This window comes from Phyllostomus hastatus, unplaced genomic scaffold, assembly GCF_019186645.2.
Source record: "Phyllostomus hastatus isolate PE091 unplaced genomic scaffold, TTU_PhHast_1.1 phas_scaffold_28, whole genome shotgun sequence".
Classification (NCBI taxonomy): Eukaryota; Metazoa; Chordata; class Mammalia; order Chiroptera; family Phyllostomidae; genus Phyllostomus; species Phyllostomus hastatus.
Genome location: NW_025334022.1, coordinates 12,795,231 through 12,939,409, shown reverse-complemented (window position 1 = coordinate 12,939,409; position 144,179 = coordinate 12,795,231). Strand labels below are relative to the sequence as shown.

Genomic DNA, 144,179 nt, shown 5'->3' with positions numbered 1-144,179 from the left:
ACTTGTAAAGTTCCTGAAGTGTAAAAACTGTCTAAGCCACACATAACAAACAGCAATAAATGAAAATCGTATTGATTCAATGGCTTAATCACAATGCTGATCAATCAGTGGCTGATGGCTAAACTACTGACCAAGGGATGACCCTTAGGAAGCCAGGTTTAAAGATAAAAACAAAAAATTTTAATAGGAAAACTGAAGGTTGCACATTTGTTGGGGAATAGATTTCACAGATTTAGACCGGTCAAGTTACTAAACAACAGCAACAAACCTCACAGCAGAGACAATCGGTATCCAAAGCTCCTACAACTGTTCAGATAACTAAAAAGTTATGAGACATGCAAAGAAAACAGGAAAGTGTGACCTATACACAGGAAAAAAAGACAGTAGAAATTGCCTTTAATGGGGATCAGATGTTGAAATTGAACTTGGTAGACAGGGACTTTAAAGCAGCTATTATAAATATGTTCAAAGAACTTAAAGAAGCAATGCTTAAATTAAAGGAGTGATGGCAATGACACATCAAAAAGAAAATATCAGTAACGGATAGAGTGCCTAAACCCCAGATGGAAATTCTAGACTTGAAAAGAGTACAGAAAAAAAAAAAATGAACAGAGCCTTAGAGAAATGTGTTACACCATTAAGTACACAAACTGTCATAATGGGTATAATAGGAGGAGACAAAGGGACAGAAAAAACTTTGAAGAAATAATGTTTGATAATGCCCCACATTTGATGAAAAACAACCTACACATTAAAGAAGCTCAAGAAAATACTGGCAACATATAAAAGATTATACTTCATGATGAACTGAGGTTTATCCAAGTAGTACAAGGTTGGTTTAATATCAGTGTAGTGTATCAAACATTTGAAGAAAGTAAAAGTACATCTAATAAATGCAAAGACATTTCATATCATAGATGAGAAGACTTCCCAAATTGGCTTATACTTTCAATGCATGCCTATGTACTCCCAAGCTGGCATTTTGCAGAAATATTCCAGCTCATCATAAAATTAAAATGGAAATGCAAGGTTCCACAAACAACCAAAATAATCCCGGAAAAACAAAATTGGAGACCTCACAATTCCCAATTTCAAAGCTTAATAAAAAGCTACAGAGTGCTGGCTAAGATGGAGGCATAGGTAGAAACCCTTTGCTTCCTCGCACAACCAAAAAGAGGATAACAACCAAACTAAAATCAATAAACAATGAGAAGTGCCAGAAAATCAAACTGCATGGAATGCTGACAACCAAAGAATTAAAGAAACAGTCAAACAGACCAGTAAGACAGGCAGATGGAGACAACCTATGGTAAGGTGGCAGACCACACGGGCAGGGCTGCCTTAGTGGAAAACTGATACTCAGAGCTGACAATGGACTACAGTTGGGGTTGCCACAGTGGGAGAAACTCTCAGTATCACATGAGAGTTTGTTGGAAAGTGGGGCTAGAGCCCAATAAGCGAGCTGCATTGTTCTCTTTCTGACCTCTCCCCCACAGACAGTGCCACAACACAGCAAAGAGGGTTGCCCTGCCCTGGTGAATACCTAAGGCCTTTCCTCCTTACAACTTAACAGATGCACCAAGACAAAGAAGTATGGCCCAAATGAAAGAACAGATCAAAACTCCAGAAAAAGAGCTAAGCAATGTGGAGATAGCCAACCTATCTGATGGAGAGTTCAAAGCCCTGGTAATCAAAATGCTCACAGAACTGATTGAGCTTGGTCGCAAAATGAAAAAACAAATGCAGGCTACCCAAAGGGAAATAAAGCAAAATATTCAGGGAAACAATAGTGACAGGAAGGAAACCAGGACTCAAATCAATTATTTGGAACAAAAAGAAGAAATAAACATCCAACTGGAAGAAAGAGAAGAAACAAGAATTTAAAAAAATGAAGAGAGGCTTAGGAACTACTGGGACAACTTTAAACGTTCCAATATCTGAATTATATGGGTGCCAGAAGGAGAAGAACAAGAACAAGAAATTGAAAACTTACTTGAACAAATAATGAAGGGAAACTTCCCCAGTCTGACGAAGGAAATAAACTTCCAGGAAGTCTGAGAAGCCCAGAGAGTCCCAAAGAAGTTGGACCCAAAGCGGAACACACCAAGGCACATCATCATTAAGTTACCCAAGATTAAAGATAAAGAGAGAATCTTAAAAGCAGCAAGATGAAAGGAGAGAGTTGGCGGACTTCCGGCAAGATGGAGGAATAGGTGGACGCACCGTGCCTCCTCGCACAACCAAGATTAGAACAACAATAATTTACAGACAGAATATCACTCAGAACTGACAGGATTTATCTGAATGGAAGTCAGACAGCCAAGAAGTTGAAGTAAACCCGTACATCCAGACCGGTAGGAGACGACGAGCCGGGCTGGCGTGGGTCGGCGGTGCATGGAGGTCGGGGAAAATTTGGCTCGAAATCGGCACGACAGCCATCCGTGGCGCAAGAACGCAGCGGTGATCCCTGAGTACGCAAGCTGCGGCTGGCGGATCCTGTGGGGCAGCAATTGTGGACCAGGGCAGAGCTCGCAGCCCAGGATCCCAAGGAAGGGCCTGAGCCCGGGAGAATGGAACTAACACCATTGTCCCCTCCCGCTCCCGCTCCCGCCCACACATATAACGTCACAATCTAGTGACCAGGGTGCCCAGCCCCCCACTGTAACAAAAGCGACCAGAGACAGGGAAAGACATAAGACATGTATCCAACAGAACAGATCAGTCCCCCAGGACTCATCCTTTTGAGCGACCAAGAAATAGCCAATCTATCAGATGCACAGTTCAAAACACTGGTGATCAGAAAGCTCACGGAATTGGTTGATTTTGGGCGCAATTTAGATGAAAGGATGCAGGTTACCATAAAAGAGATGCAGGAAGATACGCGGAGGAGAGCCAATAGTGAAAGGAAGGAATCTGAGTCTCAAAACAATACAGTGGACCAGAAGGAAGATAGAATCAACCAAGCAGGAAAGCATGATGAAATAAGAATTCAAAAAAATCGAGGAAAAGCTTAAGAGCATCCAGGACACCTTTAAACATTCCAACATCCGAATTATAGGGGTACCAGAACAGGAAGGAGAAAAGCAACAGATGGAGCACGTATTTGAACAAATAATAAAGGAGAACTTCCCCAATCTTGCAAAGGGAACATTCTTCCATGAAATCCAAGAAGCTCAGAGAGCCCCAAAGAAGTTGGACCCGAGAAGAAACACACCAAGGCACATCATAATTACATTAGCCAAGGTAAAAACGAAGGAGAGAATCCTAGAAGCAGCAAGAGATAAGGGGACAGTAACCTACAAAGGAGTTCCCATCAGACTGTCAGCTGATTTCTCCAAAGAGACCTTACAGGCAAGAAGGGGCTGGAAAGAAATATTCCAAGTCATGAAAGACAAGGACCTACATCCCATATTGTTCTATCCAGCAAAGCTCTCATTTAGAATGGAAGGGAAGATAAAGTGCTTTTCAGATAAGGTCAAGTTCAAGGAGTTCATCATCACCAAGCCCTTATTTTATGAAATGCTAAAGGGACTTATCTAAGAAAAGAAGATAAAGAAAAGACATGTATAGTAAAAGGACAGCAAACTCACAATTATTAACAACCACACCTAAAGCAAAACCAAAAGAAACTAAGTAAACAACTAGAACAGGAACAGAACCACAGAAATGGAGGGCTAGCAGCAGAGGGGTGGGAGGAGGGCAGAGGGGGAAAAGGTATAGAGAATAAGTAGCATAGAATGTAGGTTGAAAATAGATAGGGGGAGGGCAAGAATAGTATGGGAAATGTAGAAGCTAAAGAACTCATAAGAATGACCCATGGACATGAACTAAAGGGGGGGAATGTGGGTGGGAGAGGGGGTACAGGGTGGAAGGGAGAGAAGGGGGGAAATGGGACAACTGTAATAGCATAATCAATAAAATACACTAAAAAAAAAAGAAAGGAGAGAGTTACCTACAAAGGGGTGCCCATAAAACTATCAGCTGATTTCTCAAAAGAAACCTTTCAGGCAAGAAGCGGCCGGAAAGAAGTGTTCCAAGTCATGAAAGGCAAGGACCTACATTCAAGATTACTCTATCCAGCAAAGCTATTATTTATAATGGAAGGGCAGATGAAGTGTTTCCCAGATAAGGTCAAGTTAAAGGAGTTCATCATCACCTAGCCCTTATTATATGAAATGTTAAAGGGACTTATCTAAGAAATTGAAGATCAAAAGCTATGAACAGTAAAATGACAACAAACACAACTATTAACAACTGAACCTTAAAAAAAAGGCAAGGAAAAAAACTAAGCAAACAACTAGAACAGGAATAGAATTCAAAATGGACATCACATGGAGGGTTTTCCATGGGGATGGGGAGGGGTGATAGGGAGGGAAAAGTACAGGGAATAAGAAGCATAAATAGTAGGCATAAAATGGGAAGAGTTCAAGAGTGGTATAGGAAACAATTCAAAGAACATATGTACAGCCCATGGACATGAACTACATGGGGTGAATGCTGGAGGGTTTGGGATGCAAGGCAGAGGGGGTGTAAGGGGGAAAACTGGGAAAACTAACAGCATAATCAATAAAGTATACTTTTAAAAAGCTTCAATAATGAGAGTGTTGTACTAGCATAAGGATACATATAGACCAATGGCACAGAATTGAGAGTCTAGAAATAAACGCACTCATCTAGGGTCAATTTGATTTTCAACAAGGATGCCAAGACAGTTTCAATGGGGAAAGAACAGTCTTCCCAGAAAGTGGTGCTTGGAAAACTGGATATCACATGTGAAAGAATCAGGTTAGACCCTTATGTCTATCATATATAGAAATTAAATGAATTAACAAACCTTAATGTAATATCTAAAACTTTAAAACTCATAGACAAATTATTGGAGTAAGTCTTCATAACCTTAAGTTAGTGATTTTGTAGCTATTAAAAAAAACTGAAAAAGATAAATAAAAAAGTTAAATTTAACTTCATCAAAATTTAAAACTGCTTCAAATGAGACCACTAAGAAAGTGGACAAAAAATGCCCAGAATGGGAGGGAATATTTGCATATAGTATCTCTGATAAGCATCTTATACCCAGAATATATAAAAAACTCTTAAAACTCAATAATAAAGTCTACCTAATTAACACAGGCAGGATCCAAATACATATTTTTCCTAGATATTACTCCCCAGAAATGTATGTGAATGGATAGTAACAACATGCAACAATGCTTAATGTCATTAGTTATTAGATATATTCAAATCAAAACAACAGTGAGCCCTGGCTAATGTGGCTCAGTGGATTGAGTGCCAGCCTGTGAACCAAAGGGTCGCCAGTTCAATTGCTAGTCAGGGTAATTGCCTTGGTTGTGGGCCAGGTCCCCAGTAGGGGGCATGCAAGAGGCAATCACACATTAATGTTTCTCTCCCTCTCTTTCTCCCTCCCTTTCCCTCTTTCTGAAAATAAATAAAATCTTTATAAGAAATAAAATATATTTCCCCTAAAAAAAACCCACAATGAGATACTACTTCACACGTTAGAATGGCTGTAATAGAGACAAGTGAGGATGTGGAGAATTGAAACATGCATTGCTGACTGGACTATAAATAGTGTAGCCACTTTGGAATACAATTTGGCAGTTCCTCAAAAATCTAAACAGAGAAATACCATATGAATGACCAGTTTTACTCCTAAGTATACCTAAAAGAAATGAAAACCTGTCCTCATGAAAACTTACACAGCAATGTTCATAGCATTATTCATAATAGCCAAAAGTGGAGTCAACCCAAATATCAGCAGATGAATAAATAAAATATGCTATTTCTATATAATGAAATATTGTTTGCCACCCCCCAAGAAAAATGAAGAAGTGATATGTTGAGATCTATATATTTGTATAAATGTGGACAAACCTCAAAAGCATAATGCAGAGTGAAATAATCCAGTCACAAAAGAGCACATATTTATGATTCCATTTATGACAATACACAAAACAGGCAAATCTATAAAAACAAAGTAGCTAACTGATTGTCTAGGGTTCGTGGGGATAGAGTGACAGATAATGAGGAGTACCAAATACTGAAACTTTGTGTCCCCACCAAATTCATATGTTGAAACAATCACCAGTGTGATGATATTTGAAGGTAGGATGTTTGGAAGGGGATTAGGTCATGAGGTTGGAGCAGCCTTTATGAATGGGGTGAATGCCCTTATAAAAGAGGTCCCAGCAAGCTCCCTTACCCCTTTCAATAAGGAAGGTTATAGCAAGAAGATGGCTTTGTATAGACCACGAAGCATCCCTCACCAGCCACTGAATCTGCCAGCACCTTGATCTTGGACTTCCCAGCCTCCAAAACAAATTTGTATTATTTATATTACCCAATCTATAGTATTCTGTTAAAGCAGCCCCAGTGGACTAAGGTAGTGTCTGTCAATGGATATGAGGTTTCTATTTAAGGTGACAAATGTGTTATAAATGATATAAATATAATAAAAAACACTAAGTTTTATTTAATTTTAAATGGATGAATTTTATATTATTAAATTATATCATTGGCGTTAAAAAGATTTGTATGAACTGTGGGAAAATGATGAGATGAGTAATATTATAGATCTTGTGTTTGCATAATGACTATCTTTTGTATAATGACTATTTTATTTTTTTAAAAGATTTCATTTATATACTTTTAAGAGAAAGGGAAGGGAGGGAGAAAGAGAGAGAGAAACATCAATGTGAGAGAGATACATTGATCCCTGGCTGGTGCTCAATCTACTAAGCCACACCAGCCAGGGCAATGACATAATTTTAGAAACATTATAATCATACAATCATTGTTTGCTTCTCTTCTATCTCATACTTTGTCCTCTTACAGTCTAGGAAATTCTGAATATGCAAGGAGAATTATGTGGTATGATTGTGCAGCTATCAAGTACTTTCAAGAATTCTTAAAGGTAAATATCAGATGTACATATTTTTTAGATAACTTAGAGTCAGTAAAGAAAATAAATACAGTTTAATGACTTTCTAAAATATAGATAAATAGCCCTGGCAGGTGTAGCTCAGTGGATTGAGTACAGCCTGTAAACCAAAGGGTTACTCCCAGTTGGGAGGTTCGATTCCCAGTTGGAGCACATGCCTGGGTTGTGGACCAGGTCCCCAGTAGGGTGGCACATTAGAGGCAACCACACACTGATGTTTGTCTCCCTTTCTTTCTCCCTTCCTTACACTCTCTATAAAAATAAATAAAATCTTTTTTAAAAAATATAGAAAATAAAGAAAAGTAGGTATTGAAATTGTGGGAAAAATCATTGTAATATTGTTTCTTTTAAAAAAGTATTTGGGGTGATTTTAGAGGTATTTGCATACTTTTCAACCAAAAAATATATTTATATATAATATAGCTGTAATGGCAATACCAAGCAAATAAAACACAACTAGTTTTCTTTTTTTTAACTTTTATTTTAATCATTGTTCAAGTACAGTTTTCTCCGTTTACTCCCATTCCAGCCCACCACACAACCCTCCCCACTTCCCTCCCATTACCAACCTCCCCCTAGTTTTTCTCCATGTGTCCTTTAAATTTGTTCCAGTAAACCCTTCCCATTCTCCCCTGAAATTCCCGCTTCTCTCCCCTCTGGTCACTGTCAGTCTGTCCCCCATTTCAGTGTCTTTGGTTATATTTTGCTTGTTTCTTTGTTTTGTTGTTTGGGTTCCTGTTAAAGTTGAGATCATATAGTATTTGTCTTTCACTGCCTGGCTTGTTTTGCTTAGCATAATGCATTCCAGCTCCATCCATGCTGTTGCAAAGGGTAGGAGGTTCTTTCTTTCTGCTGCATAGAATTCCATTGTGTAAATGTACCATAGTTTTTTGATCCATTCATTTACTGATGGGCATCTAGGTTGCTTCCAGCGTCTAGCTATTGTAAATTGTGCTGCTATGAACATTGGGGTGCAAAGGTTCTTTTGGATTGGTGTTTTAGTGTTCTTAGGATAGAGTCCCAGCAGTGGAATTGCAGGGTCAAAAGGCAGATCCATTTTTAGTTTTCTGAGGAAGTTCCATATTGCTTTCCATAGTGGTTGTACCAGTCTGCAGTCCCACCAACAGTGCACTAGGGTCCCCTTTTCTCCACAACCTCTCCAACACTTGTTGTTTGTTGCTTTGTTTATGATGGCCATTCTGACTGGTGTGAAGTGGAGAAGTGTCTATTCAAGTCCTTTGCCCATTTTTTAATTGGGTTATTTGTCTTCTTAGAGTGGAGTCCTGTAAGTTCTCTATATACTTTGGAGATTAAACCCCTGTCTGAGGTGTCATTGGCAAATATGTTTTCACATACAGTTGGTTCTCCTTTTATTTTGATACTGTTTTCTTTAGCTGTGCAAAAGCTATTAATTTTGATGAGGTCCCATTTGTTTATTCTTTCCTTTATGTACCTTGTTCTAGGTGATATGTCAGTAAAAAAAGTTTCTGCATGAAATATCTAAGATTTTCCTACTACGTTCCCTTCTAGGACTTTAATGGTGTCACAGTTTATATTTAAGTCTTTTAACCACCTTAAATTTATTTTGTATAAGGTGTAAGTAGGTGCTCGAGTTTCATTTTTTTGCATGTAGCTGTCCACTTCTCCCAACACCATTTATTGAAGAGGCTATTTTTATTCCATTTTATGTTGCTGCTTCCTTTGTCAAATATTAATTAACCATAGAGACTTGGGTTCATTTCTGGGTTCTCTGTTCTGTTCCATTGGTCCATGTGCCCGTTTTTATGCCAGTACCAGACTGTTCTGATAACAGTGGCCTTGTAGTATAGTTTAGTGTCAGGTATTCTGATCTCTCCTACTTTATTTTCTTTCTCAATATTGCAGCAGCTATTCGGGGTCGTTTATGGTTCCATATAAGTTTTTGAAGTGTTTGTTCTATGTCTGTGAAATAAGCCATTGGTACTTTAATGGGTATTGCATTGAATGTGTAAATTGCTTTGGGTAGTATGGGCATTTTGATGATATTAATTCTTCCAATCCATGAACAGGGTATATGTTTTGATTTGTTTGTGTCTTCCTTGATTTCTTTCCTGAGTGTTATGTAGTTTTCTGAATACAGGTCTTTTACCTCTTTGGTTAGGTTTATTCCTAGGTATTTTATTTTTCTCTTTGCTATTTCAAATGGGATTTTTTTCTTCATTTCTGCTTCTGCTGTTTCATTGTTGGTGTACAGAAATGCCTTTGATTTCTGGATATTGACTTTGTATCCCGCTGTTTTGCCAAATTCGTTAATTAGGTCAGCAGTTTTTTGGTGGAGTCTATAGGATTTTCTATGTACACTATCATGTCATCGGCAAACAGTGACAGTTTTGTTTCCTCCTTTCCGATTTGGATGCCTTTATTTCTTTTTCTTGTCTAATCTCTGTGGCTAAAACTTCCAGTACTATATTGAATAGAAGTGGTGAAAGTGGATAGTCTTGTCTTGTTCCTGATCTTAGTGGAAAAGATTTTAATTTTTGCCCATTGAGTATGATGTTGGCTGTAGGTCTCTCATATATGGCCTTTATTATGTTGAGGAATGTTCCCTCTATTTCCACTTTGCTGAGTGCTTTTATCATAAATGGGTGCTGTACCTTATCAAATGCTTTTTCTGCATCTATTGATATGATATGTGGTTTTTGTGTTTGCTTTTGTTTATGTGATATATTACATTTACTGATTTGCAAATATTGTACCATCCTGCATCCCTGGAATGAATCCCACTTGGTCATGGTGTATGATCTTTTTAATGTACTGTTGGATGCGGTTTGCCAGTATTTTGTTGAGGATTTTAGCGTCAATGTTCATCAGGGATATTGGCCTGAAGTTTTCCTTTTATTGTGTCTTTATCTGGTTTTGGAATTAGGATGATATTCACCTTAAAAAAAGAGTGTGTGAGTCTTCCATCTTTTTGGATTTTTTGAAATAATCTGTGAAGGATAGGGGTTAGTTCTTCCTTAAATGCTTTGTAGAATTCTCCTATGAAACCATCTAGTCCAGGGCTTTGTGTGTTGGGAGTTTTTTGATTAGTGCTTCAATTTCTTTTGGTGTTATTGGTTTGTTCAGGATTTCTGCTTCCTTTCCATTGAATTTTGGAAGGCTATATTTTTCTAGAAATTTGTTCATTTCACCTAGGTTTTCAAATTTCTTGCCATACAGTTCATAGTAATTTCTTACAATCCTTTGTATTTCTGTGGTATCTTTTGTAATCTCTCCTCTTTCATTTCTGATTGTGTTTATTTGGGTTTTCTCTCTTTTTTTCTTGATGAGTCTGCTTAAAGGCTTGTTGATTTTGTTTATCTTTTCAAAGAACCAGTTCTTGGATTCATTGATCCTTAGATTTGTGCTTTTAGTCTCTATGTCATTTAATTCTGCTCTGATCTTGGTTATTTCCTTGCTTCTACTTGCTCTGGGCTGTCTTTGTTGTTGTTCCTTGAGTTCTTGTAGACGTGGGGTTAGGTTGTTTGTTTGGAATGTTTCTAACTTTTTTAGGTGGGCCTGTATTGCTATGAACTTCCCTCTCAGGATTGCCTTGGCTGTGTCCCATAAGTTTTGGGTTGTTGTGAGTTCGTTTTCATTTTTTTCCAGAAACCTTTTGATTTCTTCCCTAATATCATTCTTGAACCATTCATTGTTTAACAGCATGCTATTTAGTCTCCACGATTTTGAGTGTTTGGGGTTTTTCCCTTAGGGTTGGTTTCTAGCTTCAGTCCCTTTTGGTCCAAGAAAATGCTTGGTATAATTTCAATTTTTTTTGAAATTGTTGAGGCTTCTTTTGTGTCCTATCATGTGGTCTATCTTTGAAAATGTTCCGTGTACATTTGAAAAGAATGTGTATTTAGCTTCTTTGCGATGGAGGGCTATGTATATATCAGTAAAGCCTATTTCATCTAGGGTATTGTTCAATTCCACAATATCTTTGTTGATATTTTGTTTGGAAGGTCTGTCCATTTTTGATAGTGAGGTGTTAAAATCCCCCACAATAATTGTGTTGCTGTCCATATCTTTCTTGAAGTCCTCTAAGATTTTCTTGATGTATTTTGGTGCTCCTATGTTGGGTGCATATATATTTACAATATTTGTCTTCTTGGTGGATTCTTCCCTTAAGTATTATGAAATAACCTTCTGGGTCTCTCTTTATGGCCCTTTTTTGGAAGTCTGTTTTGTCTCATATGAGTATTGCTACTCCAGCTTTTTTTTTTTTTCCCTGTCCATTTGCTTGGAAAACTTGTTTCCAGCCCTTCACTTTCAGCCTTTGTAGGTCTTTTATCCTGAGGTGGGTCTCTTGTAGGCAGCATATGTTTGGGTCATGTTCTCTTATCCAATCAGCCATTCTATGTCTTTTGATTGGAGCATTTAATCCATTTACGTTTAAGGTTATTATTGATAGGTATTTATTCATTGTATTTTATGTATGTGTGTTCCTCTCTCACTCTCTCTTTTCCTTTCTTTCCTTAAAGCAGTCCCTTTAGCATCTCTTGCAGAGCTGGTTTAGTGGAGGTGTACTCTTTTAGACTTCTTTTGTCTGAGGAGCTTCTTATTTGGCCTTCTATCTTGATTGAGAGCCTTGCTGGGTAAAGTAGCTTTGGTTGCAGACCTCTGGTTCTCATTACTTGGAATATTTCTTTCCATTTTATTTTCGCTTGGAGTTTTTCCATTGAGAAGTCAGCTGTTAGCCTTATTGGGGCTCCCTTGTATGTTACTTCCTGTTTCTCCCTTGCTGCCTTTAAGATTCTCTCTTTGTCTTGAAATTTTGCCATTTTAATTATATTGTGTCTTGAGGTGGGTCACTTTGGGTTCCTCTTGATTGGGACTCTCTGTGTTTCCTGGATTTGTGTGACTTTTCTCTCATCAAATTAGGGAAGTGTTCTTTCATTACTTTTTCAAATAGGTTTTCTATCCCTTGGTCGTCTTCTTCTCCTTCTGGTATCCCTATTATACGGATATTATTACGTTTCATATTGTCTTGCATTTCTCTTAATCCCTCTTCATTCTTTCTGAGCCTCTTTTCCTTTTCTTGCTCTTTCTGGGTATTTTTTCTACTTTGTCCTCCAATTTGCTAACCCAGTCTTCTGCTTCATCGATCCTTTTGATTCCTTCTACTGTGTTCTTCAGTTCAGAAATTGTATTCTTCATTTCCTCTTGGCCCTTGTTGAGAGTTTCTATTTCCTTTTTCATGCTGATGTAGTTTTCAGTGAGTTCATTGTAGCTTCCCTGTAGTTTCTGGTAGCTCATTGTGAGCTCATTGAGTTTCCTGACGATCATTGCTTTGAAGTCAATATCTGATAGTTGAATTGCCCTATTTCATTTAGCATTCTTTTTGAGGCTTCCTCCTTTTCTTTCATTTGCGGATTGTTTCTTTGACTTCCCATTGTTTGTGAGACTCTTCTTCTTAGCCTCAGCTTCTCAAATTGATCTGTTCTGGCTCCCTGGGTTTGTGGTGTGAACTTTTTTAGTAGAATAGGAGTGAGTTTCAGTGGTGCTGTTTCCTTGATCTCCCAAGCTCACTGGTCTTGGGCTGTCATTTAAGTTGGCTTTGTGTTTGCCTTTGGGTTTTGATTGTTGTTGAGTCTTTCTTTGGTGGGTCCTTCCCACCAGCTGGTTAAATGAGGGTCACTCTGTCCACCACCTCCTGTATTTTGTTGTGCTGGTGAGGGCAGGTTGTGTTGAAGCTGGTTCTTTCGTGTGTATAAGGTTTAAAGAATTCTCTCTTGCTCTTGTTCAGTTGTTTGTATAGGGTACTGTCTCTTCTGTTTAGTTGTATTTCCAGATAGGTCCTGGATTGAAGTTTGTGTGGTTACTACTCCCTCCTTCACCTTCTTCTGTTGTTATCTCTTGTGGTTCCTTTGTTGTTGGGTTTCCTCTTCCAGTGGGTATTCTGGTGTTCACCACCTCCACCTATTCTTTTTTGTCATCAGTTGGAGGGGGAAGGGAAAATGGTTTAAGAGAGCAACAGAGAATTCTATGATATTTACAGTAGTAGCAAGTAGGGAAGAGATAGGAGATCATTTGTCTATGTATAGTGTTAACCATGATCTTCCACCCAGCTAGCTGATTTTTTAGAATGGATGGAAAGAAGATAAGACTCTTGTTGCAGAAGGAAGGATTGTGAGTTGGATCTATAAAGCAGGGAGGTTGTGGGAGGTCAGATTCTGAGGTAAGGTGAGAGTAAAGGATAGTAAATAGGTGTAGTGTGTGAGAGAATAGAGTTAACCACTACAGTAATAGAGTTCAGGAAACTTTGAAATGGGCTAAGATATTGGGGGGGGGGTTATTGTGAAGCAATTACAATTGTATGGAACAGCAATTATTTACAATAATATTAGGGCAAGAATCATATGACAGAATCTGTGAGATTTGGGTAAAAGAATAGGGAGTATAGAACCTCGAGTAGTGTGCTAATGGGACACAGGTGAGTTAAAGGACAGTAGATTAGCAATACAGTATGGAAAGAGATATCAGGGGAAAACTGGTCATACAATATATCCAGCCTAGCAAAGCAGAGTACAAAAAGAAGAGGGTTACAAAAATACTATTAAAAAAGATGTAGGAATACTGGAAAAATAATAATACAAATATGGAATAACTTGGAGGTTCTCTGTAATAGCAGAGTGAAATGTGTCTCACTGTCCCAGCTGTTGTGATGCCCTTTCTTTGGGTTCAACTTTGGTCTTTTCACAGATCCAGGATTTTGTCTCACTTGTAGGTATTTACAAAAAAAGTTTAAAAAAGTAAAAATAGAAAAGGCAGACAAAGGAAGGAAGAAGAGATAAAATTGGAGGAGAGGAAGGAGGAAGGAATAAAACAAGAAATCAGGAAAGAGAGGAAAAAGAAATGAAAAGAGAATAAAAAGAATAAAAATTAAAAATTAAAAATTGTTAAAAAAATAGAATCAAATAAAAAAGTCTCTTGGTTTCAAAGTGGCCAAACCGGTTTTTCTGTTCTTGCTGGCTGCGGGCAGGCTGAGGGGTGATTGGTATGGCTTTTCTTCCTTGCCCAGCAGAGTTCACACTGGCTCCTCAGCCTTGCGCCCTGGGTGTGGGAATCAGGTCTTCCCCTAGGGTTACTGCTGTGGACAGGGGTGCGCGGATGCTGTCCCTTCACGCGCGCCCCTGCGCCCACAGCTGGGTGGCAGGGAGGCTGCAGCGACTGATCACTTTAGGAGAATTCCCCAAACAGTGTCTGTCTGTTCACTTCTTCCTCTTGAGAAATTCCTCCTGTTCAAGCCTGCCTCTCCCCACAGTGGCCTGGCTTCTCTCGCCGCTACCAAACTCTCCAGCCAGGCCTGTGACTGTGGGGGTTGGGGCCTGCTGTGCGACCCAGCCTCTCTGGTGTCCACAGCCTCCAAAGGTGCTCACAGCCCCTGTGTGTTTGCTAGCACCTGGATTCCTCCCAGTGCCGCTCAGACCTTGTTTGGCTGGAGAGGGAACAGTTGTCCCGGCTCTCTACCAAGGACTCTGTGGCAAACACAGCAGTGGTCCCTGAGCCTGGGGCTGCAACATCCGGACCACATGCTGGTCCCCGGGACCCTACCTTGTTGCAGCACTCTTCTTAGGGTCCTGTTTTTCTTTTCCGCCACAATCCTTGGTCCCCTATTTTCACATATGCTGAAGTATGTTGGTTGCTTGCTTCTCCATAGATGGGTCAGGATTTTCTCCCCTGAGCAGAGGGAAGCCGAATCTGCACCTTCCTACTCCGATGCCATCTTAGCCCCTCTGGTCCACAACTAGTTTTCTAACAAAAAATTTAGGCCTGGCTGGGGTAGCTCAGTGGATTGAGCACAGGCTATGAACCAAGGGGTTGCGGGTTCGATTCCCAATCAGATCACATGCCTGGGTTGTGGGCCAAGTGCCCAGTGTGGGCCACTAGAGAAGCAACCATACATTGATGTTTCTCTCTGTTTCTTAATCCTTCCCTTCTCTATCTAAAAATAAATAAATAAAATCATTAAAAAAATTTTAGTTAATTTCCTCTATTCTGAATTGAGGATAGAGCCAAGCTGAATATTTTAAATAGAATTTGGAAATGTTCACACTTTAAATGGATAACTGTAAAATGTATTAATCTATTTAATTTCAGGTGAGAATGGTAAAGTTTAAACTTATTTCAATAACTTAACCCCGTTTTTAAGATGCTCTCTTTAGGGAGAAGGAAGATGCCAGCTTTGCTGGAGGGAGCATAATCCCCTTCCTCTATGCAGGGGAGAGAAACTCGCTGATCTACAGAGGAACCTAGCAAGGGGCCTAGGTTATCGCAACATTTATGAAAACAGGACATCAAAAATTATAGCAGACATTGAAAAATCAGACGGTAAGGAGACTGCTTCAGGATAATAAGGGCCCAGGGATCAGCGCAGGGACCAGGGAGGTTGTAGCCCCCAGGCCCTGTGCTCCCAGGTCTGCCTCAGGGCACCCAGGAGAGTGGAGTCACTGCTCGCTCCCGGGACAACAGGGATTGAGCAGCACCAGGGGAGTCCTTGTTGCTTGAAGGCACAGAGAGGGGAGTTGGAGTAGGAGACAGTCACGCAGAGGCTGCAGGCACCCACACATGGCCCTGGGAGGGGTGAGTGCCCCCAGCCTGTGCGACCAGGGACCGGCTGGCTGTGCGCCTGCACCTCCATCCTGGTGGGAGTGTGGTTCTGTGGAAGGCCAAGACCCCGCAGCCCTAAACAAGGAAAGGGTGCAGGTGTTCATGGGTTTCTGGAGCCCACAGTGGTGAACTTGGGGAAGTGCGTGCCCCTTTGGGTTTCCCGACTCTCGCACTGTGAACCCAGAAGGGACGTGGCACTTCGCGGGTTTCTGGAGCTTGCAGGGGGGAAATTGGTGGAAGTGTGAGCCCCTTCTCAATCCCCAGAGCTTGCACCATGAATCCAGAAAAGACTCAGGTACTTCCTGAGAACATAGAGCCCCCCAAGGTGAAATGTGGGGGAAGGGCGCATCCCCTTGCAATCCACAGAGCTTGCATCCTGAACCAGGAAAAGACACAGGAGCTCTGCGGGGCCCCGGAGCCCAGAAGACGGTAGTAGTGAGCTCCAGAAAGCGTGCTTGGGAGCGCCTGTACCCACACCCAGGGTCCAGCGGAGGGGGCCTCAGATCCGCTCTGGGGAGAGCACGCTGCTGGCCGAAAGAGACTGACTGAGTTCTGACTGCGAAGAGTGGAAAGCATTCCAAAAGCCCATTAGCCTGCTGAAGCCAGCAAGGCCAGAAAAACTGGTTTGGCCAGTTAGAAACCAACAAGAGGATTTTTTTATTTTATTTTATTTTTTATTTGTTTGGCTGTTGTTGTTTGTTTCATTTTATCTTTTCAGTGACTTTTTAAATTCTCATTATTTTTATATCTCTCAATTCCTTATGTTTCTCTTCCTTTCATCCTAGTATTATTCCTCCCACTCCAAATTTATCTCTCCTGCTCCCACCTTCTGCTTTTTTTCCCATTTTTTTTGAGCCTGCAAGTTACTGCAAATTTGTATTATTTTTTTTCTCACTTTTCTGACATTTTTTGTTTTAATACTATTTTAGTATTCTTTTTCTTTCTGTATAATCTTCTTTGCTTGGCTGGTTATACTGTCATTTGATAGGTTCCCCCTGTTATCTCAGTCACAGTGTGTGGATAATTTACTGTCTTCATTTGTGTTCCATTAGTACACCTCTCAAGGTTCTATAATCCTTATTCTTGTTATCTAGATCTCATAGATTCTGTCACATGATTGTTGCTTTAATATTACTGTAAATAAGACCTAGTCCATACAATTGTAAATACTACTCAACACCTCTCCCTGATCTCAGCCCACTTTGCAATTTGCTGAACTATATTATTGTGGGGGTTGTCTCTGTCCTTTTACACACTACTCCTATTTACTAATCTTTATTCCCACCCTACCTCAGAATCTGACCTCCCACAGCCTCACAGCTTTCTAGATCCAACTAACAATCCTTTCGTCCCCAGTAAGAGTCTTACTTTCTTTCTATCCTTTCTAAAACATGGCTAATGGGGTGGAAGATCACGGTTAACAATATAAAGAGCCAAAGGATCTTCCATCTCTTCTCTATTGGCTGCTACTGTAAATATCATAGAATACTGTCTTGCTGTCTTAAACCATTTTGCCTTACTCCTCCAACTGATAAAAAAAAAAGAGTAGGGGGAAGCTGTGAACACCAGGATACACGAAAGAGACTGCACCACTGAATCTCACAGGTATTCTACCACAGAAGTTCACACCATAATCACAGGGAACCAGAGCAGATCAATTTAAGAAACAGAGTCTAACAAGAAGAATCTCACGAACAATGAGAAAACAAAGAAACAATCCCCATATGAAGGGAAAAAAGGAAGCCTCAGAAAAAATGCTAAATGAAATAGAGGCAACTCAACCATCAGATATTGAGTTGAAAACAATGATTATCAAGAAGCTCAATGAACTTACAATGAGCTACCAGAAACTACAGGGAAGCTACAACAATCTCACTGCAAGCTATATCAACATGTAAAAGGAAATAGAAACTCTCAACAAGGGCCAAGAGGAAATGAAGAATACAATTTCTGAACTGAAGAACACAGTAGAAGGAATCAAAAGCAGTATCGATGAAGCAGAAGACTGGGTTAGGAAATTGGAGGACAAAGTAGAAAAAATACCCAGAAAGAGCAGGAAAAGGAAAAGAGGCTCAGAAAGAATGAAGAGGGATTAAGAGAAATGCAAGACAATATGAAACATAATAATATCCATATAATAGGGATACCAGAAGGAGAAGAAGATGACCAAGGGATAGAAAACCTATTTGAAAAAGTAATGAAGGAAAACTTCCCTAATTTGATGAGAGAAAAAGTCACACAAATCCAGAAAACAGAGAGTCCCAGTAAGAGGAACCCAAAGAGGCCCAAAGAGGACAAATTTCTAGAAAAATATAATCTTCCAAAACTCAATGAAAAAGAAGCAGAAAGCCTGAACAGGCCAGTAACAGCAAAAGAAATTGAAGCACTAATCAAAAACTCCCAACACACAAAGCCCTGGACTAGATGGTTTGACAGGAGAAGTCTACAAAGCATTTAAGGAAGAGCTAATGCATATCCTTCACAGACTATTCCAAAAAATCCAAAAAGATGGAAGATTCCCAAACTCTTTTTATGAGGCAAACATCATCCCATTTTCAAAACCAGATAAAGACACAACAAAGAGAGAAAACTTCAGGTCAATATTGCTGATGAACATTGACGCTAAAATCCTCAACAAAATACTGGCAAACCGCATCCAACAATACATTTAAAAGATCATACACCATGATCAAGTGGGATTCATTCCAGGGATGCAAGGATGGTACAATATTCACAAATCAGTAAATGTAATACATCACATAAACAAAAGCAAAGACAAAAACCACATGATCATATCAATAGATGCAGAAAAAGCATTTGATAAGGTACAGCACCCATTTATTATAAAAACACTCAGCAAAGTGAAAATAGTGGGAGCATTTCCACTTTGACTCAACATAATAAAGGCCATATATGAGAGACCTACAGCCAACATCATACTCAATGGGCAAAAATTTAAATCTTTTCCACTAAGATCAGGAATAAGACAAGACTGTCCACTTTCACCACTCCTATTCAATATAGTACTGGAAGTTTTAGCCACAGAGATCAGACAAGAAAAAGAAATAAAAGGCATTCAAATCAGAAAGGAGGAAACAAAACTGTCACTGTTTGCAGATGACATGATAGTGTACATAGAAAATCCTATAGATTCCACCAAAAAACTGCTTGACCTAATAAATGAATTTGGCAAAAGAGCGGGATACAAAGTCAATATCCAGAAATCAAAGGCATTTCTGTACACCCTCAATAAAACAGCAGAAGCAGAAATCAAGAAAAAAATCCCATTTGAAATAGCAAAAAGAAAAATAAAATACCTAGGAATAAACCTAACCAAAGAGGTAAAAGACCTGTATTCAGAAAACTACATAACACTCAGGAAAGAAATCAAGGGAGACTTAAACATATACCGTGTTCATGGATTGGAAGAATTAATATCATCAAAATGCCCATACTACCCAAAGCAATTTACACATTCAATGCAATACCTATTAAAGTACCAATGGCTTATTTCACAGACATAGAACAAACACTTTAAAAATTTCTATGGATCTACAAATGACCCTGAATAGCTGCTGCAATTTTGAGAAAGAAGAGCAAAGTAGGAGTGATCACAATACCTGATACCAAACTATACTACAAAGCCACTGTAATCAAAACAGCCTTGTACTGGCAAAAAAAACAGGCACAAGGACCAATTGAACAGAACAGAGATCCCAGAAATAAACCTATGCCTCTATGGTCAATTAGTGTTTGACAAAGGAGGCAGCAACATAAAATGGAGTAAAAATAGCCTCTTCAACAAATGGTGTTGGGAGAACTGGACAGCTACATGCAAAAAAAAAAATGAAATTAGAGTACCAACTTACACTTTATACAAAAATAAATTCAAGGTGGATAAAAGACTTAAATATAAACCATGACACCATTAAAGTCCTAGAGGAGAACGTAGGTAGGAAAATCTCAGATATTTCATGCAGAAACTTTTTTACTGGCATGTCCCCTAGAGCAAGGGACATAAAGGGAAGAATAAACAAATGGGATCTCATCAAAATAAAAAGCTTTTGCACAGGTAAAGAAAACAGTATCAAAATAAAGAGAGCCAACAGTATGGGAAAACATATTTGCCCATGATACCTCAGAGAAGGGTTTAATCTCCAAAATATATAAAGAACTTACACGACTACACTCTAAGAAGACAAGCAACCCTGTTAAAAAATGGGCAAAGGACTTGAACAGACACTTCTCCAAGGAGGACATACATAAGATCCAAAGACACATGAAATTATGTTCAATATCACTAGCTATCAGAGAGATGCAAATCAAAACCACAATGAGATACCACTTCACACTGGTTAGAATGGCCATCATAAACAAAGCAACAAACTACAAGTGTTGGGGAGGTTGTGGAGAAAAGGTAACACTAGTGTACTGTTGGTGGGACTGCAGACTGGTACAACCTCTATGGAAAGAAGTATGGAACTTCCGCAGAAAACTAAAAATGGATCTGCCTTTTGACCCAGCAATTCCACTGCTGGGTCTATATCCTAAGAACACTAAAACACCAATACAAAAGAACCTTTGCACCCTGATGTTCACAGCAGCACAAGTTACAATAGCTAAGTGCTGGAAGCAACCTAGATGCCCATCAGTAAATGAATGGATCAAAAAACTATGGTACATTTACACAATGGAATTCTATGCAGTAGAAAGAAAGAAGGAGCTCCTACTTTTTGCAACAGCTTGGATGGAGCTGGAAATCATTATGCTAAGCAAAACAAGCCAGGCAGTGAAAGACAAATACCATATGATCTCACCTTTAACAGGAACCTAATCAATAGAACAAAGAAACAAGCAAAATATAACCAAAGACACTGAAATGGGGGACAGACTGACAGTGACCAGAGTGGGTAGAAGAGGGAATTTCAGGAGAGAATGGGAAGGGTTTACCGGAACAAATTTAAAGGACACATGGAGAAAAACTAGGGGGAGGTTGGTAATGGAAGGGAAGTGGGGAGGGATGGGTATATGGGCTGGAATGGGAGTAAAAGGGAGAAAAGTGTACTTGAACAATGGTTCAAATTAAAAAAGACATTATATGATGGCAGTATATATAGTCAGTATGAATAATAGAGGAAGAAAAATGATTATTGCATAAAAAAGATGTTCTGTTTAAAAATACTAGTCATATTTACAATTCCATGTAAGTGCAGAATCTAGGATAACCTACATCTCCCTCTGGTGGACATTGACCCCACTACAAACAAGTGACTCCCTGGCCTTTACGTAGAACCTTTAGAAGTCCAGAGAAAACCAGAGTAAGGAAAATGAATGTGTTGGCTTGAATGGGGAGCTGGAGTACAATTCTGTTTTTATGTCCTTCCTGAATTCAAAGAGCCATTTCCTTTGTGCTGGGAAATGAATTGAGCTGAAGGAAATTTTTGGACTATGAATTAGATGCCAGGCATTGGATAATAATTGGGATCTACACTTCTTGAAAAACCCTGCCCCTATATAAGAGTATACATATCAACTAATAACTAATTATATTAGCTCCTTTTGGCCTACATCTTGAATTTTTCCTTAACATTAATGAACATTAAATTTTTTTCTTAGCATTTTTTCTTTTTCTGTAACCAATAGACTTTGATTTCTGAAATGTTTCATATTTTGTATTTTTGTATTATTAGTTTCTTTAAGCACTTTATAAGGCTAGCTTTGGTAAGACAACTCTTTTACATTTCATTACTTTTTCTTTTTTATTTAATTTATTTAATTTATGAATTTAATTTATTATTAATCTATTACAGTTGTCCCAATTCTCCTGCATTGGTCTCTCCTGCCCTGCCCACCCATCCTCCAGTCAATCCCCACCGTGTTGTCCATGTTCATGGGTCATTTATACTTGTTCTTTAACTAGACCCTTCCCCTTCGTTCTTCCCTTATCCCCCTCTACCCTCCCCTCTAGTCCCTGTCAGTTTGTTCCTTGTTTCCATGCCTCTGATTATTCTATTTTGCTTGGTTGTCTTTTTCAATCATTATGTACCTGTTATAGGTAAGATCATATGGTATTTGTTTTTTGCTGCATGACTTATTTCACTTAGCATAATGCTCTCCAGTTCTATCCATGTTATCATGAAAGAAAGGAGTTCTTTTTTTCTGCTGAGTAGTATTCTATTGTGTAAGTGTACCACATTTCTTTGATCCAATCATTTACTGATGGGCACTTAGGCTGTTTCCAGCACTTGGCTACTGTAAATAATGCTGCTGTGAACACTGGGGTGCATAGGTTCTTTTGAATTGGTGTTTCATGATTCTTAGAGTATAATCCTAGCACTGGGGTTGCTGGATCAAAAGGCAGTTCAATCTTTAGTTTTTTTGAGGAAATTCCATACAGTTTTCCACAGTGGCTGCACCAGTTCACATTCCTACCAACAGTGTACTATGGTTTCCTTTTCTCCATAGCATTGCCAGCCCTTACTGTTTGTTGACTTGTTAATTATAGCCATTCTGACTGGTATGAGGTGCTATGTTATGGTGGTTTTAATTTGCATCTCTCTGATAGCTAGTGATGTTGAGCATCCTCTCATGTCTATGGGCCCTCTGTCCTTGGAGAATTGTCTGCTCAGGTCCTTTGCCCATTTTTTAATTGGATTGTTTGTCTACCTGGAATCATGTGAGTTCTTTATGTATTTGGGAAATCAAACCCATGTCTGAGGTATAATTGGCAAATATGTTTTCCCATAATGTTGGTTACATTTTCATTTTGCTGATGTTTTCTTTAGCTGTGCAGAAGTTTTTTAATTGGATGTAGTCCTATTTCTTTATTCTTTCCTGTATTTGTCTTGCCTTAAAGGATGTATCAGTGAAAATATTGCTGCATGAGATATCTAAAACTTTACTGCCTATGTTTTCCTCTGGGACTTTTATGGTGTCACTGCTTATGTTTATGTCTTTTATCCATTTTGAGATTATTCTGGTATATGGTGTAAGTTGATGGTGTAGTTTCATTTTTCTATTGTACTTAAAATTCCAGATCTCCTAGCGCCATTTGTTGAAGAGGCTATTTTTACTCTATTTTATGTTTCTGTCCCCTTTGTCAAATATTAATTGACCATAGAGACATGGGTTTATTTCTGGACTCTTTATTCTGTTCCATTGGTCTATGCATCTGTTCTCATGCCAGTACCAGGCTGTTCTGATTATAGTGAACTTGTAATGTAGTTTGATATCAGGTATTGTGATCCCTCCTACTGTGTTCTTCTTTCTCAAAATTGCTTAGGATATTTGGGATTTTTTAGGATTCCATATAAATTTTTGAAATATTTGTTCTCTATCTGTGAAATATATGAATGACATTTTGATAGGGATTGCATTGGAACTATAGATTGCTTTGGGTAGTATGGACATTTTAATGATGTTAATTCTCCCAACCCATGAACACAGTATATGCTTCCATTTATTTGTACTTCCTTAATATCCTTCTTCAGTGTTCTCTAGTTTTCTGAGTAAGGTCTTTTACCTCCTTGGTTAAGTTTATTCCTAAGCATTTTATTTTTCCTGTTGCTATAGTAAATGAGTTTTTTCCTAATTTCTGTTTTTGCTATTTCATTGTTGGTATACTAAAATTCCTTTAATTTCTGAATGTTGACTTTACATCCTGCCGTTTTGTCAAATTCATTTATTAGGTCAAGTAGTTTTTCTGTGGAGTCTATAGGCTTTTCTATATACACTGTCATGTCATCTGAAAACAATGACAGTTTTACTTCCACCTTTCCAATTTGGATGCCTTTTGTTTCTTTTCTTGTTTGATCACTATAGCTAGAACTTCCAATACTATATTGAATAGAAGTAGTAAAAGTGAAAATACTTGTCTTGTGGCTGATCTTAGCAGGGAAATCTTTTAGTTTTTTGCTCTTTCAGTATGATGTTGGCTGTAGGTTTTTTTATATATGTGCTTTGTCGTGTTGGGGAATGTCCCCTGTATTTCCACTTTGCTAAGTGCTTTTATCATAAATGAGTACTGAACTTTATCAAATGCTTTTTCAGGATCTGTTGATATCATCTTGTGGTTTTTGTCTTTTGTGTTGTTTGTGTCATGTATTCCAGTAATTGATTTGCGAATATTGTACCATCCTTGCGTCCCTGGGATGAATCCCACTTGATAATTGTTTATGATGGTTTTCATGTATTCCTCGATGTGGTTTGCCAATATTTCATTGAGGATATTAGCATCTATGTTCATCAGTGATATTGGTCTGTAGTTTTCTTTCTTTGTTGTGTCTTTATCTGATTATGGAATTAGGATGGTACTGGTCTCGTAAAAACAGTTTGGGTGTCTTCCCTATTCTTTGAACCTTTGGAATAGTTTGAGAAGAATTGGAATTAGCTCTTCTCTAAATGTCTTGTAAAATTCTCCTGTGCACCTGCCCAGCGCAGGGTTTTTAGGTGTTGGGAATTTTTTTTTATTACTGCTTCTATTTCACTAGCTGCTATTGGTCTATTCAGGCTTTCTGCTTCTTTTTAATTAAGTCTTAGAAGTTTATATGTTTCTAGAAATGTGTTCATTTCATCCACAGTTTCAAATTTCTTGGCATATCATTGTTTGTAGTAATTTATTACAGTCCTTTGTATCTGTGGTATCAGTTGTATTTTCTCCTCTTTCATCTGTAATTTTATGAATTTGGGTCTTCTCTCTTTTTTCTTGATGAGTCTAGTTAAATGCTTGTTGATTTTGTTTATCTTTTCAAAGAACCAGCTCCTGGATTTATTGGTCCTTTGGATTGCTCTTTTAGTGTCTATGTCATTTAATTCTGCTCTGATATTGGCATTTCCTTGCTTCCATTCGCTCTGGGCTATGCTGTTGTTCCTGTAGATATTTTACATCTAAAATATCATGTCATGTTAGGTCATTTATTTGAGATTTTTCTATCTTTTTCACGTTGGCCTGTATTGCTATGAGTTCCCTCCCAGGACTGCCTTTACTGTGATCTATAGGTTTGGGGTTGTTGTGTGTTTATTTTTGCTTGTTTTCAGATACTTTTTGATTTCTTCCTTGATCTCATTTTTAACCTATTTATTATTTAATAACATGTTATGCAGTCTCCATATAATTAATGTTTTTGAATTTTTTCTTGAGGTTGATTTCTAATTTCAAGCCACTGTAATCTGAGAAACTGCTTGATATGATTTCAATATTCTTGAATTTGTTGAGTCTTGTTTTGTGTCCTCTCATGTGGTCTGTCTTTGAAAATGTTCCATGTGCATTTGGAAAGAATATGTACTTTGCTTCTTTGGGTTGAAAGGTGCCATGTATACCAGGTAAGCCCATTTGATCTAGTGTGTTGGTCAGTGCCAAAATTTCCTTTTTCATTCTTTATTAGGAAGATCTGTCTATTGTTGACAGTGGGGTGTTAAAATCCCCTACTGTAAGTGTTGTTTTCTATATCTTTCTTGAAGTCCTCCAAGATTTTCTTTAAATTTGTGTGCTCCTATGTTGGATGCATATATTTTATACTATTTCTAGCTTCCTGATGGATCCTCTCCTTTAGAATTATGAAATGACCTTCTTTGTATCTTTTCATGGCCTTTCTTTTGAAGTCTATTTTGTCTGATAAAAGTATTGCTACCCCGGCTATTTTTCCCTATCCATTTGCTTGGATTATTTTTTCCACACCTTTACTTTCAGTCTGTAGGTCTTTTGTTCTGAGGTAGGTCTCTTGTAGGCAGCATATGTGTGGGTCATATTTTCTTATCCATTCACCTACTCTGTGTCTTTTGATTGGAGCATTTAATCCATTTACATTTAACGTTACTATTGATAGGTACTTTTTCATTGCCATTTTTTCCTTTTATACCTGTGTTCCTTTCCCTGTCACTCTATACCTTCATCTTCTTAAAGCAGATCCTTTAGCATGTCTTGCAATGCTGGTTTTGTGGAGGCATAGTATTTTAGTCTTCTTTTCTGGGAAACTCCTTATTTCACATTCCATTTTGAATGACAGCCTTGCTTGGTAAAGTAATCTTGGTTGCAGGCCTTTGCTTTTCATTACTTGGAATGTTCCTTGCCATTCTCTTCTGGCTTGTAGTGTTTCTGTTGAGAAATCAGCTGTTAGCTTTATCGGAGTTCCCTTGTATGTTACTATCTGTTTCTCTATTGCTGCCTTTAAGATACTCTCTTTACCATTAACATTTGGCATTTTTATTATTATGTGCCTTGGAGTGGGCCTCTTCGAGTTCTTCTTCATTAGGACCCTCTATGCCTCCTGAACTTACCTGGCTTTTCCCCTTTCCTGGTTAGGGAAGTTTTCTGTCATTATTTTTTCAAACAGGTTTTCTATCCCTTGCTTCTTTTCTTCTTCTGATATTCCTGTGATGTGGATGTTGTTATGTTTCATGTTGACCTCAAGTTCCCTTGAGCTGTCCTCATCATTTTTGAGTCTTTTTTCATGCTGCTGCTCTACCTGGGTGTTTCTTTCTACCTTGTCTTCCTGCTCACTGATTCAGTCCTCTGCTTCATCCAGCCTACTTGTGATTCCTTCTGTTGTATTCATTATTTCTGATATTGTATTCTTCATTTTGTCCTGGTTCTTGTTTATAGTCAAACAGGTTTTCTGTGCTTTGCTCCTCTTCTTTTCCTTCTGGTATTCCTATGATGTGGTTATTAAAAGCTTTCATGTTGTTCTGCAGCTCTCTTAAACCCTCTCATTGTTTTTGAGTCTTATATTGTTTTGCTGCTCTCTTGGAAATTTTTTTCTACTTTATCCTCCAGCTCACTGATTCAACTGTCTGCTTCATCTAGCCTACTTTTAATACCTTCTACTGCGTTCTTCAATTCAGAAATTATATTCTTCATTTCCTCTTGGATCTTATTGATAGTTTCTATATCCTTTTTCATGCTGATGTAGTTCACAGGAAGTTTCTTGTTGCTTCCCTGTAGTTCTTTGTATTTCTCACTGAGCTGGTTGAGCTTCGTTTTAACCATTATTTTGAACTGAATGTCTAATTGTTTACTTGCCTCTATCTCATTTAGCACTCTTTCTGGGGATTTTTCCTTTCTTTTTTATTTTAAGGATTTTATTTTATTTTAAATATTTTATTGATTATGCTATGACAGTTCTCCCATTACCCCCCTTCCTTCCCCTCCACCACACACACCCTCTCCCACCCACATTCTCCCCCTTTAGTTTATGTCCATGTGTCATAAGTTCTTTAGCTTCTACATTTCCCATACTATTCTTGCCCTCCCCCTGTCTATTTTCTACCTACCATCTATGCTACTTATTCTCTGTACCTTTTCACCCTCTCTCCTCCTCCCACTACCCTGTTGCCAACCCTCCATGTGATCTCCATTTCTGTGGTTCTGTTCCTGTTCTAATTGTTTGCTTAGTTTGTTTTTGTTTTTGTTTTAGGTATGGTTGTTAATAATTGTGAGTTTGCTTTCATTTACTATTTATGTTTCTTATCTTCTTTTTCTTAGATAAGTCCCTTTAACATTTCATATAATAAGGGCTTGGTGATGATGAACTCCTTTAACTTGACCTTATCTGAGAATCACTTTATCTACCCTTCCATTCTAAATGAAAGCTTTGCTGGATAGAACAATCTTGGATGTAGGTCCTTGCCTTTCATGACTTGGAATACTTCTTTCCAGCCCCTTCTTGTCTGCAAGGTCTCTTTTGAGAAATCAGCTGACAGTCTGATGGGAACTCCTTTGTAGGTTACTGTCTCCTTATCTCTTGCTGCTTCTAGGATTCTCTTCTTATTTTTAATCTTGTGTAATGTAATTATGATGCACCTTTGTGTGTTCCTCCTTGGGTCCAACTTCTTTGGGATTCTCAGAGCTTCCTGGACTTCCTGGAAGTCTATTTCCTTTGCCAGAATGGGGAAGTTTTCCTTTATTATTTGTTCAAATAACTTTTCCACTTGTTGCTCTTCCTCTTCTCCTTCTGGTACCCCTATAATTCAGATGTTGGATCATTTAAAGATGTCTTGGAGGCTCCTAAGCCTCTCCTCATTTTTTTGAATTCTTATTTCTTCATTCTTTTCTGATTATATGTTTTTTTTTTCTTCTTTCTGGTCCACTCCATTGATGTGAGACCCAGCTTACATTCCATCACTATTGGTTCCCTGTGCGTTGTTCTTCATTTCACTTATTGTAGCCTTCATTTTTTCATTTAATTTGTGACCAAAATCAACCAATTTTGTGAACATTTTGCTCACCAGTGCTTTGAACTGTGCATCTGATAGGTTGGCTATCTCTCAGTCACTTAAAAGTACAGATTTGGGAGCTTTCATTTGTTCTTTTGTTTGAGCCCTCTTTTTGTTTTCTTTGGTCTGGTCGCACCTGTTACATAGTGAGGGGCTGAGCCTTAGGTGTTCACCAGGGCAGGGCACCCCAGTCGCTGGGTTGTGATGCTGTATGTGGGGGTGGGTTCTGAGAGGGAATAATGGCCCTTGCTCCATTCTCCGTCAGACCTCAGTCCCTTCCGCAGCTTGCCCTGAGCAGACTGGAACCGTCTGGTGCCAATTCCTGTGTGGGTGGGCTTGTGCACCCCGTGGGACTTTCCAACGACCTCTCCTCTGAGACTGAGAGTGTCTTCCTGTGCCTCAAACCCCACAGGTGTTTTCAATCAGTGCCCCAAGGCTCTATTTCCCACCACTTGGATCCTGGGTTGCGCGCAGTGCCTTGCTTCACAATCACCACCTTGCTGGTTCTGCTGGTTGCCACCCCTCGGCTGGGGTCTTCCAGTTGCCGCTTGCGCACCCAGGGTCCACCTGCTGTGGTCTTGCATGCCCCGGTTGCCTTACGTGCCTGGTTCCAATGCTTTCTGCTCTCTGCGCCATGACCCGCGCCCGGCTGCCCAACTCCACCCCTCCTACCGGTCTGGATGAACGTGTCTCTTTTTATTCCTTGGAAGTCCAACTTCCATACAGTTCAATTTTCTGTCAGTTCTGGTTGTTATTCTGTTTCTAAATTGTTATTGTCCCTGTCTTGGTTGTGCAAGGAGGCACAGTGTGTCTACCTATGCCTCTATCTTGGCTGGAAGTCGGGATTCTTCCTTTCCTTTTGTATGGGGTTAATTCTTTTTCTCCCCATTTTAGGAACTGTTCTCATTTGTTACCTCTTCTTGGATTGATCTGCTTTGACTCCCTGTCTTCATGTAGAGACCTTCTATGCTAGGAGACCTGTGTGATTCAGTGGTAAAGTCTCCTTGATCTCCTGAACTTGATGCTCTTAGGATGTTCTTTATGCCATTTATGTTGGCTCTCTGGTTGTAATTGAGTTTTGATCATTGTTTGGTCATTCTTCGGTGGGTCCTTCCCTCCAGCTGGCTGACTGAGAGCCAGTCCACCTACTCCGTCTTCTATGTTGTTGTGCAGGTGCTATCAGTACAAACCACACAGCCCAGGAAACAAACACACACCTGCCTGTGGGGAACCAAGCCCCCAGGAAGGGGTCAAGAGTTAGGGTCCTGCATTGTGAGAATGATGCTTGGGCCTGTTCCTTGGCCTCGGGGGAGGTGACCTGACACTACCCCGGCCTTGTTTGTTATCGGATTGTTCCCAAGAGAAGGACGGGGAGGTGCCGGCGCCTTGGGGCGGTGCGTCGTGTCCTTGGAGTTAATCTAAACCAGGATGTTCTGTACGTGACCTGAAGGGGTGTAAACTTTCTTGAACAAAGACTCTCATCGTGTAGCAAGCATTCTATTTTTAGAACATCTCACTATATAATGACAGGAGTTTTCAATAAACTTGCCTTTTGCCACCAGAGCATCTGGCCGCTCTCTCTTTTCAGTCCGTCACTGCGCGTCTCGAACCCACTGCCTCGCTGGCCGCGGCACCTGCCAAAATAATTCCCACCCAAAATCACATTATCAACTGCCAGTGAGTCCATGTTAATAAGGGTATAAAGAAATTAAGAGCATTATGAGAATTGAAACCAATATGAGATCACTAACTGAAAGAAAATTTGAGAGCATAGAGGAAGGAGCAATAAAGTGAGTAGGGAATCAAGGCAAGGTGATAGAAGAAGGAAAGTAAAATTTACATCAGAAATAAAAAGAGAACTAAATAAGATGGAATGGGGCAAAAGAAGGGAAGTATATAGTATTAGGTTTAAATAGAAATTTAAAAAAATATTGTGAGAGAAAGAAAAAGGAAAAAAATAAGTAAATACATACAACATCAGAACAAAATTAGAGAAAAAGATCCACCACAGCACTATCAACAACAAATGAGGTAAAATTTATATATTTGGGATGGGAATAAGAGGGAAAAGGGAAAGAAAGAAAAGCCTAAGAGATGTCTAGCAGAAAGGGAAGTGATTTGAAATGCTAGAAGGAGCGGAATGCTGAGTCAGGAATGAAAAACAGGATAAGACAGGGCAAAATTAGAACTTGAGGCAAAGAAAGGGCAAGAGGGAGGTTGAATGGAATAGGTTAGGTGAACTGTAAAATTTGAGATTTGATTTGAAATACCAAAATAGTGGAGATCCAGAGATAAAATTGAAGAAATGCAAGAACAATCACCCTATTGACAACCAATGAGCAATGGTTGGTAAAGGTGGGAAGAGAACAAGGGTATTTTAAGAGCAGAAAAAAGAATGTGAGATGACCATTGACAAGAAAATTTGTTTTGGGAGTCTGGGCGATGGAGAAATAGTAAGAGTGCATAATGGAAATAAATCATAGCAAGAGAGAAAACAAAATTTACAATGACAATAATAATAGGAAAGAAGAAGGTGAAATGGGTAAGAGAAAGGAAGGGCAAAATATGTGAATTGAAATAAGCTGTAATATAAAATCTAGTGACTTAATATATGTGCACTTGAAGGACAATAAATGAAGGTTAACAAACTGTGTGGGAAGGAAAATATTGCAAATAATGGAGAAGATAACGATGGATTTTGTCTTGGTAGCATCTAGTATTTACCACTGTTTTTTCCTTTCTGTATCTGCCTCTGGTGATGACAGATGGTGTCTCAGTCTGGCCTTAGGCAGCCTGTTCAAGACAACCAGGGATCCACAGTCTATGGCTGACTCTTTCCGTTGTTAATGTAGTCACACTGTAATCAGCAGTCAGGCTTAACCACCACAGGGTGGGGCAGAGTAATTCCTGTGGGTGGGGCTATTGCTTCCCCTCAGGCTGATGCCACTTGGAGGGTAGTGGTCTGCCTGAGCAGGATGGCTCCTGCAGTATGGGGGTTGACTTAGCATCAGGATCCTGGCGACTGCTCCCTCAGTTTTCTCCCCAAAGCCACTGTTCCCAGACTGTCACAAGCATCTGTAGTCCACTCTGTTCTCCCTTTGCTGGAGCCCAGTGTAAGTGGCTTTGAAGGAAATTTTATGCATTAGCCCTTTAAAGGTCTCTGTGTGACTCCAGCCATCTTACTGATAGAGAAACCCTGCCACTTTTCACAGCTGGATGTTATCTGAGTACATTTCAGGCTCTGGTGTTATAGGCTGAAGAGACCAGCTTGGGATTTGGATCACACACTTCCCAGGGGGCACCCCCAGGCACTAAATTTTCCTCCAGCTCTTCAGTTGCCATCCATGGGAGCCCAGCCAGTCCTCTCATATCTCCTGTGCACTCCATAGCAGTCACATGGTGGCAAAACTTTCTTCTGTCTGTCGGTGGTCATAAGACTTCTCTTCAGCTATTGTTTAGTTGTTTACTCTGGATGATTTCTGTATAATTTAGTTGTAGTTCCAGATTGGTTCTAGGAGGTGGTTAGTGTAGCTTCCACTTATTCCTCCACCATCCCAGAAGGCAAATGTAAAGTACACAAGGAGGAGGTGAACTACAGCAAAGCCTTTGTCATATGATAATGACCTTTCAGGCTCGCGTGCCATGAGGGCAACTGTGTGTCTCGCCCTCTGCAGCCAGGAGTTCTCTATGGGAAAGGGGAGAGGAGTCCCCAGAGCTGCTCTGCCTCCGTTTCACTGTACACTGCTCTACATTCCATTACTTTTTCTTTTTCTTGTAAAATACACATAGCATAATACCATTTTAAAGTTTACAATTCAGTGGCATTAAATACATTTAAAATGTTGTATAAGCATCACCAACAGATACGTCTACAACTTTTTCACCACACCAAATGAGAACCCCATACTCATTAAGCAGTCACTCCACATTCCCCCTCTCTATACCCATGGCAATCACTAATCTCTTTTGTCTATATGAATTTGCCTATTCTGACTGTTTCATATAATTGGAATCATACAATATATAGCCTTTTGTATTTGGCTCTTTTCACTTGGCATAATGATTTTAACATATGCAATATTCCTTTTTATGGCTGACTAGTATTCCATTGCAGGAATATGCAACATTTAGCTATTCACTCATCTGTTGATGGACATTTGGGTTGTTTCCACCTTTGGCAGTTGTGAATAGTGCTATGAAGATTTATGTATACAACTTTTTTTATTTGAACACCTGTATTTCAGTTCTTTTGGAAATATATCTAGGAATAGAAATACAGGGTAATATGGTAATTCTGTGTTTTACTTAGTGAGGAACTACCAAATTGTTTTCCAGTGTGTCTGCATCATTTTACTTTCCCATCAGCAATGTATGAAAGTTCCATTTTTCCACATTCTTGCTAACACTTGTTATTTTTCATTTTTTTAAGTTATATCCATGCTAGTGGGTCTGAAGTGGTATCTCATTGTGGCTTTGATTTTCATTTGCCTAAAGACTATGATGTTGAACATTTTTTGTGTCTTGTTGACCATTATATATCTTTTTGATAACTGCTTATTTGAGTCCTTTGCCCTTTTTCTAATTGGGCTGTTTGTTTTTTTGTTGTTGTTGTGTTGTAATACATCTATATGTTCTGAATAGAAGATGCTTACAGATATATAATTTGCAAATACTGGATTGCCCTTCCTTGATAGCATCCTTTATTGCACAAAAATTATAAATTTTTATGAAATCCAGTCTACTTTTTCATTGGTTGTTTGTGTTTTAGGTGTCATGTCTAAGAAGCCTAATCCAAACTCATGAATATTTACATCAACATTTTCTTCTGAGTTTTATAGCCATAACTTTTTTATTTAGGTCTTTTATCGACTTTGAGATAATTATTTTATGCAGTCCAAGTTAGAGGTTCAAATTCATTCCTCTACTTGGAGAGATATACATTTGTCACAGCACTATTTATTTAAAAGACTCTTATTTCTCCTATGAATTATCTTGGCATCCCTGTCAAAAATCAATTGGCCATAAGTTTATTTGTAGACTTTCAAGCCTATTCTGATGATCTATATATCTGTTCTGATATCAGTAGTGTGTTGTCTTGATTAGTGTAGTTTTTTAACAAATCCTTTGTTTTTCTTTGGTGTCTGTTGCTATTTCTCCTCTTTCATTTCTGATTTTATTTATTTGGGTCCTTTCTCTCTTTTTCTTGATGAGTCTGGTAAGAGGTTTGTCAATCTTGTTTATCTTTTTTAAAAAAACCAGCTCCTGTATTTGCTGATCTTTTGTATCATTTTTTTAGACTCTATTTGATTTATTTCTGCTCTGATCTTAATTATTTCCTTCCTTCTACTCACATCGGGCTTTGTTTTTCCTTTTCAAGTTCTTTTAAGTGTGAAGTTAGATTGTTTATTGGAGCTTTTTCTTGTGTTTTTTAAATAGATCTGTAATGCTGTGAATTTCCCTTTTAGGATTGCTTTCCCAGTATCCCACATATTTTGAATTGTTGTGTCCTCATTTTCATTTGTTTCAAGGTATCTTTTGATTTCTTCCTTGATCTTGTTGTTGACCCATTCATTGTTTAATAACATGTTATTTAGCTTCCATGTCTTGGTGTGATTTTCAGTGCTCTTCTTGTGATTGCTTTCTAGTTTCATAGCATTGTGGTCAGAGAAGATACTTGATATGATTTCACCCTTCTCAAATTTATTGAAACTTGTTTTGCATCTTAATGTGTGGTCTAACCTACAAAACATTCCATATATCCTTAAAAAGTATGTATATTCAGCTGCTTTGGGGTGAAATGCTCTGAAAATAATTAAATCTGTCTGATCTAGTTTGTCGCTTAAGGCCACTATCTCTTTGTTGGTTTTCTGCCTGGAAGATCTATCCATTGAAGTCAATGGGGTGTTAAAAACCTTGACTGTGACTGTATTTCTATTGATCTCTCACTTTTGATCCATCAAGATTTGCTTTACATATCTGGGTGCTCCTATGTTGGGTGCTTAAATGTTTACTAGGGTTAGATCCTCTTGTTGGATTGTTCCCTTTATCATTATGTAGTGTCCTTCTTTGTCTCTTACTATCACCTTGGTTTTAAAGTCCACTTTGTTTGATATAAGTACTGCTACCCCTGATTTTTTTTTCTTTTCCAATTGCATGAAATATCTTTCTCCATCCCTTTACTATTAGTCTGTGTGTATCTTTCTGTTTGGTCTCTAGGAGGCAAAATATATATGAGTCTTGGTTTCTTATCCAATCAACTACTCAATGTCTTTTGGTTGGAGCACTGAAGTCATTTACATTTAAGATGATTATTGATAGATATGTATGTAGTGCCGTTTTATTGGTACACTGTTTTCCTATGCTTATTTTTCTTTCTATTTTTCTTTTTTTTTAAAGCAAACCCTTTAACATTTTTTGTACTACTGATTTGGTGTTTACAAACTCCTTGAACTTTTTCCTGCCTGGGAAGCTCTTTATTTCTCCTTTGATTTTAAGTGATGGCCTAGCTGGGTAAAGTATCCCTGGTTGTAGGTCCCTGCTTTTCATCAGCTTGAATATTTTATGCCACTCCCTTCTGGGCTGGAGTATTTCTGTTTAGTAATCAGATGACAGTCTAATTGGTGCTCCCTTGTAGGTAACTATCTGCTTTTCTCTTGTGGATCTTATGGTTCTTTCCTTCTCTTTAAGTCTCACCATTTTATTTATGTTGTTTCTTGGTGTAGGCTTCTTTGGGACTCTCTGAGCTTCCTGGACTTTGTATCTTTTTCCTTCACCAGATTAGGGAAATTTTTGGTGATTATTTCTTCAAATAGGTTCTTGATCCCTTGCTCATTCTCCTCCTTCTAGTATTCCCATGATGCGGATGTTGTTACACTTTATATTGTTCAAAATGTTTCTCAAGCTCCCCTCATTGTTTTAAATTCTTCTTTTCTTTTTGTTGCTCTGCCTGGTGGTTTTATCTACCTTGTCTTCCAAATCACTGATGCAATCCTCTGTTTCATCTGACTTACAGTTTATTCCTTCCAGTGTATTATTTATTTCAGATAGTACATTCTTTATTTCTTACTGCTCATTTTTATGGTTTTTATATCTTTTTTCATGCTTTTGAATATCTTTATAATCATTACTCTAAACTGTCTGATAAGTTGCTTGCCTCCATTTCATCTAGTTCTACTCGAGAATTCTCTTGCTCTTTCAATTGGGGTGTTTGTCTTCCCATGTTTGTTGCTTCTTTGTATTTTCCTCCTTAGTTATTAAACTAATAACTAAGTTATCATTTATTAAACTAATTATACTACAATCAGCAGCCCTCTATGAGCTGCACAGGGTGGGTCCAAGTAATCCCTGTGGCTGGAGCTATTGCTTCCCCTCAGGCTGATGCTGCTTGGAGTGAAGTGCTCTGCCTAAGAAAGATGTCTTCTGCAGTATGGGGAATGACTCAGCACAGGGATCCCAGCAGCTGTTCCCTCAGTTCTCTCCTCAGAGCCACTGACCACAGAATCTCCTCAGGCAGCTCTAGTCCACTCTGCCCTCCCTCCCCCAGAGCCCAGGGTAAGTGGCTGCAAATGAAATTTTGTGCATTGGCCCTTTAAGAGGCTTTCTGCATCTCTGGTGGTCTCTCTCTGGCAAGCAGAAACCCTGCTGCTTGTCACAACTGGATGTTATATGGGTTCCATTCTGGCTCTGGTGCTGTAGGCTAGGGAGACCAACTTAGGATTTAGATTGCACACTTCTCAGTGGAACCCCCATCCACTGAAATATCCTTCTGGCACTTCAGCTGCCTCCCTGGGAGCCCAGCCAGCCCTCTTGTGTCTCCACATTCCCTACCGGTACAATGTGGTGAAGTGGTTTCTTCTGTCTGTCCATGGTTATAAGGCTTCTCCCCAGCTAGTGTTCAGTTGGTTATTCAGGATGATTTCTTCTACAATTTAGTTGTAATTCCAGTTTGGTCCTGGGAGGCGTTTAGTGTAGCTTCTAATTACTCCTCAGTCATCTTGGATCTCAATTAGTGTAGTTTTGTATTATGCTTTCAAATTGACAAGTGTGAATACTCTAGCTTTGTTCTTTCTCAACATTGTTTTGGCTATTCTGGGTCGATTGCATTTCAATATGAAGGTTAGGATTAGCTTGTTAATTTCTGCAAAGAAAGGTAATTGGAATTTTGATAAGGAATGCATTGAAACTGTAGATTAGTTTGGGGAGTAATGCTCTCTTAACAATTAAGTGTTTTATTCATTTCATGCTGTTGTAATTTATTAATTTCATTTTATATTCTTTATCACAAGTTTATAGAAGTACCCTGATTTTGTTTTTTTACTGAAACTATGGACCCTTTCACTGCTACCTCCCCATTTCCCCTCCCTCCTGCCCCCAACAATATCATTCTATAATTGCTCTCATTAATTTGACTGTTTTAGATTCTTCAATGAGTGTAGTATATAGTATTTGTTCTTCTGTGTCTAGCTTGTTTAATTTAAGATAATGTGCTTCAGATTCACCCATGTTTTTACAAAAGGCAGAATTTCCTTATTTTTAGGCTAAATAACATTCCATTGTGGTATATAATATTTTATTTATTTATTTATTTTTATTGTGTTTTCCCATTGCCATTTATTCCCCTTATACACCCCTCCCACCCACAGTCACCAACCTGCTGTCCATATCCATGAATCCTTTTTCCTATTTGCTCAATATCTCCACCCCCTAAATCCATCCCCATAGCTGTCATTCTGCTCTCTATCAGTCTGTCTCCGTTTTGTTTGTTTGTTCAGTTTTTTCATTAGATTGCACATGTGAGTGAAATCATATGGTCTTTGTCTTTCTCTGATTGGCTTATTTTACTCCAGGTCCATCCATGCTGTCACAAAGTATAACATTTTCTTATTTTTATGTTCAAGTAGTATTCCATTGTGTAAATGTCCCATAGTTGTTTTATCTACTCAACTACCAATGATGTATATGACATTTTTTTAAAAAATTAGTTTATCCATCAATAGATACTTAAGTTGCTTCTCTGTCTTGGCTGTTGTGAATATTGCTGCAATGAACATGGAAGAGTAGACATCTGTTTAAGATCCTAATTTTAATTTATTTGGATATATACCTGGAAGTGGGAATGCTAGAAGATGCAGTAATTGTATTTTTAAGTTTTGAAGAACCTCCATACTATAGAGGCTACATCAATGTGCATCCCCACCAACAGTTTACAAGGGTTCACTTTTCTCCATATCCTTGACAATACTTGTTATCTTTTGGGATTTTTTAAATAATATCCATCCTAAAGAGTGTGAGGTGATATCTCATTCTGTGTTTGATCTGCATTCCCCTGATGATTAGTGACTTTGAGCACTTTTTCATTTACCTGTCAGTCATTTGTATATTTTCTTTGGAGAAATGTCAGTTTCTTTAAGGTTTGGGGTTTTTTTGCTATGGCATTGTACCAGTCTGAAAACTGCTGACTTTAGCATTTTGACCTTGTATCTTGCATTCTTGCTGAACTCTTTAATAGTTCAAATAGTTTAGTAGGGGATTTATTTGTATTTCTATATATAAGATTGTCATCTACATCTACAAATAGAGATATTTTTACTTCTTTTCCAATATGTATACCTTTTATTGTCTTTTTAAAAATATTTTGTTTATTTTTAGAGAGAGGGGAAAGAAGGGAGAGAGGGAGCGAAACATCAATGTGTGGTTGCCTCTCATGTGCCCCCTACCGGGGACCTGGCCCACAACCCAGGCATGTGCCCTGACTGGGAATCGAACCAGTAACCCTTTGGTTCACAGGCCAGTGCTCAATCCACTGAGCCACATCAGCCAGGGCAATTTTATTTTCTTGACTAGTTATCCTGGCTAATAGAACCAACAGGACAATGGAAATGGGGTAAGAGGATATCCTTTAATTATTGCTGATCTCAGGGCTGGAGCTTTCAGCCTTTCCAAATTATGTATAACATTAGCTGTAGATATGTGATAGATGCTCTTTATGAAGTTTAGGAGGTTCTCTTTTGTTCTTCATTTGCTGAACTCTTATTATAAAAGGTTGTTCAATGTTGTCAAGTGTTTTTTTTGTGTTTGTGCATCCATTGAAATGATCACATGGTTTAGGTTTTGTTCTTTATTGTAATGACACTGTGAATTACACTGATGTTGTATGTTCACTCAACTTTACATTCCTAGGACAAATACCACTTGGTCATGGTATGCAATACTTTTTGTATGTGGATGGATTTGATTTGCTAGTATTTTGTTGAGAATTTACCACATTTATATTCATAAGTGATATTGGTCTGTAGTTTCTTGTGATATCTTTGTCTTTTGTGATATTGGGGTAATACTGGCCTCATAGAATGACTTAAGAAGTGTTTCTTCCCTCTTCTATATTTTTGGACGTGTTCCATAGAATTCACCAGTGAAGCCCTCTGGTCTAGGGCTTTTCTGTTTGGGGAGGATTTTGATAATTGATCCAGTCTCTTTATTCTTTATTGGTTTGTTCAGAATTTTCTACTTCATGATTCAACTTGGTAGGTTGTATGTATCTAGGAATTGATCCATTCTAGGTTATACAATTTCTTGGCATATAATTTGCATAGTAGTCTCTATGTTCCTATATATTTCTATAGTATCAGCTATAATGTCTCTTCTTTCATATTTTATTTTATTTATTTGAGTTGTCTCTTTTTTCCCTTAGTGTAGCTACAGATTTATCAATTTTGTGTTTTCACAAACTAGCTCTTAGTTTTTATCTTTTCTATGATTTTTCTGTTGTTCATTTCATTTGGTTCTACTCTTACCTTTGTAATTTCCTTTCTTCTGTTAATCTTGGGCTTAGTTTGTTCTTCCTTTTCTAATTCCTTAGGGTATATAGTTAGGTTGTTTATTTCAGATCATTTTTGTCCTTAGTGTAAGCATTTATCACTTCCCTCTAAGAACATCTTTTGCTAAAGCCCATAGTTTTGGTATGTTGGGTTTCCATTTTCATTATTTCAAGATATCTTCTGATTTTCCTTTTTATTTATTCTTTGACCCATTGGTTGTTCAGAATATGTTGTTTAATTTTCACACATCTGTGCATTTTACAGTTTTCCTCCTGTAATTGGCTTCTAATTTTATAAAATTAACATTGGAATGGATACTTGGTATGATTTCAGTCTTCTTAAATTTGCTAAGAGTTGTTTTGTGACCTGTCATGTGATCTATTCTGGGTAATATTTCATTAGCATTTGAGAAGAATGTATATTCTGCTGTTGTTGGATGGAGTGTTTTGTGTATGCCTTTTAGGTCTATTTGATCTTTAGTAAAGTTTAAATGCAAAGTTTCCCCTTCATGTATGGTGCTTGTGATAGAACCAAAGCTAAATGGGGCTGCAGTCGAGTCTTCAGGAGTACAGAGCTGTTTCTTGGTTCATAGCTGGGGCTATGGTAGGCAAATCAGTACACTGGGTGTGGGCCCATCTTCTTAAAACAGCTCTCTGCATTCTTACACTGAAAAAGTCTTTACAGTCTCTCACTTAAAACCTTCAGCTCTCACAAAGGCACTTTGGTCTATAGATGGATTCCAAATTGTTGTTGAGAGGGGAATATGAGCAAAGGATGTCTTATATGGCCATCTTGCTTATGTCATTCTTCTCATTGGTCTATCTGACTATCATCACACAACTTCCACACTGTCTTAATCATTGTAGCATAATAATACAAGTCTTGATATCTGAGAGTGTAAGCCCTCAAGCTTTGTTTTTGTTTAAGATTGCTTTAGTTCTTCTAAGACCTTTGAATTTTTATATAAATTTTGGAATCTTGTTGATTTCCACAACAAAACTTGTTGGCATTTCTATTGAGATTGTATTGATTCTATATATCAATTTGGGTAAATTAACATATTAAAATTATGATCTCTCTAATTCATGAATATAGTATACCAATCTACTTATTTAGCTTTAAAATTATTTATTTATTTATTTGTTTTTAGATGGGAAGGGAGAGGGAGAAAGAGGAGAGATAATATACATTAATATGTGATTGCCTCTCACAAGCTCCCCATGGGGACCCAGCCTGCAACCCAGGCATGTGCCCCAACTGGGAATTAGCCCAGATAGCCTTTGCTTTGCAGGCTGGTATTTAATCCACTGAGCCACACCAGCCAGGGCTACTTATTTAGTTTTTTAAAATGTTAGTAATATTTGTGATTTTTCTGTCTTCAATTTTTAAATAACATTCTTTTACTTTTCTGTCCTTTTATTTTCTATAACCTCAAAAAAACCCCACCAAACTTTATTTACTTTGTTTTACTGTTAGAAATGAAATTTTTTAAAAATATTATATTCTTTATCTCCATGCCCCCCACACACATAAGTACAATGGGTATCATAGTATGGCTAATAGTAAACTGAAAGAGGTATAATTGAAATCTTTGTACTCATATTATTATAAATGACTGAAATTCTTACCAAAATCTTAGAATTTGAAGGCTCCGAGACAGCTTTTTCATCTTACTGTTTACTATTGACATCAGGTTCCTTTAGTATGCTTAGTATGCTTAGATTAGGGAATAATCTAAGCATACTTAGTATGCTTTCTTTAGTATGCTTAGATTAGGGAATAAATTTTAACGAAACCACTTTTTTATCAGTTATATCTACAACTACCTCTTAAACAATCCCTTTAGTGTTTTGGCCAGCCTATAAAAGGGAAATCTCTGGTAGTGTATTTAAGGAGGTGATAGACCAGAAGAGGGTTATCCTTAGTAAAATATTGACCTGATGGTTTAAAGTCTAATGGTATACCCTTTTATGCTTATTTGTTATTCACAAAATTAACTTCCTCAGGTTAATTCTTCTTATGTCTTTAATTCTGTTCAAGAATCTAACCAGGAAATTTTTAGGAGCCACATTTCTAAAAAATTATTCAGACAAATCCAGGTTTGGGACTTCAGGTTGATTTCTTCAAGAGTTCTTTGAAACCTTGGGCTTTTTTTTAATCTTAGTTTAATGCACCTTGGGGTTTCTGAAGTGCTTTATTTACCTTATCTTGTTTGAACTTCATAAGTCTATAACACAGATAGCATTTACATACATATGCACACACAGAGACCACAAGGGATTTCTGCTGTATTTTTTCTCTAACTTTATATATTTGAGGTCACTTTTTTGTTAGAATTTCCAACATTACCTATTACAGGAATTATTTTTAAGAATAGTGGAGAGGAGATCCAACAGGGCAATGGAGTAAGTGGAACCTACACTAACTTCCTTCTAGGACCAAACTGGAATTACAACTAAATTAGAGAAAAATCATCCTGACCAACCAACTGAACACTAGCCACAGAGAAGCTTTATAACCAAGAACTTAGGGAAGAAAAAGGACCACCACAATGAGACTGGTAGGAAGTATGGAGGCGCTAGAGGGTTGGCTGGGCTCCCATGGGCAGCTGCTGAAGTTCCAGAGGGATGTTTCAGCAGCTGGGGTGGGGATTTCCCCTAAGAAGTGTGGGGTCTAAACTCCAAGCTGGGCTCCCCAGACTAGAGCACCAGAACTGGAAAAGGAACCGATAACAGCTGTGAAAAGCAGCCGAGTTTCCCTCTGCCAGAGAGAGATGACTGGAGATGCAGAGAGCCCCTTAAAGGGGCCAAAGCACAAAATTTTGTTTGCAGTTACTTACCCTGGGCTCCAGCAGAGGGATGGCGGAGCAGACGGGACATGAGGGAGAAGTGTCTGGGGTTGGTGGCTCTGAGAGAGTTGAAATGCAGCTGCCAGGATCCCTGTGCTGAATCATTCCCTATACGGAAGAGGCCGTCTTTCTCAGGCAGAGCACTTCCCTCCAAGTAGCATTAGCTTGAGGGGGAAGCAATAGCCCCACCTGCAGGAATTCCTCTTGCCCCAACCTGTGGAGCTTAAGCTGGGCTGCTGAAGAGTAGTGCTAGAGGCTATTTCCATGAAAAAGCCTAACAGAAAGCCTGCAGGCTAAGGTGGGTCTCTGGAAGCTTTGAGACATTAGCTGAACCTCCCCTGGACATGGTAGTAGTAAAAAGCCAGCCTTAATGTGCAGCTTTGTTCTTTCTGCATGCACTCAGGCCTAGCAGAGGAACCACGAGCTGTGGATCATTGATAGCTCCAAACAGGTTGCTCAGGGCCAGTCATAGGCAGCATCTAACTTAGGCATGCACTAGAGTCTGTGCAGATCTACCTAATACATAGAAACAAACACAAAGAGGCAGCCAAAATAGGAAGACAAAGAAATAGCCCTCAAGTGAAAGAACAAGAAAATTCTCCAGAAGAACTAAGTGAAATGGAGGTAAGCAACTTATCAGATATAGAGTTTAATGATTATAAGGATATTCAACAGCATGAAAAAAGACATAGAAACAATTAAAAAAGGACTAGTCAGTAATACAGAATGCAATATTTGAAATAAATAATACACTGAAAGGGATAAACAGTAGGTTAGATGAAGCAGAGGATTGCATCAGTGATTTGGAAGACAAAGTAGGAAAGAAAACACCCAAGAAGAGCAGCAAAAAGAGAAAATAATTGTTTTTAATGAGGAGAACTTAAGAAACCTTTGGGACAACATAAAGTATAACAGAAGAAGAGAGTGAGCAAGGGATCAAGATCCTATACGAAGAAATAATGACCAAAAACTTCCCTACACTGGTGAAGGAAAAAGGCACAAGTCCAGGAAGCACAGAAAGTGCCCAATAAGATGGAACCAAAGAGGCCCGCAACAAGACACATCATAATTAAAATGGCAAAGCTTAAAGACAAGGAGAGAATCTTAAAAGCTGAAAAAGAAAAGCAGTTACCTACAAGGGGGCTCCCATTAGATTGTCATCTGATTTCTCAACAGCAACATTTCAGGCCGAAAAGGGATTGGCATGAGATATTCAAGGTGATGAGAAACAAGGACCCATAACCAAGGCTACTTTACCCAGCAAGGCTATCATTTAAAATCAAAGGAGAAATTAGGAGCTTCCCAGACAAGACAAAGCTAAAGGAGCTTATAAATTCCAAACCAGTATTGCAACAAATGTTAAAGGGCTTGCTTTAAGAAGAAGAAGAAGGAAAAAAACAACAACAGAATAGTTAAATAAAATGGCACTACATACATATCTATCAATAATCACTTTAAATGTAAATAGCCTAAATGCCCCATTGAAAATATTAGGGTAGATAATGGATGAGACCCATATATATGCTGTCCCTAGGACACCCACCTCAGAACAAAAGATACACACAGACTAAAAGTAAAGGGATGGAAAAAGATATTTCATGGAAATGGAAAGGGAAAAAAACTGGGGTAGCAAATACTTACATCCAACAAAAAAAAATTTAATACCAAGTTGATTATACTGAGACAAAGAAGGGCACTACATAATTGTTGGGAACCGCCCTGACTGGTATCAGAGGCTGAAACCCCCACCTAGCTAAGGCTAAGGGAACGCCCTTGGAACCGTAAGCCAGCAAGGAGATAAAAGCTTATCTTCCTGGCAGGAATGCTGCTTCTGCTGCTTTATTCATGACTGAACCCCAAAAAGCTTGGTCGGTTAGCCAAAGATGGGTAAGATTCCCCACGGGGGAACGACCTAAGCCAGGCACGATCACTTTGGGAGGCCCCCCCCAAAAGAAGGACTTGGGGGGACTGCAGCAAAAGGGGGTGATGGACCCTCGCTCCTCGGCTTTGACATAGCCTGAGTTCTCATCGTCTGGGAGAAAATCTCCTTATCTCTTGGTTACCTAGTTCCCTTGCTCCACCTAAGCCTAAAACAATGACAGGGTGGTACAGCTCGGTACTGAGAAGTGCGGATTTCCCGGGGTGATCAGGCCTAAGAAAGAATATGTAAATTACTGTGAAACCTTCTTTGTTTAGAATGCTCTCAGTTGAATGAGAAGGGTCTTAGGAGGAAGTTAGTTTGTTCCTCAGTCTTACAGCTCTTTGACCCCCAACTCAATAGACCGGCAGAGTTCTTTGTTTTCTATAGTTTCTTACTTCCCCCTAATGAGTACTGTACTTTACCTGAATTATTATACAGCATGAGCCTAATAAAAGCAGGTACGGACGGTAAATCAGCGCGCTCCCCACTAGGGGGGGTGGCCATTTCGTCCCTACTTCCCCACAAAAACTAGTCTGTCTCTGTGCATGTGTGTTTTTTCTCGAGTATTGTCGAGCCATCCACAGCGTTCCGTGGTCACTGCTGGCCGGTGACCCACGCGCAACACATAATGATAAAGGGAGCAATCCAACAAGAGGTTATAACCCTACTAGATATTTATGCACCCAACACAGAAGCACCTAAATATGTAGAGCAAATCTTGATGAACATAAAAGGAGAAGCAACAGAAATATAGTCATGGTAGGTGATTTTAATACCCCATTGACTTCAATGGATAGACCTTCCAGACAGAAATCCAAAAAGCAGACAGTGGTCTTAAGCCAGCGGAGGTCACGGTCAAAAAAAATATACAGCATAGGTTGCATGTATCTGAGAGATTCATTCATTACCAGTATGTGCTGAAATGTGAAAAAAATTAAAACACTGCAAATTGCATTTATTACATTTATATAATAAAATACATGATTATTCTCAGTTATAATCTAAAAATTATTAAAGAAATAAAAAACGAATAAAAATTTTTCTTTTAAAATAACAAAAACATGGGTATTGCTTAAAAATACAACAAAAATTATCTTTAAGGTTAATTAATCCCAATCTTCAATAGCTGGCTTTGCAAAATGGTTGTAACAGTAAATGCAAACAATATTGCTATGCTCAAAGCAAAAATACTTTTCACAACACTTGCAAAAATATTTTGATAAGTAACTCATTTTTGATGCATATCACCTAACTCATCTTTTTCTTTTTCTGCTTGTTGAAAGAGCCGTATCAATGTCATCATTAGACATTCCTTCAGTTTGTATTTGAAATTGATAAAGTTTCAGATGTAAAAGTTTGTGCACACCTGTAGAGATTTGATTGCCTTTATTTTTGTTCTGACACTGCATTACAATATTTCTAATAAATATTCTTCATCTTATTTTCACATAGCTCTTCAGCATACAAATAGTCTGAATATTTATTCCTGGAATAGTCATAATTATATAGAATATAACTATAGGCCATCTTCTGGTTTTCCTGTCCACATTATGTGTACCTATCATTTGTCCCACAGTGTCATCTCCTGAGTTTGTTTAGTGGTAATATTCTATTATGTCAGGCTTTTGCAAATCTAAATTTACAGCATCACTGAAATGCATACTTGAAAGTAAAATTACATTTTTTCCTCTTTTCAGGTATATGAGATACAAGTGTACAATCTTCACTAAAAGCAAATAATTTGGATTTTTCAGGCCTGTTTTCAGATGACAAATTCAGGGGATAGTTGGGGTTTATTCTTACCAACAGTACCCACATATGAAAATTGCTTCTTTTTCAAGAGGGAGATAAGATTGATATCAAAACCTGTTGTGAAAGCCAGCTTGTGAATCAGTTACCTGCTGTAATGTTACGTCCTGATGAGTAAATGGGTTCTGCAAGTCCCTTAATTATGTCTGCTAGTTTATTACTAATAAAGACCTTCAGGATGCTTGCTGGCATATATTTCAAGTTTTCCTGTGTAAAATACTTTTGATTTGACCATAGCAAAAATTTTCATATCGTATTTACTGGGCTTGTATGAAATACAATGTCTAATTCCACATTTGCCTCTGAATGTAGGTAACATTTCATCTATTGTTACATTCTGTCCCATAAAGTAGCATAATTTACAATTTTCTACAAATGCTGAGAAAATGCCTCTTACAGCCACTAATTTATCCACTTTCAGGTGTTCTAGGCAGGTAAATTTGTCATCAAACCTGATACAATTATGAATAAATCTAAATCTCCATGAAGATATAAGTCTAAAAAGTTCAATCCCACTACCATCTGTAGCCCATAAATCCTGCAAATTTAGCCAATTGCTGTGATGTATAGCAGCTAGATATGAGAGGCCTAAAAATGCTTTCAATTCAGTTTTGTCTATCTATTTAGCATCTCTTTCTTGTGAAAGCCAGCTTGAGATAGAATTGATGTATTTATTTGTATATAATAAGGTTAAATCTAAAATGTCATTTGTTATAAAGCAGTTCCAAGTTTCAATTTCTGTCTCAGCATTTTTTGCATTTGGCCAAACTAAAAGAAGTTGTCACAGAATATTCTGCAGCTGTTTTCTAATTTGTCTTCTTATTAGATTTTTCCTCCATTTTGATTCTTTATCCTTTCCCCCAAAAAGTAGTCTTCATGTGACTTCTGGCCAAGATGGAGGCATAGGTAGATACACATTCCCTCCTTACCCAACCAAAAGAAGGACAACAACACATATAAAACAAAAAATAACCAGAACTGCCAGAAGATTGAACTGTATGGAGGTCTGACAAGCAAGGGGTTAAAGAAGAAACATTCATTCAGACTGGTAGAAGGGGTGGAGACGGGTAGCCGAGGCAGAGAGGATGCATGGCAAGGCGGTGGCTGGAGGACAAGGCAAGCAAGACAGCAGCTGGCAGACTAGGCAGTCCCACATTTGCCTGCAGATAAATCGGGAGGAACAACTGGAGACCATGCAACCCAGGCTTCCAGCATGGGGAAATAAGGCCTCAAAACCTCTGACTGCAAAAATCTAGCAGCAGGAATTACAGCGGTGGGAGCATTATGGTAGACTAGAGTTAGAAGGATAAAAAGAAAAGATCTCTGCCAGGGTTTATATCTAGCATGCATATATAATATAGCAGAGAGGTTTTGAAATCATGCAGGCTTGAGTTTGAGTCCCAGTTGTGTGCCCTTGTGCAAGTTACTTAGCCAATTTATCTCATTTCTTCTATTTGTAAAATGAAGAAAACAATACCTAATTCATCAATTTATTTAATAAATGTGTTTTGAGCAACTACTATCTTCCAGTTATTTTGTTAAATCTATAGGGTTGTTGTGAAGCTGAAAGAACATAAAAATATATAATGTGCTTAGCACACTGCATTTTATTAATGTGAGTTATTGTTACAAGGCAGAGCTTCACTGATAATTGAATTTCAGGATGAGTAATTCCAACTCAACATGTCCAAAACCAAAGTCATAATTCTCTTCTGGTATGTCTCTTACCTCTTAATCCTCCCTACCCCAAACATATAAACAATGTGTATTTTTCCTTCTGTGTTCCCTGTCTTCATTAATTTAACATCTAACGATTCATCCAAATTAGATACATCCATCATCTTTAATTTTGCTCTCTTTTCCCACATGTAAACTGTCACTATGTAGTAGTGTGCTGGCTCACATTGGATCCAGAGAGCCGATTGACAAACTTCACATCTTGTGATATCTAGTTGGTAGCTTGAAATCAGCCACAGGGAAGTATTTACACCATGGAAACCAACAAACTATAAACCAAGTTTTTAAAAAAAATTTCTAAATATCCAATTGTTTCCCAGTGTACTACTTCTTCACAGTGTTGCTCAAGTCTATCACCTTTCAGTCCCCACTACCACTACCCTAGAAATGGCTCTCATTTATTATCTAGTCCTTTGCTAAAGCCTCCTAAATGATCTCCCTACCTCTTCCTTTCAAGCCCCCATGCTCTCACCATAGCTCTCTTTGTAAACATTGATTGGATTTTGTTTCATCTGTTTAGAACACCCCATTGGCTGGAGGAATCAGTCCACCCTCAGGCAGAGTCATGTGTTTTTACAAGGTCCTGGCCAATTGCTCTAAGAGGGTTGAGCAATGTAGATAGACAGAAGGTAGACAGATGGTTGAGAGCAATTAGGTTGTGCTTGACATTTTCAAGCACAATTGTGTCCCACTTTAGAAAAGTAAAGAGCAGTTCGAAAGTGATATTGCCTTATCTGGTCTGTTGAATAGGAGTTAACTGTACTCAGGTGTCCTGCTTACTCTTTGCTACTCTCAGGAGAAAGGCTTGGGACCTGAGGAGTAGGTATGCCAAACCCACAACTAACAGCTGCAGCTTCCTCATGGGTAGAGGCAGGGGTAAGACAGGGAAGACACCCAGAATTTCAGTCTGATAACATGATTTCTTTTAAATTATTGGGGCACTTAATCTCAGTATCTCCAGGATGAAATGGGAGCAATCCCTCTGGCTTGCTTTCTATTTCCAAAGCAAAATATGGAATCACAGTGCTTCTATGATTGCAAAGGCTCTCTGAAGACTTAGTTGATGGTGAGTATTATCTCCAGAAGTTGGGGTGCTCTGATGCAAAGAGGTGTACTAGGAGCAATTCAGGTAAAATAGTAGATTGGAGAAATGGCAGTGAGGAACTACTGAAGTAGGATTTGTTTGTTGTAAGAAAGTTGCAATGGGAGATTATTATTTACAATGCATTTTCACAACCATTCTTCAGTGCTGTACTACACATTGACATAAGAATAAAAGTGATAAGGCCAAGTCTGAAAGAATCATCCAGTGGGTAGTAAGTATGAATAGTAATTGAAATGAGAAAAGGCCCAGAACAGTAAGAGTCTTTTCCCTGTTTTTATGGCTGTTTCTGAGAAGACTCTGGCTTCATGTTGTGGCTGGGCGGGTTGGGCTGCTTTGATGATATTGGGGGCTGATTAGCACTGTCCTTTAGCATCTGGTTTTCCCTAACACCCTTCTTTCATCGCCTTATTATAACACTCCTCTCATTCTCCTTTTTTTAGTTGTTTTAGTAGATAGGCAGTATGGCTTAGTCATCTTTGTGTCTTGGTTTGGTGTTGGAAGTGTTTTACATGGTAGGCCCTTCAACTCCAGGAACCAGATCCATTCAAGCTGATTATAGCCATGGATGGCCTAATATTAGGCAGATCAAGCGTATGTTTGGGAAACCAGCTAAATAGAGGTATTAAAGATTTTTTAAAATAACTATATATATATGATAGTTTAAAACAGGATTGACACAATGTGATACCATTTCATATCCTCTAGAGTGACTATAATAAAAGAGACAAGCAATAATAAGTATTGGTTTGGTGGGAATATAAAATGTTATAGCCACTTTGATAAACAATCTGGTGGTTTCTTGAAAAATTTAGCATAGAGTTACTATATAACCGAGCAATTCCATTCCTAGGTATATACTTAAAAGAATTGAGAACATATGTTCATACAAAAACTTGTACACTAGTACTCATAGCAATAATACTTATAATAGCCCCAAAGTGGAAACAGCCCAAATGACTATCAAATGATGAATGGATGCACATCATCTTGTCAACTATTCAGTAATCCAAATCCTTGCCTTGCTTTTCTCCATCTTAATTTCAAATGCATAAAAGAAACTGCAAAACTGTTATTCTCCAGAGCATTTGACATTTTGCTTCCTGGCATATGTCATCAGTCTGGCTCAAATAAGGTCTTATAAAATTTTTTAAAAAGTGGCATATGCACACAGTAGAATATTATGCAGCCATGGAATATTATGCAGCCATAAAAAGGAATGAAGCACTGATACATGCTACAACATGGAAGAACCTTGATAACATTAAGTGAAAGAATCCAGACATAGAGTACTGCATATTATATTATTCCATTTATGTAAAATGTTCAGAATAGGAAAATTTACAGAGAAAGGAAGTAGTTTTGTGGCTTCCTAGGGCTGAGAAAGGGATGGGAGAAATAGGGTGTGACTGATATGGGTTTTTTTTGTGAGGAGAGGAGGATGAAAATTCTCTAAAATTTATTGTGGTGGTGGTGGTTGTATAACTCAATATAATACAAGCCATTGAATTGTATACTTTTTAAAAATTTTAATTTATTTTTATTCCTTCCCTGGATATATTTATTGATGTTAGAGAGAGAGAGGAAGGAAGGGAGAGAGGGTGGGGAGAGGGATTGAAATTTGTTGTTCCACTTATTTATGCATTCATTGGTTGGGTCTTGTACGTGCCTTGACCAGGGATTGAACCCACAACCTTGGCATATGGGGATGATGCTTTAATCAACTGAACTACCTGGCCAGAGCCAAATTGTACACTTTAAATAGTGAATTGTATGGCAACAAAAATGAATTGCAATAGCAATTATGGGAAAGATCAGATTTTGTTGAACCATCTTATGCTTATTTTACATATTAATATTATCTTTATTTCGAATTATACATGGGCATGTAGGATTTGTAACATTATCTCTTCAGTGCTTGGGGTTTCTAAAAGTCTCAATATGGCTCCATTGAACTCTAGCTTCCCATCATACATTACATCGAATCTTTCCCTCAGCCTTCCCCTTCAAAATTATTTGCCCTGTGTCCCATACCTGTTTGGTGATTACAATGAAAGTAATAAACTAATGAGTATAATGTGTAGTGACTAAAGATAGCACTTATATTTTTAAGATAGCTTAACCTGAAAGAAATTATTAGTAGGGAATTGCAGGCCTCATGGCAGGGCCAGTGGGGAAAGTAATTTTGATTAGTGATAGCATTTCAGGCATCCTCAAATCATATTAGGTAGGTACCTTCTAATTCTACCCACTCCTATATATTTAATTTAAGATGGAATCTAAAGAGGGGCCAGTGGAGTACCTCTGAGTTTGTTTAGTTATTGGCCAGCCAACACTGTGAGGCATCCTTTTATCACTGACCTATTCTCACCATAAAATTGTCACTTTGCCTCTGTCAGATAAATAATTGTCTTTTATGAGCTGTACAGAGCTCACTACTACATGTAAAAGATAGATGGCTCTTATCTTTCAGACCCAGGCTTGCTTTAGATTCAAAAACAAAGCCAATATTTAAAGGTACCCCTGAAAGGGGCTTCTGCCTGTTTGTGGCCAAGGTACTTGCCAGATGTTATGCCAGTAGGTACTTTTGAGTGTACCAAGAAATAATAATTTCTAGGAGGTGCCCTACTTTTAATAGTGAGGCCCTGCCTCGAAGAAGAGAAGTGGAAAGAGCATCAGCATTGTAGTCAGATGGATTTGGGATGAAATCCCAGCTTGCATTTCTTATTAGCTTAATGAACTTGAACAAGTTACTTAAAGTTTCTGGGCTTCAGTTTCCTTGTCTGTAGAGTTGGGAATGATAATTGTTACCTCATCAAGTTGTTGCAAGCATTACAGGAGATAACAGATGTCAAGTGCCTTACATGGTGTTTGGTACAAAGTATGAACTCAAAAAATGTTAGTTTCCCTCTACTCTCAATGCAAATTACAAGCAAGAAATGCCCACCCACCTTGTCCCAGCAAGCTAAACATAATAAAAGTACAAATCACTAATAGTTCTCTTTATCCTAGAAAACCAGTAATTCTTACTGTGTTGTATATCCTATCCTGGAATCTCATATGTGAAGGTTGTTAGTGCCTGTGCGTATGTCTAGCATTCTGGGCTGACAGGAGGATGGCAAGGTTGACAACGTGAAAGGTGGTGAATAAGAATCTGACTACTTTGTTGGTGTGTCTACTTAAAGTGGTATAATATGTGATCTTTCATGGAAGTTAATTACATTCCTGGCAGTGCTTCCTTTACTGCTATAATCTACTCTGAGTCTTTACGTCTTCTGCATACAGGAAAACTACCAGGACCTTGAAGCAATGGAAATAATAATATCTTACATTTCAATAGTACTTTATAATTTCAGTATATTCAATATATATTCACATCCATTATACTGTTTGAGTCTCAACCTAATCAAGTGACAGAGAAGATATTATTCTCTTTCTGGTGAAGAAATAGAATACCCAAGACTCAAAAAGGTTAACAGAAACTTAGCAAAACTAAGATTAGAAGCTGTGTCTTCAGCCTCCCAGTTCCGTGTTCTGTCCACTGTACCATTTTAAATGGAGTTTGAATGGTTGTGGCCTAAGTGGAATATATTTGAAAACATAAATAGAACATAATATTTGGTTATATAACATCCCAGCTGCTGAGTCTGGTTTAACAGAAGCTTGAAAAATAGCAGAAGGTGGGAGGTAACCAAGTGTGTAAGATGAATTCTGCATTTTGATATGTTCAACAAAAGCATCAGAGTGTATTCAGAACATGGACTATGACAACACTGAATCTTCAACCCTTAGGCTGTCATGGCATTGTGTTATTCCTTATGAACTCCAACGACAAAATCCAGCCTTTTCAGCATTGTGCTCCCACATTCCTAACATGTTCCTCCAACATACCTCCTAATTTCATGCTTCCTTGTCTATGTTATATATCTGTGGTGAAACTCCTTCCCTCCTACTGTCTGACTCATCCTCACATCCTGACTTCTGAGACATTTCACCTCTGTCTTGCCCTCTACTTAACCCTTTCAGTTTTGGTGCATGAAATGTCCATTCATTGGAAGAAATCTCTGCTAGATAAATAAAATAATGTTGCAAAAATATTCTGCAAATAACTGACAAAGGTTTATCATTCTTATCCTCTGCATTTTCTTAAGTCCTGCTTTTTTACTTTCCAGCTTTACTAAAATCTGGGAATTCTTTGCCCTGATGATGTTATTTCCCTGCAGACTTTCTCCAACTTGCCAGTAAAAAATTTTTGACTTGGTTGTGTGTGTGTGGTGGGTTGTGGGAGGGGGCTTTCTCTAGTGGGGAAACATTTTTTCTACTTCTAAGCTCACAGGAGTCAGCAAAATGTATGCTCCTTACATGTTTTTAGACAGCAGGGAAAGTATCAGAGGCAAGGAATAGGTGGAAAAGAAAGCAAGATAAGGGATATTTATGAAGCAGGTTTCAAAGGAGATAGGAAGAGAACAGTGTTAGATCATGAGCAGAGGTATTGAACTTAGGAGGAAAAATTATTTTATGTTGTCTGGGGAAGGAAACTGGAAGAAATTCTGAAGTAAAGAAGAATTTTGCAGGGATAGCTTTCACCTCAGGAAAGCAAGAAAAGAGGTTAATGGCTGAAGTAGGTGGGCTCAGGTTGGGTGTCTGAGAAGAGTAAAAACAATATGAAGTAGTACTTTGGGTAAACATGGTCAGGAAGTCAATGAATAAGGTTGCAGAACAGCGGTGTGAATTACCTATATCACCTCTCCCACCCTCAAAGGACAAAAAAGATGCTCATAGCTTATTTCCCTTTTAACAACTCAGCACATAGTAAGGTTAGGAAGAAACGATAAAAAGGAAAGATTATATAAGGAAGATCCATTGGGGTGGGGGTTATTGTTTCACCCTTACAACTTTCCTACTTCAGGCCCTCATCAGATGAGTACTGCAATTGCCACCTACCAAGTGGCCAAATTCCAGACTGTCTACCCCTCAGTTCATCCTCCATTGTACTTACCACTGTATTGTATATATTAATTAATTAGGCAGTTTCTGATTCTTCTCTATGCCCCTGGAGTTTCGCACAGAACTAGCATGTAGTAAGCATTCAATAATTGTCCTTTGGAAAAGCCATTAGAATAATATTTCAAAAACAAAAATATGATCATGCTGCTTACCTTTTTTAATTGAGGTAAAATTGCCATAGAACATTATATGAGTTTCAGGTATGCAACGTTATAATTCAACATCTGTATACACTACAAAATGATCACCACTAAAAGGCTGCTTTCCTTAAAAAAGACTTCCAGACTTCCAGTCAAGATGGAGGTGTAGGTAAACGTGGATCACCTCCTTGCAAAGCCACATCAAAATTACAATGAAACTACAGAACAACCATCTTCAGAACCATCAGAAATTGAGTTGAATAGAAGTCTGAAAACTATGGAACTGAAGAAACCACATCAATCCAAACTGGTAGGGGACATGGAATGGAATGGTTGCACACCCATATATGCTGGATAAAAATTCAGGAGGACTATCTTGGGAGCAAGGGTACCCAGCCCCATAATAGGTCCCCCAGCCCAGAGTTCCAGTGCCAGGTAGATAAGACCTCATAACTTCTGGCTGTAAAAACCATCAGGAATTGAGTCACTGAAAGGAACTACTGGAGTTCCAAGCAGTGCCTCTTAAAGAGTTTGCCACAGAGTGACTCAGACTCCCTTCCTCTGAGCTCCAGAACCAAGGTAGCAGCTTGAAAGGCACCAATGGCATTTGAGGAGGAACTGAAGTGTCTGGCATCAGGGTGAGAGCTAGGGAATAGCTTTTTCCCATACAGAAAGGTAGGCAGAGGCCATTGTTCCTTTTCTGAGCCCTCTCCCCATAGGGCTGCACACTGGCAGGTGGTAGCCATATCTAGGACTCTACCAACCTGGCTCACATGATTTGCTCTGCCCTGGAGAACCCCCGAGGCTCCACTTCACCTACCTTATGGTCCACCCAAGTTGTTAACAGTGGCTTTCCCATATAAATGTCTTCACATCTTCCTAAATCCTCTCAAACAAACAACAACCAGCCTCAGTGAGCCCCCAGTCCCTGTACCTCTAAGTGGCGCCAGGCCTGGTACTAAGCAGCAGCCAGCTTTGGATCACAATTTGGCTTTGCCTGGGAATCTCCAAGCCCAGCACAAGTAGTGGCCATTTCAGATTGCTTTATAGCTCATGCTGGGTGGTCCCGGGCAGAACACAGGGGTGGCTAACCCAGGCCTGTACCACCTGGGAAACCCCAGAGCCTGCGCACCCAGTGAACAGCTACACACCATGACAGAGCACCACCACCCTGCCCCTGCACAGCTGAACCTCCATAGAGGGTAGAAGTTGGTGGTCAGTAGTCACAGTCAATCCTTACAGCTGACTGAACTGGGTAAGTTCCTCCCTTTGACCTGCCAACAGCAATCAAGTCTCAACTACAACAGAAGTGTGTACATAGAAAACTGTACTTAAACAATATTTTTTTAAAAAAAGGAGGAATATGTATTCAGCCCACATGGAGGGCACACCTCGAGTACCCAGCTTGGGTATCTGGGAGGCTATGCCACTGGACCCTACAGGACACCTACTACATTAGGGCATGCTACCAAGACACAGAGTCAAAGCAGCTCTACCTAATACATAGAAACAAACACATGAGGCTGCCAAAATGAGACAAAGAAGCATGGCCCAAATGAAAGAACAGATCAATGAAAAAGAACTGATCAAAATGGAGATGAGCAATTTATCAGATGCACAATTTAAAACATTGGTTATAAGGGTTCTCAAGGAACTTTTAGTGAATTCCCAAGGCACCCTTAAGGAACCATTCTGACTCAGGCAGAAATGAAGGATATACTAATGGAAATAAAGAGCAGCTTACAGTAGAATCAATAGTAGAATGGATGAAGCCAAGAATCAAAGGAATAATATGGAACACCAAGGAACAAACAAACAAATAAAAAACAATCAGAAAAACAAGAAAAAAAATTTAAAAAAGCAAGGATAATGTAACAAGCCTCTGGGAAAACTTCAAGCATACCAACATTCTCATCATAGGGATACCAGAAGGACAAGAGAAAGAGTAAGAATTTGGAAATCTATTTGAAAAATAATGAAAAATAATTTCCCTATTTTGGTGAAGGAAGTAGACATGCAGGAGGCACAGAATTTCCCAAACAAGATGGATGCAAACAGGCCCACAATAAGATATATCATAATTAAAATGCCAAAGTTTAAAGATAAAAAGAGAATCTTAAAAGCAGCAAGATAAAAGCAGTTAGTTACTCACAAGGGAGTTCCCATAAGACTCTGAGCTGATTTCTCAATAAAAACTTTGCAGGCCAGAAGGGATTGGCAAGAAATATTCAGTCATGAAAAGCAGGGACCTACAGACAAGATTGCTCTACCCAGCAAAGCTATCACTTAGAATCAAATGGCAAATAAAGAGCTTCTCAGATAAAAAAAACTAAAGGAGTCCATCATCACCAACCAGAGTTATATGAAATGTTAAAGGGACTTATTTAAGAAAAAAGGTCAAAGCGATAAACAATAAAATGGCAGTAAGCACATAGTTATCGACAATTAAATCTAAAAAAACAAACTAAACAAACAAGAAGAACAGAGACAGAATCATGGATATGGACATTGGCTTTTTTTGATGGTTGCCAGAAGGGAGGAGGTATTGGGGAATGGGTGAAGAGGTGAGGGGATTAAGAAGTACAAGTAGGTAGTTACAGAATAGCCATGTGGATGTAAAGTACAGTATAGGAAATAGAGTAGCCAAAGAACTTATACGCATGTCCCACAGGCATGAACAACAGTGTGGTCTGAGGGAGTAGGTATTGCTGGGTGGTGGGGGCAAAGGGGAAAAATTGGTACAACTGTAATAGCATAATCAATAAAATGTAATTTAAAAGGAAAAATCTTAAATCATCCTCAGCATGATATTCTAGCCCCTCCTTGTGTCTTCCATAGCTTTGTCTTCCCATCTTTTCCCATTTCCCACCTGTTACCTATCTTAACATAGCCATACTTTACTAGTACTTGCACTCCTTTAGAAAGCCATATTCTCCAACCACTGGGCCGTAGCACATACTGTCTCTCTACCTGAAATGTCCTACCTACCCTTGTCCACCTAGCAAAGTCCTGCTCAGTGATACTAGAGTAGGTCACAAACATCCTCTGAAAAGTTACCAGGGTGGAGCCATAGTCAAAGCTTGTGGCCCAACTACTTTGATCTTTCTTTGCCCTCAGAAAAATAGTTGAAAATAGACTATGAGCTTTCCCTTGTTTGTCCAGATGTCCCCTGCGTGAAAATGAATCTTCCTCAGGTTTAAAGGTCAGAATGGTCTTTTCTATCTAGTCATGATGGTGAGAAAAGAGGTTACCTCTCCTGAAATACAACTAGAGACTCTACTTATCCCAACATCCTCCAGGAAATAAAAACCAAAAAACCCTCCAGCAAATACTCCAAAAGACCAGCAACAGTACAAACATACCTTCAGTGGCCTATGAGGCAGCACATACTGAAAAGCCACAGGAGTTAAGCAGGAAGTATACATGAGTGCAGAAATACAGCGGAATGTGTAGAGACCCTAGCAAATTGGAGAGCTCCACCTCATCTCAAGGTCATTTGTCTTTTCATACTCCATTAATAGCCTTAATCAAACTTTTTGTGGAGTGTGCTCACTTGGGACTCCTCAGAGAGAGAAGTCTGATCTCTAAAGGCAAGGGAGACATTCTGAGTAGAGGAAATAACCTGACAAAAGGCACAAAGGATAGAAAAACTATCTGGGGAATTATTCTGCCCTAGTCACATTTGTCTTAATCACCTACCCAGGCCTAATATCTGATCAGGCCAATACTAGATGAATTTAGAATAGCACAGTGGTTAATCATGTAGACATTGCCCAGAGAGATCTAGGGTAAATCTTGGCTCCATAATGTATTAGCTGTGTGACCTTGGGCAAGTCATTTAACCTCACTGTGTTACAGTGCTTCATCTGTAAAATGAGGATAATAATAGAAGTGATTTTAATTTTCTGTGAGAGCTTAAGGTGCTAATAATGTGTGCAAAGCACTTCAAACAGTGTCTAGCCTGTAGTAAAGCCTCAATAATATTAGGCATTATTATTGTTATTAATATAATATAGTAATTAAATCTTAGGTGCTGCTAGCTGATGATGGATTCATGTTTTTTATCTCATAGGAAATATTCTCATTTTCATAGGAGCCCTTAGTGCCTTAAGCAAAGTAACAAGAAAGGAAGTCTTTTCCATAATGATGTGGTCAGTAGGAAAGATTTTGGGAAACCTTTCATTATACCCCTCAAAATGAACTCAGTGAGTTTATTTGCATGGAGGCTGATAATGTAATTTTGTGTTTACAATCTGAATGCTTTCTCTAGAGTTAGAGAAAAATAAAGAGTTATTCCAAGTGCTACTTATGATCTGGGCAAGTCCAGTTGCAGTCAAAGTGGAGAGCAAGTACCCCACCCGGATTATTCTTCTTCCTTCTTCTAGACCTAGACTCTGGTGTTGTTCCACGTGGTGAGCTGGTACCAGGGGTGAGCAATGAGTCATGTTCCCATGTGTTTTGTGTGGGTCTGTTGCAGTCATTCTGTGTCTGCCCAAACTGTGGCAGCCCAAACAATTTCTCAGAGTGTTCCCTCTAGTCTTTCTTCTAGCCAAACCCCTGCTCCAAGTCATTCTAAGCCAGTTGTGAAGGGCTCCTGGGGCTCTGGGTGTGGATAGTGTTGAGAAACCCTGAAAGTTGCCAGGGTTAAGATGGGGGCAGATACTCAGGGCCAAGCCTGAGTGAGGCTGGGTAGCTAAGAAATGCTCTTTGGAGAGTGTGAAGATTGAGAAGTCGTATGTGCTTCCAAAAGCCCCTTCAGAAATCAAAGGCCCTTTTTGCGCCTGCATGGGAGCCTGGCTGCTGCCGATTTGGCCAGGCAAGAGGAGCCACTCTTGCATCTCTGAAAGCTAAGTGTGGGGGAAGGGGCAGTTGGTTTCCATTTTGTTTTGAAGAGGAGATCAGGCCCTATCACTAACTTTTTACTGAAACCTGCAGCTTAAGTTTTAAAAATTTCCTCTCAAAGGAAACACACGCTCACATACACACACTAGTTATTTCATGGCTGAGGGTTTTCAATAATAATAATAATAATAATAATAATAGTAATAAGAATAAGAATGCCTAGTCCCTGCAGACACTTTGTAAACACTAATCTCAGGTCTTTGGGGCTGGGAAGAATTTTCTGTTTTAAATCCCAGTGCCATCAGAGCTTATAGAGTTTTTAGAGGCAAATCAATAAAGTTAAGCAACCCACTCCCAAAGCAATCTGTTTTTCTCTCTCATATATATATATATATATACTCTGTTCTTGGAAAGAATGCTTCTCTTACCCTATGGCCTGGCCTAGAGCTTCTAGGGCTTTAAATATAAATGTGTTTGTATAGGAGGATTAAGATGGGAGCTTTCTGACTGCCAACCATCCATCCATCCAATTTACTCATCCCACCCATATTTATTAGGTAATCTACTATGTGCTGGGCACTCTATAAAGTGATGTAATCTTCTCTGTCTTTTTTGTGGCTTCTCCCAGGTCTCTCAAGGTGTTTTGGAGCTCCTACCCTCTCCTCTCTAACAGTGTAATAGTGAAAAGAGTAAGAGCTAGTGTGGACGGAAGGAGGGAGACTGAGTGGATAATTGTTGAAGAGAGGGACCACATTTTCTGAAATTATTCAAAGTCTATTTTGTTTCTATCATTGTTTAGGCTTTTTCTACATGTAGCTGTAAGAGGGGGTGAGGATGAAATTTAGGGGTGATTGGCAGGCTGTCCTGGGTCCCAGACTGTACCTTGGGTACTGCTGACTCTAGGGCTGAATGTTTCAACCTCCAAAACAAACTGAATCCTGGACTGGCTACCAAGAGAGCTTGCCAGCTGCTGCCTCTGAAGTAAGCTTTGGCTCTGGGCTAGATTTGTGGAAGCTGGAGCCCAGGCTTTTCACTCAGCAGCTTGTATTGATCTCCAGGCCTCTTTTGTTCCTCCTCCTCAGTGTAAGCCTCTCCCCCTCTCCCTGTCTGCCTTTCAGCCTCTTCCGCTTTCCTCCTCTGCTTCTAATGAATTGAAATTTCTGAGAGCTGCCAAGGCTCTGGGAGTTTGACAAAACTGTCCTTGCTCTTTCTGCATTTGCCCAGTCAAGGGTATCTCAGGCTGAGGTTGGAGTGATGCTGTTAGTCGGGGTGATATGATTGCATAGCAACACAGAGCTGCTCTGAGAGGGGAGGAGGAGGAAAAGGAGAAGGAGGGCAGGGAGGTGGGAGAGACAGAGGGAGAGTGTGCTTACAGCAGCTGTCAGCATTCCTGTCTCAGGGACTTCTTTGCTGATTCACAGAGGCAGTCCATCCCTGGCCTCCTAGTTCCCAGTTGCCGCCTGCTCCTCAGACCTGACAGACTCACAAGGTAGGCCACAGAGAAATGATTTCTAAGCCTTGCCCTTTTTCTGCTGGCTGAGGGGAAAAGACTGAGGGAGGGGAAGCTCCAGAGGTGATGTGTATGTGTGCATGTACAAGTCTGCCTGCCTGCTGCCTGCATATGCCTTGGGGGGGGGGATTTACATTAAAATATACCCATAATGAAGTGGCTACCACTTGGATTCATAGAGGGGAAAATGCTTAGGAATAAAAACTCAAGCTAATTTGAACAACTAATAAATCAGAAGAAGGTCCATAGTTTGCTTCTTTAACAAGAGAAGGGTATTATTTGCTTGCTTGTTTGTTCTCAATGACATGTTTTTTCGTCTATGGGTAGATTTTCTGGTGAGAGGGAATGGAAGGGGTGTGGAAAGCATTGGCTGAAAAAGGAGGAAAGAGGAAATGTGGAACCTTGGTTCAGGTTTCCTGAACAAATGAATGTCTGGTTTGCAGACAGGACATATGAGTGCCTCTGTGGAGTAAACATGCCTCTGACCCAGGAACCTGGGGCAGAAGGCTGATCCTCATCTCTGCATTTACTTCCTGGCTCAATCTTTCTTCCCTGTTGCATTTTTCCTCCTGCTCTTTCCATTGTTTCCTTTCTATCCCCTATAATTATAAAGTGCCTCTCTACTCTTGAGAGCATAGCTTAGAGTGCTTTGAAATCAGGCTTACCTCTCCTGAAGTCAAGCACCCTGTTCCTTCTGCTCTCCTTAACTCTCCCCATCATCACGCCCAATGCCCCAGCTTGGTAAGTGGGCCTGAGACTCTGTGGGGAGTTAAGGCTTATTCTGCCTTACATAGGCAGGTGAAGTCAGGCCACCTGGGTGTTGGGTCCAAGCAGGTTAATGGGCTAGGACTGGGCTGGGGTGGAGTGAAGTAGAGAAAGATAGATGGCAGCAGTGGCAGCTACCTGCTTCCACTGAGAGCATGGTGGATGCTATCTGAGAAAGCACATACTTTTCTCTTATGTTGTCTGTTTGTTCAAAAGAACGAATGCCTTTAAAAAGCTTTATATCTAGTTCACCTTAGCTCCTGACTTTTCCAAAGGAATCCTTGCCTGTAGATGAAAGATGCTTAGGTAAATCACCTTTTATTTTTTTTAATCTTCAGCCCCGGAACAATTCATTGAATTGAGACAGAAGAAGCAGTGGGTCATGTGTGGGGGCATGGGAGACAGAGAGAGAGAGAGAGAGAGAGAGAGAGAGAGAGAGAGAGAGAGAAACATTGATGCGTGAGAGAGGGACATCAATCAGTTGCCTTCCATACATGCCTTGACCGAAGATCAAACCTACAACCTAGGTATGTGCCCTGACCATGAATTTAACCTGCAATCTTTTGGTGCATGTATCAATGCTCCAACAAACTGGGTCACCCAGCCAGGGCCCAACACTGTATTTTTAAATGTGAAAAAGATTGAAAGGTTAATCAAATTGTTCTTTTTCCCAAAGCTAATGAGTATCTGAAAGAGTGGAATCCTTATCTCCTGATACTCAGTCCACTGCCCAACTACAGCTTCTCTAGCTGGTTCCCTCCCATGAAACTAGTCCTAGGAAAATGAGGCAGGTTTAAGGAATAATCCTGTCATTTTGAGTATAGCATTTATATCTTACACATTTCTTTTAGTATTTTGTTATTTCTGAAAATTATGAATTTTCCTTACAGCATGGGATGTGTTGCACTCTTTTAAACAATGCATTATAGAAATTTTTATACATTCAAAGAGGTATAAAGAATAATATAATGAAAATCAGGTTACCAACCACCCAGCTTTAGAAAATACTTTACCAATAAAGTTGAAACCCCCTATGTCTATCCTGGGGATTAAATCTCTCTCCTCTCCCTCCCTCCAAAGTAACCTGTCTCTTGGATTTGGTGTTCATTATTCTCATGCATTTATTTATAATTTTACTATACATATGACTGTGTCTTTAAACAGCATACACCACTGCTTTATATGTCTTAAAATTTAGATCAATGGTCTGAATTCTCCAATTTTTTCCTATTTAGTGCTATATTTGTAAAATTCATCCATGTTGTGCCATGTGGCTGTAGTTCATTCATATTTTTACTATTGTATAACATTCCATTTAGTAAATATGCCATGATTTATTTATTTGTTCTGCTGCTTATGGGCAGTTAGGCCACTACCAATTTTTGGTTCACAGTTAGGGCTACTATGATCATTCTTCTGTAGTTATTCTTATGTGACTGTTGCTATCAGTTTGTATCTAGGAGGGAATTGTCCCATCAGAGGATCTGAGAATCTTCACTTTTGGGAGATATTGTCAAATTTCTCTCCCAAATGGTTTACTAACTTGCACTCCCACCAGCGGTGTATGAAGATTTCAGGTGTAGTGCATTAATTGGCTCTTAAAATAAACTTTTCCCCAAGAGATATGTCTCTGATTTTTGTTACTGGAAAATGAATTTTATTTCTCAAAAGTATTTGACAGCTAATAACTTCTCAGGACACATTTTATTGTTTCCATTTGTAAATGAGGGGGTTGGCCTAGATAATCTCTAAGATCTTTCCAGTTTGATAATCTGAGTTTCCATGATTTATTCATTAAGTGACATCATCTGAAGCAAGAACCATGTTTTTCTACTTCATTGCAGGAATTATTTTAGGAACACATAACAAGGTTTGGTACCAATAAAATATGTGTCTCATCTGTCAGTGCCATGCTGTCAGGTAAAATGGCAGTGCTGTGAGAGAGAGGGCCATCACGAGTTTTACCTTGAATTGGAGAGCACATGGGAAGGGATGTATTCTTCCTATCGCCCTGTTCTTTCCTGATTTAGGATCTTCCCTATTTATTCTTCTCTCCAAAATAATAAGTGCTTGTTATAAATATATATATTCTATGTACACACATGTGGGCATGTACACACACACAAAGTGTATAAAGTCAGCTCTCTAGAAGTAATGTCACTAAACACTTTTATGTGTCCTTGTAGGCTTTTTTTCATTGCACACAATTTTTCAAAAGATTTTTTTTACAAAATTAGAGTTCTATCAGACATATTATTCTGACACTTGTTTTCTTTTACCTAAAATACATATCTCTGACATGTGTTCAAAAGAATGCATAGAGATCTACCTCTTTTTTAAAAAAATTCTCATTCAAGGACATGTTCATTGTTCTTTAGAGAGAAGAAAAAGGGGGGAGAGAGAGTGAAACATTGATCAGTTGCCTCCTGTATGTGCCCTGACCAGGGTCCAAACCTGCAACCTAGGTATGTGCCCTGACTGGGAATTGAACTGGCGACCTGTCAGTGTATGGGAAAATGCTTCAACTAACTGAGCCTCACTGGCTAGGGAAAAATCTACTTCCTTTTAACAGCTGCATAATAGTCCATTGTGTGAGTGGCTACAATAATAAATAAGATTTGAATACTTACTACATGTCAAAAAACTATAAATTAGCTTCTTGCAACAAGGCTATGAGGTAGGTCTTTTTGTGATCCCTGTTTTACAGATGCAGGGACTGAAGAATAGTAAGGTTCATGGAGTTTATACAAACCTGTGCTGATAAGTGGCAGAGCCAGGATGCAAACCTGAGTATCCTGGCTCAGAGCCTGCACCCTTAACTGTCATGCTGTGCCATCTTTCTGACATAATCCACTTAACTTGTCTCCTGTGGGTAGACATTTGAGTTGATTGCAGAGTTTTGCTATTACAAACAATACTGCAGTGTACATACTTGTTCGCTTCTGCAAGTATTTCTGTTGGATACGTTCTTAGAATTTTTCAGTTTATAGGTGGAGAAATCTTATTCATTCATTAATATATATATATTTACTGAGCCCTAAGGCACTGGGGAAGCTCTGAAGTCAGACTAGTGGCATTGACTAGAATTTTACTTATTGGATATCCTGGGAAAGTCATATAAATGCTTGTTAGGGTTTACCAACTGAGTGATACCTCAGACTCCAGACTAACTTCAGCCTATCTGTTCTCAATTGTTTCTATCTTTGTCTGGGTAATAGCATAACTGAGTCAGCTCTTGAGATCCACTTGGTGGCCAGTAGTCAAAAATCTTCTCTACTTGATAGGGGTCAGTGATTACAGTACCTCAAAGACTGAGTTATAGAACTTACAGAGGTGGAATAGTATAGCAATGAAGAACGTACTCTGGAACATATCTGCCTAGATATGAATCCCAGCTTCTCAGCTTATATGCACAATATAACTTTATTTATTTTTTAAAGATTTTATTTATTTATTTTTAGACAGAGGGGAAGGAATGGAGAAAGAGAAAGAGAGAAACGTCAACATGTGGTTGCCTCTCGCACACCCCTTACTGGCGACCTGGCCCACAACTCAGGCATGTGCCCATACTGAGTATAGAACCAGTGACCCTTTGGTTTCCAGGCTGGCACTCAATCCACTGAGCCACACCAGCCAGGGTTACAATATCACTTTTAAAAGGTTACTTACTGCCTCTGTGCCTCTGTGTTCTTATCTGCACAATAAAGACAACAATAGTAACTGCTTCATAGGCTTAAATGACATGATGTATGTAGAGTGCTTAGTTAATATATATAAAACATGGAATACAGTAAGTTTAACTGTTATAATTTATTTGCCTATAGAAAGGTCAATCTTTCCGTAAAACAGTTGAAGATGTTCATGGCATTTTGGTGAGGAGTGGGAAGGGAGGCAGAAAGTATCTGTTAAACAGCTAATATATTTACATGGTTCAATACTCAAAATGTACAAAAGGATAGTCCATAAAAACTACTTCTATTGGTGAAACAGGGCTTTTGTGGGTGTGGATAGTTATTCTAATTCTCAATCCAGACAGTGATTATATGGGTCTTTGCTTTATAACAATTTGATATATTTTACACATATGTTTTATGTACTTTTTGTAAATATGTTATATTTGTCAGTTTTAAAAAGAGGGAAAATAGGGAAAAATCCCAAAGGAATGGAGAGAATTCTCCTACCTCTTTCTGGTAGCCCCTCAGTTCCCTTCTCAAAAGACAATCAATATTAACAGGTTCTTTTGGAATAATTTTACAGATATTTTATTTTAGTTATAATTTCCTTTTTTTATATACAAATATAAACTAACTACCTTGTTTTTTTCTTTTCTTTTTGCTTAAAAATGTATATCTTCAGAGATCATTTCATATTGGCACATAGAGTTCTTAGTTCTGTTTTTATTAGATGTATGGAATTCCATTGCATAAATACACATTTATTTAACTAGTCCTCTAGTAATGGACATTTACATTGTTTGCAGGGGGTATTTTTTATGCCATTTCAAGCCTTGCTTCAAATACTAACATTCTACATATATCATTTCATAGAAATGCAAAGAAATATGTATATCTAGAACACTTCTCTTCATGACTCCTAGTATTTGTATCTACAAACTTGAAGTCCTATACACTTACCTAACTGAAGTTTAATTCAGTAAATCAACTCAGGAAACATTCATTGAGTGCCTGTTCTGTGCCTGGCACTGTGCTAAAAATATGTGGGGTTGAAATAAATATCAGACATGGACCTTGTCCTTTATAATCCAACAATCTTGCTGTCATGCTGAAATCTTGGTCTTTCTGACATGTTTTTAAAAAAATTTTGCTGTTGTATAATTACAGTTGCTCCTATTTTCCCCCCATTATTCTCTCCTACCCTACCAATGGGCAAACCCCACCTCCCACATTCAGTCCACCCCCATTGTCTTTGTATATGGGTCCTTTAGATATATTTCTTGACTTGACCCTTCCCCTTATTTTCCCTGTTATCCCCTCCTCCCCTCCCTTGGTCACTGTCAGTTTGTTCTTCATTTCCATGTCTCTGGTTCTATTTTGCTTGCTTGTTTGTTTTGTTGATTAGGTTCCACTTATAGGTGAGAAAACATGGTATTTGTCTTTCACCACCTGGCTTATTTCACTTAGCATAATACTCTCTAGTTCTATCCATGCTGTCATGAAGGGTAGGAGCTCCTTCTTTCTTTCTGCTGCATAGTATTCCATTTTGTAAATGTGCCACAGTTTTTTTATTCACTCATTTACTGGTGGGTATTTAGGTTACTTCCAGCACTTGGCTATTGTAAATAATGCTGCTTTGAACATTGGGATGCCTAGGTTCTTTTGAACTGATGTTTCAGGATTCTTGGGTTAAAATCCCAGCAGTGGAATTGCTGGGTCAAAAGGCAGTTCCACTTTTAGTTTTCTGTGGAAATTCCATTGTGCTTTCCACAGTGGCTGCACCAGTCTGCATTCCTACCAACAGCACACTAGGGTTCCCTTTTCTCCACAGTCTCACATGTTTTTAAAGCTTTTATCTCTGCCCAAGAGAAACAATGTCTCTTTCCTCCCATAAGGGCCTGCCGAGTGTAACTTTGAGAACAAGGAAAAAAGTATGCTTAGTGGCAAAAGGCGCAGCTTGATATCCATTAATACCCCCAGAGAAGAGCACAAAAGAGTTAGTTTTACCCCAAAAGCATCCTCCTTACTACTCCATGATTTAACATCTTCTTTTTCATCTTAGATCAAAGGCATCTCTTCCATAAATACATCCTAAATACCTTCAACTTAAGGTGAACACTTCCTCCTCTGTGACCTCTCATTACATGATTTCTGTGCCCCACTTAAGGTGCAAATCATTTTCTCCCTTAAATTATACTTGTTTGCTTATATGTCTTACTTCCTACACTTGACCAGTTAGGGACCAAATTGGATTCATTTCTGATTCCTCACAACCTCTACAAATTGAAAGGAGAAATAGGAAGAGAATCAGTATGCACAGATGGTAATTTGGGACAGGATGGAGATAAATAGAAAGGCAGAAAGAAGGATCTTTGTGTAGAGCAAAGAGCACTGGCTGGGAGTCAGGAGGCCCAGGTTCACTTGTGTCTGAGCATCTTCATCTGTCAGATGTGATCATAATTCTGGTTGAGCCACCCTTAGTAGGGTGCACTGAAGATCAAGAAAGGGAGTACAGCAGGATACAAAAGCATGCTATACAAATGCAATAAATGCTAAGGTTTTGATGTGTGGCACTCTTAAACATTAACATTTTATAGATTAGCAAACCAAGGTCTAGAGAGGTTAAATGACTTGAGGTCATAGTTACTGGCAAAGTCTGAAAATAGCTGAGGATAACCATGCTAGGATCAGAAGGAATGTATTTCACCTACACTGGGATTTGAAGATCTAAATTCTCTAACTCCTGGGTTTGTTTTATCTTTGTTCATGAACGATCAACTTGACATCAAGTCATGAAGTTAATTTGTAGAGAGGTGAACCTCAAAAGAGACTAAGAGAGAATTCATGATAGAAGAAATACATCTGGCCACTAAAAATGTAGGGAAAAAGTTAAGCATCTCTAATAAATAAGTAAATATGAAGTAGTCCTCAAGATGCCATCTTCAATTATATATTTGGCAAGGATATTTTAAAAATAAGATTATTTCACTGTTGGCAAGTGTGCTGGGGAACTGGCACTCTTACATATTGCTGGTGGTAGTATAAAGTGATCTAACTTTTTTTCTAGAGCAATTTAAAAGTATGCATCACAGCCTGAAATTGGTTCATACCCTTCAATCCAGGAATTCTCCCTTCTAGGAAATTATATCAAGGAAAGAATTGCAAATGTGTACATGGCTGTTCATTGCAGTATGATTTATGTCTAAGTGTTATGATATATCCATTCAATGGAATAGTATACAATAATGACCACAGCTAACATTTGTTGAGCAGTGTACTATTTCCAGACAGTATGCTAAGTTATTTAAATACATTACTAACTTTAATCATTAGAAAAATTCTATGAGAGAAGTATTTTTGTCATCCCCATTTTACAGATGAGGACATTGAAGTTCAGACAGGTTAAATTGCCCCAGGCCATACTGTTAATGGGTTGAGTACTATGAATTTGACTCTAGGTCTGTCTGATGCCAAAGCCCATGGCCTCAACCATAGCATTCTACCACCTTTGCTGCCATGAGAAAATCATGTTTTAGACTAATAGTTAGTGACATTCTAGAATGATCATGATATAAATGGCAAATGACTTTTGTGACAGCACAGATGGATCTGGAGAGCATTATGCTAAGTGAAATAAGCCAGGTGGTGAAAGACAAATAGCATATGATCTCACCTATAAGTGGAACCTAATCAACAAAATAGAGAAGCATGCAAAATATAACCAGAGACATTGAAATTAAGAACAAACCAACAGTAACCAGAGGGGAGGTGGGAGAGGATAATGGAGGGGGGAGGAAGGGTTTTCAGGAGCATGTATAAAGGACACATGGACAAAACTAAAGAGGGGGAGGATCAAGGGTGGGAAGTGGAGATAGATAGGGTGGGGGGCAGAGGTAGGTGGAAAACTGAGATAACTATATTTAAACAACAATAAAAAATGTAAAAAAAATAAATGGCAAATGAGAAAAGCTTGATACAAAATTATACATATATATGAGTATATATCATGATGACAATTTTACTTTTAAAGTATGTACGTATTTTTCGTAGAAAAAATATGTAAGACTTCATACCTTCTAGTAACAGTTATATCTCAGTAACAGTATTATAGGTTAGTTTCATTTGCATCCTTATGATTTTTTGTTTTCCAATTTTTCTATAAAGAATATGTATTACTTATGTAACTGGCAAAAGTAAAAATGTTAATATAATAAGAGGTCTGAAAGTAAGGCTTTTGTAGCTTCATTCTTATAACACATTCATAGGGAGCCACATTTTCTTTTTTTGTAAAAGATTTTATTTATTTATTTTTAGAGAGAGAGGAAGGGAGCTCAAAGAGGGAGAAAAACCTCTGTGTGCAACATATATGTCTGTTGATCAGTTGCCTCTCACATGCCCCCAACTGGGGACCTGGCCCGAAACCCAGGCATTTGTCTTGGCCAGAATTGAACTGTCAAGCCTTCAGTTTATAGGAAAATGCCCTACCCTCTGAACCACACCAGTCAGAGTGGGAGCCATCTTTTCTGCCACTCTTTAGGGAATCTCTTTGGGGATGAGGAACTGTGTAGCTGTGTAATCTCCAAGGAATTTGACTATTAGAAATTGCCCAATAAATTTTTGCACCTTCATGATCTGTGATAATTTCCAATGTTTGGACCATGGGCCCCTGAGGTGGAGGGATAGATACTTTATTGAAGGAGTCTACAGATTTTTAAATGGGTGTTTTTCTCATTCTTTATGTACTGAAAATATAGCTACCATTGTAGGTATAAGTGGGTGAAGTGAGACATATATATATATATATATATATATATATATATATATATATATATATGTTTTATCTCAAGAAGGCATCCTTCTGCTCTGGCTGGTGTGACTCAGAGGATTCAGTGCTGGTCTGAAAGCTAAAAGGTTGCCAGTTCGATTCCCAGTCAGGGCACATGCCTAGGTTGTGGGCCAGGTCCCCAGTTGTGGATGTGTGAGAGGCAACTGATGTATCTCTTGCACAATGATATTTCTCTCCCTCTCTTTCTCCCTCCATTCCCCTCTCTCTAAAAATAAATAAATAAAATCTTTAAAAAAGGGGTCCTTCCTTATATCTAAAGTGTTGGATACTGCTGAAATAGAGTCTAAAAATGGTGTTTATTTAATTATTAGCATTAGGAATTAAAGATGCTCACTTCCTGCCTTTTGGATTAGGGTTTGCATGTCTTCGCCTAGCACTAAAAGATGTCCTTTTTTATCATTTGCAAGCACTGTCTTTGCTACCCATTCCCATCACATTGGTGTATATTTACTAACCTGTCAATTGGTTTAAACATCTAACTTCTTCATTCATATCTTTCTTTTCTGTGCTTAGCTTCTAACATCTAAAACCGACAATGACTCAAGCATAGCTTGTTATGGAGCACTGCCCTCGCTCCCTACCACACCAGATTTGTTCCTTCTCCTTCCTTCTCTCCCTTACTATTGGTGACATTATCCTCCCAGCTCCCAAATTAGAAACTTTTGACTCCTTCACTTCCTCACTCTTCAATTTACATCTAGTTGATCACGGAGCCCAATATATTTTACCTCTTCAGTGTATCTCAAAGCCATGCTATCTGCTCCATCCTTACCAAAACTGTCTGCCTATTATAACAGCTCTCAATGGATTCTTTCCCTGGGAGAATCACTTCACAAGGCAGGAAGAGGGCTCTTTCTAAAATGCAAATCTGGTCATGTTATTACCTAGCTTAAAGTCTTCATTGCCTCCCTGTTGTTTACAAGAGAAAGCCTAGAATCCTCTGATTGTCACTCAAGGCATGACCCAATCTGGCCACAACCTCATTTTCCAACCTTATCTGCTACTTCCCAAAGGGTACCTACCTTATACTCTGGTCACATCATGCAATTTATTTTCCAGCTGTTTGGAGTATTCGTTTTAGTTTTGTCTTCTATAATGACAAACTACTTTCTATTTCATGACTCACCTCAAGTATATTTCCTCTAGAGATACTGTTACTGACTTGACCAAGTGGAACTCACCTTATCTATCCCTTCACTCCATCCCATCAATACTTCTATTATTAATGCAGATAACATTTTATGGCCTGATTTTATCCATGTCTTTTCTCTCTGCATGTGAACTCCTTAGGGGCAGGCACCATTGTCTTTTTCATTTTTGTGCCTTCTAAATTCTAGCCATACTGAACCTATTGTTCTCTGAACATGCTAAGATTTTTTGTGAAATCCACCTTTGCACAGGTGGATCCCTCTGCTGGGAATGCTGTTATCCCTTTCTGTGCAAAGGCGAACATCTACTTGTCCTTCAAGACTCACCTCATGGATAAATCTAGAGGGTGTTATGTTAAGTGAAATAAGCCAGCCAGAGAAAGACAAATATTACCTGATTTCACTCATATGTGGAAACTAATAAACAGAATAAACTAACAAACAAAACAAAAACAAACTCATAGATATAGAAATCAGACTGACAACTGTCAGAAGTGAGAGGGGTTGGGAGGCTGGGTGAAAAAGGTGAAGGGACAAAGGGAAAAAACTCATAGATACAGACAACAGTATGATGATTACCAGAGGTAAAGGGAGGTGAGGGAGGTAGAAGAGGGTAAATCAGGAATAAATGATGATAGGAGACTTGACTTTGGGTGGTGAACACACAATACAATATACAGGTGATGTATTATAGAACTGTACACTTGAAACATACATAATTTTATTAACCAATATCACCCTAATAAATTCCATAAAAATATATTTTAAAAATAAGGCTCACCTCATCGCTTCTTGGTCTTTTGGCTAAGATCAAGTGTAGTATCTGTTCATATCAGTTTAATACCTGATACATCCTCTATCTGAAGACATTATATTAAATGGATTTTTGGAGCTAGGAGATGGAATAGGGGCTTGCTCCATCCACTCCGTGCATTGACCTGGTATTGCAGTACTTCCAGGAATGGTGCACAAAAAACAAAAACAAAAACAAAACATAAGACTCACCTCAAATGCAGTCTCTCTGAAATCTTTGCACATTCTTTGGTAGAGTTCGTTGTTCTCCACTCTGTGCTTCCTTAGCCTTCTGGTAAAACTTTAATTATAGCATTTGCCCCATAGTAAGTTTATAATAATTATCAGCTTATTTGACTGGACTGTTCCCCACCCTCATCCCTAGACTGTGAGATCTCAGACTGCAAATCATCTTTATGTTTCTAGCACAAAGCATAATAGATAAACAATAAATACTTCCTTGATTAATAATGAAATAGTATTTTATGGCATATGTTTACATGGGAAAAACTATTGGGTAGGTCAGTAAGGTTTGAATATTTATTTACTAATTGATATAGGCACCTCTTGGTAAGTGCTGGGTTCATAGACCTTTTCTATGTCTTGACTCTAAATCTTCTCTTGATACCCTTCCAGGTGCTTATGCTCAATGGATGGTGCACTTCCCATCCTCATCCCTCATGAAACTTAGTTCTGATGCAACCTGTGGTCATGCAGGGATGCCCTTATACCTTTCCACGATGTCATGAGTGGGGGGAAGCTGATCAGTTCCATCACAGCAGCAGCCTCCGAAGCACCTGCCCCCAGCTTCAGGTAAGAGGCTAATAGCAAAAGGAAGACCTGTGGAGAAAATGTGGACACAAGCTCTTTGTGTGTTCTTGTGGGTATCCATGCTTCCTAAGGCTCAGGGGCACTCTCCATATAAATTAAACCCCTTGGATAGCACAGAGCTTCCTTCTGGCCCATCCCTTGTCACTCATGAGGCCTTTTATGGGGATCATGGGGCAAGGAAGTGTATTAAACTGGGCAAGCCAAAGGGCACACTATGGTTGAGGGGGCAGGTTCCATGTTAACCTCCTAAGGGGGGGTTCCAGAAGAGTATATTCTTAAAGGGCATGGCCTAGGACAAGGCAGGACCTTCTTTTGCCTTGACTTTTCTGGTGGTATACCTCATATTCTACACCTGAAGAATGTTCTCTCTTCTTCCATTTGCTCCTCTCCAGTCCCTAGCCTTACTTGATGCTCCTGACTCAGCTCCACTAAGAACCTCCAGAGCTTCATACCATCCTCTCCTTGCTCTCTCCTCCCTTAGAAGTGTGGTTGTTGTACTGTGTGTGCCTGCCTGTATATATTGGTAAGTAGGCAGACAACCTGTGAGGGGCAGTAATCCCAAGAGGGCAGCCAAGGAGGCCCACAGGAAATTTGAGTGGACAAGGGAGAAGCATAAGCATATTTTGGCTTTCACTACAGTGCTTTGGGTCCAGAAGCCATGGGGGTTGAAAGATTACTATATCTCCCAGTTTTTCACAGGTGGGCCACTGTGGCAAGTCACTGCTGGGGGTTTAGGCAGCAGCTGAATATACAGGGAGGAGGAAGGGAGGGAGAAAGGTGGCAGAGATGGAGAATGTGAGTAGTGGTGAGCCCATTTTGGGGGAGAATAATAAGGGAAAGTTAAGGTACAGAGAGGCATATGATCCAGGTTTCTTCTGAGCTATTTTCCCCACATCTAGCCAGAGAAAAGTGCTATTTTTAACATGTTCTCAAAGACAGTGTCCCTCAGTGCAACTACCTCTTCCCCAGAGTGGGATTTTCATAGGGTCAAGGGATTGAGAAACTTGAGCCCTTTCAAAATGGTTCCCCTGCTCATAGTCTGTCCTTTTCATAGTCATGGGGACCTAAGAGCTTCATTTTGTGATTGAGAATGGTGAGACCAACCCTTTTCCTCTGCCAATGTCCAGTTACTTATCTTCCTTTCTTCCCTAAAGCCCTGACTTTGTTTTAAAGTTTCAAGAGGTGAGGAGAGAGACCTGTGGGGAGTGCAGATGAGAAGCAAACATCTTGGCCAGATGTAGAAGGCCAGAAGTAGAAGGCCATTGATAGAGAAAGAAAACAATTACTGTTATTATTTGCCTATTGTTTGCTTGGCTCTGTTATATGGACTTGTGAGTATAAAAGGGAACTAGGAGGGAACAACAGCATGAAAGAACATAGTAAGGGAGCTGAGTGGGTGGTTAAGAAGAAGGCTAGAGGGAATGAAAGGCTAACATGGGTAGAGCCAGCTCACTGTGGGTGCGTCCTACAGAACCAAGAGAAGTTGGTTGTGGCTGGGTCACAAGGGGCCATTTCTAACTTGGGGGTGTTCCCAGTCCAGGAGAATCTACAAGACTGGCTTAAGTTCAATTATTCCAGCACAAGAAAAGCTGTGACCTGGAGCAAGAGCCATTCCTTGTTTCTTGGACTGCCATCCCCTACCATTCCCATCCACCCCAGATGGCTCTAACCCAGACCCCGAGAAAGGGTCAGGCAGCTGTTCCAACTATTCCTGTAGGTGGGCCTCAGCATGGAAACTATGTGGAACTGTGGAAAGCCCAGAAGACTCTGTGGGAGATAAATGAAGATGGGAACAGAACCCTTTTTGGTAAACATGAAGTGTTTCCTTTAGTGCTGAGGTATGGGGGCCCAACTCGGGAATGTTAACCTTTCCCCAGGCAAGTCTTGCTGAAGGAGAGTGGTCACTTCCAGAAGGGACCTTGCCCATCCTGCCAGTGGCCCAGGGAAGCATAGGAAGGGCACAGGAGCCTCCTTGAAACTAAATCCCTGCATAGAGCCACTGAGTTCCATTTTCCCTTCTCCTCTACCTGCAGAGGTCCAAGGGGATGTCCATAGACCATCCATTTCCCCCTAGTCTTAAAGTGTGGTGAGAGGTCTGGGGGGTAGATACGACTTTCCCTCTGCCCCTCTCTGCCTCCCAAGGGAAGGGCAAAGCCTCTTGTGTTTTCACAGGAAGCTCGGATAAATCTTCTGCTGCCCAACAACCTGATCCTATAGTCCTATGGCTCTATCCCCAGATGTGCCACACACATCCCTCACTGCCTGAGAACACTTTCTTAGTCAAGGACAAGGCTTATTTCTAAGCCCATCCTTCTGCCAGGCCTTTGGAAAATTGCTTATCAGAGAGATTTGTCACCAAAGTGGTCTGATTCTTCCCTCCACCTCAGGGGAGGGGTGGGCCTGGAAGCAGAGTCAGTCCTTTGTGTCTTCCATAGCAAGGGAAAATAAATCAGCAGAAGCTACTCTCTGTATGCCCCTCCTCATCACTGTGGAATGCCCAGTCCCACTCCTGCCAGCCTTGCCAGTCTGGGAGGAAACTCCTGTCCCCAGTGTGGCAGGCCCAGTTTGGAGCAAGCTGGAATTCCCCAGGGACAAAGCTCTGATTCACCAGCTGAGCCCTGACATAGCCACCCCCTCCAGATTCTTGGGGAGTCAGTAAACAGGGTGACAGCTCCCGCCTCCTAGCCTAGCTCAACTCTGCCTGCCCTCCCTGAGGGAGTCTGCTCAAAGCCTGTCAGAACTCTGCCTATGGCTCACCAGGCACTGGGTCTGGATTTGTGCTGAGGGATAATAATGGAGCTGCCCAATCCTGCCATGGAGTCCCCAGGCAGCACAGGTAGTGTCAGCTTCACGGGGATGCAGAGTGATTGAGTTGAGAGTTTTGCCCCAGAACCTGGCTGCTCCCTCATTTCCCTTTTAGTATGTGTTTGTAAGCTGTGGTTTTAATGGAATGCTTGGTTTTCTAAATTGTCTGAAGATTCTTGTGTGGGGAGGAAGTTTTGTGTTGGGTGGAAGTCTTGCGGGGAAAGGGAGACTAGACAGTCTCAACCACCAGCAGGACTGTGTTCTTTCCATAGAAGGCAAGCTGGCAGAGAGGCAGGTGGTGGGTTTCCCCAGGCTGGAATGGAGAGGCTCAACTGAGATTTCTTCCTCCACACTCCATCTCCCTCCATCCCCAACTGCCCCCCATGGCTGGGTAGTCCTGCAATTGTGCTGGAGGTAGCTAACTTCTTAGGGCTATTTGGAATAGCACCATTCCCCCCAAAATCCCACATTACCCCACAGGGCGAGATGAGCTCTAAGCTTGAGTGACCAAGGTAAGATTTTGGCAGGTTCCATGGCTGGTCCTCTTAGCTCTCCACTCTGGTCAGGGTCATTTGGAGATCAGGATCCAAAATGCTGCTTTAGCCCTTTCAAAATCCTTGGAAGATAAACAGTGATTTTTAGGAGAATTTCCAGGCTTCCTGACTGTGGTAGGAAATGTGGTTGGGGAAGAGGAAGAAGGCTAGCCACTGAGTTTTTTTTCCAGAGCCTGGGTAAAGTATGGGACCCTGAAATAGGAGCCTACAGCTCACCTTCAGTGCAGTGGTTGTCAATATTTGGGTGATTCTGAGCAGCTCTTACCTAATGCAAGGACTTCCTGGATCACATCCAAGCAGTGGTCCTAGCAGAATTTACAATAATAGGATAATACTAATAGTAGTCAGGAGTCATATGTGATCAACCTATACCAAGAGTGGACCTTGAAATGAACAGAGTTACCAAACTGTTCTTTATCTTACCCACAAACACATTCTGTAACAACCCTTCTCTTCCCTTGTTTACATCTGTCCCATCCTTGTCTTCCTGTAGACCAGGGTGTGGCACACTCCAGGGATCACAGGATGTCTGTGTTTTTGTCCAGGTTAGAGCTGCTGCCACCTCCCCTGTACCTTCTCAGAATGGTCCTGGGGTTTTCTGTCTAAGCCCACAGCTGCTCAATGGGTCTGTTGGTGCCATTGGAACCCTGGAATCATCAGCCATGAATCTGTGTTGGAATGAAATCAAGAAGAAGTCTCACAACCTCCGGTAAGTCCTGCAGCCCACAAACAGGGGCCATGGGGATCTGTCTCGAACAGTGTTGGACTCCTTTTGCTGCTACTCCCCTCATTCTCCCCTAAGCCTATGTATCACCCTCTCATCAGCCTCACTGTCCCCTTTTCTCCCCTTTCCTTCTCTGACATTGGGGAAAGAGCCTTGGGTCAGAGGTCAGGAGACTTGGATTTTAGCCTCAGGTTTAAGTAGCTGTGTCACTTTGAATAAGTGGTTTGAGTTATCTGAACTTGAGCTTCCATTTGTTTGGGAAAAATAGGTGTAGGAATAATACCTGGCCTTACTACCTCACAGTGTTGTGACAAGGATTCAAATAAGATCTGAAAATACTCACGAAAGTTAAAGTCACTGATATACAAATGAGGGATATGATTACTCTTTCCTCTTCTTCTCATACTTGTTCTTCAGCTTGGTAGATCTCATCTGCCCTCTCTCTCATCCTTTCATTTTTCTATTCCCATCCATTGGTTATTAACCCACCTAGCACTCCACAAACTAAGGACAAATTAGTAAGAGCTGGAAGGCAATTTCTATGTTTTCCTCTTTTACGGATATACATACCCATGTGTGTATCCCCCACCCACACTTTTCTTCTCCACTCCCCATCATCAAAACCCAAACCCATAGCTTCTGGTGCACTCTGGTAGGGATGAGGCAGTGTGGAGAAGTTGAAAAATATAGGCTTTGGAATCAGATAAACCTAAGTTCAAATCATAACTCTATCAGTGACTTAACTGTGTGACCCTGAGTAAGTTACTTAACCTCTCTGGGCAATAGTAGTGCCTGGGGAGTAAAATTGCTCTGAGAATTAATAGAAGCAAAAATTTAGGTAAATAGATTAGTATGGGTGGTAGGGAGGCAATGAATCATTATTCTTGTCAACTAAGGGGAATGGGCTTGATGGCTTCACACAGTCTAAGCTGGCTTCCAGCTTCCTACCATTTGGACCTCAGTTCATGGTTCATTGTGGAGGGGGGCAGACAGAGATAATTATACAGTGCATATGTTAAACCTTTGTTACTATTTTTCTTTGGGACCCTTGGAACTATTGTATTTGTATGCATCCTGGCACATGTGAGTGTCTTTATTCAACCACCTTACTTGCTCTTCCCACTTACTGCATCTTCTTCTGCTCAGAGGGCAGGCTCTGAGAAGCCTCTGTGGATGTGCAGTTTAGCATGACTTGAGTTCCTCTGGGGCAAGAGGGCAAGGAGACAGCTGTCACCTCTAACACACTTGCTCAGTTTTCTGCCCTTCCCAGTCTGATGCAGAGCATACAACTTAATTAACTGATGTCCATAAGGTGACATGTTAAGCCACTTGAGTTTGGAACACCTCCCCACCTGTGGTCCCTACCATTCGTTTTAGCACTTAACTCCATGTGGAGGTACTGCTGTGGCTGGGTAAGAGGGAGGGGCTCTGGACCTCCTCCTACTTCAGCCAGGGTAATTCCCCTTTAATATGTTTTATATAGTAATGTTCTTCATAAGTATTTATTTGGGAAAAATCTTTTTCCACTTAAAAAGAAGACTGAAAACCACTGGTCTTACCTGTTGTGTGCAGAGCTCGCCTAGAGGCCTTCTCAGACCACAGTGGAAAGCTTCAGATCCCTCTCCAAGAGATTATCGACTGGCTCAGCCAAAAGGATGAGGAATTGTCAGCTCAGCTGCCCCTACAAGGGGATGTGGCCCTGGTGCAACAGGAGAAGGAGACACATGCGGTAGGTTAGAATTATGGAGGCTGTCAATCAGAGAAAGATAAATACCATATGATCTTATTTATATGTGGAATCTAATGAACAAAATAAACTAACAAACAAAATAGACACAGAGGCATGGATATATAGAACAGACTGACAGATCTCAAAGGGGAGGTGGAAAGAGGACTGGATGAAAGAAGGTGAAGAGATTACTAGAAAACATACATGCATGACTCATGGCCACAAACAACAGTGTGAAGTCCAATGGGGAGTGAAGGGTGCTGGATGGAGGTGAGTAAAGGGGGGAAATAGGGGACATGTGTAATAGTCTCAACAATGAAAAATGGCAGTAAATATTGGGGAAAGTGTTAAACTGTAGAAGAAGAAGGAGAAGAAGGAGAAAAAGAAGAAGAGGGGGATGGGGAGGGGAGGAGGTGGAGAGGAGAAGAAGAAGGAAGAAGAAGAAGAAGAAGGAGGAGGAGGAGGAGGAGGAGGAGGAGGAGGAGGAGGAGAAGAAGGATTCACCACATACAGGTGAATCTCAATTATATAAAAATCTATATGGGTGTTTATACATGTATACACACAGATGAAAACATAAGAAGGAACTATATAAAAATGTTCACAATGGTTAACAACGCTAGATGATGAAATTAGAGTTCTTTTTAATTTTTTATACTTTTCTGAAATTTCTAAGATTTCTGTGACATACAATATTTCTATAATCAGAAAATAACAGAGATTTCTTAAAAACACATGCAAAATGCACTGGAAGAAGTGATAATTATGTAATATGAAAGAGATGTTAGCTAACACGGCAATGGCAACATATTGCAATATAAATGTATTAAATCAATATGCTGTATACCTTAAACTTACACAATATTATATGTCAATTATATCTCAATTACAAATTCATACAGAATAGAATAAAATATAGCGAGGAAATAAATAAACTATAATTGTGTGTCACAGCACAGATGAATTTTAAAGACAGTATGTGGATTGAAGAAAAAACATACAAAAAGAGGATATATTATATGATTCCATTTATATAAAGTTCAAAAATGGAAAAACTAATCAGTGGTATTATAAGACAAAATAGTGGTTACCCACAGGAAGTGGGGGGATGGGTAAGATGAGATAGTGACCAGAAGAGGCCATGAGGGGGCCTTCTGGGATGCTAGTAAAGTTCTATTTCTTGATCTCAGTACTGGTTACAGAGATGGAATCACTTAATGGAAATTCATTGAGCTGCACACTTTTGATTTTTGTACTTTTCTCTATGTATATTTCAACAAAAAATTAATTAAACTCTTTATGTAATCTGGCCCGTTCTGTTTTTGACTTCTCTAAGACCCTTATATGGGATTTTTGAGTGTTCTCAAGGACCAAGATTTCCATCCCCCAAATCCTCATGATTTTCTCTACCCCGTGGCATAGAGAGACCCATTTCATACTACATAGATGGTCCATTGTCAAAGAGTTACTCTTTCTTCTGCTACAGGGAGGATTACAACTCTTTTTGTCTGGGTAGCCCAAAGGTACATGATAATGCCAAAAGATTAAGTTTACATTGAGGAGAAGAAAGGCTGTAAATTGGGGAGTTGAAAGACTTTCTTTCCCTGTTGACTGTGTCGCTAAACTTCACAGGTCTTTATGGAAGATGTTAAGTCTCGGGGACCCTATATCTACTCTGTGCTGGAGTCAGCTCAGGCTTTTCTGTCCCAGCACCCATTTGAGGAATTAGAGGAGCCTTGTTTGGAGAGCAAAGGTAGGTGGTCTTCCTCTCTTCTCCCTTTTTGAACTATAAAGCACTAACTACCTTCCTGCCTTACCCAAACTCATGTTCTCAGCTGTTATCTAGGAGGATAATTTTCTCCTAGGAGTCCAAAGTTGGAAGGACAAAGATTCATATTTCAAGAAAAATCAAAGATAACAGAGCCTGGAGCAGGGTACACTGGCACATGGCCCAAAGCTGTATGCAGCTTGGGATCATCACATGTGGTGTTCTAATGAGGCATGAAAAAGAAAAAACAATAGACTCATAATCAAAGTAGTAGTATGTCCTTTTAAAACACCCCACTTGATTCCAACATAGAGACATGTAGCAATGCTCTAATAAACCAGCAAATAAAAAAACAACCCTTTTCAAGATCTGAAAAGTTAGGTAATGACATTTGAGAAGAAAATTGATTATGACTTTTTGTAACTGACCCTAGTGACTTCTGGCCCCTTCCCTCAACAGAGTGGGCCATTCTAGGTCTAGGTTCCTATTACTCAGGTGGGATCCATGGAGATTAGATGTGAATGGTTGTCTAGCAGCTCTTTTCTAGAAGAGTCAACTCTTTGAAATTGACTATGAATAGGGGTGGAAGGACCGTTCGTTTGTTGAGCCCTTTGTCAATGCTGTTGACCCTCTCATTTACTTTGAGCTCCTCAGTAAGAGTTTGGTACCCAATTTATTGTCCAATGGGCTTCATATAGGACAAGCTTAAGAGAGACCAGGACAGTTCCAATTAGCCTAGAGTTTTAGGACTTTGAATCTAGTTCTTACAGGAGGTTTGAGGGAGGAACAGGAAACCTACAGTTTAGGAATCTAGGTGAAAAAAGCTGGGCAAGTTATACTAACCTCTCCTGGGTTGGTCCTTCAGGAAATGCATCCCTTCTTTTGATGGAAATAGGCAGCAGACACTAATGCAAAACCGCATTCCAGGGTCTTGTGAATAGGACTCTGGACTGTTTGCCTCATTGTGCTTCTTAAAATATTTTATTCACTATTTACCTTGCCCATTTTTAAAGAATATGAGGAAACCCTCAGGATATAATAGACAGAAAACAAGAACATGATCTCTTGACTATAGTAGTGGATCTAAATACACACACACACACACACACACACAAGTATGAGTAAAACTGGAGAACTCTGAACAAATTGGTGGATTGCATCAATGTCAATATCCTGGTTGTGATAATATACCATAGTTTTTCAAGATGTTATCATTTGGGGAAACTGGGTAAAAGGGTACATGAGATCTCTGTATAATTTCTTAAAACTGCATGTGAATCTATAATAATTTAACTTAAAATAAAAAGTTTAATTTTTTTAAATACTTAAATGTGCAAAAGGATCTCCACCATGGGAAAATATGCATTTGTACAAATATATGCACAAATGCATGCACATGCACACACACACACATGCACATCTTACAAAGGGCTGTCTTTGTCTCTTTCTTTCCCTGGGCTTCCCCTGCCTGGATGGCCATACCTGTTTTCCTGCCTGCCTTTGCAGATACCTCTCCCAGACAGCGGATTCAGAATGTTAGCCGCTTTATGTGGAAGCAAGCGACAGTGGCCAGTGAACTATGGGAGAAGCTAACAGCCCGCTGTATGGACCAGCACCGCCACATTGAGCACACTCTGGAACAGCTGTTGGAGATCCAAGGGGCCATGGAAGAATTAAGCACTACTCTGACTCAGGCTGAGGGAGTCCGAGCCACTTGGGAGCCCATTGGGGATCTGTTCATTGATTCACTCCCTGACCACATCCAGGCTCTTAAGGTATGCATGACCCCTCTCCTGCCTACAGTCCACTCTGATACCTGACACTCCTCCCTGACCCTGACAAATTTCCTGCTCCTGAGAGTTCACTGTTGACCAGGACTACCAGTTTATGTGCTGTATTTCAGTGCTGCTTCAGCTGGTGTCTTCTCTGTCCTTCTACTGTCTTCTTTTTCTCTGGTGTTTTCTGAGAGTAATAAAGGAAGAGGATAAATACAGTGGCTACTCACATCTTAGTCCTGTTGCCCTAATAGGCAAGCACCTAGGTTGTGCTGTTGAAACAAAATCTCTGAGTGAAGAGGGAAGAGTTGAAGTGAATGACTAATGGTTTCTCTTTTCTACTCTCTGTCCACTGTGGAACTTGGGCCCTGGTTCTAAAGTTATTCAAAGAAGAATTCTCCCCAATGAAAGATGGAGTGAAGTTGGTGAATGATCTGGCCCATCAGCTTGCCATTTCTGATGTGCACTTATCAATGGAGAATTCCCGGGCCCTGGAGCAGATAAATATCCGGTGGAAACAGCTGCAGGTAGAGAAGTATGGAGTGAGCCATGGGAAAGAGCCTCAGTAAAACTAGGCTTGGGAGGAAATTCTCTAGGCTCAAAGGAAGAGAAGGGGCATTGAAATGGGATCTACATAGGAGAAGAATTGTAGAGAATTTGGGGCCAAGGAACAGGCTTCTCAACCTCTATGGGAAGTACTTGAAATGAAGATCTGAGAGGGACCTGTCTAAATATGGACACTTAGGGTACACAGGGACATATGAAGAGTGACTATGACCTGGAATTGGGAATCTCTGACCCTTGGGAGTCCTGTGGGAGGATTAGTAGTTAGGTGTTGGTGGGAGGAGCTGGAACCAGAGAAGAATCAGCCTGTGAGGGAGTTCACAAAGATTCTTGGAAGCACCTGGAAATCCCACACTAAATATCTAGAATGAATCTACTGACTTCCTACCTGTTCTTTCCTTAGGTGTCAGTTGGCGAGAGGCTTAAGCAGCTCCAGGATGCCCATAGGGACTTTGGGCCTGGGTCACAACACTTCCTTTCCTGTACGTGAGACAAACTGGACTTTACTTAGCAGAGCCTCCACTACCTTCCCGGAGAGTCTACTGTTCTCCCTTGGGGGTCTAGTAAGAGTCCAGTATACCTTGGCATTCCAGACACAGTAAGGTTAAAGCAGTAGAGTATAGTGATTAAAAGGACAAACTCCCCAATCAGAGAGACCTGGGTCTGAGTCACAGCTCTTTGACTTAATAGCTGTGCAAGCTTAAAAAAAGAGCTTAGTCTTTCTGAACCTCAGTTTTACTATACATACAAAGAAGTAAAAATATTACCTAGCTCACAGGGTTATGGAAATTAACCATTATTTTTTCAACAATATTTATTGAGGGCGTACTGTGGACCAGATACTCTTCTAGGCACTGGGGCAACATCAATGAACAAAACAAAGTTTTTAGTCCTATAGAGCTTATATTCTCTTGAGGGAAGCCAGACCATAAACAAATAAGAAAAATATATAAGGTAAATTGATGACAAGTGCTATGGAAAAAAGTAAAGCAACTCAGGTGTGAATAGGAAGTGATAGACTTAAGGGGGTCAGGCATTGAAATTCAGAATAGTGATCAGAAAAGGCCTCACAGAGAGCATGGAAATGGTGAGGAAGCCTCACAGAGGTGAGGGAGTGAGCCATGTGCATATCTGAGGGAAGAGCATACAGGGGGGACATGCCTAATGACCAGCAAGGAGGCTGGTAAAGAAGAGAGCAAGAAAGGGAAAGAGTGGAAGGTCAGAGTGATGGCAACAGTCTAGAGTACAGAGGGCCTTGTAGGTTAGAGTAAGAATTTTGTATTTTATACTGAATGGAATGTAGAACCTTTGGAGGGGTTTGAGCAGAAGGATGACATGATCTCACTTAATGTTTCAACAGAAGAGTCAGAGTGTTGGGGGTTGAGAGTGGGAACAGAGAGACTTGTTAGCAAGCATATTTCAATAATCCAGGTGAGGGATTAAAGTGACTTAGATCAGGCTGGTAGCAGTGGAGACAGTGGCAATATACAGATGTGAAAATTAAATATATGCACAAAGCATTAAAAATATCTGACACATAGTAGGAACTCAACAAATGTTAATGTCAGTTGAAATTATGCTATTATGATAACTGACAGGTAGTTATACCTGCAGAGTGCTCTTGTACTCAGAGAAATGGTAATTAGGAGGTTACACAGGTAACTGAGCCTCTCCTGGAACATCCAGAAGGTAAAGACATGGAGCAGAGAGGGACATCCTTTAAAGCAGGGGTCCCCAACCCCAGGCCATGGACCAGTACTGCTTTGTAGCCTGTTAGGAACTGGGCTATACAGCAAGAGGTGAGTGGCAGGCTAGCAAGTAAAGTTCTGCTAGTATTACCACCTGAGCTCTGCCCCCTTGTCTCCTGTCTTCCCCCACACCCATCCGTGGAAAAATTGCCTTCCATAAAACCAGTCCCTGGTGACCAAAAGGTTGGGGACCTCTGCTTTACAGAGTCTCTCACAATGTAGAAATGGGCAGTACCATTCCCTAATATCCCATAGGACTGAGTAGTTTGACTTCTTGGGGAAGGGCTTTGAGCCCCAGGAGGAATGTATGCCCCACTTAATAAACACAGCAGCACCCCAGCTACCTGTAGCTGAATGGGTAGAAATGCCAGCCTGATCAGGGAGAAGATTGTCAGGGTGGCTAATGTCAAGTATTCCTGTTCATGCCCTTGCCACATCTCTAGAAAGTTAGGCTATCGTTGACAACCTCTTCTCTTTCCATTGCCCTGAGATCAGGGAGAGAAGTGTGCACATTAGTCTTTGCCCCACCCTTAGGGTCTGTTAAGAACTGCCAGGCAGATCCCCAATCCCCTTTGGGGCTTGACCTCTGCTTGGGAAGACAGAGCAGGGGAGTCTCTAGGACCTTGAAGAGCATTAGTAACCAGCTTCTTTCTCTTCTCTCTTACCAGCCTCTGTGCAGGTTCCCTGGGAAAGAGCAATTTCACCCAATAAAGTTCCCTACTACATCAAGTGAGTGAATCAGAAGCAGGTCAATCACCTGCTCACCCCTTCACTTACCTTTCTTTTTTCTACCTGTCCTTGTCATTCCTTCTCTGTTGGGATTCCTTCATGTGGTCTAATTTTTCCTCCTACTCATCTCAAGAGCTCAAGATTCTACCTGGGTAAAGGTGAACCCTTGTGCTTTAGAATCTTCAGGGTTCACCCCTGGATTCTGCAACTCCTTGCAACCAACCTATCATTGGGTGCAGCGTGCTTGTGTGAGGGGGGTAAGGGGTGTTGTGGTCCCTGGTGCTATTGATGTTTTTGTTTGTAGCCACCAGGCTCAGACCACATGCTGGGATCATCCCAAGATGACAGAGTTGTACCAAACCCTGGGTAAGAATGCAGAATTCCTGTATAGGCTGGATATTCAGCTGCCTTTGTTTTATAAGAACAAAATGGAATTCCATTCAACAAGCAGGTGGGGATGAAAGTGAGTGCCTTGTCCTTCCTCCAGCAGCCTCCTTTCATTTCCCCTCTGCACCTCCATCACCTGGAGGTTCTACCTTACCCCTGGACCATTTTATCATTATATTAGGAAATTATGCTTATAGATGTGAACCACATCTGCTTTGAGAAACACTGTCCAAGGTGTAATGAATGAGACTCTCATGTGCCATATTTTTGGCTACTAACAGAGACTCACCATTAGGTTGCAAATTTTATGCATGTTGATGTATATGAATTTAATTAATTAATTTAAACTGCTGTAGAGTGTTCCATTGTATATACTAGTTTCTCCACCCAGTCTACTGTTGATAGGCATTTGAGTTGTTTCCAGTTTGAGTTGGAGTTAATAAGAGCAGTGCTACTGAAGAGCTCTTGTGAATGCCTTCTGGTACACATGCACGTTTTTCAGACTACAGGTCTAACATTATTTCAGTGTTATGACAAGCATTTTAAAAAGTGAAATAGACTAGGAAATATGAAAGCAAAACACATCTTTAGCAATATCATATTTGATATTAATTTATGTTTTTAGTTTATCAAATCTAGATGGTATTGTTTCCTGAAATGTTTGATTCAGTTATTTATACATACTCACATGAGTATATGTTAATTTAACCATGATATAAAATGAATTTCTCAGTTGGTCAGAAAACGTTTGAAAACCACTGATCTGGATATATAATTGGCTGGGTTGTAGCATAGCTGGATGTTCAATTTTATTAGGTAATACCATGGTGTGTTCCAAGGTGATTGTATCAATTTATACTTCCACTAGCAGTTGTTCATCCACCTCTTTGTTGACACTTACTATTGTCACTTTTATCTTTGCCAATCTAGTGGGTATATAATGGTATCTTGTTGCAGTTTTAATGTGCATTTTTCTGATCTGAGTGGGTCTCTTCATTCTTTGCAGCTGATCTGAACAATATTAAGTTCTCAGCCTACCGCACTGCTATGAAGCTGCGCAGAGTCCAGAAGGCATTGCGCTGTAAGTCTGCCATCACACTTCCCTTATGGCTTCCCCCTACTCTTCTCTTCCTCTCTGTCAGCTGTTTCTCACTTTTATCGCACCTTGGCCAGGGTTGTTGATTGGCTTGGTGGGAACCCTCCAAAGGCTGGGATATGCTGGCTATGAACACCTGCTCTTTCCAGGGCCCTTCTGTTCTCCCCAAGCTCCAAACTTGTTTGAAAATTAACCCACAGCCATCCTCTTCCTTATCCTTCTTTCCTGCCCAACATGGATAATCAAGCAACTGTTTTATGGCAGTAAGTATCCTAGCTTATATAACCCCTTCTTGGGGTTATTGGATGTAGCAGATCTGTTGAAGGATATGTCCATGGTTAGGGGACAACATGGCTACAGATATAATGTGCCTCCCAGCTTTTCTCATAAACACTGTTTATTCAGTGTTCCTGGCATATCTAGTTAGTCTGCTTCAAACATTGGAGGTAGTTATAAAGACCTCCTGAAGTATGTCACAATTACTCAGGCACATCTGAGCCTTAATAAGTGGTGACTAGATTTTCAGAACAAGATCCATGGGCAAACCTATTTGCAGTTGAAATATATGTAGACAGAGAAAATCAAAATGGTATTTCTCCATTAAACAGTAAACAAAGGAGGTGAGTTTACTCACATCCCACCATCTTCTTGAAGCTGATGTCAAAGAACATATGGGTATAGAAACATTTTGGGTTAATTTAGGGGGCCTTTTGCTGTTTTCCCTGCTCCTTAGCAAAGGGCAAGCTTGTATCATACTTACAAATGGTTTGTCTGGAGGTTGAGTCAAATTTGGTGAAGCTGGTGGACTTATCTCCTTGCCTAGAGCATGGGATTCTTCTTTTGGCTATATTTTCTCCCTCTCTCCTTTCTTTCCCAGTGGACCTGGTAACTTTAGCCACTGCCTTGGAGATCTTTAATGAGCATGATCTTCAGGCCAGTGAGCATGTGATGGACGTGGTGGAGGTCATTCACTGCCTGACTGCCTTATATGAACGGCTGGAGGAGGAAAGAGGCATCCTGGTCAACGTGCCACTCTGTGTGGACATGAGCCTCAACTGGCTCCTCAATGTATTTGATAGGTAAGGGCTTGCAGCCCTTGCAGCATCCAGGATGAAATTCAATAGGGCATCTGGAGTGGGCCTGGTAGGAAGGGATTTCTCCCATAGTGGACTTGGACTCAGCTTGGGGCATGATTGGCACAGAGCCCAGCTAAGGCCAACTCTAAGAGGGAAATGACTGCCAAGATGTTAACCCTTTACACATATTTATGTTTTCAATATCTTCTTTTAAACCTAGTGGTCGCAGTGGAAAGATGCGGGCATTGTCCTTTAAGACTGGCATTGCATGCCTGTGTGGCACAGAAGTAAAGGAAAAATTGCAATGTGAGTATAGCTTCAAAGTCTGGAAGTGGAGTAGGGTGGAGGGAGAGATGTGGTGGGAGGAGGGAGGGTATCAGACAAGCAGAAGGTAGGTCTTATGACTCAGCAGGGGGACTACTGAGGCTATCTTATAATACTTCCTGGTCTAGGCTATTGCAAAGCACCCACAATAGCCAAAGGCCAAGATGGGCCTAAGGCTTGTTTTTATTCCCAATGTCATTCCAGTGGGTTTGGTTTCTTCCAATCTGATGTAATTACTTTAACAGGATCTGAGTTAGCATCCTGGGGTACCCACAATCCAGACTTTCTTGTTTTATTTCTTATCACACTTAACCTTCTCCAGTCTGAATCTCAAGCCATGTCACATTTTCTATTGGAGACTTCCCATGTAATGTGCAATAATCCCCATCACTGGAAGATGAACAGTATGTAATTCTGTAGTTTTCAACCTCTCTGGTGCATAGTGCCCATTCTTTCCTCTCCATCCTTCGTCTTTTGTACACCATTTTGTACTTTTCTACAGCAGTATCCTTAGTTGTCAAGTGCTTACTGTGTGTTAATCACTGTGCTAAATGTGGTGAGTACTAGGTTCAATTAGACATGGTCTATGCCTTAAGTGGTTTATAGTCCAGAGGAGGAGACAGAAATACACAGAAAACAGTTTCTATAAAGTGTTAATTAGACTAATCAGAATGGCAAATGATATGTGCTATATCAGATCACAGAAGAGAAATGACAGTGGTCTGTCTGGGAAAACTTTACAGGGAAGGAAACACATCAAAGCATGTTCATGGCTATGTTATTATTTACAAGGTTTGTCCAGAAAAAGTACAGCCATTGTTAATATAACAAGAACAGTTTGCGCAACATAGATGCAACTTGGCAGCCAAGGAGAGTAGACTGAAATGCACATGCTTGAACAATGACAACTTCACTGTACTAGTTAGTGAAGGTGGTAGATGCCACTGAGTGAGCATGTATACTGTGTGGTCATCACATTAAAAATGACTAAACAAGTAGAGCAATGAATCTGCATTAAATTTTGCATGCAGCTTGAACATTCCTATGAGAAAACTATTCAGATGATTCAGAAAGATGCAGCTGTGGGCAATTGGTGATTGGCAGCTTTATCACAACAATGTGCCCATTCCATGCATCCTTTCTCATGCAGTTTTTTGGTGAAACACCAAATCACCCAGGTGACTCAGCCCAGCTACAGCCCAGATTTGGTGCCCTGTGACTTCTGGCTTTTCCAAAAACTAAAATTACCTTTGAAAGGGAAGATATTTCAGACCATTGATGAGATTCAGGAAAATATGACAGGGCAGCTGATGGCAATTGGGAGAACCATGTGAGCTCCCAAGGTGCCTACTTTGAAGGGTACTGAGGCGTCATTGTCCTATGTACAATGTTTCTTGTATCTTATATCTTCTTCAGTAAATGTCTCTACTTTTCATATTACATGGCTGGATACCTTCTGGACAGACCTCATATTTCTTTCAACATTCCTTTTGACATGGGGTGAACAATGATTATTTATCTTCAATTTATAAGTAAGGAAACTGCAACATAGAGAGGTTCATGACTTACATAAGGTTCTACAAGCTAGTCAGTAATGGATCCACTACTAAAACCCAGGCCCTCTGTCTTCCATATTTGTGTGTTTCCTGAGCCTTAGGTGATGTATAAAGCACACAGACAATAATCTCTGGAGGAGGTTTTCTAAGGTTGGGGTGTGGTGGGAGAGTTCCCACAAGGGCAGATATCGCCCATATTCAAATATAAGTAAGTACCACAGCCTATTCTACAATCACTTAGAGATAATTCTTAGATGATCAAATGCTTTTAATTATCTCCTCTTTTTTGGACTATCTGTGTCAGTTTATCTTTCCATTTGTGTGGATAATTGATAAAATACTATGGCATAAGCTAGGAGGGGATAAGGCAGACTAACTGTGACTCATGTTCAGGTAATCCTAAATCCCATACCATTCATCTTCTTGAGAATCTGTTTTCCCAACCATGTCTGGCCCTGCTCTTACACAGTTTGTTCTCTGGCTTCCTCTCTCTATCCTCTCTTTTTGATGTTCTCTCTTCTGTATCTGTCTCACTTTTTCTCTCTGAACTCAGAGAATGCTCTTTTTAGAACTCTTGGGCTTCTAGAAGGTCAGGGATTGGCCTGTAGGTATTCTAGTTTCAAAAGTCTTTAGTTAAATCTATGTGGTCTTTCCCTGTCTTCTTTTTCTGCTCTTTCTCCCTGCACCATTGTCTGGCCATTCCTGCATCGGGGTTGGTCATGACTTATGGTGGGGCCAACAGACCTCTTCAGCCAAGTAGCCAACTCAGGCAGCCAGTGTGACCAGCGCCACCTTGGTGTCCTGCTTCATGAGGCCATTCAGGTGCCCCGTCAGCTGGGGGAAGTGGCAGCCTTTGGGGGCAGCAATGTGGAGCCCAGTGTCCGTAGTTGCTTCCGTTTTGTGAGTATGGACCTGGGTAGGGTGGAAGGGAGGGATAATGGGAAGAAGGGTGGAAAGAAGGGAGGGAGAACTGAGAGCTAGGCTTTTGATCTGAACTACACACACATAAGGGAGTTTGATGGGTGGAACAACAGGGCAAAGGGTCCTCTGGGTTTTTAGAGTCAGAGTCCTGCCAGAGAGAGTGCCAGCTCTACTAGGACAGGACAGAAGGTAGACACCTCTGGAGAATAGACCAACTGAAATCCTGTCAGTTCTCCCGTTCTTTCTGAGGGCTGCCATTCTGAGGACAAGATACTTTGGGCCTCAGCCATTGGACTTCTTGTTTCCCTAGAGCACTGGGAAGCCAGTTATTGAAGCTTCACAGTTTTTGGAATGGGTCAACTTGGAGCCCCAATCCATGGTGTGGCTAGCTGTTCTGCATCGGGTCACCATTGCTGAGCAAGTGAAACATCAGACCAAATGCTCTATCTGTAGGCAGTGCCCCATCAAGGGCTTCAGGTAGGTAAAACAATACCTGATGGAATGATAATAATTATAAATAGGCTACATTGCAAATAAATCACATATCACAAAAAATGTATTACATAAGTACAGCTAATCTATTGTATGTTTTTACATATTGTTGTAATTCTATTGCAGAATGTCTAACTTTTTAAACAACCTTAAATATTTTCTTTTGTTTAGTTGTATTATGAAATATTCCAGACTTACAAAAATGTATAGAGAAGCCAAACGTGGTAGGTAAGGGAACAGCACAGAAGGGGAAGCAATTTGCTCATGGCTTCCCAGGGAGCATTAAGTAGAACCCAGAAAGCCCAGCATATTGACATAAGAGTATCTATGTACCAAATGGTATGCTTGCAAATGGTTCACAACTGACTGTCTATAAAGCAAGAAAAAAACCCTAATTTGTAGCATTTGCTAATTTCCATGATGTAAATGCTCCCACTATGACCAATGTCTGGCTACCCACAGAAGGTTGGGAAGAGATATATGGTTGCACACTATTTATAGTACTTCTGCCATGTACATTAAATAGATGAAACAAGTTTTGAATATTTATTACTCCTGTTTTTAATATCATTTACTTAATTGTGAGCTTAGATAATTTATTTTTAAAATAATAGCTGTGACCTGGCTGGTGTGGCTCAGTGGATTGGCCTGTGGACCAAAAGTTTGCTGGTTCAATTCCCAGTCTGGCACATGCCTGCATTGCAGGCCAGGTCCCCAGTTGGGGATGTGAGAGAGGCAATGATTGATGTTTCTCTCGCACATCATGTTTCTCTCCCTCTTTCTCCCTCCTTTCTCCTCTCTCTAAAAATAAATAAATAAATAATCTTTAATAGTAATTTAAAAAATGGACACAGGAGACCCTTTTAAAAAAATAAAATAAAATAATGGCTGTAGTTAACAACCAGCTTGGAAAATCCTTGAAATTTTAACAATTTGTTCTTGTGAGCTGTTTTGAGCCAGCTTTAGCAGCCCACAGTACGTACCCACTGCAAAGCTTAAGAAATAAAATGTTATTACAATATGTTCGAAGTTCCACTGATTACATTCCGATCCTTCTCCTACAAGGTAATCACTATCCTGAAATTGGTTTTCATCATACAATGCTCAAATTTTTTACTTTTTAAAGCATTAACACACCCTTTCTTCACAACCACCCTGCTTTTTATAAGGAAATGAGGCGGAGGTAGAATGTGACTTGCCCAAGTTCACATAGATGCTTAGTGCAGATCCAGGACCAGATGTTGGGTCCTCTGATTTCTTTAAGTCTAGGCATTTTACCATTCTATATTCTACTAGGTCTGGGCAGCTCAGCCAGGCTTGGGAACAGGATCTGAAGGGCTAGTCTATATTGGGTAATAACAGAGTTCTTATTTAAAATCTTTTAAAAATAACTTTTAGCCAACTTTTCCAGGGCTGGTAGGATAAGTGGCCTTTGTATTGGAAGAATAACTTCTCCAACATAGGTACTGGTTCCTGTAAGCCTGAACCCTTTGGGGCCATCCTTGCTTAGAAAGCTATTTGCTATTGTAAGTGATTTATACCTGCACCCATTTCTTTTTAAAAAAGATGGTGAGGCAATGATATTTTCCACACTTCATGGAGATTTATGTTTACTAGAATAAGACTAATCATTTAGTAAAGACTCAGCTAGTGCTATATGTAGGAGGTTGAGCATATTATGGCTCCATGCCCCACCCCCTTCTAATGTTTGTCTATATTTGTATACGAAGGGAATAGCAAGTGACTATGTTCCATTGGATCCTCTGTCCTAACACCTCTCCTCTCCTTAAGGTACCGGAGTCTCAAACAATTTAACGTGGACATCTGTCAGACCTGCTTCTTGACAGGCAGGGCCAGCAAAGGCAACAAGCTGCACTACCCCATCATGGAGTATTACACCCCGGTACGGAGCCTCTGGGACAAGTAGGACAGGAAGACAGCTCTCAGGTTCTGGGCCCTTGATCTACTTGGGCAAGCACTGGATAAATGTATTTTGATCTCCTGGGGAGCATTTTCTGAACAGTCCTGATGATTCACTGGTTTGGGGGATTCAGGCCTCTCTGTTCTTACAGCAGAGCTTCTCCCTTACCAGGGCCACAACTGTCTATAGCAGCCCAGGAACACTCTCAGCCATTTAAAATGCACTCACTATTTTCCTGCCAACAGAAGTTTCAGGAAAAATAGAGTAAGACAGTTTCGGGCAACAAGCCTTCTGTTGCTCCCTTATTTTTCCTGCTTAGTTTCCTATATTGCTCCTATCACCTGGTCTTTACCTGCTATGTTATCATTGTTTCCATCCCTTTCAGTCAATGTCAAAGTTTTTCCTCAAAATAATTACTCAGTCTCTTGGGAGGAATGGTGTATGCTCTTACCCCCAATTCCACTTGGTTTTCATTGGAAACCATGTCCTTCATAGCCACCTGAGTCCAAATTGGTCAGCATCCCTGAACTCCAGCCACAGAATTTCTCCACAGGTACAGACTTAGCTGCCTGAGCTAACTCTGCCCCCTCAACTCCTTTATTCCATTTTGTCCCACAGATATTCCCAAAGCCCAAAGCATATGCAGTTTTCTGCACTGCTTTCTACCACCCTACCTTCTCATCTTTCAACCTGTTTCCCCACAATCCATCCCTCCAAGTTGTCATTCTCTTCTCTAAATTCTGATGGTACAAAAACATATACAACCTAGTGGGAGGAAGATCTTGCCTTTTATTTTTCTTTCATTATCATTTTGAAGTAAATGTTATAAAAGTCATACACGGGAAACTGGCTCAAGATGCTAGACTGATAATCCTCTTCCTCCTGCTCATCTATGTCCCTATAATTTATGTAAATGATATATTTTTTAATGAACAAGTACATGCTCATTATAAATGATCCAAATGATATGGAGGTGTTTAAAGTGTAAAATGAAAGTTCTCTCCCCTCAACCTGGTCTCCACCCTTCTGATCCAACGTCTCAGAGGAAATCAGTGTTCCCAGTTTGGGATGTACCCTTTTGGAACTTTTTCCAGGACTGGGGTGTGGTAGGCATGAACAAGACTGGAAGACCAGTCACATTTCCTGCTTTAGAGGAGCAGCCACACCTACATCATTGTACCCCAAAGCCTTTAAAGTGAGTTCTACCCTGTTTCTCCTCAGACCACATCCAGTGAGAACATGAGGGACTTTGCCACAACCTTAAAGAACAAGTTCCGCTCAAAGCATTATTTCAGCAAACACCCTCAGCGAGGTTATTTGCCTGTGCAATCAGTGCTGGAGGCTGACTACAATGAGACGTGAGTACCAGTGGCTGGACAGGGCTGTGGGCAACCTTGCTGAGCCTGGGTATGTGAAGGGACTGAGTGCCATGTGGGCTCAGAGAGCATTCCAGGGCAAACCCAACTAGTAAACCTGACTACTTCTTCTAGGCAGTTCAACTTGGGCCTGACTAGGAATTCGGCGCCACCACTAGACCCTGTGTATTCAGTCTCTGTATCCTGTTTCCATCAGTTCTTGCCCATCTCACTAATTTTGGAAGGGGGATGGTAGTAGTGAAGAGACAGGCTGCCTTGCTACCCAGTCTTTAGTCCTCTGAGTCTTTGCTGCTTTCTTCTAGGCTGGCTTCTTCCCCGAGGTTACCACATGCTGACACACACTCCCGCATTGAGCATTTCGCCAGCAGGTACCACCAGGTTTGGGGGAGAGGAATTGTAAGGAGTCTCATGGGGAAGGGGTTTTCAGTTGGGGCAAAGAGAAAGGTGTCAGGTCAGGGGGATATGCATAGTGGGTATGTGGCAGCCACCAAGGCCCAACACTTAGGTATGGTTGGGGCAGCCCCTAAAACTGATGATTCTATTGTGGGATTAGAATCCTTGAGATGAAAACAAGCCCCCCCCCCATCCTGTTTTCCCCTCTTTCCCTGCTCTTTTTTTCCAGGCTTGCCGAGATGGAAAGTCAAAATTGCTCCTTCTTTAATGACAGCCTGTCCCCAGATGACAGCATGTGAGTTTTCACAGCTGCTTCTTTTCCACAAATAGCTAGCTCTCTTTAGAATTCTTCTGCCACTATTTATTTGGGATGGGTATATCCTTAAGGGGAGGAGGGCTTGGTGATTAGGGTCTTTGATGCCCTAAGGAAAGAAGGCTGATTTCTGGGTATAGTATTTAGTAAGAGAAACAGTCTGCTTTCTGTCAACTGAGCAGGGGAAATGATTTACTACCTCACTGCCATCTGCCTAGATCCCTTTCTATTGCAAGATCCCATCTTTCTATGCTAAGTTTTGAGGGAAGAAGAATATGCTCTCATCTAATTTTGCAGAAATTAACCATTATTTTATGCTCATGATGCCAAAGCCCCAGCTAGTGCCACAGCAACCCTAAGGAGACACCAGGGACTTGACTGAAGTATGTCCAGAGAGAATATCTGGTGCTATAGCCCCAAGAATGGGCTCTTCATCTCTAGGGAGGTACCTAGCCTGCTCAGAAGGCCTAGGAGTTTCTAGCTACATGGATAATTCAGGCCCTGATTGTGATTCAAGTAGGCAGTGATCCCTCTGGGGGTGGGGAAAGAAAGGGTAGGCAAGATAAAGGAATAGCACAAAATGGGGATTGTTCCCCAGGGGGCTTTAAGTAGAATCCAGAAGCCCCAGAATACTGAAAACCCTGTCTCCTAGTGCACCCAAACATGACCTCTGCCACCTGTGAATATTTCCAGCCCTCATAAGTCTCTTTTCCGTCTCTACAAGACTTAGAAGTTAATCTTCCACCATGCATCTCCTAAGGTCTGAGCTGGGAACTGAGAACACATGTCCTAAACTCTTTCTAGGCTCAGTGACTGGCCATATCCTTTCCTCTTCCCACACCCATGCAGAGATGAGGACCAGTATCTGCTGCAGCACTCCAGCCCCATTACAGACCGGGAGCCAGGCTTTGGACAGCAGGCTTCATGCAACATGGCCACAGAAAGCAAGGGGAAGCTGGAGAAGATCCTGGCCCACTTAGAGGATGAGAACCGGTGGGTGTGGTGATGGCACAGATCTATGTGGGTTCTACAGTCAGACAGTTGAATTCAAGTGCTGGAAATTCCACATCCTAACTATGTGGCCTCAAACAAGTTATATTCTGTGATTTTTCCATTTCCTCATCTGTAAAATGGGGATGATAGTAATAGTACCTCCCTCCTATGCACACTTGGGAAGATCATATGATCAGGCATATGTGTTAGTCAGTGCCTGGCTTAAAGAAACTATTCAGTAATTCAGTAAGTGCTAGTGATTCTAGTAATTAGCTGAATCCCTTTAACTCAACCCAAATATTTTGAAGTACCCACTAGATGCAAGCAGAAGGAATACAAACCCAGATAATACAGAAGAGTATATATGTCTCTTTCCTGAATAAATTTTCAAGGTTGGTATGGAAAAGATACTTAGCACTTAGTAAAAATAATATAAGAAGAGGAAGGTGACAATGCATAGCACATTTGAGGACTGGAAGAGGGAAAGTGAAGAAGCATTGATGGCAGCAGGGGCCTGAAGAGGGTCCAAGCCACTTTCAGGGCATGCAGTGGAATCTGTAGTATCCCTCAGAACAGTGCTTCTCAAACAGTAGTGAGCATACATGTCACTTGGGGAGCTTGGTAAGATGCAGATTTTGATTCACAGGCCGGAGTTGGATCCTCAGTTCCTGAATTTCTAACCAGCTCCCAGGGAGCTCCTAGCTCCCAGTGCCCATGCCTTGGCCCAAAGATTATACTTGGAGTTGCAAGTCCTTAGAACAGATCAGTCTGTGAAGTGTTTGTAACTGGTTCAAAATAAGATAAATGCAGAAATAGAGAGTAAACTTTTAGAAACTGTTATAGCAATTTGACATTGCCATGACATCCTAGCAGATAATTGGTGGACTTGTCTTCATTGAATTGGGTATATATCAATCTGACAGTTGCTGAACTTGCATGGCAAATTACGTGTGTGTGTGAGCTGTGTACTGGCATATTCAGACTACATATTGGTCCACAGTGGATTGGAAAATCTCTGATATTTTACTATGGATAGTTTTCTTTACTTTAATTTTTTTCAATTACAGTTCACAAAATATTATGCTAGTTTTATGTATACACCAGTGATTAGAGACATTTACGTAACTTACAAAATAATGACCCCAATAAGTCTTCACTACAGATAATCTGAGGAGCAAGGATTAGAGCAGCTGTCTGTGGGTAGGCCCTGGGAGACAATGGGGAGAGACTAATTCTGTTGCAGAAAGAAAGAGTGGAGGGAGGGGGGAGAGAGAGAGTAGAAAAAAGTAATATCCCCCAAAGTAGACCATCTGTTTGGAATCTGTTTTCTTGAACTTAACATGGGTGTTCGACGTGTGCCAAAGAGAAGGGTACTTGACAGAGGAGGCAAGATGGATGATATTTGGTTTATATTATGTCTTCTAAAATCTAAAAATGGAGTAGATGAGTCAGTGGCTGTAGTGCTTCATTAATGTTTTTGCCTGCTTATAAGGGCCATTCAACCAAAAACATGGCTAGAGTGGGGGTGAGGACAGGAGAGCCAAGGTATAGCTCACACCTAGATAAGAGGGGTCATTTGATGAATTGAACTGATATATACCAAATCTTTCACCCCAAAGAAGCAAAATACAAATTGTTTTCAAATGCACATGGAACATTTTCAAAGATAGACCACACGATAGGACACAAAACAAGCCTAAACAAATTGAAGAAAACTGAAATCATATCAGGCATTTTCTCGAATAACAAAGGCTTGAAACTAGAAATGAGCCTCAAGTAAAAAACTCAAAAACAGTCAAATTCATGGATACTGAATAACATGATATTAAACAATGAATGAGTTAACAATGAGATCAAGTATCAAAGAAATAAAAAAGTATCTGGAAACAAATGAAAATAAACACACAACAGCCTAAAACCTATGGGACACAGCAGAAGGCAGTCCTGAAAGGGAAGTTCATAGCAATACAGGCCTACCTAAAAGAATAGAAAATTTTCAAATAAACAAGCTAAACCCACACCAATAAAAATTGGAATATCAACAACAAACAAAGCCCAGAGGGAGTAGAAGGAAGGAAATAATCGAGATCAGAGCAGAATTAAATGACATAGAGACTAAAAGAACAATTCAAAGAATCAATAAATCCAGGAGGTGGTTCTTTGAAAAAACAAACAAAATCGGCAAGCCTTTAACCAGATTCATCAAGAAAAAAGAGAGAGGAACCAAATAAATAAAATCAGAAATGAAAGAGGAGAATATACAACTGGAATCACAGAAATACAAAAGATTATACGAAATTACTACGAACAACTATATGCTAAGAAATTTGAAAACCTAGGTGAAATGGACAAATTTCTAGAAATATATGATCTTCCAAAACTGAATCAAGAAGAAGCAGAAAGCCCTAACAGACTGAAAACAGCTAGTGAAATTAGAGCAGTAATCAAAAACTCCTGGCACATGAAAGCCCTGGGCCGGACAGTTTCACAGGAGAAATTTACAAAACATTTAAGGAAGAGCTAACCCCTATCCTTCTCAGACTATTGCAAAAAATCTAAGAAGAGGGAAGACTTGCAAAATCTTTTTATGAGGCCAGTATCATCCTAATCCCCAAACCAGATAAAGACACAACAAAGAAAGAAATCTGCAGGCCAATATCACTGATGAACGTAGATACTAAAATTCTCAACAAAATACATTAAACCACATCCAGTGTACATTAAAAAGATCATACACCATGACCAAATGGGATTCATACCAAGGCTGCAAGCATGGTACAATATTCCCAAATCAATAAGTGTAATACATCACATAAACAAAATGAAAGACAAATATCACATGATTGTATGAAAAGATGCTGAAAAAATCATTTCATAAAGTATAGCATCTATGTATGATAAAAACACTCAGCAAAGTGGGAGTAGGGGGAGTATACCTCAACAAAATAAAGGCCATATACGAGAAACTTACAGCCAACATCATACTCATCAGGCAAAAACTAAAAGCTTTCCCACTAAAATCAGGAACAAGACAAGGATGTCCACTCTCACCACTTCTATTCAACATAGTATTGGAAGTCCTAGCCACAGTGATCAGATAAGAAGAAGAAATAAAAGACATCCAAATTGGAAAGGATGAAGTAAAACTGTCATTGTTTGTAGAGGACATGGTAGTATACATAGAAAACCCTATGGAATCCACCAAAAAAACATTCGACGTAATAAGTGAATTTGGCAAAACAGCAGGATACAAAGTCAATATTAAAAATCAAAGGCATTTTGTACACCAACAATGAAATAGAAACAGAAATTAGGGAAAAAATTCCATTTACTATAGCAACAAGAAAAATAAAGTATGTAGGGATAAACCTAAACAAGGAGGTAAAAGACCTGTACTCAGAAAACTATACAACACTGAAGAAAGAAATTAAGGAAGACACAAATAAATAGAAGCATAGACCATGTTCTTGGGTTGGAAAAATTAACATCATCAAAATGTCCATACTATCCAAAGCAATTTATAGATTCAACACCATCACTATTGAAATACCAATGACATAATTCACAGGTATGAAACAAATAATTATATGGAACCATAAAAGACCCCACATAGCCTTAGCAATTATTATTTTTATTTAAATTTATTTATTTTTAGAGAGGGAAGGGAGGGAGAGAGAGAGAGAGAGAGAGAGAGAGAGAAACATCAATGTGCGGTTGCTGGGGGTCATGGCCTGCAACCCAGGCATGTACCCTCATTGGGAATCGAACCTGCGACACTTTGGTTTGCAGCCTGCGCTCAAGCCACTGAGCTACACCAGCCAGGGCTAGCAATTATTTTTTAGGTTAAAAAATTATTTTATTGTTGTTCAATTACAGTTGTCTGCATTTACCCCCCACCACTCCTTGCTCACCCCAGGTTTCCCCACCTGCCTCCCTTGCTCCCACACCCCCTTGGTTTTGTCCATGTGTCCTCTACAATTGTTCCTGAAAACCCTTATCCCCTTCCCCCATTATCCCCTCACACCTCCTGTGTGGCTACTGTCAGATTGTTCATAATTTCAGTGTTTCTGGTTATATTTTGCTTGCTTGTTTGTTTTATTGATTAAGTTCCAGTTAAAAGTGAGATCACATGGTATTTGTCCCTCATCTCCTGAATTATTTCACTTAGCATAATGCTCTTCAGTTCCATTCATGCTGTTGCAAAGGGTAGGAGCTCCTTCTTTCTTTCTGCTGCATACTATTCCATTGTGTAAATGTACCATAGTTGTTTAAAAATATATATTTTATTGATTATGCTATGACAGTTGTCCCATTCCCCCCCCATTCCCCTCCACCCTGCACACCCCCTTTAGTACATGTCCATGTGTCATAAGTTCTTTAGATTCTACATTTCCCATACTATTCTTGCCTTCCCCCTGTCTATTTTCTACCTACCATCTATGCTACTTATTCTCCATACCTTTTCCCCTCTCTCCTCCTCCCACTCCCCTGTTGCTAACCCTCCATGTGATCTCCATTTCTGTGGTTCTGTTCCTGTTCTAGTTGATTGCTTAGCTTGCTTTTGTTTTTGTGTTAGGTGTGGTTGTTAATAATTATGAGTTTGCTGTCATTTTACTATTTATGTTTCTTATCTTCTTTTTCTTAGATAAGTCCCTTTAACATTTCATATAATAAGGGCTTGGTGATGATGAACTCCTTGAACTTGACCTTATCTGAGAAGCCCTTCCATTCTAAATGAAAGCTTTTGCTGGATAGAGCAATCTTGGATGTAGGTCCTTGCCTTTCATGACTTGGAATACTTCTTTCCAGCCCCTTCTTGCCTCCAAGATTTCTTTTGAGAAAGCAGCTTATAGTCTAATGGGAACTGCTTTGTAGGTTACTGTCTCCTTATCTCTTGTTGCTTCTAGGATTCTCTCCTTATTTTTAATCTTGTGTAATGTAATTATGATGTACCTTGCTGTGTTCCTCCTTGGGTCCAACTTCTTTGGGACTCTGAGCTTCCTGAAATTCCTGGAAGTCTATTTCCTTGGCCAGATTGAGGACGTTCTCCTTTATTATTTGTTCAAATAACTGTTCCACTTGTTACTCTTCCTCTTCCCTTTCTCGTGCCCCTATAATTCAGATGTTGGAACGTTTAAATATGTCCTGGAGGTTCCTATGCCTCTCCTCATTTTTTTGAATTCTTGTTACTTCATTCTTTTCTGTTTGGTTGTTTCTTTCTTCCTTCTGGTCTACTCCATTGATTTGAGTCCATTTTTTTCCCATCACTATTGGTTCCCTGTGCATTTTCCTTCATTTAACTTAGCGTAGCCTTCACTTTTTCATCTAATTTGCGACCAAATTCAACCAATTTTATGAGCATCCTGATCACCAGTGCTTTGAACTGTGCATCTGATAGGTTCACTATCTCTTCATCACTTAGTTGTATTTGCTGTGGAGCTTTGATTTGTTCTTCCATTTGGGCCATTTTGTTTTGTCTTGTCGCACCTGTTACGTATGAGGGGCAGAGCCTGAGGTGTTCACCAAGGCACAGCAACCCACATTGCTGGGTTGTGATGTTGTATGTGGAGTAGGGGTCTGAGAGGGAACAATGGAGCTTGCTACACTCTCTGTCAGATTTCAGTCCCTTCCACCACTTCCCCCAAGCAAACTGGGCCTTTCTCATGCTGATTCCTGTGTGGGTTGGTTTGTGTACATTCTAGGACCCCGTGGGTCTCTCTAAAGAACTGTCCTGTGAGGCTGGGAATCTCTCCTGGCACCTTGTCCCCCACAGATGTTTTCAATTGGTGTTTTGAGGATTTATTTCCCCATGCTAGGACCCTAGGTTGTGTGGTTTGTCTTGGTTCCCAGTTTTGCCTGGTTTATCTGCGTGCATGAATGTGGGACTGCCTGGTCAGCCAGCTGCCTTGCATGCTGTGCCCCACTTCACAATCACCGCCTCACTGGGTCTTCCCATTGTCACCCAGTGCCCAGGGTCTACCCGCTGCTGTCTTGTGCACCCTGCATGCCTGGGGTTTGTCAGCTGCTGCCTTGCACACCTGGTGCCACTGCTTTTTTTGCTGCAACCCCTCTCCACCTGGCCACCAACTCCACCCCTCTTCCCTGTCTGGATGAATGTGTCTATTTTAACTCCGTGGTTGTTGGACTTCCATACAGTTCAATTTTCTGTAAGTTCTGATTGTTATTTTGTTTCTAAATTGTTGTTGTCCTTATTTTGGTTGTGCAAGGAAGCACAGTGTGTCTATCCACACCTCCATCTTGGCCAGAAGTCCTCAGCCTTAGCAATTTTGAGAAAGAAGAACAAAGTAGGAGGGATCACAATACCTGATATCAAACTATATTAAAAGGCCACTGTAATCAAAACAGTCTGGTACTGGCATAAGAACAGACACATAGATCAAGGGAACAGAATACAGAGCCCAGAAAAAAACCCCATGTTTCTATGGTCAATTAATATTAAACAAAGGGGGCAGAAGCACAAAATGGAGTAAAAATAGCCTCTTTGATAAATGGTGTTGGGAGATCTGAATTTACATGAAAAAAAAAAAAGAAACTTGACAAGCAGCTTACACCATGCACAAAAATAAACTCAAGATGGCTAAAATACTTAAATATAAGGTGCAACACCATAAAAGTTTTAGAGGAAAACAGAGGCAGGAAAATTTCAAGTATCCGATGCAGAAATATTTTCACCAATATGTCCCCTAGAGCAAGGGATGTAAAGGGAAGAATAAACAAATGGGACTTCATCAAATTATACAGCTTCTGCACTGCTAAAGAAAACATCAGTAAAATGAAAAGGGAACCAACCATATGAGAAAATATATTTGCCAATGATACCTCAGACAAGGGTTTGATCTCCAAAATATATAAAGAACTCACATGACTACACACAATGCAGGCAAACAATTCAATTAAAAAGTAGGCAAAGGACCTGAACAGACACTTCTCCAAGGAGGACATACAGAAGGCCCCTAGACATATTAAAGGAAGCTCAATATCACTAGCCATCAGGGAGATGCAAATTAAAACCACAATGAGATACCAGCTCACACCAGTCAGAATGGTCATCATAAACAAGCCAACAAACAGATGCTGGTGACGTTGTGGAGAAAGGGACCCCTAGTGTACTGTTGGTGTGAATGGAGACTGGTGTAGCCACTATGGAAAGCAGTATGGAATTTCCTCAAAAACCTAAAGATGGAACTGCCTTTTGACCCAGCAATTCCACTGTTAGGATTATATCCTAAGAATCCTGAAACACCAATTCAAAAGAACCTGTGCACCCCAGTGTTCATAGCAACACAATTTACAATGGCCAAGCCCTGGAAACAGCCTAAGTGCCCATCAGTAAATGAGTGGATGAAAAAACTGTGGTACATTTACACAATGGAATACTATGCAGCAGAGAAAGAAGGAGCTCCTACCCTTCATGACAGCATGGATGAAACTGGAGAGCATTATGCTAAGTGAAACAAGCCAGGCAGTGAAAGACAAACACCATATGATCTCATCTATAAGTGGAACCCAATCAACAAAAGAAATGAGCAAGCAAAATAGAACCAGAGACACTGAGATTAAGAACAAACTTGCAGTGACCAAAGGGTAGGGGAGGGGGATAACAAGTGTAATAAGGAAAATGTTCAAGTTAAGGGTCATGTATAAAGGACCCATGGACAAGGACAATGAGGGGAGGATTGAGTATGGGAGAAGGGGTGGTCAGGACAGGGGAAAGTAATGGAGAGTAATGGGAGAAAATGGTGACAAGTGTAATTGAAGAAAAATACATTTTTTTTTAAAGAGGGGTCATTTGGGACCTGGAGAGTCAAGCCTTCATTGGGGCCATAGGTCTTGGCTTCTTTGTCATTGGCAGAATTCTTCAGGGAGAGCTGAGGCGCCTAAAGTGGCAGCATGAGGAGGCTGCCGAGGCACCCGCTTTGGCTGAAGGCACTGCTGAGGGAGCACAGGACCACTGCAATGAGGAGCTTCTGGCTGAGGCCCGGATCCTTCGGCAGCACAAGAGCCGCCTGGAGACACGCATGCAGATCCTTGAAGACCACAACAAGCAACTAGAGTCTCAGCTGCAGCGCTTAAGGGAACTGCTCCTGCAGGTGAGGCTGAAGCCAGGAAAAACACCAGAGCAGCCCCTGCTGAGATATAGGTGGGGAGCTGGAGAGTGTGACAATGGGGTGGAAACAAAGAGATCCTTAGCCATGACTGTTAGATGACTTTCTGAAGACAATTGGGCTGATAATTGGGGAAGGTGGAGAAGGAAAGGCCTGGTATGTCTCATTTCTTGGCCAATTCCCTTCCATCTAGCTTTCACTCCACCCTTGTCTGGTACTCTCAGGGCCTGGGGCAGAGGAGGACTTCTGAGAACCCACTTCTCTATAAACCATTTGAGCCTGGTATTGAAAGAACAAAGTTAAAAAAAATCATTCATCCAAAATCATCCACATTGATTTTGCTGGAAAAAAGCAAGTTTGGACATGCTTGGCAAGAAAAAGATTTTTGTCATGATGGAAGCACTTGTTAATTTTTGTCTTTTTCTTCTTTGAGAGGTAGTATATATGATATAGTGTAGGTCTGGAGCCAGACTGCCCTGTGTTTGAATGTGGCTCTGCCAGTTATTGCCTGTAAAGTGTTAGCAAAGTTACTTAGTTTCACTAAGCCCCAGTACTCCCCCTGATTTATCAAACAGGGATATAATATACAAACTTCATGGAATTTGGTGAACATAAAATGAAATAATGCATTTAAAGAATTTAGCACAATGGAATATAGTAAACACTTGATAAATGTTACCTATTGTTATTATACATACCAAGTGATACCACCCCCTGCATCTTCCCCCGGTCATCCAAGGGATGGCCTCTAGATGCCTGGAGGTCTCTAACATATGATATGTCATGAACTGAAGATTGGGTGTGCAACTCTACAGTTCTACAGAATTGGGTTTTAAACAGCTCAATTGTAGCTGAAATGACAGCAAGAGACCTTTAGTTGCAATACCATTCTTATAAGAACTGGGAGACTTTGACACATGTTAAAGAAGGAAGGTAATTGCTAATCAAATATTTTAAGAAGTTCCATCAAATAGGAGACCACTGTTTGGGCACTACCAAAGTTTTCTAAGGACAAAAAGATGGGCATGAAGTCTCTAAGGCCCCTTCTATGTTCAGAAGTCTGTCAAATAAGGCCAGGAAGGCAAAGCAATTTAAGTTATGCGTTACCTCTTGTTAGCCACCCACCGAATCAGATGGCAATGGCTCTGCAGGCTCATCCCTAGCTTCCTCTCCACTGCAGTCAGAAAGCAGTCACCCCCAGGAGAAGGAACAGACCACTCCAAACACTGAGGCTGCAGGTGAGTTACACCAGCCCTTTCCAGCTCCTTCCTCCATGCTTTGTCATGCCCCAGAGTACCTGCCTAAGGTTCTGCTATGGCTGGATCTGGTTTCTCCTCATAGCATATCAGGAATGATTGGCTTACTGACTGATTCATTCATTTGTTTATTCTACACATGTATATTGAGCACCTCCCATGTACTATACATTGTGCCCAGAAGACGCAAATGCTGTGGGTTTGCCCATCAGCTGGTGGTGCCTTACCTCAACCCCTTGGCCACATTAGGGAATCTCTAGTTCCTTTTCAAAATTTCTATTTTCCAACACAGATGGTGTGAATTCAAAGAGCCAAGATGTCAGCCTGTGCTTGGAGGACATTATGAAGAAACTTCGTCATGCTTTCCCCAGTATGAGAAGCTCTGATGTGACTGCCAACACCCTGCTGGCCTCTTGATGGAGCCAGATCCCCACCCTATAGACCATAGTCCTCTCCTAGTTCTGTCAAAGCCTTCCTCAACCTTCACCCAAACTTTCCAGTCCCCACTGGCCCTACATTTCTCAGCCAGAATTATATGGGCTCTGGGCAGCAGCAGGGATCTGGTGGTATGTGAGGTGGGTGTGTAAGGGCCAGGGAAGGGAGAGGTATGATTCCTCTGGCTCTTAAAATGGGCCTTTAAATCCTCAAGTTTGAGATGTTCCTTAAGTACACTCCTGTTGTAGCTGAAGGAAATAGCAGTTGGAGGACACTCAGGTGGGGATCAAAGAAGCTGCCTTGAAAAGCAAAGCAGTGCTTGCTGTTGCCTTTCCTTTTCTGTGGAACTATGAAGATTGGAAAGCCTAATGACCCCCGGGCCCCAGCATTATGCACTCACAGGGGTTAGCTCTACTCTCTGGCCCAAATCAGGGAGGTAAAAGGGTATCCTCGAGATACCCCCTCTCCATCAAAGTGACCCTGAAAAATCTGGGCAGCATGTGTCATATTACTTCAGCTCAGAGGCATATCTCTAGCCATCCTGATACTACTTAGATATTGTTTTCTCCTCAAATATATTTGGTTCCTCTGCCTCAGTTCCTGGCAGACCTTCCTCAAGGGGGGAACTGTTCATTCTGGTTCCCACTTCTACCTTACATTTGGAAACATTAAAGAATTACTTATGAGCTTAGGGTTTTTGTTTTTTTTTTTAACTCCTGAGCCTCCTCTATCCTGAAGGCCTCAGCATCCTGAGAGACAAGCTGAGTGGCTCTGGAAATCTAACTGAAGCCCCCTTGGCTCTTCTGAGCCTGTCCTCACAGTCCTTGGGGAGGGGCAGCAGCTTACTTAGCAAGGGGAACTTGCTCTCCTTGGGTGAGAAAGGAGAAGCAACCCACTAGCCTGGAGGAGTGTAGCTGCCCAACACCCTTGCTTCTTTTAGACTGAATTGGAGGAAGTGGCTGATTTTCCCCAGCTAATCCTAAGACAGATGTAATAGGCCACCCTGAATAGCAGCCTATTCATAGGATCCACTGGCTACTTTCCATACAGGCAAGAGCATAGCCTTCCTTTGCAGAAAACCATTCTTTCTAACTCTGGAAGGTGAACCCAAACCTCCAACTAAACTAGTTCCTCCTAGGCAACATATACCAAGATCCCTTTATCTGGAAACTGTTTAGGGCAGATAGTGGGGAGAGGTGGGAGTGAGCATGGGAACTTTGAACAGAGTCAGAGCCTACTTAAGCAGCTTTCTTTCAAAAGGAGCTTTATAAGTTAGAACCCTGAAATTGACTTTATTTATATAAGTTTATATGCATACATATCTACCCTACATATCTACTGTAACATCAGTACACCCCTGGCATCACTCACACATTAAATTCTAATACCTCTTGAAGTATTAATGTTCTGCCTTGCTCTTTGTTAGCCCAAGCCTCTGGTTGAACAGATAGATACATCCTGCCTGCTCCCCTATGATGTGTCTCCATTCATGTTTGAAGTGTGTTGTCTTCAAGACCAAAGCAACAGAAGCCTGTGGTCACAGAGGAATCTAACAGGAAGAATCACTCTGTTATCTTTTCTCATTCCAATTGTCTCCTTGAGACCTGGGCCTTGGATGAATTTTCCCTGGGTCCTCTGAAGGATAGTTCAGGTACCAAAATAGAACAAATCCAAGCTTTACCTACCCCATGCAGAAAAGAAGTAACAAACAGGCTTTTATTAGTCTTTGTCAGGCTAAGACACAGATTACATCTTCTATCCCCTTCTAGTTCTTAAGTCTGGCTCAGGGCCTCAAAGAAACCTGTGGTTGCCACTGAAGTCAGGAGGGTTTGAGATGCTTGGGGTGTTATGTTACAACCAAGCAGTGGGCCAGTGGGTAAAACTACTGGGAAGCTAGATTTATCTGCTACAGGGGAGGGAGGGCAGCAGCTTGTGTCCAAAAGCCTAGCATTGCCACCTTCTAGAATCACCAGGGGACATTAAGGCAGAAGCCCACACTGCCACAACATCTGCCTTATTGTTCATAAGGTCTTTGGGCAGAAAGACTTGGGTATCTGGATGTATTATGAGCACATGGTAGGTGGGCATCAAACACAAAGCCTGAGTATCTGTCCATGAGTGAGGGAATCTATATTGGTAGGGGCCTAGATTGTGAGTAGGAATGGGATAGAAGAAATTTGCTATAAAACAGTGATCTCAGGGTCTTTGAGGCTTATGGTTGCCTAAGCCTTAGGAGTGCAGATGTTATGAAACAATCTTTTACCAGGGAAGTCCTGGAAAATCCTTAATGTAACCCTCACTTCCCTTGAGATCTAGGGCTGCTGAGGGCCTGTGGCAACCGCAGTGGGCCAGGCATGATAGGGAAATTGTAGATCTTGTTATGTAGGATTTGTGTTAGGTGGATTGAATCAGCAGGTCAAGAGTTGAATTCTCACTACCAGGGTCACTGACACTTTGTGGTTCTGTGTTTACCTTAAAGCCTGAGGTGAGTATAGGCATACCTTGTTTTATTGCACTTTGGTTTGTTGCACTTCATAGATGTTGCGCTTTTTTTTTTTTAACAAATTGAAGGCAAGACCCTCCATCAGCAAAAAGATTACAACTCATTTTATTGTGAGGCTTATTTATTGTGGTGGTCTGGAACTGAACCTGCAATATCTCCAAGGTATGCCTCTTTATCACTCAAGGCTCTGGTGATGGTCACTGCCTTATGTACAAACACTATGCCTGCAGTGAGCTAAATGGATCTGTGGGCACTGTAAATCCAAATTAGGGTGGGATTTACTGAGATGTGTTGTATCCCATTAGGTGTCTGTCATGTATGTGTCTCCTAGAGGAATTGTGTGTGATTCTGTGTAGTGTATGTCCTTGTACTGAAATTGTGGTGAAGGGTTACTGAGTAGGCAGCCAGAGGAAAATCTCTGACTTGCAGGGTTAGCATCTGTGATAAGGAATGTGTCTGCTGGGGTTGTTGTCAAATAATATCAATGAACAGTTAGGACTGATAGGTGATTTATTCTTGACAGAATCTGATAGAAGCCAAGAAGCCATTTGGAGGGTGCCTCTGCCTGTAGTGAGAGCATAGTGGAATCATGTTGACTAGGAAATTGTTAGGACAGCATGACTGGCTGGAGGACATCTGGCTGTTTGTTGTTTGGTTTCCTAGGGAGGGCCCTACCCAGGAGGACATGTGCCCTTCCCTCCAGAATGGAAATGCTGAAATCAAGGCTCTCAAGTGCCCATTTTCTTCAAGGCCCAAAGTTTGGAAATATTTTCTTACAGAGAAACCCATTTGAGTTTCTTTGCTCTAGGAACTGGGCTTATAGATCACAGTAATGAGAAATCCTGAGGCCATACAGAGGCCTCCAGATTCATTTAAAGGAATAGTCTACTGCCTGAGGTGTGTGTTAGGGACCTGAGCTCCATATCCAGCTTCAGGCTAGAGAGTTCCTTCAACACACATTCTCAATGGTAGACTCATGGCCTCTGAAACCATTTTAGGCCAAGAATCTCATCAAAGTTTCTTTGACATAGGTGACAGATAACCGAGAAAGTAGCTGCTTTAAGAGACAAACAGTCCTGGGAGAGAAATGGGCCCTTGCCTTAGGGCTATGGAGACTTAGCTGCTCAGCAGGACACCTCTATTTCTAGGCTTCCTTGTCAATAACTGTCTCTGGGAACAAAGGAATACTTCAGCTCCTTCTTACTTTTTTAACACCCTCGGCTGTGGGAGAGGGAAAGGCTCAAGGCCAGGGCTCAGCTCCCAGCCTACATCTCCTCCCATAACTGATGCATTTCTGGAAGGGGGTATGACCTGCTGAATGTCCTTGCTATCCCCAGGGCTGTATTGAGGCTATACTAAAGCCCACTATGCTATTTGCTAGCTGCAAGAACTGGTCATGAGGATGAGAGTTAGGGAAGGGAATTGAGGGAGGTGCCAAGGGTAGCACATTAGTCTAGAAAAGTTTGGGATGAAGGGGCAGGACTGGAAACAAATTGGTTAACCTTGATTGCTACTCACTGTGGTGCTTTTCCCCTTTCCCTTGAATTCTCCTTTGAAAAGAATAAATTTGTATTTGTTTACTTTGGTTCCTCTGGTTATATATACTGTTTGACTCTGTTATTGCACACCTTTTCCTTATTTGTGTGTGGGAAGAAAGGGTAGGCCAAGAGGCTACAGAAACATTGCAAAACATAGGCTACCAGATGAGTCCAACACCTACTGGACCAAAAGACACCCCTACTAGGTGCACCCACCACAGTTACTTGGAGTAGTTACTTCTCAAGGCCCTACAAATTACCCCCTCAAAGAATGAGCACTTATGGTAATGGTTCCTCAATACCATCCTCATTGATCTGAGGAATTTTTTTTTACCACCTGAAATAATATGCGAAGAAGGACAATGCAGTAAGTTTCCATAAAGTTACCTTTATTCAATTTAAAGGTCAAAGGTTTATCCCTTAGAAAACACACTTGTATATACATATGTACAGTCTACCCAGAAAGTATCCATTCATGTAATATGAAAAATAGAGACATTTACTGAATAAGATATAAGATATGAGAAACATTGTACATAGGACAATGCCACCTCAGTTCCCTTCAAAGTAGACACCTTGGGACCTCATACATTTCTCCTAATTGCCATCAGCTGCCCCATCGTATTTTCCTAAATCTCATTGACATTCTGAAATCTCTTCCCTTTCAAAGGTGATTTTAGTTTTGGGAAAAGCCAGATGTTACAGGGCACCAAATCTGGGTTTTAGAGGGGCTGAGTCACCTGGGTGATTTTGATGTTTCACCAAAAAGCTGAACAAGATGTGATGCATGAGTAGGTACATTGTTGTGATGAAGCTGCCAATCACCAGTGGCCCATAGCTGTGGCCTTCTGAATTATTCAAATAGTTTCCACAGAAGAATATTCAAGCTTCATGCAAAATTTGATGCAGATCCATTCCTCTGCTTGTTCAGTCATTTTTAATGTGATGGTCACACAATATACATGCTCATTCAATGGCATCTACCACCCCCACTGACTAGTACAGTGAAGTCATCATTGTTCACACACACACATTCCAGTCCACTCTCCTTGGCTGCCAGGTTACATCGATATTGCGCAAACTGTTCTCATTATGTTAACAATAGCTGGACTTATCCCGGACAGATCTCGTACATCCCTGTGAATTGGTAGTGATAGTTTTTTACAAATGGGAAATTAAAAGTCTGTCAGTCCATCTTCACTACCACCAGTTTTTCTTTTTTGACCAATCTATAACAGCTCTGTCCAATAGAAATATAAAGGGAGCCACATATGCAATTTAAATTTTTTCAGCAGCCTTATTAAAAAGTAAAAACAAACAGGTGAAACTAATTTTAATGGTATATTTTATTTAACACCACAATCCTTAATATTATTATCATTCCAAAATGTAATCAGTACAAAACAATTCTTAATAATAAGATATTTTATATTCCTTTTTTAAAAAATGTCTTAGAAGTTGTCAAACAGGCTTATAGATTTTGCTGGTAAAGAAATAAAAACCCAACAAGATGGTAGCATAAGTAAACATGGTTTGCCTCCTTGCACAACCATGTCAAAATTATAACTAAAATATAGAACAATCATCACCCAGAAATCAAGTTGAATGGAAGTCTGACAACTATGGAATTTAAAAAAACACACATCCATCCAGACTGGTAGGAGGGCAGAGATGCTGAATAGGCTGCTCCCACACCCACATGTGGTAGATAAAAATTTAGGAGGGATATCTCAGGAGCAAGGAGTCCCAGCCACACACCAGGCCCCCCAGCCCAGGGTTCTAGTGCCAGGAATATAAGTCCCCATAACTCCTGGTGAAACCAGAAAAGCCATCATTCATGCTGCCTGTCACTACCAGAACCAATAAGCAGAGACAGAGATGGAACTTTTGTGGGTGCTTTATTCAGATGGCCAGCAATCTGAGAAGACAATGGGTTATGTACCCTAACAGACCATTTTATATTCCATTTCAAACTGACCCTTTTTATAAAGAGAAGAAAAATGTAGGTAAGGTATTTGGAATTCAGGGAAATGGTTAATCAGATAAAAAGTTGCAGCATTCTTTCATCTGTGTCCTGGGCTATGGTCTTTATCTGTGTCCTGGGAGGTGGGCATATGGCTCAGATACCATCTTGATTGCTTGCAGTCCTCCTGAGGCACAAAGGTGGAATTGCTTATGGTCTCCTGAAGTCAAGGTGGGTCATATCTTCAATTCCTGAAACAATAGCTTTTTACATGCATTGATTACTAAGCTTACTAGCTATTACCTGTTAGGGACCACTTTGCATGGCATTGGAGACTGTAGCCCTTTGTGAGCAAGGCCTTGAGAGAGGCCTGTAAGTCATGACCAGAATGCTGAGAATGCAGGAGGCAGGTTTGACCCAGTGCTAGCACTGAGGGTTCCTGTGAGAAACCAGGCCTGAAGAATGCATTGTACTTTTTGAAGCCTGCTTTGCTTTGTATAGCCCTGTTGGTATAAACCAGATAAGCATAGGGAGTGAACTCCTTATCTCACGAAACAGGACCATCTGGCATCAGCACATCTAACAGACCCTAACCTGAGGCAGATCTCTGTGTTCCTTCAATTGTTATCTATAGATAATATCTGTTTTCTATTAACTATAGCCTTTGGGAATTGATTGATGAGTTATGCATGCATGATGTATACCCCTGCATATACTGATCCTAATAAAAGTTGTTTCAGAGAAGAGCTCAGGGCATGCTTCATTAGAGGGAATCTCCACTCCCTTTCCCACCAGGACAACAGATTGTGTCTGGGTCAACTTATTCTCATCCTCAGCAGCCAGGAGAGCTCCATGGGATGGAGTTCCCCACAATTACCTAATACTAAAATTTTCCAACATTTGAGTCCTCATCACTGGCTGAAAAAGCCAGTGGGGATTGAGTCAGTGGAAGAAACTTCTGGAGTCCCAAGCAGTTTCCCTTAAAGAACTTAGACATGAACTTACTCAGACTCATTCCCTTTCAGCTTTAGCACTGGGGTAGCAGCTTGAAAGGCACCAGTGGCATACAGGGATGAAGTTAAGTGTCTGACATAAAAGCAGTAGCTGGGGGACAGCTTTCTCAGACAGAAAGGTGGACAGAGGTTATTGTCCCTTTTGTGAGCCCTCCGTCCATAGAGCCACAGAGCTAGCACACGGGCACTATATCTGAGGCTCAATTAACTTGGCTAACACTGTTTGACCCCACCCTGGAGATCCCCTGAGACTCCATACCATCCAACTATGGGCCCACCCTAACTGTTAACCATGACTTTTCCATAAGAATGGTTGGTCTTGGCTCACACTTCATGACTTCCTAAGTCCTATCAAACAAACAACAGCCAGCCTCAGTGCACCCTCAGATCCCCTGTACCTCTTGTTAAGTGGCTCCAGGCCCAGCATTAGCAGCATCCAGCCTAGATTCACAGCGTAGCCTCACCTAGGAATCTCCAAGGCCAGCACAAGGAACTGCCATCTTGGATTGCTTTATAGCTCAGGGAAGGTGGCCCCAATCAAAACACAGATGGGGGCTGACCTTGGCCTGCAGCACCCAGTGTATAGCTATAGACCACATCAGAGCACCACTACCCTGCCCCTACCCAGCTGATCCTCCACAGAGTGCAGAGGTTGGTGGTCAGTGTTAACAGTCAGTCCTTGCAGCTGACTGGCCTGGGTAAATCTCCCATTGATCTGCCAACAGCAATTAAGGCTCAACTACAAGAGGATGGTATACTCAACCCATAAAAAGGGTGCACCTTGAGTACCCAGCTTGGGTGATAGGGGAGACTGTGCCAGTGGACTGTACAGGACACCTACTACATTAGGCCAAGCTACCAACATAGGGAGTCATAACAGCTCAACCTAATATATAAAAACAAACATGGAAACTGCCAAAATGAAGAGATAAAGAAACATGGTCCAAATGAAAGGACACATCAAAACTCCAGAAAATGAACTAAACAAAATGGAGAAAAGCAGTATATCAGATGCAGAGTTCAAAACACTGGTTATAATGATGCTCAAGGAACTTAGTGAGGACCTCAGCAGCATTAAAAAGATCCAGTCAGAAACTAAGGCTACACTAATTGAAATAAAGAACAATTTACAGTATTACTAAGTCTACATAATTAAAATAAAGAACATATAACAGTAGAGTGGATGAAACCAAGGATCGAATCAATGATTTGGAACATAAGGAAGCAAAACAACCAGTCAGAACAACAAGAAGAAAAAAGAATCCTAAAAAATGAGGATAGTGTAAGCAGCCTCTGGGACAACTTCCAGCATTCCAACATTCACATCAATTTGGTGCCTGAAGGACAGGAGAAAGAGCAAGAAATTGGAAATTTGAAAAAATAGTGAAAGAAAACTTCCCTAATTTGGTGAAAGAAATAGACATGCAAATCCAGGAAGCACAGACTCCCAAACAAGATGGATGCAAAGAGGCCCACTCTAACATACATCATAATTAAAATGCTAAAGTATCACAATAAAGAGAGAATCTTAAAAACAGTAAGAGAAAAGCAGTTACCTACAGAGGAGTTCCCTTAAGTCTGTCAACTGATTTCTCAAAAGAAACTTTGTAGGCCAGAGGGATTGGCGAAAAATATTCATAGTCATGAAAAGCATGGACTTACAGCCAAGATTGCTATACCCAGCAAAGCTATCACTTAGAGTTGAAGGACAGATAAAGAGCTTCCCAGACAAGAAAAAACTAAAGGAGTTCATCATCACCAAACCATTATTATATGAGATGTTAAAGAGACTTATTTAAGTAAAAGAAGATCAAACCTATGAACAATAAAATGGAAAACAATACATATCTATCAACAATTGAATCTAAAAAATATACTAAGTAAACAAAAAGAACAGAGACAGAATCGTGGATACAGAGATTGTTTTGATGGTTGCCAAGTGGGAGGGGGATGTGGGGGAGTGAGTGAAGAGGTGATGGGATTAAGAAGTACAAATAGGAAGTTACAGGATAGCCATGGGGATGTAAAGTACACTATTGGAAATGGAGTATCCAAAGAGCTTATATGCATGACTCACGATCATGGACAATGGTGCGGAGACTGACTGAGGGAGTGGGGGGTGCTGGGTGAAAGGGGGCAATGGGTAAAAATGGGGATAACTGTAATAGCATAATCAATAAAATATAACTTTAGAAAAATAAATCAACTTAGATCCAGAGAATCTATTACTTATAGAGAAAGCAAAAATAAGAGCCTCAATGGTATTAGGTCCTTGTGTCTCTTGTCCATCAGGATAACACTGGAACAAAAGGGGCCTTATGACATGCAATATGAATAGGTGGACACTCTGTTGCTGAGTAGCCAATTCCACATTCCAGCTAAGCAGATTATGGCCTTTGGGGCTGGGAAGCAGGCAGAATTTCCCATGCCTTATCAGAATGAAGGAGGCGGATGAGAAAGTGCCTTTTGGCAGCCTCCCTGAGATAAGGAGGTGAGTTAGAATGGTTTCAGAAGTAGCTCTTCATAAAACTATCTTCCTGTGTTTCAGTAGGATTGCAGAGTGTTCCACCAAGGCCCAGGGAAACCTGAACTTGAACCATGTCTACATGGCCTATGTGGATAGTGTGAGGTTGCCAGGGTGCTGGAACAGGGTAGTCCCTCTACAGAAACCCTCTGTATATTTTACACTCACCACACATCTAAATTCTGGCTAACTATATGTAAAGTGTACAAAAGTCACATGTGGCTAGTGAATACCATATTGGGCAGTGCAGGTCTATAACATGCAAAAGTCAGAATTACTGGTCTATAAAAAAATCTTTGAGGTATTGTGTGTGTGTGTGTGTGTGGTGTGTGTGTGTGTGTGTGGGTGGGGTGGAAAGTCAGGGTGGCAATAAGCCTTTAGCGAACTGGAGGGTGAAGCAGTGGTGAAGCAGTTACCCAGGGTTACAATGAGATAAGGTAGTAGAGGGAATGGAAGGGCACTGCAGATACATGAATTTGACCTTGTCCCTTCCTGTTGTCTTCCCTTTCTTCTTGACACTCATTATAGCTCTAGCTGTTCCTGTGCTGAAGTATTGGACAGGGGCTGGAGAGGGCTCTTCTACCTCTCTGACCCCTTGATGCCACTTATGCATATGTGCCACTCCCACTGACCTGTCTCTCCAGCCATGTCTCTAGGGTACTTTATCCATTTCTGTTCCAGTCTCCTGCCTTCCTTCATCTGAAAAGACCTATCTTCTTTTCAAACCATCCCTCTTCTTTCACATTCTGACACTGCCTCTGACACTCAATTCCTTTCCCCCATTTTCTTTGTTCTCATCTTTTATTCTGGGTTTCTGGGGAAAATTTGTTTTTATATCTTGATTTTCAAGCTGTCCTCTAACTTCTTTCCTAAACTTGGCTTCATTTTGTTTTCTGTTAACATGTCTATCTCCTTTAGTCCCACTTCTTCCCCACATTAATTAGTCTCCAGCATTCCTTCTGTCTTCATCCCTCCTCCATAGGCCCTTCCCATACATACTGACCTCCCCTTTCCTGCCCTTGGCTTACTAACTTCAACTTGGAATGGGAGCACCTGAAGTGGCAGAGAAAACTTGCAAGTGCATTTCCTACAGCAACACCAACTTCATTAATTGGGACCAGACCTAAATCTAGCTTGGCTGCTTCCAGAAAACCCTCAGATACTTCTTGGTAGTAAGTGTTATCACCCTTGATTTCCAGATGAGGAAATAGAAGGTAAAAGAGGTGTAGGAACTTGCCCAAGGTGGATAGCAGAGCTGGGATTCCAACCTTGTGTTTGTTCCACTACAACACAATTTAATGCAAATATTGGAACTTCCATTTTTATCACATCTCTCTACCTGTTTTTGAAATTCCAGTGCTGTAGGATTAATATGGGATGATTTGCTTTTTAGGAGACCCAATACTGGCAGCATTTTATGACATTTCCTGATCCTAGTTCACTGCTTGTCTCTCCAGTTTCCTTTTGAATATGGGTGTATTCACTGTGTCAGTAGTTTAATAATGTGACAGCAATCCATTTAAAATAAGGACTTTATTTATTGCTTAAAGAATACAGAGTAGAAAATCTTAAGAATACAGCTGAAGAAACAAACTCACCCATGGTTTTTAAGGGAGTCTTCACAGGCATCTGTTTTTTCCTAACCCTTTCTGATGGGGGTTAGGATGAAGAGACTCAGAATAAGAACAGCTTGGAATTTCATCTCTTCTGTAACTATTCTCTTAGCTGGCAATAACAATAGGACACAGTCCTAAAAACACAACAGCAGAACAAAGATAGTGGCAAGAAATCATCCCCGACTCTCTGGTAAGTGGCTTGAGGTGACCTCTGAAAATGGCTTGCTATTCACTTGACTCAGAAAACCTTGCAAAACCATGCAAATAAAGAGGTTCAAATCTTCGTGTTCACTTTAAGAACACTCATGAAACTGCCTAGGCCACCAAACAAAGGTATACATATTTGAAAAACCAGCAAGTATCTGAAAGATGTCACTTTACAGAAGCAACGTGTGCCACTGCATTGTTATAATGGTGGAGCTGGTAGACGTGCCCAGGCCAAACAGTAGGGCTGGACACAGGGTCCACAGCCCAAAAAGAGTGCTGATTTTTTGCTCCATGTTTCAAAATGCAGAGAGTAATGCTGAACTTAAGGGTTTAGATGTAGATTCTCGGGTTATTGACTACATCCAAGTGAACAAATCTCCCAAGATGCAGTGCAGAACTTACAGAACTCATGGGTGGTCTAACCCATTCATGAGCTCTTCCTGCCACACTGAGATGATCCTACTGAAAAGAGCAGATTGTTCCTAAACCAGAAGAGGAAGTTATGCAGAAGGAAAAAATATCCCAAAAGAAACAAAATTGTATGGCCTGGGAGTAAATTCAGCATAAAATAAATGCTAATAAAAGTAAAAAAAAAATCATCCTTGAGCAAGAAAGCAGCTTCTATCACCTGAACAGAGATAAGACACACTTACTATCAGCTGCCACAAAGTAGGCACTTAAATTCACTGTGGCCAGTCCTAGCCCTTAGTAGAAATTACTTTATTTGTTCTATGTTTTAGAAAATATATAAAGCAAACAGAAAGAGAAGCTGAAACATATGCAAAACAGCTACATGCCCTTCAGGCTATACTATCTGTCTTTGGCAAGCATGGCTGAATCATCTTATGGCACCTAGAACAGAGTAATATAAGTAATTCTCAAATTCATAAAGAGAAGCAAAGGCCCATAGTTGAATTGGGTCATTAGGTCTACTACTTTTTAAATATTCTGTCCCTTTCTACACTACTATAAACTTCAAATATTATTAGCAAGAAGAAAGGCTCAGAGAAACAAATACAAATGATTTAACATAAGGCAGTGAAACAAACAGAAACATCCAGTTTCACGCAGTCTTCAATCAGGTTGGAGAATCCAATGTTTGTGTGCCAAGCTGAAAGATCTCCTCAGTTCTCCATAAAGTATTTCAGTTTTTCCTGGAGGGAAATGATCTGTAAGGACAGGCAGGAAAACATGAAAAATTAATCTGAAATCTTAAGTTCCACTACTTGACTTAGAATTTACTTATATGAACCAAAAAAGAACAACTATAATTTGACATTTATATGGTTATCTTAGTCTTGTGATGTTTCAAAGAACTGTGCCATAGTCAAGAATGCATACACAGCCCTGGCCAGGTGTCTCAGTTGGTTGGAGCATTGTCCCATACACCAAAATGTTGCAGGTCCAATGCCTAGTTAGGGCACATACGTAGTTGCCCTGGGGATCAAAGTTGCAGGTTTGATCCCCAGTCAGGGTGCCTAGAGGAGGCAACTGATTGATGTTTCTCTCTCAAACCAATGTGTCTCTTTTCTTCTCTTCTCTTCTCTCCTCTTCCCTTTTCTCTCTCTCTCCCCCCCCCCCATCTCTCAAATCAGTAAACATATCCTTAGGTGAGGATTTTAAAAAAGACTGCATACACAATGCTGCAACCGTGATATTGTCTTTATTATAGCAAACTTATAAAAGGAAGCCTTAAAACTGAATAGGCTAAAAAATTAAATGTGGTTGCTGTTAAGAATTTTTACTTCTGAAGAGAGCATACAGAGGTCACAGCTCAGTGTAGGAACAAAGGAGATGGAATCACTGTAGTCATTATTCTAAGAGTCAGAAGATAAGGTGGTTAGGAGAGTCTCTTGTCTCACTGAACACACTGAGTCTTATACCAGGTCTTTGCTGCTGCTTCTTGTCACATTAAGAGACACTTGGAAACCGGTTCAGAGTCCTGACCAATCAGGAGCCTGATGGTATTCTACTTATCCTGATGCATTCTAAGACAGAAGCCCTGAACCTTTTGTGGTATAGGATTTATTTATTTATTTTTACTTAAAATGGCAAAGTGGCCAGTAACACTGAGTTATACTGTCTTTGCGGCGAAGATGATTTATAAATATTATTCAATTTAGGTCATTTCATACCAGTGTGCATTTTCGTTCTGTGAAATAAAAAGAATAGAGCATTATGAAAATGATCCTGTGCTCCACGCCACCTACCAAAACTGCTATAATTGCCACCTGCAGTAAGAGGCTTTTTTTCACTCCAATGCTGACTGTGATTACAACCACTGACTGCTCCAATTTTTTCTTTTGGGGCTCTTTCCCTTCCCACCACCCTCTAAAGAGAGCTTTTTCCCTAGGTTCAGACTTTTATTGAATAGCCAACCTGGGTAACTCATCTATCCCCACAGATTCAGTGGTCATTTCTATGCATGAGCCACTCTCCAATCTCCCATTTTAGAGTGCTTCCAACTTAACTAATCATATTCTCCATCCCCCATCCCCAATAATCCTCTTCCTGTTGTCTCCATTTCTGTTAAGTGGCACACCATATTCTAGTTACCCAGATTTGGACTCCTCTTTGTTCCTCTTTTTTCCTATAAATCTAATCAATTATTGACTTATGATTCCTTCTATCACTTAAACCTTCCTCCAGTCTTCCTTACTCTAATTTCTCCTATATACTGCTGGCAGAGAAATCTTCCTGAATTGCTCCCCAGGTTAAAAAACAACAACAACAACAACAAAACTCCTCTGATGGCTCATCATGACCATCATCAAAAATCTAAACTCTTATAGCCTAGCATCAATGCCTTCTTTCTTAATTTCCTTAGTAAAACTCTACCCACTTTTTAAGGCCTCAAACACCATCTCTCCATGAAGTATTCCTTAATCTCCATGGACAAAAGTAAACTCTCATTCCTTTAAATTGCCATCCCCCTCATGGATTTCTCCTCCACTGGAGGCAGAGAGTGTGATGTAAGCATTTTGTAGCTCCCTGCATAACCTAGTTCAAAGTAGGCACCCAATAAATCTACATTGAATAAGTGAGCTAACATAAAGGGATTTGAGTGAATAAAGTTTACAGCTATCTTTTCCTGTTGAAAATATCAATAGCACTCCCCAACACTAACTACTTACATTGATGAAAGCTTAGTGGATGCTAAAGCAATCTTGGCATTAGCCATTTATATGGTTGTTTATAAGGAGTAGTTGGATTAGTGATTTGCTGAAGGGAGGGGAAGATACAGAACATAAGAATTTCCCTGGCCTTGTTGGATGGGGATGTGAAATAGCATTGTCTCTACCTTAAGAGCCCCATGCTAAACCCATCCTCATAATATGACCTCCAGTCTCTTCAAAATTGTTACCCTCAGACTTCCAGCCAAAATGGAGTCATAGGTAGATACATTTTGCCTCCTTGCACAAATAAAAGAAGGACAATAACAAATTCAAAAACAAAAAATATAACCAGAAATGCCAGAAAATCAAATTGTATGGAAGTCCAACAACCAAGGAGTTAAAGAAGAAATATACATTCAGACCAATAGGAGGGGCAGAGATGGGCAGCCAGCGTGGAGAAGCCACACTGCAAAGTGGGAGCTGGAGGACTGTGTGGCCCCATATTTGTGTGTGGATAAACCAGGAGAAACAACTAGGGAGCCAGACAGACTGCACAGCTCAGGGTTCCAGTGTGGGAAAAGAAAGCCTCAGAACCTCTGACTGTAAAAACCTGTGGGGGTTTCAGCGGTGGGAGAAACTCCAAGCCTCACAGGACACTTCATTGGACAGACACACTGGGTCCTAGAACATACACAAACCCACCCACCCAGGAATCACCACCAGAAGGGCCCAATTTGCTTGTGGTTAGTCGGGGAAGTGACTGAAAGCTGGCCGAGAGCCAAGAAAGTGGCATTGTTCCCTTTCAGATCCCTCCCTCACATACAGCACCACCACAATGCATCAATGTGGGTTGCCCCACCCTGGTGAATACCTAAGGCTCCACCCCTTACTACATAACTGGCACTGAGATAAAAAATATTGTCCAAATGAAAAAACAGATGAAAGATCCAGGAAAAAATATAACTAAGTGATGAAGAGATAGCCAACCTATCAGATGCACAGTTCATAACACTGGTAATCAGAATGCTTACAGAATTGGTTGAGTATGGTCACAAAATAGAGGAAAAAGTAAAGGTTATGAAAAGTTAAATAAAGAAAAAAAAAACAGGGAACCAACAGTGAAGGGAAGGAAACCAAGACTCAAATCAATGATTTGGACCAGAAGGAATAAATAAGCATTCAACCAGAACAGAATGAAAAAATAATTAAAAAAAAATGCGGATAGGCTTAGGAACCTCTGTAACAACTTTAAATGTTCCAACATCCGAATCATAAGGGTGCCAGAAGGACAAGGGGAAGCACAAGAAATTTAAGACTTATTTTAAAACATAATGAAAGAGAACTTCCCCAATCTGGCAAAAGAAATAGACTTCTAGAAAGTCCAGGAAGCTCAGAGAGTCCCAAAGAAGTTGGACCCAAGGAAGCACACAAAGGCACATCATAATTACATTAGCCAAGGTTAAAGATAAGGAGAGAATCTTCAAAGCAGCAAGAAAAAAGAGACAGTTATCTACAAAAGAGTTCCCATAATACTATCAGCTGATTTCTCAAAACAAACCTTGCAGGCAAGAAGGGGCTGGAAAGAAGTATTCCAAGTCATGAAAGACAAGGACCTTCATCCAAGATTACTCTCTCCAGCAATGACATGAAGCTACCATTTAGAATGGAGGGAGCAGACAAAGTGCTTCCCGGATAAGGTCAAGTTAAAGAAGCTCATCATCACCAAACCTGTATTATATGAAATGTTAAAGGGACTTATCTAAGAAAAAGATGATAAAAAATATGAACAGTAAAATGACAATAAACTCACAACTATCAACAACTGAACCTATAAAAAACAAAACCAAAAATGAACTAAGCAAACAGGTAGAAGAGGAATGGAATCACAGAAATGGAGATCCCATTGAGGGTTATCAGTGGGGAGGGGGAGGGGTGAGAATGGGGGAAAAGGTACAGGGAATAAGAAGCATAAATGGTAGATACACAATAGACAGGGGGACGTTAAGAATCATATAGGAAATGTAGAAACGGAATTACTTATATGTATGATCCATAGACATGAACTAAGGAAGAAGAATGCTGGTGGGAGGGAGGATGCAGGTGGAGGGGAAAAAAGGGAAGAAAAAAATGTGACAACTGTAACAGCATAATCAATGAAATATAGTTTTACAAAACTGTTAACCTCAATATTATAGGGCTGGAGTCAGCACACATTATATTTGTCCCTCACCACACACTGCCCTCCTTTTTCACTCTGATCACTTTCTTGTGATGTTAAATAATACAGTCACTTGAATTAGATATCTGGCACACATCCTTAACACTTCCTTCTCCTTTAACACCCAGTAATTTACCCAGGTCCCATCAATTCTACCTTTAAAATGCATTCACTCATATATGAATATTCATAGAAGCGTTATTAATGATAACCAAAATGTGGAAACAACTCAAAATCCATTGATGGATAAATGGATAAACAAAATGGCATATCCATACAATGGAATATTATTCAGTCATAAAATGAAATAAAATACTGATACATGCCATAACATGGATTAACCTTGAAAACATTACGTTAAGTGAGAGAAGTAAGATACAAAAGACTATGTATGTTTCCTCTTATATGAAGCAGCCAAAATAGGCAAAGTAGACTAGTAGAAAGTAGATTAGTGGTTGCCTAAGGGTAGAAAGTAGGAGTGATTTAGAAGAAATGGGAACTGAATGGTAATGAGTACAAGTGTTTTGGGGGGATAATGAAAATGTTCTAAAACTGATTGTGGTAATGGTTGCACAATTCTGTGAATGTATTGAAAGCTGTTGAATTGTATAATTTAAATGGGTGAATTGTAAAGTATGTGAATTATATCTCAATAAAGCTGTTATAAAATATTGATATTTCAGTTAAAATTATATATGTTCTTTCCATCTCCATTGCCATCATCTTAGTCCAAATTACCATCATCTCTTATTAAACTACCACATAGCCTCTTAACTGGCCTCCCTCTTCTAGTCCTGCCTTCCTACAATGCATTCTCCACATAAGAATCAGAGTGATCTTTTATTTATTTTTAAAAAGATTTTATTTATTTATTTTTAGAGAGAGAGGAAGGGAAGGAGCAAGAGAGGGAAAGAGACATCAGTGTGTGGTTGCCTCTCACATGCCCCCTACTGGGGACCTGGCCTGCAACCCAGGCATGTACCCTAGACTGGGAATCGACCTGGTGACCCTTTGGTTCTCAGGCCTGCACTAAATCCACTGAGCTACACCAACGAAGACCAGAGTGATCTTTTAAAAGTTTAAATTAAATGTTAGTCTCCTCCTTAAAACTCTTCAAGGACTTCCAATTGCACTTAAGACTAAAACCCATCATCCTTAACATGGCCTGCAAGAGACCATACAATATGGCCTCTGCCTACTTCTCCAACCTTTTGTTGTCACTCTTTTCCTTACTTTAAATACTCCAGAGGTGTTCAAGGTGGCCAATTTCTTTCTCAATGTGGAATCTGAAATATGTCCCACCCAAGTGTTTCCCATTCCTTCTTAGGCTGTACTTACCTTCCATGTCTCAGCCTAAATATGACTTCCTCAGAAAGGCTGATCATGACCCCCCAACACACACACACAATTTAAGTCAGGATTCTCTTTATTCAAATAACACCAATGATTTTTTCTCTTTCACAGCACTTGTTCATGATTTGTACTTTTAAATTTGTATAATTTGTTTACTGTCAAATCTTCCCTGCTAGACTCTTAGCTTCATTAGGACAAGAACTGTATCTGTCTTATTCAAAGTGAAGGAATTAAGAAGTACAAATTGGTAGTTACAAAACAGTGAAAAGGATGTAGAGTACAGCAAAAGGACTATAGTCAAAATGTTCTAATAACTATGTGTGGTATCAGATGGGTACTAGATTTATCTGGGAGAACACTTTGTGAAGTATATCATTGTCTAATCACTATGATGTACACTTGTAACTAATACAAAATAATATTGAATGTAAACTGTAATTGAAAAAATAAAATAAAAAAACACTGTGTATACATCCAGGGCTTTTCACTTACTAGATGTTCAATATCTGTTAAATGAGTGAATTTTTCATAAAGGTCTTGTTCCAACCTGCTACCTTCATTTAGAAGATCTGACCACTAATATTACTATAAAGAACAACCAGCAATAAAATTAAGGATGGGATATTCTTTGTATCAAATATTTTTTGCTTGATTTAAAAATGCATTTCTTACCTGCTCATTTTTTTGTTTTTCCTGTAACTTAAGCTGCTGCAGCACAGAGTGTAAATGATTCTGAAAAAAATATGTATAAGTGATACATGCCAAGTCTCAAAAAAAAAAGAGGACCAAGAGAGACAGAGTGTGGCAAATAATTTGATAAGTAAGAAAACTGTCATTCATAACAGAAGAGCAAACTTTTTTTAAAGGACTTAGAATATAAAAACTGCATCCCCTAACTACAAGACCATCAATTTGATTTTATATAGCCTACACAACATTTTATCTTGTTCTAAAATAAATGGTTGGCACGCCTTAGTGTTACATTGTTCTAGTTTAGCACAAATCATTTGACTGTGGTGAACTATTTAAAAAGGTGGCTTGGAACTTGGTGTTCACTCCTTCATTTTCCTGCACTTGGGCAGAATATTTCTTCTTAGCTAGTATTGCATGCTGCAATAATCATAATATACCATATATCTGTGTCTTTCAAAGTATGTCCACATCTATTATCTCACTTAGTTTTTCTAAAGGATAACACTTTAAGTAAGTACAGTTCCATGTCATTTTGCTCTCTTTTGATGACTATAGCTCTACAGAAAATGAAACCTGGCAAGGAATTCTCTAGATGCTTCTGAATTTCCCTCACTATAGATAGGAAAGCAAACATGGTATAAACACACATTTTCCTTTTGTTAAAATTTGTATTAATAAAAATAAATCTAGATATTTATTCTTGTTCAAGGATGCATCATAAAATTTAAAAACAAATTTAGTTAATTCTCTTTTACTGCATACATTTTGGTACAAACAGAGTTCAGTCTATGTCCTACCAGTTTCTGTGGTCCTTCGCATGTTACTTAACATCTTTGAAATTCAATTACTTATCTATAAAATGGGAATAGTGACAGTACCTATATTTCAGAGATGTGAGGATAGAATGAGATGATTCATGTAGAACACTAAGCTTTTTATGTGCCTTTCACATAGGAAATGCTCAATATTGGCAATTATTAGTGCAAGTCTCCTGGCCCCTTCCCCAAAAATGCTTAGATGAGATGATCAAAATTACTCAGATAAAATTAAATGGGACTATCCATTATTAGGGATTTTCAGAGTTTGTTTAGCCTCATGAGTGAACAAGAATGCTGCTCAGAGAGGACATAAGTGGAAACACAAGATGGGATTTGTTTAAGTAAGATACCAAGACCTTATACCAACCAACAAGAATTTACCTTGAGTGTCAGGTTTTCCACTTTCTTGATGAGATCTTTCTGTCTTTGTGCTCTGCACTGAATCTCTTGGAGCTTTTTCTCCATATAATGAATATGCTTCTGAATTTCCATGACTAACAGGGATAGACAGACATTTTATGTTTCTAAACACAGCTTAAACTAGTGTACTGAAATCCAAATCAACTAAAATCCTACTACATATCTGAGCAATAACTTTTCAAACTTAGTCTTGCATCTAATGTTTAGAGTCAGGCTTTAGCATTACCATCCACTCTCTCCCACCCCATTGTTTTTTCTTCTAACTTACCTATTGAACTGGCTCCTTCCTTTGACTCACACTGGCCAAATTCAATTAACTTTGCCTGTAGCTCCCTTTGCAGATTCTCTTCATAATACTGTTCATCTTCTTCATTCTCATCATCATAGTAAAATTCCTCCTCCTCCTCATCATCATCAGTTTCGTCCTTGTCCTTATCATCATCACTGCTATTGCTAGAATCACTGAGCATCTCCCGAAGCCTATGATATTCTATTGGTTTTAAGCAGGAAGAAGGTGAAACTACCTGAAGCTTTTCAAATGACTCCCACTCCAGCTTCAATTATACTCCTTCCCCTCAAGTTTACTGGGCAACCAATGAATTTTATAAGTAATTTTTCATGTAGGAAGACTATTCCCTTCAAAAAACAAGGACAGGAAATACAAAACACTGTAACATTCATTCATGTATTCAATGATCAAGATAGTTAGATATTCTAAGGGCCCATAAGAATTTAGAATATGAGGGACTGATGGGAGATTAGAACCCCAATCTAAAACCTACAAAGTACTAAGGGACCAATAAGAGGAAAGAAGGGCAAAGCCATCCTTTTCCTGTAATTATCCTGTAAGAATATGGATAATTGTCTTACACAGGGTCAACACCTACCCTCTCTGAAGCTCCTGTTTTTTGCTTTTATTAATGTACCTGATGAGCTATGATCCTGTTTATAGCCACTTGTTCCTGGAGATATCTCAAAGCTTGGAATGGAGCCTTTACTTTCTAGTTCCTTGGTTTCACCTTCAGCAACGACTTCCCATTCTGAAAGAAGGGGTAGTCAAAGAAAAAGGCAGAAAGAAAGCAGAAGACAATGTTGAAAGGGAAGAAGCTCTGCTGAAAGTGCTACTTATATTAATCCAACTTCAGGCCTCTCTATCTAGATTCCTAGTATGAAGAAGTGCCTCATATTGAATTAAACAAGTAAATAAATATTTATTACATGGATTCACTGTTCCTAGGTAGAAAATAACATTTCCAAAAATGATATGTTCTATACATCAAAATCAGCACACAAATACCAGAAGTGAGGGCTTGTCAGCAAGTGCATATGGGATGGAACGGACTACACAGAACATATTTAGTATAAAAGGATACGGACACTGACAGCTTCAGCATCAGAACACAGCAGTCTTTTCACTTCCTTTTCCACATTAGGAGAGTCAGTGTACTGGACCAGAGTTGGGGCAGGAGGAATACCAGTAATGTCATTTAACATTCTGTGTTTCCCATGAATGCTCTTTTCCTACACACAAATAAATTTAAATAATTAACTCTCTCTAAGATATCCATCCAAATTTGTACTTTAAGTAATACTATTTATGAAGGAATGTTGACCAGGAGCTACAGTTTTGTATGGTAAGCTTATTTTTTCCCCAAATTACTTGAAACATTTAATCTTTTCAATCTGCAACTCTATGTAAAAGACTTCTATCAGGGGTGCAGCCCTTAAGCCTGAGTTATTATTTGCCCTGACATACATTGTTAAATAACTATAATTCCTTACGTGTTATTTAGAATTAATTTGATTTAAAGATCCAAACTCTCAGATTCCACTTCCTTACATCTTTATTATTAGAGGTTTTCCTATTTTAAAAAAGGATCCTAGCTATGGGTTCTCCCATATATCCAGCTTTAGACAATTACCTCCACAGCAACTGATCCATCATGCCACAAATAGAAATTAAAACTTTGAGAAGGAATAAGCAATTGCAAACAACTGCTAGTAAAAGTGAATCCTGGCTTCTGAGAAATGGCTTTTAAAATAAATATCAGAGGAAAAAAGCAAATTAGAATACACAGGGTCACTGGACAAATTGTCAAATTGTATCATTTCCTCTAGGAGTTATCAGACATTAAACAATGAATTCATTTTTCAGTGAATCAAATTCAGTGTTTGTGTATGAGAGTGGGGGTTAGAGATGAGAAGAAAGGCTTGAAAGTAACCTCTATGATTTCTTTGATTTGTTTGAAATTAATGAGCTATGAAATAAAACATACTAAGGGGAAACAATAAAGTTATATTATGGCTGCTCTACCTCAGTAAAGCTGACCTCTTCAACTTGTTTGAAATCATCCCGCTGTAAAATAAAACACAATAAACAATGAAATTGTAGCACAATTGTCATACTTTACTAAAGCTTAGAGTTCTAAAACTATTTTTAACTTAAGTTTACACTTAGTAGGCATTCAATGAATGCTTTTGATGTATAGTATAAAAGCCAAGGCAACTACATCCCTAGATTGAAAGATTAGTAAAGATGTCAATTCTCTCCAAATTAATCTATAAGTTCGGTACAATTCCTACCAAAATTCCAACAAGGCTTTTCTATAGACATAGACAAACTTATTCTAAAATTTATATGGAAAGGTAGAGGCTCTAGAAAGGTTAAAACAATATTTACAAAGGAAAATAAAATGATAACAGCCTTTTTTAAGTTTAATCTTTATTGTATTTTTCCATCACCATTCAATCCCCTTATACCAACCCCCCCCCCCGCAATCACCATACTGTTGTCCATGCCATGAGTCCTTTTTCCTTTTTGTTCAATCCCTCCAACCCCTAGTCACCCCCACTGTCTGTCATCTTCTCTCCATCTATGAGTTGGTAACAGTCTTGATTTTGTGACATTATATAGCTACATTGTGATATCAGTGGGGAGATCAACACATAAATTAACGGAACCAAACAGGGAACCCAGAAAGAGTCTAACACAAATATATGCAATCAATTTTTGACAAAGGTACAAAAGAAATGCAATGCAGGAAAGACAGCTTTTTAAACAAATGGTGCTGGAGCAACTTGGCATGTAAAAGAAAAAAAAAGAACCTTGAAATAAACATTGCACTTTCACAAAAATTAACTAAAAAATGGATTGTGCACTTAATTGTAAAATTCACGAGTTTATGAAAAAGATATAGGAGAAAACATTCAGGAACTAGGCTGGGCAAAGAATTATTTGATGACACAAAAATAAAAATCTTTAACAAGAAAAATCAATAAATTGGATTTCATCAAACAAAAAACGTTTGTTCTTTGAAAGACCCTGTGAAGAAGATGAAAAGACCAGCTACAGACTGGGAGAAAATATTTGCAAACCAGGTATCTGACAAAAAAAATAATGTTTAGAACATAAAAAGAACTCTCAAAACTCAACAATTTAAAAAAATTATTTAGAAAATGTGGCAAAAGGCATAATAGACACACCACTGAAGTGGATATACAGATGGCAAATATGTGCAAAACATATGAGGATATGCTCAACATCATTAGCCATCAGGGAAATGCATATTAATACAACAGTGAGATCACTACACATCTATCAGAATGGCTAAAATAAAAAATAGTGACAATACCTAATGCTGGTGAAGATAGAGAAGTTAGATCACACATACATTGTTGGTGGGAATGTAATATGGTTCAGCCACTCTGGAAAACAGTCTAGCGGTTTCATATAAAATTAAACATGCAACTACCATATGAGTCAGCAATTGCACTTTTGGTCATTTATCCTAAAAATATGAACACTTATGTTCACACCAAAACCTGCTTGCAGTTTTATTTATAATAGTCAAAAACTGGAAACCACCCAGATGTTTTTCAATAGGTGAACAGTTAAACAAGCTGTGGTACATTCATACTATGGAATTAGTAATAAAAAGTAATGAACTATTCATACATGCAACGACTTGCACAGTTATTAAGGATAGGTTCCCATTTATATGACAAAATTATAGAGATGGAGAACGTGTTAGTGATTGCCAGAGGTTAGAGACTGACTAGGGGTGTAGGGTAGGTGGGAGGTGTGTGGCTATAAAAGGGCAAGATGAGGGATCCTTTTGGTGACAGAACTGTTTAGTATCTGGACTATGTAGGTAGATACCTGAACATACATACACATAGGATAAAACTGCATAAAACTAAACATATTCACAGGTAATACAAGTAAACTAAACATACTCAAAGGAATACAAGTAAAATTGAAGAAATCTGAATAAGGTAGGTGAATTTTAATAATGTCAATTTCCTTTTTTGTAATATTGTACTGTAACTTTGCAAAAAGTTATAATGGGGAAAACTAGGTAAAGGATACTTGGTATATGTATCCTTTCTATTTCTTACAACTCCATGTGCCTCTACAATTATTTCAAAATAAAAAAAAATTTAAAAATAAAGCCAAATCACAGTATTTATATAGCTTTCCCAAGGTTCTAAAAGTCCGAGGTAAGGTTAGGAATGTAACCACAATTCCCAATTCTTGAGTTCTGGATGGGTTCACTTTAAAACTAAATATTGCAATTGAAAACTAAAAACATTAGCAGAAGTTTCAGATTCAAGATATAAACAGGTACCTAAAGAACTAGTCTATAACTTCAAGGATCAGGGTGGTTTTTGTTTACTGTATATTCCCAATTGCTAGTACACAGTGCCTAGCATTTAGCTCACATTCAATAAATGTTTACTGAACATACAAATGAATGAACAGATTAATCCCCAACGGACTGTCTCTTTTTTCTCTACTCACAATACTTTTCCAATCTACCCAGTAGACACATAAATAGCATGCAACTAACCTTTTTTGTCATTTTGCGGAACCTTTTCTTTCTGACATTCTTAAGTGGTGGAGTAACTGAAATAAATGTAACATGGTGAAACATATATAATACTGATGGCAGTCACATATCTATCTGAATTTGTTAAGAAGAAAGTTCATGTTATATATTACTGGCTCAGAACATGACTCATTCCTTTAAGAATATATAGATGCCTAATGAACCAAACACGTAAGTGTGGTAAATTGGTCTCTGGCTCACAAGTATTAGGATTTAGCAGATAAATGTAGTCAGCCAGAATGAGAGAAAGGGCTGGTGACTTACTTCCATGCTTCCAGGCATATTTCTTCTGTATCGCCTTTTCATTTTTCTTTATTCCTTTAAGATCAGTAGAGGTAACTGGTTCTTCGGGAGAGGAGTGGAGATCACCATCAGGAGTGCACACAAGCATCTACATTTAATAAAGATAAAGAAGTTGACTATGGCCACAAATCTTGAGTTAATAATGAATCATGATCATTCTTACCACCAGATGCCCTGAAGCATAGAAGCGATAACAATGTTATTTGACATTTCCAGAAAACCAAGTATTACATACATTCATATTCATTTTCTCTGTGTCTTGGCAGCACTGTATATGAACTCTGAGTAGGGTTGTTTTTTTTTAGCTTGAGTATTTATCACGGCAGAAAGAAATATGTTGAAAACAGATATATCCTAGCATTTTGCCTTAGAAAAGAAACACAAAATCAAGAGTAGAGATAATGAATAAGAACCATTGTAAATCTCCACAGTTAAAAGCACACAGCAGAAAGGTCAGAAGAAAATCCCAGATGCTCTTATTTTTCAAATAATGAGTCACTATAAATGGCAAACAGGAAGCTCTAAAAGCTGTATGGATAAAATAAAATAGTGAAAAGTTCTGGATCAAACACCAAACCAGAACATGTCATTGTATTCTTCTACAATTGAGCTAAAAGCTGGAAATCACAAGCAGTTATTCATCAAGTGGAAAGGAGCACTGGAAAAAAGAGAAAAGCAGGGAGAAGGGGATTTCTGGAAGGATGTGAGAGCTAGGAGATTAAGAAAACTGTCTATACCTGGGAAATATCTGCTGTTTTATAAAAGATTTTGTTGTCGAGAGTTTTCAGGCTTCCAATAGTGCAAGGCAAGTCAACCATCTTAGCAGTTAGTGAGACATCTTTCACCTCAACAGTTGCATGATGTCCATCAGCTGAAGAGACATAGGAAAGATTAAAGTTGACATTGTCCCAATATAGTCTTAAACCTCCTAGGTTTTGAATAATGAAGACTCTTAGAGGACAGACTAGTCTTTCAGTGAAATCTACGATTTCTCATAACGCTAGAATTGCGCATGCAATTAGTAACTCTAAAGAAAAGAAGGCAGAGTACACGGAGTGGTTGTTTTCTCTCAGTTTATGTCACTTGATCAAAAGTAGTGAATTTTCTTCATAATGGTTGTGAACTAAATGTACATAAAGTAGTAAATGTTTCATTCTCATCCTGAAAGGCAAACTCCATTTATTCAAACCCATTCTTTTGGACAGCATAAGAAGCCATGTCATTATGTATGAGTGTTTTCAAAGAGTCGGGTGAGGGAAGGGTTGATCCTAGAAATGGTACTAATTAAGTCTCAAGTTACAACCTCTAGTTAGCTTAAAAAAGATAAAAGTCTACACAATTGCCACATACTGGAAGAAATATGTATATTATATATATATATAATATATATATATTATATATATATATATGTGTGTGTGTGTGTGTGTGTGTGTGTGTATATATATATATATACACACATACATCACATACTGACAACTCTGATTCCTGTCCAGATGTCTCAAACATGGATATCTTTTAAGGATTCAAGTGTAATTAATTTTCTAACAGTAAGTGAAAAAAAAAGATGCAGAACCATGTATGATATAATCCTTTTTGTATAAATTAACTTTAAAAACATAGATTATTTAACTGTTGGTATGCATTAAAGTTTTGTCTGTAATGAATCACAAGGAGAAAGGGTTAATATTAGTTATCTTTGGTATTGATTTTGACACACTGGGATGGAGGATCTCACTCCTCCTTTTGAACTTTTCTGTCTTATTTGAATTTTCTAGCCCCAAACTGGTATTGCACTTTTTTAAAAAATGCCAATAGGGTTTCTAGAGTGTTGGGCTGATGGACCATTTTTTATTTCCTTTTTTATTTATTCTTTAAAGATTATTTATTTATTTATTTATTTATTTTTAGGCAGAGGGGAATGGAGGGAGAGAGAGAGGGAAAGAAATATCAATGTGTGGCTACCTCTTGCATGCCCCCCACCAGGAACCTGGCCTGCAAGCCAGGCATGTGCCTTAGACTGGGAATTGAACTGGTGACCCCTTCATTTGCAGGCCGGCACTCCACCACTGAGCCACACCAGCTAGGGCTTTTTCCTTCTTTATTCACTTCTCTGTATTTATTTTACTTTTAGTAAAAAGTTGTATGGGATAAATAAATGCATTATCATGTAAAATTATCTGAACAAAAAGACATGCTATAATAAAAAACCTTCGGCAGCTTTGAAACTAAAGTGACAACCACAGTTTAAATGCACATATACACAAATTTTCAGTAGGCATAGGTTCTACTTCTCAGTTTTAGAAAACCTAATAAACATTATTGAAAAGAGAGAAAGGTACGTCACCTTTGTAAACAAAGAAGGCACTTTCATTTGTCATGGTCAGAAATTACAAAGCTTTATGTGTAGGAAACAATCAGCAATATGCAAAGCCCACAGTTGATCCTCAAGTTCTCCTTATACACACTGATAATTAACTCAGATTGCATAGTATCTACTTCCTCTCCTCTTAAAAGAAGAGATGAGTGACTTAAGCCTCTCTTAGTGTCCATCAAGACAGAGACTACATTCTAGTTATGTCACATTCTTAGTATGGCATAGAGCACCTGGAACAGAGAAATCCCTTAATAAATTACTGCTCAGTGTATGGTGGATGAATATTAACTACTTACAAGATAAGTCAATTGTTAGTTTATCCTTCATGGTGACACTTCCAGAGTGTATCATTTCCTTGACAGTAGCAGCATGTTCCTAAAAAGGAGATAAACTGACAAATCAGAAAATGAATTGACTACTTGGAAGATAAAAGAACAGGTATGTCACAGTCCTCCTGAAATTAAACATCAAACCTCCTGAATGTTAGGAACAATGCCATGTACCATGAGATTCCATGCATTGGGTAAGTCAAGTTAGGATGAGGCTGACTCTAACCTCATTGTTGTCATTTAGTAGCTACTGTTAATGCCTTCTCCCAGGTCTATATTCCTGCCTCTCACTGCTGCCCTTCAGTTGTAGTTACTAAGGAAAGGCTTAGCTGCAGTTTACTGAGTACAGTAACTAACCGTATTTGGGGAAATAGCTTTCTGAAACCCATCCTTAATATAGTTTTTTTTAGACTAACTACTACTTGAATACAGTTTTCGATGTGGGGGAAGAACCTAACACAATGTGGAGAGGAGCTTCAACAGCCTTGCATGGTGATGAATTTGCAGGACACAGTGCTGGTCCTTCTCACTGGTCCTTCTGAGGTGACAAAGGACTTTAGATTTTAGAAGAGTCTTTACTTGGCTGTCCAAAGAACTGTCTGTTAGTATCTGTGATAAGTAACCAAATCCACCATTGTTACAGCTGTTTGCCAGGAAACCAACCCACATGATAGGTGGCAGACATAGGACAAAAAAAAATACTTCTAGAAGAGTATACACTGGGATGGGGCTGCTTAATAGAACATGATTCCTGGGAAACAAATGTTCTCAGTTTTTAAAGCCTACCTTAAATAGAAATGCTACAGATTCCAAGCAGAGCTAATATTTATGCACTGAAGATATTTTCTCTGAGATACAAAGGTTTCTTACCGGAGGCAGGCGCAATATAAACTGGTTCTCAATTTCGTAAGGAGGTTCATGCTGGCTTTTACTCATCTCTTGTTTTTGAGTTCATGAAAATAAAAACAAAACCAACAGAAAGTCACCAAAAACTCCTCTTACTCCCCCTGTTGATCACTTCTGGTAGTACTGGTTAAATTATACAAGATTTTTGTCCACAATCTTCACTGGAATGGTGTGAGTGTGTAGTTCTGAAATACCTTATTTGAAATAACTTTATTATTTCTAAAAGTGAAGATTTTCAAAAATTTATGCAAAAAGCATGATAACAAAGTCAAAACTGGTATGAAACATGATTTAGTGTTTTTAATATTCTTAGACTCAAGTAAAGCACTACAATTTCACCAACATCATGAGGGAAACTGAAATAAACTACATGCCTCTGCATAGATAATGCCAACCAAAGTCCAATATCAAACCCAAAACAACTGGCAGAAATGTTTTATGATGATTAAAAGAAAACAATAACTTAATTTTCAATATTTCATTCACCTTAATGGATTGGTAGGAATTAAATAAGATCATGGAAGAGCAGGCACTGTTTTATGACTCTAGAGCCAGCATAAATAGTTCAGAGCAACTTTCAGAAAAGTCCAGTTCTTATGATTAGGCTATGTATAGGAATACAGCTAACTTCATGGATATACACATTCCTGAAGGGTGATATGAAAGAATGTAAACTCCAATTTATTGATAGCTTACATTTATTGTGTGCATTCTATATATAAGAACAACATTTTGCATGTTAGGTATATTATTTCTTACAAGCTGCACAACCACCACTTATTTTAAATACTCCTACAAATTTTTAAAGAAATCCTAAAATGGATCCCTTTATATATTAAAAAAGGCGTCTTCTGTAAAGTGAGTAATCCTCTCCAAGTTAATCTTTATGTTTCATCTTATTTTCCATCAATTTGGGATATATCCAAAGTGATTCATATTTTGGGTTTTTGGGCCCACACTTCTGAGGAACTTTTTCTCAAAAGTGGAAAGAAAGCAATGTACACATATGAAACTTGACAAAGTTTTCTTAGGTTCTAAGGACATTATACTATACACCAAGTTATAAAATGTTATACAATACCTCACATTAAATTAATTTATATCTCCTACTATTCTGTAAACCACTAACGGGGGTCTGAGTTTTTAACTTGAATATCACTTAAAAACAGTGGAACCTTTCTTTAAAACCATGTACAAGTTAGCCTGAGACCCTATTATGGTGAAATCACTCACCAGTTACAATTTCAGTCCTTTAGTGTGACTTCGGAAACTACCAGAAAGGCATAGAAAGCATAAGAGAGGCCAGCAGTGGAAAGGCAGACAGCCAGGATGAGAGAGAAAAAAAGATAGAGAGGTACTGATTATTTGTGATAATCATTTTTTCTTCCTGCTTCATACAGTTATATACACACAGTGTAAACATGAGGGGGAAGTTAATTAAAATAAAGCAAATTAAATTAAAAAATCTTGGGGCTGGGAAGATTCCATTACAGCACAAAAAGTATCCAACACTTAAGATTGGAAGCGGAAATAGAGATACTTGAAGAACTAGCTGCTAAAGCAAGATTTTCTCAAATCAGTAGTAACATTTAGATTTCTCAGCAGCATTAAGACCAGGACATTTTGTTCATTTCAATGCCTTTCTCTCAACTCCTATTTTATGAAAGAAAGAATGTAAAAACGAAAACTTTCAGAGAAGGTTGAAAACCTGGGTTGAAATTTTTAATATTTTTCAAAGTTTGTTACCTTCATTTATCCAATGAACTGGTTTTATAGTACTTAAGAAAAGACATCCATCCACTTCTTTCTAGCAAGCGCTCTTTGATACATAATTGCATTAACGGGACCTCTCTTCACCATCTACTTCCCAGCTCCACCTTGCGTCAGTAGAATTAGATTTGGAATTAGAATTATAGCGAGGTGAAAGGCGACTGACAACATGCTCCAGGCACCTCAAGTCAGCATCAGTCAAAAATTGGCGTTATCTCATGCTCATAGCCGCTAGCTGCAGTGTGTAAGCAATGACCCCTCCATCCTTACCCCTGGGGCACTAAGCTTTCGAGGCTCCTAGACTTTGAACTAATTTCCCTGGAAAAGCAAGAGGTCCTAGCCTTTGAACCTTGCGGTCCAAGCTGCCAAGAGAAGGAAGGACTGTGCGCTGACACAAGGCGCTGACCCGCCCTGAGACCCTCCGCCTGGCCGACTCACCAGCTCCTCCGCTGACTCGCGCAGGCACATGAAAGGCCGCGCGGAAAGAACCCGCATCTCTGCCCCTGTGGCTCCGAAGGGGGCGTGAGTGGGCTTCTGGGTGGCAAGCCATGTAGACTGACGGCGGGCGACGGGTGGCAGACTGTGCAGCGGCAGGTAGCAGCACTGCTCACAGTCCCTTCCCGCCTCGCCACGCCTCCGGGGCCGCCTGGACCAGCTGACAGGCGGGTGGCCTCGAGGGGAGGCCAGGTCGCCGCGTGCCGGGGTGGGGGCAACAGGAGTGAGGGTGGAGTTGGCGGTGGGGGTGGAGGAAAGACTCGAGGGGCGCTAAGTGGAGCGGAAATGCGGCAGCTCAGGTATCTCACAGAATGAGGGTTTAGAGCTAATTCTCTTCACACAGGGGCGACCTTCTCAGTGGCCACAGGACTTTTACCAGTGAAAAAAGGGGTGCTGTGCATTGGTAAAAGTGGTGGCACATTTGGTTGCTCCTCACTTACTAACAAATACGCCACCCCTCAAACCTATTAAATAACTGGAATCAGTGCCCAAGCTACTCTAACATATTAGCCACCCCCTTTCTTCCACAGAGTCATTATTTTACATCTTTTGAACAGAGCCTTACTTCTCCTAAAGGGGATCCCACAGTTGAAATAAACTTCTCTTGTTTATTTTATCCTTAACTTGTAGAGGGGAAAACTGTAAAGCCACTTACCTATCCCTTCCATTAAGCTTCCCGGAGGAGTTCTGGCATCTGCTTGGGCACCATGGCCGGCAGGAGTTGGGGTGCTTTGGTCACCCACAGTTTGAGTGTCACAGTCATCAGAACTTTCAGCTTCAGAGTCCACAAGATTTTGGGGATCCTGGGAACTCATAATTTCTGATTTTTAAGTTGTTGGTGCTGAGGCACTTTCCGACATATGGGATGTCCCCCAGGATCTACCTACTTGAGGTACTAAAATGGCTCCCCGTTCAGTCACGTGACCTGAAAGTTTCCAGTACTTTCATAAAGTGATGTCAAAGGTATCCTCCTTAAAGACATAGGGATAAGATTACCATGCCTGTTAGCGATTACAGCCACAAAGTTTCTACTGCCAAACAGTTATCTAAACTTTAGTGTAAGGAATAAATACTTTGGGAAGACAAATGATTGTATAATCCTTTATTCTGGATAAGTGATATTTTTTTCATTCAATGAAGCTAAATTACCAGAGCTTCAGACCTAGACAATATTGTTTTGGTCCCTTTTAGAATCCATCCACTTTGGTGTTACATCATGGGGCTACTACATCAAGGGTTATAATACAAAATAGGCCAATGAAATTTGGTTTTCATTTACTGTATATACTTGTGAAGGCATTTATTACATAAAAATACGTTTTAAGAGTAACTCAAAGAAAAGTTATTTCTTTGGTAACTGGGATAGTTGAGTAATTGTGTGTTAGGAATCATATGAACAATGTGAACTGAGTAATTAAATTTCCTTATGATGGCTACTAGGATGCTCAGAACCCATTTGCCAATCCACCTCTAAAAACTGTGAACCTTAGGTTGATATTTTTTTTATCTAAAATAACCAGTCCTTCCCAATTCCCTAATTATTCTTATCTTGTGTAGTAAGTAACAATGAAAGCTGCTTCAAAACCCTTTATTTTTTGAAACCTTTAAAAAGAGAATTAGATATAAATATTTAGATAACTTTAAAATACAGTTCTTACACAGGTATCACAGGGAGCATCCCTATGGGTGGAGGAGAGGAGCATAGTGAGCTCACTTATAAATCCAATCACCTAAAAATGTTAATTGAGAATCTAATATTCCAGGTTTGATTTGAATTATTAAATTCTTAAAATATGGTAAGAGTTTCATGGAAGGAGGTGAAACTTAAGATACAGGTGTATGCATATGGAATTTTTCTTGGTTACCAAATTTCCAGCACCTTCTAAAGAAAGAAGGGAATAGCCCTGGCTGGTGTGGCTCAGTGGATATATCAAATGAAACAAAACAAACAAAAAAAGAAACATAGTACTTTCCCCCAGTCTGTGGATTGTTTCATATTCTTGATAGTATCATTTAATGCACAAAATCTTTCATAAAAAAGATTTTATTTATTTATTTTTTGAGAGGGGGAAGGAGGGATAAATGGAGGGAAACATCAATGTGTGGCTGCCTCTCACGTGCCCGCTACTGGGGACCTGACCTGCAACCTAAGCATGTGACATAGACTTGGAATCCAACCAATGATGCTTTGGTTCACAGGCTGGCATTCAATCCACTGAGCCACCTCAACCGGGGCACAGAATCTTACTTTTGATGGCATCCGATTTATCTTTTTTCTTTTGTTGCCTGTAACTTTGATGTCATATGCAAGAAATCACTGCCAAAACCAATGCCATGAAGATTCCCCCTATGTTTTCTTCTAAGAGTTTTATACTTTTAGGTCTTATATTCAGGTCTTTCATCCATTTTGAGTCACCTTTTTGAAATACAGTGTAAGGTAAGGGACCAACTTCATTCTTTTGCATGTGGATATCCTATTCCGTTTTCCCAAAACCAGTTGTTGAAGAGATTGTCCTTTCCCATGTTGAATGGTCTTGGCATCTTTGTGAAAGATCAATTAATCATTTATGCAAGGGTTTCTTTCAGGAATCTGGATTTCATTGGTCTATATGTCTGTCCTTATGTTAATACCACACTATTTTGATTATCATATAGCTCTGTGGTAAGTTTTAAAATAAAACAGTACAAGTCCTCCAACTTTGTTCTTCTTTTCAGGATTCTTCTGGCTGTTTAGGGGTTCCACATAAATTTTAGGATGGATTTTTCTATTTCTGAAAAATAACCATTGGAATTTTGATAGAGATTGTATCAAAATTGTTGATCACTTTGGATAGTACTTCCATCTTAACAGTATTAAGTCTTCCAGTCCATGAACATAGGATTTTTTTTGTTTATTTATGTCATCTTTAATATTTTCATCAATGTTTATAGCTTTCAATGTATAAGGAATTTGCTTTCTTGGTTAAATTTATTAATAAGTATTTTATTCTTTTTGATGCTATTATAAATGGAATTGTTTTCTTATTTTTTTCATTTTATTCATTGTTAGTGTGTAGAAATGCAGCTGATTTTTGTGTGTTGATTTTATATCCTAAAACATTGCTGAATTTGTTTATTAGCTCTAATGGTTTTTTGTGTAGTGTTTAGAGTCTTTTAATGTAAGATCATGTAATATGTGAACATAAATAAGTTCACTTTTTCCTTTCCAATATGAATGCCTTTTTTCTTACCTCACTGCTCTGGCTAGAATTTACATTACCATGTTGAATAGAAGTGGTGAAGATAGACATCCTTGTCTTGCTCCTGGTCTTAGGGGGAAAGTTTCCAGGCTATTACCATTGAGTATGATGATAACCTTGGGTTTTTCATATGTGGACTTGATCATGTTGAAGTTTTTTGTATTCTCAATTTGTAGAACTTTTTTATTATAAAAAGGTGTTGAAATTTGTCAAATGGCTTTTTCATATTGCTTGAAATGCTATGTGTTTTTCCTCTTTATTAACATAAGGTATTACATCTTGCATTCGAGAAATAAACCCTTCTTGGTTGTGGTAGATAATGTTTTTAATATTCTTTCTGAATTCTGTTTGCTAGTATTTTTTGAAGATTTTACATCAATGTTCAAATGGATATCAGCCTGTAATTTCTTATTCTTACAGTGTTTTTGTCTGGCTTTGGTATCAGGGTAACTCTGGCTTCATAGAATCAATTAGGAATTGTTCTCTCCCTATAAAATTTGAAAGACTTTGAGAAACATTGGAGTTAATTCTTTAAATGCTTGGTAGAGTATATCAGTTAGGCTACCTGCTTAAGAACTTCTATTTTTGGGGAGGTTTTGGATACTGATTTAATCTCCTTAACAGTTAAAGGGATGTTGAGATTTTTGCTTTCTTCTTAATTAAGTAAGTTTTGGTAGTTTTGCGTTTTTAGGAATTTTTTCATTTCATCATGGTCGTCCAATTTGCTTATATACAATTGTTAATAGTATTCTCTAATAATCACTTTTTGCTTCTGTAAAATTGACAGTAATTTTCCTGCTCTCTTTTCTGGTTTTATCAATTTGTCATTTCTCTCTTTGTCTTTGTCTTACTGAAGGCTTCTCAATTTTGTTGATATTTTCAAAGAACCAACTTTTGGTTTCATTAATTTTTATATTGTTTTTATATTCTCTATTTTATTTATTTTCACTCAGCTTTTTATGGTTTATTTTTTATTATAATCGACACATGATATTATATTAGTTTCAAATGTATGACATAGTAATTAGTTTCAAATGTATGACATACATTTATCTACCTTAGGAAGTGATCACCACAATAAGTCTAGTAACCATTTGACATCATACTCAATTATTACAATATTGTTTACTATATCCCCCAGGCTATTGTACATCTCTGTGGCACTCTAATCATCATTATTTCTTTCATTATATTAGCCTTGTGTTCAATGTGTTCTTTTTCTAATTCTTTAAGGTATAAATTAAGGCTTTGGATTTGAGATATTTCTTATTTTTAAATGTGTATACAGCTATAAATTTCCCATTTAGCACTTCTTCTTCTGCATCCCATAAGTTTTGTTTCATTTTCAATGGTCTCAAGTTATATCTTAATTTCCCTTTGTGATTTACTTTTTTACCCAATGATTATTTATTCTGCCAATCTCTCTGCCTTTTGATTGGAGACTTTGATCCATTTAAATGTAAAGTAATTACTGATAAGGAAGGACTTTTGCAATTTTGCCATTTGTTTTCTGCATGCCTTATGGTTTTTGGTCCCTCATTTCTTCCATTAAAGCCTTCCTTTGTGTTTAGTTGATTTTGTAATCCTCACCCAAGGATATGTTCATTGACTTTTAGAGACAGAAGTAGGGAGAGAGGAAGAGAGAGGAAGAGAGAGAGGGAGAGAGGGAGAGAGGAAGAGAGAGAGAGAACCATCGACATGGGAGAGAAACATTGATCAATAGTCTATTGTACATGCCCTGATTGGGGATTGAACTCACAACCTAGGTATGTGCTGTGACTGGGAATAGATTCCACAACCTTTTGGTGTATGGGATGACACTCCAACCAACTAAACCACCCAGCAAGTCTTAGTTGATTTTTTTGTAGTGACATGTTTTTGTTTCTTTTCATTTCTCTTTGTGTATATTCAATAGATATTTTCTTTGTGGTTACCATGGAGAAGACATACAACATCCTAAAGTTATAGCAATCTAATGAATTGATACCAACTTAAGTTGCATATAAACACTCAACTCTTATGTTGCTGTAGCTCCCCTCTTTATTATGTTATTACTACCACAAATTACATCATTATACATTGTATGTCCAATGACATAGATTTATAATTATTTTATGTGGTTTTGTTTTAAATACTGTAGAATACAAAAGGGGTTACATGGTAAAGTACAATAATATTGGCTTTTAGATTTACCTCTGTAGTAAACGTTGTCATTGTTCATTATTTCCTTATAAAGTTTTGAGTTACTGTCTAGTGTCCTTTCATTTCAGCCCAAATAATTCCCTCTAGCATTTCATGTAGGGAAGATCTACTAGTAACAAACTCCCTCAGTTTTTGTTTTTATGAAAATGTCTAAATATCCACTTCAGTTTTGAAGGATAGCTTGAGCAGGTATAGAATTCTTGTTTGACATTTTTTGTTTCAACACTTTGAGTATGTAATCCCATTACCTTCTGTCCTCCATGGTTTATGGTGACAAATAGCCTGTCAATCATATTGAGGCTTTCATGTACATCTATCACTTCTTTCGTGATGCTTTCAAAATTCTCTGTTTGTATTTTAACCACTGAAGTATAACGTGTCTGAGTATGGACCTCTTGTGTTTATCTGGCTTGGGGTTTGTTGAGCTTCTTGGAGTGTATATTCAGGTCGTTTATCAAATTTGGGAAGATATCAGCCATTATTTCTTTAAATATTCTTTATTCCCTTCTCTCTGTCTCTCCTCTCTCTCAGAATACCATTATGTGTATGTTAGTATTCTTCCCCGCCCCTCATCTGAGGTCATTTTTCCATTGTTTTAAAATGAAAGAGAGAGAAGGGGGTAGAGAGAGAGAGAAATACCAATCAGTTGTCTCACATACACACCCTGACCAGGGATTGAACCCACAACTTAGGTATGTGCCCTGACCTGGAGTTGGATGCACAACTTTTTAGTTTATGGGACAATGCTCCAACCAACTGAGCCTCACTGACCAGGGCTGTTAGTATTCTTGAGAGTGTTTCAAAAGTCTGTTAGATTCTATTAACTTTTATTCATTATTTTTACTTCCTGCTTCTGAGACTGGATAATCTGGATTGATTGACCTCCAATTTGTTTCTTCTGCTTGCTCAAATCTTACTCAAACTGTGTCCTATCATGTAATTTTAATTTCACTTACTATACTTTTCAACTCCAGAATTTCTGTTTGGTTCATTTTTATAATTTCTATCTTTATATTGGTATTCTCTATTTGGTGTGATATTGTTTTCCATTTCCTTCAGTTCTTTGGGCATATTTAAGGCCCTTGGTTTAAGTTGTCTAGTAAATCTAATGTCTCAGTTTCTTCAGGGACAGTTAATATTAATTCTTTTTTACCTGTGAATGAGCCATACATTTTTCTTCTTTTTCATTCCTAATAATTTTTATTTAAAACTGGATATTTAGATTATTATAATATGATACTTCTTGATATATCATTCTCCCCCTCCCCAGGATTTGTTTTTGTTTCCTGTTGTTGTTTGTTGTTTGTTTGTTTAATGCCTTTTCTAAACTATTTTGTAAAGTCTCACTCTGTAATGTTGCCAGTGAAGTTTATATTCCATTAGCTTAGTAATCAACTAAGATTTTGACAGAAATTTCATAAATGCCTGGAGTCAAGAAATGAAAAGGAAAACAATAGTCTCCCAATTTTGCATATTGTCTCTGTGTTGAGAGACTCCTTCAATTCTTAGCCTAACCATTTATAGCTCTGACTTAGCCTTCAGTAATGGCTTGCATGAATCCTGAAAGTTAGCCAGAAATGAAATCTTAGGTCTTCTCAGAAATTTTCTGATCACATGTCCAGCTCTCAACATGCACATGACTTTCTCAATCCCCAAGTATATCTGGGAGCTGTTAAAGGTTCATATCCCCCCATGTCTTTCCCATCTTCTTCTTTCCCAGGTTTTTCAGTCTATCTATTGCTTGTCCTGACTGTCATTCTTTTTCCCAGGGTGCACCAGTCAAAACATTTGCCTTTAAATGCTTTTGGCAAAAGCCACCCAGTGATCCCTGGGAATGTTCTGAGTCAGGTGAAAGAAAGGCAGGCCCTTATACCAGTCCTTTAAGTAGTCACTAGTAAGTTTGAAACACACAATCACAATCTTTGGGAATAAAGTCATTATTATTTCTTCTGCCAGTATCAGTCTGTACCAGGAATGCAGGATGTCATCTTCATGGCTGCCGCTGACCAGAGAATTGGGGAGTTGTTTGGCAGGTGATTTAAAATACCATAGCATTTTTTCTACTGCAGTGTAGCTGCTTCTTTCTTCATTAAGCTTTCCCTTGGTTGTTGTAAGTTTATTTTTACTACATTCCAGAGTTCTACACAAGTTAACAGTTTACCAGCTTGTTAGTTGTTTTAGTGGTGAGACATAACCTTTGATTTACATACTCTGCCATTTTTGGTGATGTCCCTCAACAAATATAGTTGCTGCAAACTTTTGCATTTGCAGAGTTCTTTAAAGTTGATTTTGACTTGGCCAGGTTATTTGCTGCTTTTGCGAAGGGAAAAAACTTTTGGAGTTCCCTACTCTGCTGTTTTCACTGATGTCACACAAAAACAGGAATTTTAAAATCTGGGCAAATTGTTCATCTTAGTATTTTATCCAACTAGAGAATCATTACTGGAAGGAGATAATGTCTGACCACTGTGACTTCTAAATTGGTCTACAGCATTGGCTCTCAGCTACAGCATTTTCATTGGAGGAAGCTTTATTTTAAAGAAGATAGACCTTATTAAAATGAACTGAAACAGTTCTATCAGAGCAATCTCTACATGTTTTAAAGTGTCATTTTAAAGATTTTCTTCTTTTCCTCATTTCCATCAGCACATTTCTTCTGTGTACTTTTATGTATGTTCTCTTTTTTTGTAATTAATGTGCTAATTTTATAATAAAAAATCAAACCTTTTCTAAAACAAATAAAAATAAAAATGAAAGGAAAAAGATCCAAGTTCCTTAGTGAAGCTCATAAAGAACAGTTGCATTTTTCAACTGCTTTCACCTGAAGAAAATATAAATAATTTTACTATTACTTTATTATACTGCAATGTTCTAGAATTGATAGACAATGTTTCTGCCATTATTTAGGTCATAGATGTAACACACACCTGAAAGAATGGTTTTTGTGGATTGGGCTAATATTCAGTAAGTGCTCTTCAGTTTATAATCTGTTGGAATTATATTTAACCTAATGACCTATTTTTATTTTTTAATGTTTTTAAATA

General features: G+C 39.5%; 2 protein-coding genes and 1 non-coding gene across 4 annotated transcripts; 2 read left to right on the top strand and 1 right to left on the bottom strand.

Annotated features, from left to right (window-relative positions):
- Positions 1 to 59,404: 59,404 nt before the first annotated feature.
- On the top strand, positions 59,405 to 105,259 carry DRP2 (dystrophin related protein 2). Of its 2 annotated transcripts, XM_045817733.1 has the most exons (23): positions 59,405 to 59,508; positions 71,391 to 71,567; positions 75,490 to 75,653; positions 77,241 to 77,397; positions 79,030 to 79,150; positions 80,672 to 80,940; positions 81,321 to 81,467; positions 81,908 to 81,986; positions 83,921 to 83,981; positions 84,286 to 84,347; positions 85,375 to 85,449; positions 86,342 to 86,543; positions 86,761 to 86,846; positions 89,163 to 89,320; positions 89,652 to 89,818; positions 91,625 to 91,736; positions 92,976 to 93,112; positions 93,433 to 93,498; positions 93,753 to 93,818; positions 94,686 to 94,829; positions 102,703 to 102,940; positions 104,073 to 104,193; positions 104,504 to 105,259. In XM_045817733.1, exons 2-23 carry the CDS (start codon positions 71,451 to 71,453, stop codon positions 104,626 to 104,628), a joined length of 2,874 nt encoding a protein of 957 aa, XP_045673689.1. In that variant the 5' UTR covers positions 59,405 to 59,508; positions 71,391 to 71,450; the 3' UTR covers positions 104,629 to 105,259. The 2 variants fall into 2 exon arrangements, with proteins under 2 accessions (XP_045673689.1, XP_045673690.1); XM_045817734.1 differs by lacking the exon at positions 93,433 to 93,498.
- On the top strand, positions 70,747 to 70,937 carry LOC123805245. Its single transcript, XR_006783282.1, has one exon. It is a non-coding gene; the product is annotated as a U2 spliceosomal RNA (small nuclear RNA).
- Positions 105,260 to 117,134: 11,875 nt separating the features above from the next.
- TAF7L (TATA-box binding protein associated factor 7 like) lies at positions 117,135 to 133,459 on the bottom strand. The gene is made up of 12 exons (XM_045817478.1): positions 133,394 to 133,459; positions 132,491 to 132,569; positions 130,558 to 130,691; positions 129,782 to 129,908; positions 129,479 to 129,534; positions 126,943 to 126,984; positions 126,002 to 126,149; positions 125,555 to 125,668; positions 124,897 to 125,118; positions 124,590 to 124,702; positions 123,370 to 123,429; positions 117,135 to 117,179 (listed from the first exon to the last, which is right to left on the bottom strand). Exons 1-12 carry the CDS (start codon positions 133,457 to 133,459, stop codon positions 117,135 to 117,137), a joined length of 1,206 nt encoding a protein of 401 aa, XP_045673434.1.
- Between the last annotated feature and the right edge of the window lie 10,720 nt (positions 133,460 to 144,179).

What these genes read in the sequence shown, in the direction of transcription:
- DRP2 (XM_045817733.1), top strand. Translation starts at nt 71,451, where the DNA reads ATGCAACCTGTGGTCATGCAGGGATGCCCTTATACCTTTCCACGATGT. An exon ending in AGTAAAGGAAAAATTGCAAT is followed by an intron (nt 86,847 to 89,162) that starts GTGAGTATAGCT and finishes TGGGGCCAACAG; the next exon opens with ACCTCTTCAGCCAAGTAGCC. An exon ending in ATTGAGCATTTCGCCAGCAG is followed by an intron (nt 93,499 to 93,752) that starts GTACCACCAGGT and finishes CTTTTTTTCCAG; the next exon opens with GCTTGCCGAGATGGAAAGTC.
- TAF7L (XM_045817478.1), bottom strand. Translation starts at nt 133,459, where the DNA reads ATGAGTAAAAGCCAGCATGAACCTCCTTACGAAATTGAGAACCAGTTT. An exon ending in ATATGCCTGGAAGCATGGAA is followed by an intron (nt 129,535 to 129,781) that starts GTAAGTCACCAG and finishes CATTTATTTCAG; the next exon opens with TTACTCCACCACTTAAGAAT. An exon ending in AAGAGGTCAGCTTTACTGAG is followed by an intron (nt 126,150 to 126,942) that starts GTAGAGCAGCCA and finishes ATTTGTGTGTAG; the next exon opens with GAAAAGAGCATTCATGGGAA.